Source organism: Parambassis ranga, chromosome 20 (genome assembly GCF_900634625.1).
Source record: "Parambassis ranga chromosome 20, fParRan2.1, whole genome shotgun sequence".
Taxonomy (NCBI): Eukaryota; Metazoa; Chordata; class Actinopteri; family Ambassidae; genus Parambassis; species Parambassis ranga.
In genome coordinates, this window is record NC_041040.1 from 15,592,107 (window position 1) to 15,735,205 (window position 143,099).

General features: G+C 42.7%; 8 protein-coding genes across 14 annotated transcripts; 5 read left to right on the plus strand and 3 right to left on the minus strand.

Moving 5' to 3' along the window:
• Window positions 1-31,121: 31,121 nt before the first annotated feature.
• impa2 (inositol monophosphatase 2) lies at window positions 31,122-35,666 on the minus strand. The gene is made up of 9 exons (XM_028432979.1): window positions 35,621-35,666; window positions 35,206-35,311; window positions 33,862-33,995; window positions 33,584-33,688; window positions 33,291-33,336; window positions 33,032-33,140; window positions 32,799-32,907; window positions 32,344-32,495; window positions 31,122-31,747 (listed from the first exon to the last, which is right to left on the minus strand). Exons 2-9 carry the CDS (start codon window positions 35,266-35,268, stop codon window positions 31,629-31,631), a joined length of 837 nt encoding a protein of 278 aa, XP_028288780.1. The 5' UTR covers window positions 35,269-35,311; window positions 35,621-35,666; the 3' UTR covers window positions 31,122-31,628.
• A 1,687-nt stretch (window positions 35,667-37,353) lies between these two features.
• LOC114453250 (ADP-ribosyl cyclase/cyclic ADP-ribose hydrolase 1-like) lies at window positions 37,354-43,731 on the plus strand. Its single transcript, XM_028433051.1, has 9 exons — window positions 37,354-37,438; window positions 37,529-37,652; window positions 39,741-39,867; window positions 39,968-40,103; window positions 40,841-40,923; window positions 41,012-41,085; window positions 41,169-41,261; window positions 41,348-41,434; window positions 43,644-43,731. Exons 1-9 carry the CDS (start codon window positions 37,357-37,359, stop codon window positions 43,729-43,731), a joined length of 894 nt encoding a protein of 297 aa, XP_028288852.1. The 5' UTR covers window positions 37,354-37,356.
• Window positions 43,732-44,979: 1,248 nt separating this feature from the next.
• LOC114453251 (ADP-ribosyl cyclase/cyclic ADP-ribose hydrolase 1-like) lies at window positions 44,980-50,069 on the plus strand. Its single transcript, XM_028433052.1, has 8 exons — window positions 44,980-45,158; window positions 45,812-45,938; window positions 46,011-46,146; window positions 46,699-46,781; window positions 48,587-48,660; window positions 49,326-49,412; window positions 49,488-49,571; window positions 49,653-50,069. Exons 1-8 carry the CDS (start codon window positions 44,980-44,982, stop codon window positions 49,708-49,710), a joined length of 828 nt encoding a protein of 275 aa, XP_028288853.1. The 3' UTR covers window positions 49,711-50,069.
• Window positions 50,070-54,967: 4,898 nt separating this feature from the next.
• Window positions 54,968-58,836, plus strand: LOC114453620 (TNFAIP3-interacting protein 1-like). The gene is made up of 10 exons (XM_028433576.1): window positions 54,968-55,093; window positions 55,851-55,963; window positions 56,050-56,140; window positions 56,353-56,427; window positions 56,513-56,578; window positions 56,666-56,785; window positions 56,860-56,988; window positions 57,126-57,194; window positions 57,895-58,020; window positions 58,239-58,836. The coding sequence occupies exons 1-10, from the start codon at window positions 55,091-55,093 to the stop codon at window positions 58,380-58,382; spliced, it is 936 nt and encodes a 311-aa protein (XP_028289377.1). The 5' UTR covers window positions 54,968-55,090; the 3' UTR covers window positions 58,383-58,836.
• Window positions 58,837-58,917: 81 nt separating this feature from the next.
• Window positions 58,918-79,479, minus strand: LOC114453619 (F-box/LRR-repeat protein 7-like). The gene is made up of 4 exons (XM_028433575.1): window positions 79,098-79,479; window positions 74,942-75,031; window positions 61,296-61,913; window positions 58,918-60,335 (listed from the first exon to the last, which is right to left on the minus strand). The coding sequence occupies exons 1-4, from the start codon at window positions 79,132-79,134 to the stop codon at window positions 59,599-59,601; spliced, it is 1,482 nt and encodes a 493-aa protein (XP_028289376.1). The 5' UTR covers window positions 79,135-79,479; the 3' UTR covers window positions 58,918-59,598.
• Window positions 79,480-80,346: 867 nt separating this feature from the next.
• Window positions 80,347-86,586, minus strand: med1l (mediator complex subunit 1-like). Of its 6 annotated transcripts, none has more exons than XM_028433375.1 (17): window positions 86,339-86,586; window positions 85,058-85,149; window positions 83,928-84,003; window positions 83,804-83,858; window positions 83,605-83,731; window positions 83,495-83,523; window positions 83,314-83,385; window positions 83,151-83,225; window positions 82,789-82,865; window positions 82,641-82,703; window positions 82,382-82,493; window positions 82,139-82,263; window positions 81,942-82,063; window positions 81,669-81,867; window positions 81,483-81,578; window positions 81,103-81,202; window positions 80,347-81,005 (listed from the first exon to the last, which is right to left on the minus strand). In XM_028433375.1, exons 1-17 carry the CDS (start codon window positions 86,385-86,387, stop codon window positions 80,657-80,659), a joined length of 1,818 nt encoding a protein of 605 aa, XP_028289176.1. In that variant the 5' UTR covers window positions 86,388-86,586; the 3' UTR covers window positions 80,347-80,656. The 6 variants fall into 6 exon arrangements, with proteins under 6 accessions (XP_028289176.1, XP_028289175.1, XP_028289180.1 ...); XM_028433374.1 differs by having other exon boundaries at window positions 82,789-82,883; XM_028433379.1 differs by having other exon boundaries at window positions 82,789-82,883; window positions 86,030-86,586.
• On the plus strand, window positions 85,482-93,073 carry ralaa (v-ral simian leukemia viral oncogene homolog Aa (ras related)). Of its 2 annotated transcripts, XM_028433381.1 has the most exons (5): window positions 85,482-85,688; window positions 87,868-88,073; window positions 88,755-88,963; window positions 89,146-89,320; window positions 89,410-93,073. In XM_028433381.1, exons 2-5 carry the CDS (start codon window positions 87,960-87,962, stop codon window positions 89,530-89,532), a joined length of 621 nt encoding a protein of 206 aa, XP_028289182.1. In that variant the 5' UTR covers window positions 85,482-85,688; window positions 87,868-87,959; the 3' UTR covers window positions 89,533-93,073. The 2 variants fall into 2 exon arrangements, with proteins under 2 accessions (XP_028289182.1, XP_028289183.1); XM_028433382.1 differs by lacking the exon at window positions 85,482-85,688 and having other exon boundaries at window positions 87,853-88,073.
• Window positions 93,074-93,936: 863 nt separating this feature from the next.
• cdk13 (cyclin dependent kinase 13) lies at window positions 93,937-102,082 on the plus strand. Its single transcript, XM_028433373.1, has 14 exons — window positions 93,937-96,042; window positions 96,150-96,719; window positions 96,803-96,949; window positions 97,031-97,170; window positions 97,258-97,428; window positions 97,523-97,712; window positions 97,801-97,857; window positions 97,950-98,051; window positions 98,136-98,213; window positions 98,775-98,891; window positions 98,974-99,105; window positions 99,193-99,389; window positions 99,945-100,451; window positions 100,625-102,082. The coding sequence occupies exons 1-14, from the start codon at window positions 94,898-94,900 to the stop codon at window positions 101,323-101,325; spliced, it is 4,254 nt and encodes a 1,417-aa protein (XP_028289174.1). The 5' UTR covers window positions 93,937-94,897; the 3' UTR covers window positions 101,326-102,082.
• The last annotated feature ends 41,017 nt before the right edge of the window (window positions 102,083-143,099 follow it).

The window sequence follows — 143,099 nt, forward strand, 5'->3', positions numbered from 1 at the left end:
TCTCAGATGACTGGTAAGACAGGGACACTGCTCAAGCAGACCTGCATATTATGTAGTTCCTGAAGTCACATTAATCTATTAAACAGGAAAAAGAAAATGGATGGTATGAAGACCATCCAAGCTCTGGCGCAGCATCATGCACAGACACTGAAAACCAAACTGCATGAAGTTTGTCTGCTGCTCAATGAGGAGGTATCATCATAGGATTGTTTTTTGTATCCTTGATGGGAATTGCATGAACCATATGACAGCTGTGACTGATGGTTCTCATTCTTACTATACAGGTGAACAACCAGCGCACAACAGTGGCCTGTGGCGCTATAGACACCATAGCAAGGCTGTACATTCAGTTACAACAGACTATGGATCCGGAGGTAGAGCTGACCGGACGAGCCCTGCTGCTCAAACTGGCAGCAACCACCAACGCCTTCGTCCATAAGCAGATTAACTTAGCTTTGGATGACATGGTGGAAAACTGCAGCCACGGACGGACAGTCAGCACTCTCCTCAACAACGGACTGAAGTAAATGTACAGGAGAGGAAACATTCAGATATGATGTCAGCTGCCTTATGTCCTGCTCTTGTCCCTCCGCAGTCATCGCTGTAACGCCGTTAGAGGCAGCACAGCAGCACACCTGCAGCAAGTTGCCAAGAAAATTGGAGCAGATCGCATCCTGTCAGCAGGAAGAAGCTTCTCTGATCGCTTCCTGATTGCTGTGTCCAAAATGTCATTGGATGCCGCTCCAGCTGTGAGGTGGGTCATCAACTTACACATATTTAAATACTTTTGTTTACCTTGTGTTTTTTTCCCCACAGTTGTAATAATTTCAGACCTAATGCAATTCTCCACAGACACCATGGACGGGCCATGCTCAAAGACCTGTCCCTGCATGGTGAATTTCTGCGCATGTGGACCAAGGTCGTCCCAGAGAAGGAAAGATGGTCCCTGCAAAAGTTAACCTTTTCTACCCCCAAACCTTTTTTTGAACGCATCAGCTTGAAAATGGCACGCCCAATGAATGGTCTTAGTCTCTGTGCTTAGTTGGAATATTGATCTACATGTGCCGTGTAGTGCAGTAAATAAATCCAGTGTCCACTGAGTTTTTGTTGCTTTATTTCCAAAGGTGCTGAAACAAACAAAGTAGCACGGTCAAAGTAACTAAACTGTTACTCAAACTAAAACTTCTGCCGCAACGACTACGGCTAAGGTAGAAAAACTGTGTGCCTTCCTACCAAATGAAGCTCTTAGCGCAAGTTCAATCAGGAAGACTATTTCCTCTCTTTCATCACTTCCCTCCAACCGCTTCCCTCTCGTCCTCCTCACTCCTGTCCCGCCTGCTCCCTCGCCCCTTTTCTCTTTTCTGCCTCTCACCTAATCAGCTGGGTAATAGAGAGCAACTCCCTCGCTCCTCTCCTGCCCAATCACCGCTCAGCAATTCATTTAAAAATCTCCCCGTCTCCTCTCCAGCTGTCTTTCGAATCGGTCTCGGCAAATGTCAGCCGCGTTCTCTCATTCGCCCTTTCGATTATCATGGCCCATTCCGCTCGCAGAGCACCCCCAGCCGAATCGGACTTCGTCCCCGAGGATCTCTCAGATCACGAACCGGTGATTCTACGCCGCAGCTCCCGCCGCTCCACCCTGCGGGAGGCCGGCATCAATCCCGCTCCCGACCTCTCCAACTCCCAGCTTCAAGGTCTGTCGCTGCTAGTCGCCTCTCCTGCTCTCTCCGAGCAGTCTCCCCCTCCACAACCTGATTCCGACTCCCCTGCCCCAGCGCCTCCGGCGACCGCTCGCGGTCGGAAAAAGGGGAAAAAGCCGGCCTCCACCTCTGCCCCTCGGGCTAAACGTCAACGTCCCTCGGCTGCCATCGCCGCTCCCGCAGCCGTCCAATGCGCTGATCACCACGCTCCAACACCTGTCCTCATCCCTTCACTCCATCGACAGGCACTAGAAGGAGCGCATATCTCTCCCTCACCAATCATCCCGGCCGTTCCAGCCGCTCGGCCTCCTCCACTCTCTGCCATCCAGTCAGCCGCCGCCACCCCCCGCTCACCTCCACCAGCCTCCTCCGCTCACACTCTGGCTTCAGCCCGGCCCGCTCCTTCTCTGGGTAGGCCATTTATATCTCATTCTGCCAATATTTCTCCGCGCCTGAGGGCAAAAATCCTGCAGGGCAGGGACAGTAATCTGGTGAGCCTCATTCTCCCTTCCCCGCTATGCGAAAAATCAGTGGCTTCCGGAGAAAATTTCACGGCCATCCTGAAATCAGCCGATCCCCGGCTCAATAATGATCTGACGATGGGGCCGTTCGTGGTGGCTTTTGGGGTTTTTCGTGACGTCATCTGCTCAGTCTTCCCCGACAGGCGCACAGAATTGGATTACTATCTGGCTATTATTGCAGACCTCCACATCAAATACGGAAAAAACATATTCTACCATTATCACAAGGCATTCTCAAGCAAGGCAGCGCTCCACATCTCCCACTTCAATACCTGCCTGGACTGGTCCGTCCTGGACACCGAGCTACTGGTGATGGTCGTCGGCGGCTCCCAAATGATTTCGTGTAATTCCTGCGGTACCCCCGGCCACACAGCCATCCTGTGTCCCTCAGTGCCTTTCCACCCCTCTGCCTCCCGCTCCCTGCATCCGGCCTCCGTCCGCCCTGCTTCGGACAAACAAGGCCGTCAGGTTCACTATTTTAACATGCCCATATGCAATAATTTCAACAAAAACGTCTGTACTCACCCCGGCTGTCATTTCCTCCACATCTGCAGCGCATGCAAGGATGCGCACCCCAGGTCCGTGTGCCCCCGCCGTCCACCGGCTCGGATTCCTCCACTGCTGCAAAACCGGAGAGCTTCAAAGACATTCTGAAAAGCCACCCTTCCACACCAATAAACGTTTCTCGCCTAGCGGCAGAATTGTCTTCCCATCCAGACTCTGTGTTCGTCGATCACCTGCTCTCTGGTCTCTCTCAAGGTTTTCAAATCGGAGTTCTCGCTCCCCTCTCAGTCTCGTACGTGGCAAAAAACCTTCAATCCACTCTTACTGATAAGGCTGTAGTCATCCAGTTGTTGGAGAAGGAATTAAGCAAAGGCTATATAGTGGGTCCCTTTAATTCCCCCCCTTTCTATCCCTTTCGTACAAGCCCCATTGGCGTAGCCACTCGTAAATACTCCGGTAAAAAGAGATTAATCTTCGATCTGTCCACACCCCGCTCCGGCTCCTTCGCCAGCGTTAACAGCATGATTCCACCCGACCCCTTTTCCCTGCATTATGCCTTGCCATAAAACTCATTAAGCTTTCGGGGCAGGGCGCTTGGCTTTCCAAAGCCGACATCACCGACGCATTCAAAATCGTCCCCGTTCACCCTTCGCAGTGGAATCTTTTGGGCATTAAGTGGGACAAAAAATTCTACTTCGCCGTTCGTCTCACCTTCGGATGCAGAAGCAGCCCCGCTCTATTCAATCTCGTGTCGGAGGCATTGTGCTGGATCCTGCTGAACAAAATCAGAATTCCCTCCGTGATCCACCTGTTGGACGATTTTCTCCTCATAGATCCCCCCCCAGGACGGCACGGGTTCGTCCCTGTTAAAGCTAAAAGCCTGCTTTAGCCACCTAGGCGTTCCGCTGTCCGAGGAAAAAACTCTCGGCCCGAAAACCCGCCTGGAGTTCCTCGGCATTATGCTAGACACGGTCGAAATGAAAGCGTCTCTCCCATCTGAGAAGTTAGATCGTATCCGCGATATCTCCAAATCCTTCTGCCGTAAACACCTAATCACCAAACAGCAGCTACTCTCCCTCCTGGGTCACTTAAATTATGCCATGCGCGTCATCCCACAGGGCCGCTCCTTCATCTCCCGTCTCCTAGACACAGCTTCATTGGTCCCTAACCTGCATGACAGTGTTTCACTGGACGAGGGCTGTCGCTCAGATCTGCGCTTCTGGTCCAGCCTGCTAGAGCATTGGAACGGTGTCTCTTTTTTTTACGATGACGTAGTTCAATCTTCCGACTCTCTCAGGCTGTTCACAGACGCCGCACCATCCGTAGGTTTTGGGGGGTTTTTTCACGGCCAGTGGTTCGCAAGCAGCTGGCCCTCGCAATTTTCAAAATTCCCCGCCTCCTCGGCGCTGTATGAAATTTACCCCATTGCAGCCGCTTGCCACATCTGGGGTCACTTCTGGCGGCGCAAACGTATCTCCGTTCTCTGCGATAACCAAGTGGTCACCGAAATAATTAACAAAGGGCGCTCCTCATCAAAAGAAATCATGCCTTTTATGAGAAGCATCACTTGGTCCTCGGTCAGTCATAACTTCATCGTCACAGCTCGTCACGTGCCCGGTCACTTTAACTCACTTGCCGACTCTCTGTCTCGTTTCAATTTTCAGACATTCCGGAGTATCTGCCCCGAAGCCAACTCCCAACCGGTCCCGGTCCCTCCTTTCCACCTTCTAGCCTTATCCTAAACTCCGATCCCCTCAACCACTATCTAAATTCTGCTAGCTTTTACACGAGGAAAGGTCTAGCTTCATCCACTCTGAAATCTTATGATTTTGCCTGTGTTACAACCGGCCTAGGGGAAACCTAGTTGTAGCATAAAGTGACTCTTCCCTCCTGTTCCAGTTCCCAAGGTATATGAAAAATATCAACGACGAATGGAATTTATATAAATTTATTTATAAACGAACCGAGACAACAGAAACCTTCAGGGTGAGCAATGCCAAAATAACAAACAAAACAACTAAGGTTCTCAGCTCCTGTCTTTCCTGAACAAAATAAAAGAGATTCAAACAAAAATACAGGTGACTTCCCTGACTTCCTAACAAAAAACAGGAGACAACAGACAACAAAAACGGCTTCTCACCCCTACTCGAATGTGTCTGGTATGTAGTAATAACTTAAATTCAATTACTCTAGGTAAAGCAAAAATCAAACGACAAACCTAAATTACACAAAATACTATTCACAATCTAATGTCCAACGTATAATCAACAAATCGAACGCAGTCTTCTCGGGATGTGGAGCGGAGGGCAAGAGCATCGGGTGGCTGATGTGGAGGGTTTTTAAATTCAGAGCCCATCTGTGTCCTCCAATCCTCGAGCTCCACGTCATCCAGCTGTAAAACCAATAGTATGCTCCCCCCTGTTGGCGGGGAGGGAGAACACTCACACACACACACACAGAACATATGACTCTTGTCATAACACCCCCCCACCTAAGATCAAACATTTCTTCCCCTCTAGAAATGTTTGATCCTATGTCCCCATTCGGGACAACGTATCGGCCACAACATTTTCTGACCCCTTTATGTGGTGAACCACAATATTAAAATCTTGTAACAGCAGGGACCAGCGCATGAGACGTTGATTGTTGTTACGCATTCGCGACAGAAACACCAGTGGGTTGTGGTCTGAAAACACAGAAACTGGTTTGGAAGTAGAGCCAACATAAACTTCAAAATGCTGCAGTGCCCACAGCAACGCCAATGCTTCCTTTTCTATTGTGCTATAGTGTAGCTGGCACTTGTTGAATTTCTTTGAAAAGAAACACACAGGATGATCGATTCCTTTTTCATCCTCCTGCAAAAGTACAGCGCCTGCTCCGTGAGCGCTGGCGTCAACCTCCAGTTTAAAAGGACACTCGAAACTGGGAGCAGCCAGCACAGGTGCACTGCACAGGAGAGCCTTAGCAGAGACAAAGGCCTGCTGACACACATCACTCCACACAAACGGAGAAGAAGGACTTGTTAGGCTAGTGAGAGGAGCCACGACACTTGCAAAATTTTTACAAAATCCCCGGTAATAACCACACATGCCCAGAAACCGGCGGAGCTGTCGTCTTGTTTCTGGCACCGGAAAATCTACAATGGCCTGCACTTTGGCCAACAGAGGGCGTACTTTCCCTTGTCCCACCTGTTTCCCCAGATAGGTGACCTCAGCTTTTCCAAATTCACACTTAGCCAAATTCAGCGTTAATGATGCCTTCTCTAAGCGCTGAAATACCTCTTTTAAGGTGCTCATATGTTCTGACCATGTGAAAGAATAGATAACAATATCGTCGAGATAGGCCTCACAGTTTCCAACTCCAGCAAGGAGCGTGTTCATGAGCCGCTGGAAAGTAGCCGGAGCGTTTCTTAAACCAAACGGCATGACTGTGTACTGGAGGAAATGGTCAGGAGTAACGAAGGCAGAGATATCAGAGGCACAGGGAGAGAGTGGCACCTGCCAGTAACCCTTTAATAGATCCAGTTTTGTCACATATTTAGCTGAACCCACTCTATCGACACAGTCGTCCACACGGGGCAGAGGAAACGAGTCAGGCTTTGTGACAGCATTCACCTTACGGTAATCGGTACAGAACCGATGCGTTTGGTCAGGCTTTGGGACAAGGAGTGAAGGCGAGCTCCACGGGCTGCTGCTTGGGATAGCAAATCCATTTTCTAAAAGATATCCAACCTCCTTTTTCATAGCGGCGCGTTTCACTGGATTCACACGGTACGTGTGCTGCTTGATGGGCTGATTATCTGCAACATCCACATCATGCTGAATGATTTTAGTCTGTGTTGGTGTGTCACCGAATATGGACATGTGTCCACGAATGAGACAACAAATGTCATCCCTGGCGGATTGGGGTAGATAAAACAAATGTTCTTCCAACTTTTCCAGAATTTTTGAGTTTTCCAAGCGCGGACTAGGAACTGCAGCAGTCTGTTTATGCAGCTCATCACCATCAGACTCGCTGGAGTGCGGCACCACAGTGGAGACGCACGTGACGGGAGCAGCTGTTGGCGCACCGGCACCCCGAGGAATATACCTCTTCAACATGTTTATGTGACATACACGAGACTTCTTTCCCCTGTCGGGAGTCTTCACAACATAATCAGTTTCACTGATTTTTCTCTCAATTTCATACGGACCAGAGAATTTGGCCTCAAGGCCGGACCCCACAATAGGCAACAGAACGAGAACAGTGTCTCCTGGCTGAAAAATGCGATTGTGCGTCTTTTTATCATAATGTTCCTTCATTTTGGACTGAGCGACAGCGAGTGCTTCTTTGGCTTTTTCGCATGCAGTGTGTAACCGTTCTCTGAAGGAACTAACATAATCCAGCACACTGTGCGCAGGGCTCGGCTGGTTAGCAAGCCATTTCTCTCTCAACAGCCTCAGCGGGCCGCGCACAGTGTGTCCAAAAACCAATTCAGCCGGACTGAAACCAAGAGACTCCTGAGACGTCTCACGAATAGCAAACACCAATAGTGGTAAACACTCATCCCATTCTTTGTTGGACTCCAGACAATATTTACGGAGCATGGACTTAAGTGTTTGGTGAAACCTCTCCAGCGCACCCTGGCTCTCTGGGTGATACGCACTGGACACATTATGTTTAACAGCCAACTCTGACATCACCTGGGCAAACACTTTTGACATGAAGTTTGTTCCTTGGTCTGTTTGAATGCGCCTTGGCAACCCGAAGGTAGAGAAGAATTTTATCAGTGTGCTTATCACTGACTTCGCCCGTAGCGAGCGTAAAGGAACGGCCTCTGGGAAGCGTGTGGCAGCGCACATCATTGTGAGGATATACTGATGACCGGATTTTGTCTTTGGCAACGGACCCACACAGTCAACAATCACATGTTCGAATGGCTCACCGATTACAGGAATGGGACGTAACGGGGCCCGAGGAATCACCTGATTAGGTTTTCCTGCCATCTGACAGACGTGACAGGAACAGCAAAATTTTACCACATCAGACTTTAACCCTGGCCAAATGAAATAGCGGAGTATTCGCTGGTGTGTTTTTTTACACCCAAATGACCAGAAAGGACATGGTCGTGGCCTAAATGTAACACCTGCATACGGAAGTCTTTTGGGACCACAATCTGAGTGACAGAACAACTTTCATCACCGGACACAGGGATCCATCTTCGTACAAGGACGCCAGCATCAAATGAGTAAATGACTGACTGTGTCACATCTTTCTTCTCTTTAGCAGCAGACAAACAGGCAGACAATGTTTTATCAGACTGTTGAGCATTGATAAGTACATTTTTATCTATATCTAAACACAAGTCATTTGCATTTGGCAACATGCCCACATCCACAGACACAATTTTTGTTTGTTCTTTAAGCTGGGGGTAAGCCGAGTCAGACTCAGTCAAAAATGAGTCTGAAATGTCTACGACGTCAAGCTTCCGAGCTTGAGCGCGCGTCACGACGCACTGTGGAAAAATAGAGCGCACATCTGGCACCGACGGAGTATTTATATTATTCTCCGCGATTGGGTCATCGACAACTTCTGGATCGGGAGGAAATACCTTTTTCCCTGCAAGATCGTTTCCAAGAATGATATCAATGCCTGCTACAGGTAACTGATCTCGCAAAGCAATGCGCACAGTGCCAGAAATCAAAGGGGAGGAGAGCGCAACTTGGTGCAGCGGCATGCGCACCACACTTAATTTAATTCCCCACGCCAACAAATCAGAACCGCAGTAACTTTTCTCTGAAAACGGCAAGACACCACGTCGGATCAGTGAATGCTTAGCACCAGTGTCTCTCAAAATAGTGATTGGAACGCGGTCCTCATCGCTGCCAAGTAAAGAAACAAATCCTTTTGAAACGAAAGGTTTAAAATCATCATCAACCTCTGATGTTTCCGACAGATCTGATGCGATCTGAGTCTCACTTTGGATCAAACTCACAGGGGAAGGGTTTTTGCTCTTATTTTGTTCTCTATTCTTTAGTACAGGACAGGCTGCAATAAAGTGACCAGTCTCATGACAATAAAAACATTCGTGTGACTTTTCACAGCCAGGCTGCGCCGAAAGGATTTTGGTGAGCGTTGTTTGTAGTCAGACTGGACCGGGGGTTCGCAACGCACGGGTGGAACAAAGAAACTCTTATGAGTAAGCTCAAACTCATCAGCCAGAACAGCAGCTGCAGCAATCGTGTCGACCTTTTGTTCGTTTAGATACACAACTATTCGTTCAGGAAGACACTTTTTGAACTCCTCTAGCAGCACCAACTCTCGCAGCTGTTCAAAACTTTTAGTTCCGGTGGCGTGACACCACTTGTCGAAAAGCACTCCTTTTTCACGCGCAAACTCCACATAAGTCTGGGTGACAGTTTTTACACAGTTTCTGAATTTTTGCCGGTATGCTTCTGGCACCAGCTCGTAGGCCCGCAACACAGTGGCTTTCACGATATCATAATCTAGACTTTGTGCAAGCGTGAGGGCGGTACACACCTCTTGTGCTTTACCTACAAGTTTGCATTGAACCAGTAGGGACCACATTTCTTTAGGCCAATTCAGAGTGGTTGCGATTCTTTCAAAGGCATTAAAATAACAGTCCACCTCAGACTCTCTGAATGGTGGCACTAAAGCAATGTTCTTGCTCACATCAAATGTGTCATGAGGAGAATGAGGAACCTGTCGTGAGGCAGATGGGTGTGCAGTCGCAGAGGGGAGACGCTCTAGCTCTAAGGCCCTCTCCTTCAGGTGCATGGCCTCCACCTCTAACTCGCGATTTCTCAAATCAATCTCCTTTATTCTGAGAGTTAGCTGCATCTCCTCTGCCGTCATAACATAAGGACCAGAGGGAGCGGTTGGGCTGGGCCGCACCGTGTCACGGGAGCTCACGTCAGCTTTCGCCGCCTCCTCTACAGAGGGCACAGACACACACAGACCTTCCTCCACCAGCTTTTCCTGCAAAAGCTCTTTCAGTTCCTCCTTTTTAACGTTTTGAGGCACTCTGACCTGAAAACGCGCAGCAATCATTAATAAATCCACCTTCCTACACCTGTCCAACTGCTGGACTGTAGGATTCTTCACAAAATACTCTAGATCAAACTCCATATTCAGAGCAAAACTGTCAACCAGTATTATGCAGAGTAATATGAAAAATACAATATTCCAAAAAAAAAAAAAAACGACGAATTGCCAATTACTTACCGACACGAATCAAAACACGAACGAGCCAAATTTAATTTACCGATAACGAACGTTTTACTTACCAACACACTTTCAAAAGAATCGACGAGCCCCCAATTTATGTTACAACCGGCCTAGGGGAAACCTAGTTGTAGCATAAAGTGACTCTTCCCTCCTGTTCCAGTTCCCAAGGTATATGAAAAATATCAACGACGAATGGAATTTATATAAACCTAAACAACAGAAACCTTCAGGGTGAGCAATGCCAAAATAACAAACAAAACAACTAAGGTTCTCAGCTCCTGTCTTTCCTGAACAAAATAAAAGAGATTCAAACAAAAATACAGGTGACTTCCCTGACTTCCTAACAAAAAACAGGAGAAAACGAATAAACAAAAACGGCTTCTCACCCCTACTCGAATGTGTCTGGTATGTAGTAATAACTTAAATTCAATTACTCTAGGTAAAGCAAAAATCAAACGACAAACCTAAATTACACAAAATACTATTCACAATCTAATGTCCAACGTATAATCAACAAATCGAACGCAGTCTTCTCGGGATGTGGAGCGGAGGGCAAGAGCATCGGGTGGCTGATGTGGAGGGTTTTTAAATTCAGAGCCCATCTGTGTCCTCCAATCCTCGAGCTCCACGTAATCCAGCTGTAAAACCAATAGTATGCTCCCCCCTGTTGGCGGGGAGGGAGAACACTCACACACACACACAGAACATATGACTCTCGTCATAACAGCCTGGAAAATTTTTGCCTCTTTCTGTTTATCTGTCCATGTCCCCCTCAAACCCGTTCTAATTAACACTATCTGTGCCTTCATTTGTTATTGCTTGGAGGTTCGCCATTTCAAATTACCATACATTAAATCTCTGCTATCTGGCATTCAGTTCAACGTTAGATGCTTCGATCCATCCTCTCCAGGTTTTTTCACTAACCCCTCAGTGAAACTGTTACTTAAAGGCTAACCCTCTCTCTCCTGCACAAACTGGTTTCCTCCATCAGATCAGGCGTATTCACTCCCTACATCGACTCCCTTCTGGAAGCTACCTGCCTCCTAGCTTTCTATGGGTTTCTCAGAATAGGCGAATTCTCCACAGCCTCCCTCTCTTTCGATCCCTCAGTAGACGTAACCTTCTCAGACCTAGTGTTTTATCCCGATCACTATAAGCTGACACTGAAACATACCAAATGCAGCGGCGCTTGCTCCGTGATCGTAGCCCGCACCGACTCACCCTTCTGTCCATTCATATCCATGGTCCGTTATTTACGGGTCCGCCCCCGTACAGATTCTCAGGCTCCCCTTCTCCTCATCCCGGGTAACCTCCCTCTGTCCAGAAATTGGTTTTCTGCCCACTTCAAACAGCTGCTCGTCAGATCCCAATTATCCCCCAATCATTATTCAGGTCATTCATTTAGAATAGGAGCAACAACGTCAGCGGCAGCTCAAGGTATTCCTCCATCATCCCTGCAACTACTGGGCAGATGGTCCTCCTCAGCTTTCGCATCCTACATCCGCCCAGATACTAATCACATCCTCGCGGTTCAAAGATCTCTCCGTCCCTGGTGAGTTCCTCTTTTCCTCTTCATCTACTGGTGGTGGTGGTTTGGCGAAGCACGCCATCCCGTTATGCTGGAGCTCTCTCTGTCCATCAGCCTGCGGCCGAGGTATGCACCCTCCTACCCCTCCTTCGCAGCCATCAGGCTGGTCGCAATTCTATCTCGCCCGCTCGCATATCCCCATTTGCACAGCCAGAGGGCGACAGTTGCTAATCATAACCCCATTCTTGCAGCCAGTGGGCTTCAGTTTGCTAATCATACCCCTATTTTCCCAGCAGTGGGCTTCAGTTTGCTAATCATACCCCTATTTTCCTCAGCAGTGGGCTTCAGTTTGCTAATCATACCCCTATGTTTCACAGCCAATGGGCTTCAGTTTGCTAAGCATACCCCCATTTTTTCACAGCCAGTGGACTTCAGTTCGCTAATCATACCCCCATTTCTCATAGCCAGTGGGCTGCGTTTTGCTAATCACATGCTCATTTTCATAGCCAGTGGGCCCCGATTGCTAAACTCACCTAATGTCTCAGCCAGTGGGCTCGCTTCTCATATCCTCACTCTCACAGCAGTGGGCCCCGATTGCTAAGCACACCCCCTAATGTCTCAGCCAGTGGGCTCGCTTCTCATATCCTCACTCTCTCAGCCAGTGGGCCCCGATTGCTAACACACCCCCTAATGTCTCAGCCAGTGGGCTCGCTTCTCATATCCTCACTCTCTCAGCCAGTGGGCCCCGATTGCTAACACACCCCCTAATGTCTCAGCCAGTGGGCTCGTTTCTCATATCCTCACTCTCACAGCCAGTGGGCCCCGATTGCTAACACACCCCCTTATGTCTCAGCCAGTGGGCTCGTTTCTCATATCCTCACTCTCACAGCCAGTGGGCCCCGATTGCTAACACACCCCCTAATGTCTCAGCCAGTGGGCTTGTTTCTCATATCCTCACTCTCACAGCCAGTGGGCTTCGATCGCTACCCTATCCCCTAAGGTCATAGCCAGTGGGCTCCGTTTCTCATACCCCCTTATCGTCACGGCCAGCGGGCTCCAATCCTCCCAGATCACAACCCTTGCCTCAGCCCCGGGCTGCCCGCAGGCCATGCTCCCCTACACTTTACCCTACTTACGTTCACACAGCTCTCTCCTGCTTTACTGGCAGGTTTAACCATCCTTCTGTGTTGTCTCTAACCATGTTCTCTCTCTCTCCCCGGTTCTCATTTAGAGCCACGAGTATTGTAAGTATCAATTCTTTTCCTCCGTCTGCTTCTAATTCTTTTGGGGGGATTCCTGCCTAATCGGCCTCATCTCCTGTCCTTTCCCCCTTCGGATGTCGGTCATCGCATCGGGGTCTAGAACGCCAAAGCACATTTAATTCATTCATTCACTGTATTTCAATAAATTCTTTCCCATCTGAACATCTAGTCTCTCCTGATTGAAATGAAGCTCTTAGCGCAAGTTCAATCAGGAAGACTATTTCCTCTCTTTCATCACTTCCCTCCAACCGCTTCCCTCTCGTCCTCCTCACTCCTGTCCCGCCTGCTCCCTCGCCCCTTTTCTCTTTTCTGCCTCTCACCTAATCAGCTGGGTAATAGAGAGCAACTCCCTCGCTCCTCTCCTGCCCAATCACCGCTCAGCAATTCATTTAAAAATCTCCCCGTCTCCTCTCCAGCTGTCTTTCGAATCGATCTCGGCAACCCTCCTCCACCCCAAGCTCCACCAGCTCCTCATCAGGACAAGGCCTCTCATCCCCTGCTCTTCTGCTCCTTCACCACCGCCACCAGGTCTAGACCCGGGGGGATTCCTGCCTAAGCGGCCTCATCTCCTGTCCTTTCCCCCTTCGGATGTCGGTCATCGCATCGGGGTCTAGAACGCCAAAGCACATTTAATTCATTCATTCACTGTATTTCAATAAATTCTTTCCCATCTGAACATCTAGTCTCTCCTGATTGAACTAAGACAAAGTAGACCAGAAAGGGTGTGGCTTTAAAGGTAAAGCAAGGGGTGCCCTCTACTGGCAGAATAACAGAAAATATAGGCCACAAACCAAACTGTGTAAAACACAAAATTCTTTCTTGGTTCTTACACCCAAAATAAATAGAGTATATCTCAGCAACCACAAGGTGTATTTGAATACTTTCGGTGTAATAATAAAGGGAACACTTGGGAGATTTGCTCAGATGTGTCAGTATTAGTTTGTATGCCTCCTGCTCTTTGTAAATGAAGACGGCACAAAGGAAAAACGAAAAAAAATATTCTCCTATCGCGGGTCTATTACAGCTGCAAAATTTAGAGTAAAGCCTCCAATACACTGCGATTTTGGGGAAGTCTGTGTTTAACACCAACTCAACTTAACACCAATAGGACAATAAGGTGTATAAAAAATATTTATAAAGCCACATCCTGTTTTCTTTCATTTTTAAGAAGTTGACTTTTACAATAGTTTTGCTGAGAAAAAACACACGTTTCATATAAAATTTGTCAAATTTAAAAACAAACCTGTTTATTTGTTTTTAAATGTTGCTATGACGATGATGTTGACGATGACACAGGTTAGAATGTTGATTGTCACCATAGAGATGCAGTATCTGAAAAGCTTTAGTCTTTTCAGACACAACTGAGTAGTCACCATGTTGCGAACAAGTTGCGTTTTCCGGAAAGAGATGGATAACAAAGAATTTTCTCTCACTGCTAAACGATCCTGGACATCCTGCTTCACTGCAGAAGTAAGTAACGAGCTCTTCTCATCTCTAACCCTCCTAATGTCCAAACTTCTTTTAGAGAAATAAATATATGCAAGTTTGATTGCTGCAGCTGAAGCATTGCTTTGAATGCTGATGTGAAGGATTCAAAGCAATGCTTCAGCTGCAGCAATCAAACTTGCATTTTCTAGTTCATATTTATTTCTCTAAAAGAAGGCTTTGTATGCCTCTGTGTGTTAGCCTGTCACCATGGTAACAGCATAGGAGACCTCAAAAACCACTCCAACTTTGAGAGCCTGGCGTGCGGAAATGATTCGGAATTAGAAAATTCAATACAAGTTTGATAGAGCAGCATCTAATGAGCGTTTTAAGTGCAAAAGACTGTCTTTGGGTTTGAACCTCCATCTGGTGTGCACATTCAAACACTGGATCCAAGAGCCATTTTAAACATTTATTTGGGCAGGATGACAAAGGGTTTCATACAATGGATGTGTGGATGTATGGATGATTTTCTAAATAAAGGAAAAAACAATAAAACATATATTATCCTGCAGATAGCGAATCAGGCTAGCGATGTGATACTTCCGGTTAGCGACATGCTCTTTCCGGTTAGTGATATGCTACTTCCGGTTCACGGGTAGAGACACGGGACAAAAAACTGCACGACGCATGTGCACACACAGTCCTAATGCAGCCTGAATGGACTCTGTATATTACGAGGCACCACCTAGTGGTTTGGAGGACCCCAAAAAAGCGGGATTAAGCCGAATTAAGTGCGGACACGCTTGTGTGATAGCCAGATTTGAAAATAGGTCTGAATGTATCCAGTTTAAAGACTATCCAGATACAATCCTACTCTAGCTGGAATGACTTTCTCCAGTGTGAACGTGGCCAAAGTGAACTAAAATGGAGTCTGTAGCGTGAAATTTGTAGGAGGAGATACATTTGGCACATGACACCGAAATTGCTTAATATTTAAAAAACTATACTTTTTTTAAAAAAAGTTGACCCGGAATGTTCTCTGTGAGATGAACATTTTGATAATTGAATGGCTGAAATCGGTCAATGTATGCTGAAGATGCTGCGCCAAAAATCGTATGGCAGAATAAAAAAGAAGAAGAAAGAGGGTGATTGCCTAGCAATGGCAATCAAACTAATAATATACGTTAAATCGCTAGATTATGCAGATTATTTGAACTCTATTTAACTCAAAAACAGCATATGAAATGTTGCATCTGAGAAATGTGAAATTTGCTGATTTTGAATTTGTTGCTAGTAGAATATAAGTTTGGAGATTAAATCTGGTCGATCTAATCTATCTAATAAATTATTTCATTTGAGTAACAAAATAACAGAACACATTTCTGTTGTTTCTTTGCTTAAATAGTTTCTTCTGTTTGAATAAAAAATAAAATAAAATGAACCACTGATAAATGTGTCTTACATGATTTTAGTGCTATAGATTGTTTTCTGTTGGTCCTAACTTGTTTTATTGGCTTGTCCCACAGCAAACTGGAGGCCATTACCTATATCATTATCAGGCCACCAAAGAGTCCCGCATCGTGGACATAGAGCGGGCTGAGCATGCAAAAATGGCATCGATATCTGATCAAGTAGGTCGAATGTATGCCTCAAATAAAGCCCGAAATGATGCTGTGCTGGCGAGACTGGGACACTCATTTCAGAAAGGGAACTTGCCAAAACCACCTGCTACTCCCAGCAGAGGGAAATCCCCCCTCCAGCACGGAAGGAGATTAAGCCCTCTTTTAGAGAAACCTCCAAGAAGGTTGAATGAAACAATCAGGGACTACAGTCCAGAGGTTTCCATCAGTTCCGTGAGCAGCAGCACCTCTGTAGACACACACACACCTGATGAGCTGAGGGCCATCTCTCACATAAGAACCCCCGTTGATGAAACACCAGCTCGTCCTCCTGCAGCCCAACCACCCAGGAGAAGAGTGTCTCGTATACCTGTGTATACTGGACACCCCGAAGCAGGTCAGTACCTCTGACATAATAAAAGACATAATGATGAATGTTGAATGAACCCCTGCGGTTTCTTCCCAGCCTTCACCATTGTACGTCTTTTCCATTACACAGACAAAAAGCTTGTCTAAGACGTGCTGCTCCACACCGCGAAGAATAAAGTTGGTGCTGTTTCAGATACTCTTCTCCAGGCTGGCTCCTGCCCATCACACACACCCCAAACCCTTACTAAGACAGCTTCAGAAACAAGCACCCAACCCAGAAAATTCATGAAATTAATAAAGAGAAAGAGTGAAGCACGTAAGTTGTTTGGTGGTTTTGTATACTTGTACATTACATACAACACTTTGAATGAGAGCAACAAGTATTTTTCTGTCTTGCAGGCAAAAAGGCAGCCAGTGACTGCAGCATAAACATGATAAAAGGTGCAGCTGAACTCCAGCCTCTGGCCAACCCTGAAACGAGCCTGATCAGCTGCGTCACCCTGCTGCTCTCAGATGACTGGTAAGACAGGGACACTGCTCAAGCAGACCTGCATATTATGTAGTTCCTGAAGTCACATTAATCTATTAAACAGGAAAAAGAAAATGGATGGTATGAAGACCATCCGAGCTCTGGCGCAGCATCATGCACAGATGCTGAAAACCAAACTGCATGAAGTTTGTCTGCTGCTCAATGAGGAGGTATCGTCATAGGATTGTTTTTTTGTATCCTTGATGGGAATTGCATGAACCATATGACAGCTGTGACTGATGGTTCTCATTCTTACTATACAGGTGAACAACCAGCGCACAACAGTGGCCTGTGGCGCTATAGACACCATAGCAAGGCTGTACATTCAGTTACAACAGACTATGGATCCGGAGGTAGAGCTGACCGGACGAGCCCTGCTGCTCAAACTGGCAGCAACCACCAACGCCTTCGTCCATAAGCAGATTAACTTAGCTTTGGATGACATGGTGGAAAACTGCAGCCACGGACGGACAGTCAGCACTCTCCTCAACAACGGACTGAAGTAAATGTACAGGAGAGGAAACATTCAGATATGATGTCAGCTGCCTTATGTCCTGCTCTTGTCCCTCCGCAGTCATCGCTGTAACGCCGTTAGAGGCAGCACAGCAGCACACCTGCAGCAAGTTGCCAAGAAAATCGGAGCAGATCGCATCCTGTCAGCAGGAAGAAGCTTCTCTGATCGCTTCCTGATTGCTGTGTCCAAAATGTCATTGGATGCCGCTCCAGCTGTGAGGTGGGTCATCAACTTACACATATTTAAATACTTTTGTTTACATTGTGTTTTTTTCCCCACAGTTGTAATAATTTCAGACCTAATGCAATTCTCCACAGACACCATGGACGGGCCATGCTCAAAGACCTGTCCCTGCATGGTGAATTTCTGCGCATGTGGACCAAGGTCGTCCCAGAGAAGGAAAGATGGTCCCTGCAAAAGTTAACCTTTTCTACCCCCAAACCTTTTTTTGAAGGCATCAGCTTGAAAATGGTGCTGAAACAAACAAAGTAGCACGGTCAAAGTAACTACACTGTTACTCAAACTAAAACTTCTGCCGCGACGACTACGGCTAAGGTAGAAAAACTGTGTGCCTTCCTACCAACTAAGACAAAGTAGACCGGAAAGGGTGTGGCTTTAAAGGTAAAGCAAGGGGTGCCCTCTACTGGCAGAATAACAGAAAATATAGGCCACAAACCAAACTGTGTAAAACACAAAATCCTTTCTTGGTTCTTACACCCAAAATGAATAGAGTATATCTCAGCAACCACAAGCTGTATTTGAATACTTTCGGTGTCATAATAAAGGGAACACTTGGGAGATTTGCTCAGATGTGTCAGTATTAGTTTGTATGCCTCCTGCTCTTTGTAAATGAAGACGGCACAAAGGAAAAACGAAAAAAAAAATTCTCTGTTGAAAATGTACACTTTAACAATGAATGTCTCCTTACAAATGATGTACATAAAGCAATCTAGAGGTTATAACAGATGTATAAAGCAGATAGGCCACGCCCACATATTGCTAAGCTAATACCTTGACAAATAGGCAGGCTCATAACTGCGCAATGGACTGGTTGATTAGAATGATTGACACCTCTATCAAAATTCGGAACCCCAAAAAAGTCCTCCACAAACATAATAAGTGTCTAATCCTAATATTTTTAGTCTTGAACAGACATGTTGGTTTATCTGAACCAAGCATTTATTGCCCTCACATATGACTTCTGATTACAAATTTACAGAAGAAAGACAGATGTTTTTGTTACTCGCGCTAGACTAGTGATTTTTTACTTTTATATTCTAATTTACCAAATATTAATAATATAGCAAATCAGCTTGTGGCGTCAGGGGGACTTGAACCTCTGAACCCTAAGAGGGACAGTCCTCCAGCTCACCTCCTTCTTAAGCCGGGCATACACTGTGTGTTTTTTGGTCAGATTATGACCTGTATTTTGAGTCGTACGATTTTTCTGGGTCGGGCCGAATTTCAGCTTTGTCGTACGTCTTTAATCACACAGTGACAGGTGACTAACGTGGCATGAACGGCGATTGGATAATCGGTTGAATTTCTGACATGTTTGATATTTTTGTCGCCTCTCGTAAGAGTATCGCACAGAGATATGGCACAAAATGTGTTTTCCCCCACTGCGCATGCATTGAATGAACATGCTCATTGTCACTGCACCTACACCAAATAGTTTCAGATGATAACAAACATGGCGGCACCCACACAGCGTTGGACAGAATTGATGGAGGCCATGTTTGATGAGCTGAGGCAGCAACACGCAGCACAAACTGACTGACTTTGACTTTTTCTTTGAAACGGCAACAGCTCCAGGTTAGACATTTTTAATTTCCAGTTCAATATGATCACCTGAAGTCGCGTGTAGTGTGAGCAGTGGCGTCGCAGCCGACCATTGCACCGCACAGTGTGAGCACATACATCGTGAGCTTTGACTTGACATCGCATGCGATTTATTCGTACTGTGCGAGTTGGTGTTAAACACAGACTTCCCCAAAATCGCAGTGTATTGGAGGCTTTACTCTAAATTTTGCATCTGTAATAGACCCGCGATCGGATGACAGCCAGTACGATCCTACTGCAAATATGGCTTATTGTTTCTTGATGTTTCTCAGAGCAGTGGGCAATGGGCTCATTCATTTTGATGGCACTTATGAAAGCATATATTTACATTATGCATCTGTTTGACTCCAAACAAACTGCAGTGTGTTTTTTTTTTCTAGGAACCAAAAAAGCATGAATAAATTATATTAAAGTCAAAATAATACACTGACCCTACAAATGCATCATCAAGGTTGCTTATTGCAGAGATGAATAATAAAAAGCATCTTTGGAGTGGAGTCTTTTATTTTGAAACTATAGGACAAAAGATATTTGACCTACTCTGGCTGCTTTTGGCTCTCAGTGCCAATTTATTCCTATTTTTGAGAGGCTAAATAAATCTCTGAAAACATCCCCGCTCATTGGGGGCTGTGAGCAGTAAATGTGACTCAAACAGGAGGACTCAGAGTGTGTTTGTTAGGAACTGTTTTCAGTCAACAAATGATCCATTTCTGTGCTGCTGAGAGACCCTCTCCAACAGAAGCACTGCATACTTTTCTCTCTTTATCAGCGTTCACATCAACATTAGGAAATGTCAAGGATTTGTTTTCAATAGGAAAAAAAAAGGTAACTATATTTCCCTCTCTCCCTCTGTCTAATTCAAAGCTTTGATGAGATTCACCATGCCTATCAATTAAAAGTGCCAAAGTGCAAGGTGAGACTGGCACACTTTGCATTTTTAGTTGTCAAATTAGCAACTAATAAGAAACCTTCCCCCCCTCCTCGCTGCAGTTTGATCCATCTGCCACCAATCCGTGGCTGTAACCGCTAATTGCTAACGCCTACACAAGCATCAGGCAGACACATCGATTGCTTACTCTCACATCTCAAACATCTTGAATGACACCAGTGGCAACAGAGCAGTGCACGGAGGAGGGTGATTCACCAGGACCGTATGTATATGTGTACATATATGCACATGTACTGCTGAGCTGGCACTATAGAGAAAACAAAAAAAAAACAAAAAAACGCAGGAGGGCAGTAAGGTGACAGGTGGCCGAGCGCTCAGACAGAAGTACGGCGTTTGGCTAGATGTAATTAAAATCTCTGGTTATTTAAAAAAAAAAAAAAGAAAAGATTAAGTGTGTGTTTAATGGATCAATAGTGATGGACAGACAAGACAAAGAAGATTAATCAAAGTGCTGAGAAAATAGAGCACTTAGTCAAGCAATTAATATGTCAAAGAAACCTCGGCGGGACAAAAAAAATCTGCTAAAATAAATGTAAGTATGGCTTCAAGGGCTATCACTTAGGATTATCACCATTGATTTTGTCTATAGCTGTGCATGAGTTTGATGTTAATATCCCCATTGATCCAGCCTTTTTTTTAGCAATGTTTGAAAGACACCACTCACACGTTGCCTCTCATAAAAAGCTTCAGATTCAGATTTCATTATGCCGTCCGCACCGATCCCTCATTTCCTCAAAGAAGGTTATGAACATCGATCGGCCCCAGATAGAAAGTTCAGCGAATGTGTCTCAACTTTTTATATTAGCGTAATAGTGCTTCAAAAAACAACTGGGACCGGGGAGAGAGCCCCGAAGTCAATATGGCTGCCGGCCAGGACAAGCTAATTTCTTTTGGCTTTGCTTCAGATGTTTTGCATAACATGACTTGGACTGACTGACAAATAGTAGAAAAACATGGAGGCAAGAAATGAAAGCTGTGTATGATAATCCCTGCAAATCACTGTACAGCAAGTACAGTACGGCGTCGTGAATTCCAAACAACCACAGGCTTCTATCACCCTAATGATGACAGCTAATGGTAACAAGCACAAACTAAAGGGTTCCTGCCTTTTCCAATCTGATCAGGGCCGTTGTTGTTTACTGTGTTTTTTATATATATATATATATATGCTGGACCCAGGGAATCCACAGGCTCAATCTCACGCAGCCTGCTTTGTTTCTGGCTCTACTGAAGCAGAAAAGGTGGACTCTTAGTGGATATCTGGGGGCTTTTCTGCTCATAACCCTCTCTTTCTTTCTTCTTTTTTTTCCTCTGTGTGTTCAATTTCACTACACTTACTGAAACATGTGCTGCACACACTTGAGTTGCGGCCAAAAACGAGGTCACACTGTCTTTCACCTTTCACCAACAAATTTTATTCAGTTTATCCCCGAGTCCAAGTGGATGTTAGAGCCAAAATCGGAAGAAAATGTTCCTCCAGGCATTCTTTAAATAGAGTGGAAACATAATAAATCTGGGAGGTATAAAACTGTATCCTAATAATACATACATACATTTTTTTTTAGTTTGCGTAAAACTTGTCACCATGGTAACAACAACAAAAAAAAAAGGCGGAGAAGCTTGTTACGAATGAAAGTTTGTCTCGTCAAACTGAGAAGTTTTCCTAAAAAGTAGTGTCAAACCAAACCACGAGCCCCGGTCTCCTGGCTTAAAGACATGTCCCTGCTCCACCTCCTCTGCTTGTGGTCTCACATTATCATCTGTCACATCATGTATCAGCTCTACAGACTGGATCATTTCTAACCTCCTCTATGAAACAGAAAGTGGATGAAAGTGGATATTTTCACCTTGAGTGTTAGATTTTCCCGTCACATCCTGAAACCTCTTTAGATTTGATACTTTCTTCATTGTGAATAACAGATATTTTCCTTCACATCACATCACAGCCAATTTTGCTGTTAGTGCAACTTCACAGAGACTTCATGGACCAACGACAAGCTCCTGAATCAGACAGCATCCCTCACTACACAAAACATGGATAACAATGGAACCAGGGACAGGATGAGGAAGATGTGAGCTGGATACAGAGCGAGGTTATTCTGCTCATACCTCTACTAAACACATAATAACTGCGCGGTCTGTTTTTAAGTCAACAGTGACTGAATGAGTTTCAATGACAAACTTAGCAGTCATGTTTCCATCCTAGCTAATCGCAGCAGAATACCAATAAATACACAGGAGCACTGAGCCATGTGACTGACTCCACTTGTTCTTCAGTTAATAACTGTTGTTTTGTCATTTATAATTACAGCTTGAACAGCTTGCTATCTGCTCCAAATGCATTATAAATACATAAATCACTGTTTTGTTTATATCTGCTTAATCCAATCTTTTATGTTTTATTGTCTACTTTGTACTGCAAATTGATTTTAAAGGTTGATTAGGAATAAAAGGTGCTATTTTTATATTTATAAATTCATCATCAGGCATCAAAATGACATGTCAGCTTCTAACTGAAACAAAGCATTTCATCAAAAACATGAAGTAACAGGATATGAATCCCTCATGAAATGATTATTTACACTCGGATAAAATATGCCAGTTACATTTGCTGCAATGCAACAGATGTAGAAACTTAATTATAACGTGCTCTAAAGATGTCTTCTGATGATGAAGTAAGGTGAGATTTACAAAAGAATCTGATATCTTTAAGTAAATATGCTAAATTGACTTTTTATGAACTTGTGCTCTCCGACCTCATGTGGCATTTACATCCAGCACTGCGGGCGACTTCAGGCAAATGTTAAGATGCTCTGTGATCCAGCGTGTGCATAATTCCTCTACCCACATATCCTCCTGTTATTACCCATGCTGCAAAGGAAAGTGGAATTTAGACTGTGCCGTTTCAAAAAGACAGACCAACAACAACTGCTCTGTGTTAAAGCATCAAACTGCTCATCACACACAGCGGTGGAGGATGTGTAGTGGTGTAATTACACACAGAGAAAGCGTCCTTATTTATGCTTTCAAAGCACAGCACTGTAAACATGTTCACGGACACCCCCAGCTTCCCCCCGATCACCCAGCCTCCCGCTGGTGTTGTTCTTCCTGCTGTTTGTCTTGTTGTTCACTTCGCCATTGCAGCTACAGCTTGCTTCTCCACCTTTGCCTTCCCCTTCCTTCCTTTCTATCTTTCTATTTTTGAATGTGACTGATCTAAAACCTTGTTGTTCTTTTACAGATAAGAATGAAGAAAAAGAAAAAGAACCTCTTAAAATAATAGAAAGTCCACTCCAGAGCATGCAGCGGTGTAACTTTCATTAATTAGCCTGCAGAGTAAAGTGAGAGCTTCATCTTCATCTAATTGCTGATGCATTATTGACCTCTAGTGGTGAATATATAATAAACCCCATGTGATGATCTGCAGCCCGTGTGGTGACAGTAAGTTAATTATATGACACTTGACACTGCTGCTGTTTGTAAAGAGACTTCAACGTTGACTTAACTCAGCGCTGAGGACTGCTAATGATGGAAAGCACAATCTAACTCATTTACAACCACATAATTACACATTAGGGAAGGAGAGACCATCCAGCTGATTGGAAAATCCGGTCAAAATTATAATCAGCCTCTGCTCGGCTCCTCCGGTAATCTGCTCAGGTAGTTGGATGATGAATTTGAATACACTTCTGACCACTGACAGGTGTGAGGGTAACTCATGGTAACTGCTGAGGTGGGGCGTTTTAGACAGCAAGTGTGTGTCCTCAGAGCTGATGTGTCAGAAGCAGGAAAAAAGGAGAAAGTGTCTGAGCATCTCCCAACGTTCAGCAGGGTGTTCCCAGTCTGCACCAGGACGGCAGAGACAGTGTGGTACTTTAAACTTTTTTTTTACTTTGGGTCCTGCCATTCATGTGGATGTTACTTTGGCGCCTAGATAAGTGATTGCTGCCGACCTTCTCCACCGTCATTCCCTGATGGCAGCGACCTACCTGCTATACAACGGTTCAGAAATGGTTTAAGGTGTTGACTTGGCCTCAAATTTCCCCAGATCTGAGTCCAATGGAGCATCTCTGGGACATGCTGGACAAACAAGTCCAGTCCATAGAGGCTTCACCCTGCAGCTTACAGGACAAGGATTTGCTGTTAATATCTCGGTGTCCTCCTTCAGAGGTCTAATGGAGTCCATACCTCCATGGGTCAGAGCTGTGTTAAAGAAGCAAAAAGGGGGACCTACACAATTTGAGTCCTGATGATCATCAGTGTGGATTAGATATATGCGGGTCAGTCACAGCCGTTAAAAACATGTTCAAATTAAGCAAGTATACAGAAATGCTAAGCACTAAATTACAGCTATTTCCCACTTCAATCAGTCACTCTGACAGAGGGGTGATCAGATGTAACCTTCCATTGGTGCAAAAATGTGCAGCCAGTGAAACAGAGCTGAGCATTTCAAATGAAGACAACCAGCAGTGATTGCAGCGCAGGACCTTTACTCAACGTACACACAGTGAAGCTCTTCATCATTCAGCGCTGAGACATTCAGGGTTAACAGGGTTCAAAAGTCCTCTCATCGCTTCTGTTTCACAGTCATCCCTCTCTGCTTTAAATGTTTTCGATTTCCTTCCTCAGTCTCACTAAAACAAAGATCACTGTATCTCCGTTAGCATATTTTTTTTATTTTAGATACTTTAGTAATCCCAGAGGGAAATTGTTTAAGGCTGCTGCCAAGCAGTGTTATACAATGTGTGCCCAAGGACACACAACAATGACTTAGGGAAGAGTTGGGATTGAACCACCAACCTTCCAGTTATTGGACAACCCTGCAATACCACTGAGCCACTGCTGCCTAGTATAGCTCTCAGGTAGCTTTCATTGTTGATGTACTTTTACTTTTATGTTAGCTACTCATGCTGGTAAAGAGCCTTATAACAAAGTATATGAGCACATTCACAGAGTTACACTTGAACAGCTTGCAGTTCTTGAAGTGTGTGAGTGCATATAGTGTATATAATCAGAATCAGAAATACTTTATTGATCCCCGGGGGGAAATTGTTTTCGTTCCAGGTGCTCCATGTATACTCAAAAAGACAGAAATACTAATAAGGTAAAGTAGTGAGCGTAAAAAATAAAAATAAAAATATAAGATAAAAACCTAATAAATTCTAAACATTAATGTACATTCAAGTCAAATCCTGGCAAGTGGAGACTAAAGTCATATATAATACAACTTGTACCATGTGCAGTAAAATCTTGTCTGAATAAATCCAATATGGATAAGATTACAAGACAGTGTGTTCTGATCTCAGAGGGAGGTGTTGTACAGTTTGATGGCCACAGGAAGGAATGACCTCCTGTGGCGCTCAGTGCTGCATTTGGGAGGGATCAGTCTGGCACTAAACGTACTCCTGCACTTCAGCAGCACGTGGTGTAGAGGATGGAAGCTGTTCTCCAGGATCCCCTGCAGCTTAGACAGCATCCTTCTGTCTGACACTGCTGTCAGGGAGTCCAGCTCCACCCCCACCACATCCCCGGCCCTTCTGATCAGTTTGTTGAGTCTGTTTGTGTCCGCTGCTTTCAGTCTGCTGCCCCAGCACACAACAGCAAACAAAATGGCACTGGCAACCACAGACTCATAAAAAATCCTCAGCATAGTCCGACAGATGTTAAAGGACCGGAGCCTCCTCAGAAAATAGAGGCGGCTCTGGCCCTTCTTGTAGAGGGCTTCAGTGTTTTTAGTCCAGTCCAGTTTATTGTCACAGTTTATTTTATAAGTCACATGATGTACCTTGTGGAGTCAGGTGTTGCTGCCAGGTAACCTCCCGCTGCGACTGCACCTCCTACTGAAGACCTGCGCTTTAAATCGCCTCATTGCAAGACATGAAGTAACCGAAAAAACTGGCAGGACAAAGTGGGAGACGTACTAACACCACCCTCACATGTTTCCTTCCAAATATCAACAGGTCAAAACAAAAAAGAAAAACATGATGGTACACCACTAACTGCACACTGAGTACATCAGCGGCTGGATAACTGAAGAGGGAATGTTTTTGTGTGGAGGTGTGACAGGTGTCCACGCCCTGCTGCATGCATGTGTGTGTCATGTATGTACACAGCTGACTGTGGACTAGAACATTCCACACTCATCCATCCACTCATCCATCCACTCATCCACCATCCATCCATACACTCATCCATTCATCCAGCAGCACAGGAGTCTACCCCAACTATCTACAGGTGAGAGGCAGGGTACACCCTGGACAGGTCACCAGTCCATGACAGGGCAACATGCAGACAAACAACCATTCACACTCACAACTATGGACAACTTAGAGTCCCTTATACACCCATACGTTGAAAAGTCATGTCATTGTAACAGGTGAAAATCTTCCAACTCCTTCCTTTTCTTTTTTTTAACACATGGTTTGTCTCGACAAACAAAAGCTCCTGTCAGCTTTATATTTCCTGACAGTTTTGCAGCTACTGAGCTTTGCCTTTATGTCCTTTTATTGTATTCCACTGGTGGAAAATAGTTTGAAAGGTCCCCCAGTGAGTCAGTGCAGATTATGTGTGCATGCACGCCTGCTTCTCAGCGCGCCTGCTGGAAGCTGGATGAAGTCTGGATAATATCCTCATGAACTGAGAGGAAGCAAACACAGCAGACACACACATCCAGACATCCAACAAGTGACGTGTTACTACTACAAGAAGCATTGTGTTTATATCTGTAACTATGAGTAAAGCTACGATCTTTATACAGAAAATTACACAAATATAAATGTGACACAATTGCGTGACAGTTACATCTGTCTTTATCCCTGTCAATCAAGGCCAGGTGCAAAATAAATAAGACAATTCACCTCATAACTAACCAAAAAGCTAGCATAAGATGCTACAGGAAGGCCTGTAGAGCCAGAGCCCCTCCCTCCATCATGTGCACCTTCTACAGAGGGGCTGTTGAGAGCATCCTGTCCAACTGCATCACTGTGTGGTACGGAGCCTGCACCTCCACCTGCAGGAAGACGCTTCATCGCATAGTGAGAGCAGCTGAGAGGATCACCGGCGTCCCTCTCCCCTCCCTCCAAGACCTCTACGACAGCCGCCTCACCCAAAAGGCCCTCCGCATCACAGGAGACCCCACCCACCCTTCAGTCTGCTGCCATCAGGAGGAGGCTGCGCAGCCTCCGGGCCAGGACCAGCAGGCTGAGGGACAGCTTCATCCACCAGGCATCCATCAGCAAGCTGAACTCTCTCCCTGCTGTGCCCCACCTTCCCCCCTCCTCCCCCTACATAAGAACCCTGACCCTGGGACCACAGTACAGATACAGTGCGCGGTTGAACATTTTTGTCCAGGAGTGATTTCTTTCTCTTTTATTCAAATGCAGGCTATGCTAAGGTCCTCAGGCAGCGTGACGAGACTATTTTCTGAATCATCAAGCTACTTCTCAGGAAGGCCTGGCAGTTGTCTAGAAGGAAGTCAAACCTTGCTACAAGACAGATTGTTCAATTAGTGGTAAATGCTGCATGTCTCAAGAAAATTATGCAGCATCGCTTTTTTTTTTTTTTTTTTTTTTTGCTTATGACCTCAAATGTGAAGATAATGGAGACATTTAAGAGTAACAGTACTCGACCCTGTTGACCTTATTTGTCCTGAACAGAATTACAGCTAAATATGTGCATTAGGTTGCTGTCTGAATCTGTTATTTTCCCAGGGGCTCGTTCAGACATGACCTTCATCAACCCCACACCTTACATAACTCAGACCCTGTTCCTGCTGTTTGCTGCGGCCGCTAATAACGACAGGACACGTACCAAAGCAAATGTTGAAGTCAGTTATTATTTGGCATTGATTTTCATATGGCAACAGCTTTGTTAAACAGGTGATGAAGCCAGCACAACATCATCATCATCATCATCATCATCGCTGTCTTATGGATTTTGCTGGATATCCAGATGCACGAGCTGCCTGCAGCAAAAACAAACAGACCTCTGTTGAATTTAACAGATCAGTGTGGGATATCATGGGGGGGGGGGGGGTTGAAAGTTTGTTTGACTGTGAGCAGCAGGAGAGCTGTTGTCACCCTGTTGTCCCTGTTGTGCACTAAATATAAGACGTTCTCAGAAATGTTGGGAGACGTGCGGAGAGAGGAAGTGATAGGACGAGCAAAACAAATACATCAGTCCTGCTGCCTCCCTGGCAGGTCCGTTATGAATAATTTATCCTGAATGACGGATGTTTTGGATGTGAGGTTCCCTTGAATCGCAGCTGTAACCGAGGATGATGAGAAAGTTGCTGAAGGTCAACGGTGCAGCCTGACAGGCTGAAATTTGCTCAAGCACAAATGGTAGTTTGCACAATACTGACTAGCATGCTAACATGCTCAGTTTGCACTGTCTATAATTAGTTCTCATTAGCATGTTTGCCACACCAGTATACTCCTGGAGCCTTGTGGCATTAGCTCAATGCTAGCTCCACCATGCTAGTATGCTAGTAGTTAAAATGTGTGGCACTAACACAATAGTTTACAAAGGATTCATTGCTTCCAACCAATGCACCCCAGAATGCTAATATGCTTAGCCTACAAGCAGTGTTTAGCAAGCTCTCGTTAGCATTTATGCCACCATACTACTCAAGTATATTAAGGTTTTAAGCTCAGTGCTAGCTTAAGCAATGTAGCATGCTTAAATAACAAGTTAACATACTGATGTTTGGGTGGTTCTCTTTAGCACTTTTATCACATTTACCACAGGTTACACACACAAAGTGATGCTCTGATGCCAACCCCATCATGCTAACATGCTCATAGTTAATATGTGTGAACGTTAGCATAGCATAGCACCATGGTTTACACAAGTACAATGGTATTTTAAGTGCAATGCTAGCTGCAGCTTGCATGCATGTGCACAATCAAAATGCTGATAAGCAAGTTCTCTTTAGCATGTTCACCATGAGTGACACTTAAACATAAAGTTACCTTCTGAGGAGTCCTTTTTGCCAGGATGTAAGCAGTGTCCTTGTAGTTCGAACTCCCATGATGGGTTGCTGTTTCAGGCATGTTTCAGGCTGTCTGTGGTGGATGGTTCATCCAGTTAGCTCACATGACAAAATGGTGGTTGAAAAAAAAACTAGTTGTTGAGACTCCCAACCTGCAGATGGCGCAAGAGGAAAGGAACTTGGTAGATCACCAGACTTAAAAGGATTAAAGTTCTGGAGGGAACCATCTTTAAAACATCAACATAAATGTGGTATTATATTGATAAAAATATTGAGTCACACTCCACCCTTTTCTGAAACAGTTGCTCTGAACTGATGATTATTAACTAACTAAATAAATGCAAGAAAATCCACAGTGACCGACATCGACATAATGCTCTTTATGAATTAATTAGAATTTCTCGGCCAGCAGGGAACCAGCCTCCGATTCCTCCTTCACTGTGCAGCAGCGTTGTTGGAAGCTTGAGGGCCATTGGTTTATATTGCAGCAAGTGGGAATTCAACCTGATGGAGTGCCGCAGGGTGCCTGTTAACAACCTGCCATTATTCCTGCAGGCATCTGCTAAGTGGACTTGCAATGCACGTTCCATCATCCAAACAGTTCCAGCTTCACATGTATCCATCCGAACAGGCTAACCGAAGCTAAGCTGCTATGCTAATTATGATGTTAGCTTAATAAAGTTTAACATCTTGGTGCAGCACGTATGCATGCTAACATTTGGTAACTAGAACTAAGCCTCCTGTGAATAGGATAAATTTATGTTTTTTGTGACAATAGGTATTGACATATTTCCCTAGAACCTAAAACCTGCTGATGGCACCGATGAAGCTGTTAATGTAGGATTGTTCCTCTGGAGCACATGGTTAAATGTGAATATAGGGTCACACTCTCTCTGATATTAGTCCTCTTCTGATTCAGTGACTGTATCTTTAAATGCAAATGAGCAGCTGACGGCCACACCCCTTTTGACAGAGAGAGAAAACACTGTATGTCTGAAATTAGGCAGGGCTCATCCCTTTATGACATCATAAGGGGCTGCCAACCTAATAGCTAGTGGCTAATCTAATAGTTTGTGAGTCTATGCTCAAAAATTAAGATAACAAAAAAAGCTCACAATAAAGTCATGTAAATATATTTGTAGTAACCATAGTAACCACATAACACACTAAACAAGAAGGCAGAGATTGTAAATAACTGAGTGCAACAGAGTCCGATCTCCTGGGGAACATGTTTTTTTGTACATAGCAGGAAAACACAGCCTGTGCACCTTTTCAAAGAACAATGGTTGTCACTTCCTTACTGGTCAAACGGTTAGCAGTAAAGCTACAGTACAAGCATACGGGCTTGGTTTGAAATATGTGTGTAAACAATAAAAGATAACTTTAAAAATAAAAGAACATGGGACAAGATGTGTTGGTGTAAAATGTGGAGCTGACAGAGAGGAGGACTTCCAGCTGACTGACTCCAGAAATCATTCCAGATGATTACGTCTACACCCACCCCCCACTGCAAACAAACACGCACCGCTGATTTCTGTGGTTGGCTGAGGGGGGGGGGGGGTTAACATATAAGATCAGCTCAAGTAAAGTGTTTTAAAACCATTTTGTTAGTCATCAGCAAACACAGGCTGGAAAGAGCAGTCCATGGAGAGCAGAAAGACTCTGGGAGCATTTCAGCCTTGGGGGGGGGGGGGGGCAGTATGCAGCACTGAGTGAAAGGGCAGCAGAGACTTTTTACATGGTATAATAGCTGTGAATGCTTTTATCTCTCCACTAAATCACAACGGTAGCAGCGGGTGAGTTTTTTTTTTTTTTTTTTTTTTTACTGAGTGTCAAGAGGCCTGTTTCCTGTTTATTTGGTTTCCTGTGTGCCATGAGAGACGTTTTCCTTGTTCCCTGCTTTTACTTTATAGATTTATCATTCTTTCTAGGTCAGAGCGAGTACGGACATTTATGCCTCAGATGGAGACCACTGGTAAAGACGTCACAGAGGAGTTTAAGCAGCAGCTTTTTCCCCCTCACAGTGAGCAGAATGGTTAGTGCATATATATCATCAGGGACAACAAGTCGACTCCCACATTTAGACAGCAACACTGGAGTGTTAAAAAATGTGGATTTGGGTCAGCTGCCAGAGATCTGTCTTCAGTTTACAACAGTGTGGATCTCAGTCCTTTTATTCCCTGTGTGCATTACATGCTTAAAAAACACATTGTAATATCCTTCACTTTGGATTCATCATACAGTACAGTAGTTAAGTGTGCACAGTTATAACTTGACTTGCATTAAGTATAGTGCAAACTAGTGGTTTCACTGTATCCTTGGAAAGCAATATGATTGGTCAGAACATAAACACTGTTCAATAGTTCAGCAATGAGGTATTTTAATCACTGAAATTTACCCTTTATCTTGCCTTATCCTTCACATAAATAAATATAAATACTAAATGTGATTAAAAACAACATCTGTCACTATAACATAGTAGAATCTGTAAATGGCTAACTGCTGAAAGTCAACACTCTGAACATGTAGCAGACCTGCTCGGATGTTTCGGTGGTACGTGTATTGTTTTGGCTTTTAAGGCAAAGACGGAGCTGAATGTGTTCGCGTGACTGGAGCTGGGTCAGCTGGTGCTGGTTAAACCTTACTAGCTGTCTCTGTCGTCCCTGCCCACATTAAACTCTGTTATCTCCTTAGCGATGCGTTCAGCTATCACTCTGCTGCTGGCGACGATCAGCCGGCGAGACATCAGGTCAAAGGGTCCCCCTGAGAGAAGAAGAAAAAAAATCTGCTTAATATTGTTTAAGGTTAAACCGTCTACAGATTATTGACTAATAATCCCTGTAGTTTTTAATCGAAGGACCGCTGTGTAGCATTAAGTGGCATCTAGTTGTGAGGTTGCAAATTGCAGCCAACTGAATCGCCTCCCTGTTCCAGCCGCCGTGATAAATTTGTCCATCAAAACATGTTATGTGTATAAGACTTCAAGATTCATCTTAAGAATGAAGGTAAAGGCTTGTTCCATCATCCATGAATGTACTGTACAGCAACGGTGTGTTTACTCTTCATAGTATTACATCTGTCTGACTCAATAAGCTCACTAGATGTCAGGACAGGTGTTATGTAGCGTTCCAAAATTTGGAAGAGGATTACCTGTTTCAGGTACAAAGCCACAGTCATTACTGTCTGTGTCTCAGTCGGTAATGAGCACAGCGGAGGACAAAAGCCCAAACAATTGGTAGCAATACATAATTCATCAACAATAGCTTGTGTTGTGTTTGCAGTGAAAGCAGCTGATACTCGCTGTTTGAGCTAGTGTCTTTTCAGCCTTTGAAATCAAGTGAAGACAAATGTTTCCTCACCTGAGATGTCCATGATGACTCCTCCAGCTTCGGTAACAACTGCTGCCCCTCCGGCCATGTCCCAGCAGTGGATGCCCATGTGGTAGTAAGCGTCAGCTGACCCGCATGCTACCAGACACATGTTGACGGCTGCGCTGCCCGGGGAGCGGATTCTGTGGATGTTAGAGAAGAAGAAACATCCAGCAGAATGAATTTAAAGTTTGTAATCTCACTGCACTGTTACACTCACTCACATGCAGTTCTAGGATGGCTTTTATTGTGAAACAGCAACAGGAAATGCAGCAATGAGACGAAGAAGCAGCTGCCACATTGGGATGTTTTACTGGAATCATATCTTCATGCAGTCAGACTGCAGCTACAGTTTAATTTGATTAAGATTTGCCATAAACAGGCAGTTGTTTTTTGTTGTCTTTCTGCTCATGCAGAGTTTTCTGTAGCTCCTCTCCACCACTTACCCGTGTACAGGGATGGTGAGGATGGTCCTGATGTTGGCCAGCATTGTGTTGAACTGATCAGGATCCTCCTTGAAGCCCATTTCAGTCAGAACCAGTGACTGGCTAATATCTAAGATGATAACAAATAAGAAAATCATTTTACAAACAACTACTGCTTTACTCACAATAGAACAAGTAAAGACTCTTGGCTCCACCTGGTGGATTTTTTTATAACCACAACTCCAAAGTCTCACCTTCTTGTCCGGACACTCTGATAGGCTCTCCATTACAGAACGCTCCCTTCCCTTTCCGTGCTGTGTACATTTTGTCCTCAATGCAGCTGTAGACAATCCCGAACTCGATCTGAGGCAGCGCAGAAAACAGCCGTGATTAAAGCAAACTAAAAATAGACCGGCAGCTGCATATAAAAGGAAACATTTTACTCTACTGCTCTGAATTCACTGGGTTAATGGGGCAACTATCATCTCAATAATGAAGAAAAACAAGGCCAACCTCTTTCTTCACGGTGAAGCCAATTGAAACAGACACAAACGGGAACCTGCCCAAAAGAAATTTACAATATAAAACACCCATTTAATGAACTCCCTTCAGATTTAAACTCAGAGGAATCCGTTTCTATTATCAGTTCGGTTTCATCTGGGTTTGTCTAATTATCCCTGACAGAGAGGACGATCCGCGAGAGAAGCTAATTAAAAGATAAAAATAGTTAAGATAAAAACAAATCTGGTGCAGTATCTGGCTGCTCACGGGTTCCTACGGCGTTTGATCACAGGAAGCAGCGGTACCTGTGAACAAAGTTGGTGGTGCCATCGATCGGGTCAATGATCCAAGTGGGGTTGTCGGTGAGAACGCTGGTAGCTCCTGCTGCTACTGACTCCTCACCTATAAAGCTAAACAAAAAACAAAAAAACATTTTTTAATTATTTTGGAATATTTACATTTATATTTAGTATTACTGATCAAAGACAAGGTTTAAAATACAATCGCAAACCATTAACCTTTGTGCAAACAAACTGTGTAAATGAGTGGAATAAAAAGCATGTCCATATTAGCTTATGAGTACCTGTGTGTGGGGTACTTCTCCTTGATGGAAGATATTATGAGCTGTTCCACTTTCTGGTCCGTCTCGGTCACCAGGTCAACAGGCGAGCTCTTCTGCATGACAGCAATGTCCTTCTGGAGTGCCTCGCAGATCATCTGGCAGAGACACAACAGAGGCGGCGAGGGGATTTTTTGGATGACTGAATACATCTGCTGCATTAATTAGACGAACATGTCGTGGTTACATATGGTTGGCAACGATGAGCCACTGATGACAAGGTGTCAGGCTCCAGAGCCAAAACACTGTCACGTGCTGGCTTTGTCGTGTTTAAGCAGCATTAGCAGATGTTAAATAACACTAAGAGACAGACTCACCTACACTCAGAAAGAGAGACTGAGGGAGGAAACATGAAGGAGAGCTATGCGTATAGTGTGAACAACAACATTTTAGAAATCCACAGTCTGAGGTTGCAGCTGCCTTCACCTAAAAAGATGATACGGCCAGTGGTGACCATCCAGCAGCTGACCTGCCGAGTGCAGACATGGGCTAGTGCACATCTGCTGCATAGGTTAACGCTAACACATTTGAAGATCACACTCCTTCCAAGAAAGGATTTTCCAGGATGCTTCCAGTGACAAAGCTGGTGTACCAAGTGGGGATCATGTGGAAAGTTGTAGCTTTTAAAGGAGCCTGTCAGTCACATTTTTTATGTTTGTCTTTTTACATGTGATTTTGTTTTGCCTTTAGGTGCAGCTGATTTGTGATGCGTTTACAAACCCAGAGCTTTGTGGTGTGTGCTGAGCATTTTGATGCAGATATTTCCAAGAGTTTGAATCTAGACAAAGTGACTCAAGGATTGTATTTTGAAGACGTTTCGCCACTCGCCCTGAGACTCCTCCCACTCAGGTGGGGAAGAAGCCATTGGGGGAGTGGCGAAACATCTTCAAAAAACAATCCTTGAGTCACTTTGCCAAGATTTAAACTCTTGGAAATGACTATGACCTGGATGAATGAGAGCATCCACAGACATTTGGAAGCAGATACTTCATTTCAGCACCTTGCTGTTGTGGCAGTTTGCTCTAAACTACTATTAAAGACAACAATGTCAGTGTGTCCAGGACACCACATCCTGTAACATGCTTTCAGCCAGCTATCACATCTCATCATTACATAACCCTGGGTAAGAATTTCCACACATACTGTAATTATTTAATACAGAACTGTTTCTGAGTTATTGTGCTATATACCATGATGTTTTCTATTATGACATGCTAGATGCCATTTTCTGGAATGTCTCTGTGATAAGGGGTGGATTGCAGTGTGCTAACCCACTACAAAAAGGCATCTTTAACCATGTTTCCTTACCTTCCCAGCCTGTTTGGTGACCTGCACACAGTAGTCCATGCATTCCTGCCAAGGATCAGTCATGTTGATGTGGGAGACGAGCAGATATCTACACCAAAAAAGGCACCTAACAAGAAGCACGAATACATTTAGTCATAAAGTAGCATCTAGTTCGTCTTGTAACAGCAAAGACAAGCAGTGAACCACAGCTTGTTGCTGCTAAAACTATCCAGTTCAGGTTATGAAGGAGGGAAGCATACACTAGCTCCCAATGCTAGCTGTTAGCTCGTAGTACTAGAAGGTATCAAATGAACGAGAAACATCCCGACAACCGTCACTATAGATGTACATTAATGGTATTTCAGGCAACCTTGTATACGCATTGTTAATTTGCAATTTTGAAAGGTTTTAATAAGCTAATGCTAACTCAACCCACCTCCGGAATGACAGACGGCGCTCTGATGAGTTTAACCGAGTGTAGGCGGAACTGAAACACACTCTCCCACTCTCATTGGCTAGAATGATGTCACGTGTTGTCCATGGCCCATAATATGTATGTGCAAGTAAATACAGATAGATTCTGTAGGAATTTAATCTGCCATGCTTTTGTATTTGTTGTTTAAAATAAGATAACACAACTGTGTTCATTTAGGCGGACATATTGATTTGTATTATGCATGTTTTTAAATTGTACTGGTGTTGACAGGGATAGACACACTTCCTCTTTAGTCCAGGAGATGGCAGCACCAGCACATTCAGCATAGCTGGCAACTGTGGTGAAAGTCCAGAATCAAGTATAAACATTTTTACAACTATAACTTACTTAATATTATAATCATTGAGTAAAACAAAACCTGTCCAAATGGTTAAAAATGTTAAATATATTCATGCATATATTTCTCCCAACACCTTTACAAATGTCAGAAATGACTTGCTTGTTTGCATTTCTGCATAATCCTGGCAGATTATAGTTCAGCACAGAATAAATGCTTAGTGGAACTTCCACCCTTTCCTTCCTTCATTAAATCACATAGCACTGGATGTTCTCACTTTGGCTTCACTCCCACCCTCAATGATAATAGTAAATAAGTAAGTAAGTGAAGTCTCAGTGAAGGGTTTAAATTACAACCAGCTGTGTTTATTTTACATTATCTCCTGTATACTTTAAACTGAGAATGTAATAACACTGTGCACATGCAGTCCAAAGTTGCATTTGTGGGAATGGTCCTCGGAAAACTGCATCGGTAGAAGGTGCCTCCTATTAATTTCTATTTAATTTGCATGAAAACATTAAATAAAAATTAATCTGAAATCTACATTGAATTATACATTGAATTTTAAGCATTGTAAGCTCAGACATGCTCAGAATTATAAGCAGCACCCCCTTATGGACACATGTATTATCACAGTGAGGTTCAATACAAATGAGCAACAAATTATTAGTTTGAATTCCATCCATCCATCCATCCATCCATCCATCCATCATCTGAAGCTGCCCCAAGTAGGGACACTTGGGGGGGGGGGGGTCTAAAGCCTCAGCTATCTACAGGCCATAGCAGGGTACACACATTCCTCTTCAAACTGAATTCATATCATAACTCAGCATGTCCACTAACGCAAGCAGCAGCATATATTTCCTCCTGAAGTTCCTGGATTCATGGCACCAGAGAACAGCGCACACTCTGTTCAGGGAGGTTCCTAACAACACCATAATGGAAGTCATGTGGATCTACTTTTGCAAACAGGAGGCTAGGAGGCTGTCATCTGTCCCCAGAGACAGCCCCCGGGTTGATAAGGAGACGGATTCATGGGCCTATGAAGACAAAACTCTCAATAAGAGTGTTGAACATTAGAAGGTGAGAAGGAGGCAGAGCATCGCATCACACCACGGAGCATCAGGACCCACAACCATGGAGCCACTGGTGGCAGTTTAAGCTCCAGGATAGAGGTCAGGGTGTTTCCACACACTTATTCACAGTGTTATCCACTGTAATCTGCAATATCTGCTACTTTTGTCTAAATGTCAGCCATACAGGGTGTTGACTTTGTAAGATTTTTGTCAATCATGCACACCTTGTGAGTCCCTAACTGGAGTACCTGTGCCCCTACAGCCACGTCCAAAGATAGCATTTAATATTGTCTTACTGGTTTACAGTAAAAACTGGATTAAACATGCACAGACAGTCCTTTCTGAGAGGCACGGAGGCGGCTGAGACTCTGGCCTTCTCTAAACCATCTGCCTTCTTTGTAATATGTAAGTAAGACATGTTTCCTTTTCTTCTCTCTTTTGATGCGCCCCTCCCATGTATGATTGATAAATCTTATCTATGTGTCCATATCAAAGGGTTTATTGTGCTTCAGCTATGCACTGGTCATCTGAGAGCACAGCTCGGGACGACCCCCAACATCAGGCACATCGTGGTCGGGAGGTGTTACGCTTATGTTACACTAGTCAACCCCAGCTTAAGGTAAATGTGCAGTGCAGAGGTCTGTCATTTCTTATCTTGTCTGGGGCATCTGTTTGCAAATGACTTGAAACCAGCAGTGCATTATGAGGGCGTGAGGGGCGGTTTGGATGTTAGTGAATCATGTCTTTCATTTTATTTGTTTAGTTTCTGTATAGGTAGAAAAGGAGACTAAGACTGTGGACTGAGGGTGTGTATTGTATGAAAAGGCACATTTCATGGGAAATTATAACTTCTGTAAAGGAAGGTGGAGTGGAATTATGTTATGATTTAGTTGATGAAGATTCTCAGTCATCCAGGTCATCATACGTAGAGAAGGTTGAAGCAAGGCGTCTGGACTTGTAGAGTTTTCTAGAAGACATTTCGCTGCTCATCCAAGCAGCTTCATCAGTTCTAACTGTTTGGTGGGGAAACATGGTTTATATGTGGTTACAGACCTATGTGGGTGGGTCTGGGTAAAACTTAAAAAACTTACAAACAATAGCACTGAATGTTTCCATACTTACCTGTGATGTTCTGGCTGACTGGGCAAGGTGTGTCTAACGACTGGCTAACGACTATGAAACTGCTGGAGGGGGACTCCAGTGCAGTCCAGTGCAGTGAGGAATGCTCTGATCTGTACATTGGAGAAACTAAACAACCACTCCACAGAAGAATGGCTCAGCACAGGAGAGCCACCTCCTCAGGACAAGACTCAGCTGTTCACCTCCACCTCAAAGACAAAGGACACTCCTTTGAGGACAACAACGTTCACATTTTAGACAGGGAGGAAAGGTGGTATGAAAGAGGAGTCAAGGAAGTCATCTATGTTAAGCTGGAAAAACCTTCCCTTAACAGAGGTGGTGGCCTCAGACATCATCTTTCTACCACATACAATGCAGTGATTCCATCCATTCCCAGGAAGTTTACACATACTCACAGTAAGAACAAAGGGCTGTCAACCAGTCCCCCTCCGGCAGTTTCATAGTCGTTAGCCAGTTGTTAGACACACCTGGCCCAGTCAGCCAGAACATCACAGGTAAGTATGGAAACATTTAGTGCTATTGTTTGTTTTTGTACACTAAATCATAACGTAGAGAAGGTTGAAGCAAGGCGTCTGGACTTGTAGAGTTTTCTAGAAGACGTTTCGCTGCTCATCCAAGCAGCTTCATCAGTTCTGACTGTTTGGTGGGGAAACATGGTTTATATGTGGTTACAGACCTCAGTGGGTGGGTCTGGGTAAAACTTAAAAAACTTACAAACAATAGCACTAAATGTTTCCATACTTACCTGTGATGTTCTGGCTGACTGGGCAAGGTGTGTCTAACAACTGGCTAACGACTATGAAACTGCCGGAGGGGGACTGGTTGACAGCCCTTTGTTCTTACTGTGAGTATGTGTAAACTTCCTGGGAATGGATGGAATCACTGCATTGTATGTGGTAGAAAGATGATGTCTGAGGCCACCACCTCTGTTAAGGGAAGGTTTTTCCAGCTTAACATAGATGGCTTCCTTGACTCCTCTTTCATACCACCTTTCCTCCCTGTCTAAAATGTGAACGTTGTTGTCCTCAAAGGAGTGTCCTTTGTCTTTGAGGTGGAGGTGAACAGCTGAGTCTTGTCCTGAGGAGGTGGCTCTCCTGTGCTGAGCCATTCTTCTGTGGAGTGGTTGTTTAGTTTCTCCAATGTACAGATCAGAGCACTCCTCACTGCACTGGACTGCACTGGAGTCCCCCTCCAGCAGTTTCATAGTCGTTAGCCAGTCGTTAGACACACCTGGCCCAGTCAGCCAGAACATCACAGGTAAGTATGGAAACATTCAGTGTTATTGTTTGTAAGTTTTTTAAGTTTTACCCAGACCCACCCACTGAGGTCTGTAACCACATATAAACCATGTTTCCCCACCAAACAGTCAGAACTGATGAAGCTGCTTGGATGAGCAGCGAAACGTCTTCTAGAAAACTCTACAAGTCCAGACGCCTTGCTTCAACCTTCTCTACGTTATGATTTAGTGTACAAAAACATTTTCATCATCATCATCACCACTAAAAATACATGGCAGGAAATACTATAAGCACTATAGAATAAAAACTATGTTGTATTTTTTGTGTAGGTTTGACTGTGAGGAGATCTGGAGACAGTTTGAGGAGGCGGTCATCCACCAGTCCTCCTGTAATGTGACTGTGGAGGATTATTATCACATGTTTAAGGCCATGCCACAAATCTGGCCTTGTAATAGGGTGAGCAGGATGTGAAATATATCTCAAAAATAACATGTATGAGTAATATGTTACGATGAGCCAGTTTATATTCCCTGTGTGTGTGTGTGTGTGTGTGTAGTTCCTGTTCTGGAGTAAAACCAGGACGCTGATGCACAGCTATGCAGCTGTTTTCCGTCACTTCTGGACACTGGAGGACACGCTGGTTGGCTACATGTTCAACGACCTCATCTGGTGTGGCCGAGATGAGGACGCAGGTCGATCCTTTATAGAGCTATAGAAAAAAAGGCTTCAGTAAACCTTGTCTGTGTGCGAGCAGCAGACTGACCAAACACAGACTGTTTTTACAAGACCTAAAAAACACACACACATTACAGAAAAGCAGTCACTGTCATTCATTATGATCTTGGTGCACACAGGAACTCAGTGTTACCATTTTAGCAAAAAGAAAATATAACAAAATTAATTGAGAGTCATTATCTTACCTCATCTTTGAATAGAATAGTATACAAATCATGGTTTTTGCTTGTTTATGATATTGCAGATATAAAACTATATGTTGATGATGGTGCTTTAAACTTTAAAAAGTCAAAATTAATGCAACCTCTACAAAAAAAATCTAAAATATTTGCTTACATAAGGTAAAAAAAAAACAATGATATTAAAAATGAAAAACACACTTCCTGTACCATCCTGCTTGTGTGATAAAAGCTAGTTAGCTGCCAGATGTAGCTTCGTTTTTACCGTACAAACACAAGACTGGTATCAAACTACTCTTTTCAATTTTTTTTTCTCTTTTATCATTTTGTTAAATTCTTATTCACCCAAAACAATAATAAAAACAGTTTAACTTTGTTTAGTTTTACCATGTAGAAAAGTAGCACAGAGATCAGCTCAGACTGCTGTAGCACACCAACGTTTTTCACACATTTTAGCACTAAATCTGTTTTTCTTTTTATTCATTCTTTTCTTAACTTGTGTGATTTTGACACAGGTTTTGATTTCAGCTCTTGTCCGGAGTGGTTAGCGTGTAGAAATCATCCCGTCTACTCATTGTGGAGGCAAGCCTCACAGGATGTAAGTTTTACACACTGTCTGTCATTAGTCTAAAACAGCAGCAGTGGAATATATTCGTCTCATGTGATGTTCGTCATCCATTTGTCAGTTTGCAGAGATGGCGTGTGGCAACATCACTGTGCTCCTAAATGGATCTATTGTGAACGCCTTCAACAGGAAAAGGTAAGAAACTATGAATGACCTAACATGTTGCTGTCAGTTTATCAATGTACTCTAATTAAGTCTTTTTTTATTTAATCTCACAGTATGTTTGGAAGTGTTGAACTGGACAGCCTGAACCCAGAAAGGGTGGATTATGTCAACATTAAAGTGGTGACCAACCTAGAAGGACCCCATATGTGAGGATCACACATTTAAAGCTTGTAAAAAGTAACTATGAGGATGTAGTTTCTATAAATATGTTTATTACCCTTCTCTCCTTCAGAGAATCATGTAGTCATGGATCCATTGTAGACCTGATCCACATCCTCCAGTCCAGAGGCTTCCACTGGAGCTGCACAGACAGCGACCAGTAGGTGACATCATGAAGAGAACATATACCATCACTGCTATGTTTGACTGTCAGATGGTCCAGTTTCCCATTTTAAATTCTCAAAACACCAGACTCCTGCTTTGACAAAAACAGGAAGTTAATAAGATAAGATAAGATAAGATAAGATAAAACTTTATTAATCCCGAAGGAAATTCTTGTGCCAGAGGTATCAAGTTACATTAAATGCAGTTAAGTACAGAGTATAAGAGTATAAGTGTCACTATAATCCAAAATAAGAGTACAGTACGCAGTATGAGCACAGTATATGATACATGGATACAATATGGAGATGTAAGGTGCTAAGTAAACATAGTAAACATAAATATAGACAAGTGGAGGGAATGACAGTGATGCATGACATGATTATCTAGCGCTTCTCCCTACAGAAAGGGGAGGAGTTATACAGTCTGATGGCCACTGGCAGGAAGGACCTCCTGTGGCGTTCTGTGCTGCTCCTCGGTAGTCTCAGTCTACCACTGAATGTGCTCCTGTAGGACAGCAGTGAGTTGTGCAGGGGGTGAGACGTGTTGTTACGAATACTGAGGAGTTTCCTCAGTATCCTCCTCTCCGTCACCTCCACCACAGACTCCAGCTCCACTCCCAGCAACGAGCCAGCCTTCCTAATGAGCTTGTTGAGTCTGTTGGTGTCGGCCGTCTTCATCCTGCTGCCCCAGCACACTACAGCGTAGAAGATGACGCTGGAGACCACCGAGTAGTAAAACATCTGCAGCATGGTCTGGCAGATGTTAAAGGACCTGAGTCTCCTCAGTAGATACAGGCGACTCTGTCCCTTCTTGTATATTGCCTCTGCATTAGTGGACCAGTCCAGTTTGTGGTCAATGTGGACACCCAGGTATTTGTAGCTGTCCACAATGTCCACGTTGGTACCCTTGATGCTGACCGGGTTTGGGAGTGTCTGGTGCTTCCTGAAGTCCACCACCAGCTCTCTTGTCTTTGTGACATTCAGCTGCAGGTGGTTCTGTCCGCACCACTCCACAAAGCTGCCCACCGCACTCATGTACTCCGCCTCCCGACCTCTGCTGGTACAGCCCACAATGGCAGAGTCATCCGAGAACTTCTGCAGGTGGCAGGACTGTGAGCAGTGTCTGAAGTCCGATGTATAGAGTGTGAACAGGAATGGAGACAGTACTGTGCCCTGGGGTGCCCCCGTGCTGCTCACTATCGTGTCCGAGACGGTGTTCCTCAGCCTCACAAATTGTGGTCGACCTGTAAGATAGTTAGTGATCCAGGTGACCAGTGGGGTCTCTACCTGCATGTCCAGGAGCTTCCTATTCAAAAGGGCAGGCTGCACGGTGTTAAACGCACTGGAAAAATCAAAGAACATGATTCTAACAGTGTTGCCTGCCTCCTCTAAGTAGGTGTGTGCTCTGTGCAGCAGGTAGATAATGGCGTCCTCCACTCCAATACGGGGCTGGTAAGCAAACTGCAGGGGGTCCAGCGATGGTTCCACAACAGCACGCAGGTGTTTCAGGACCAGCCTCTCCAGAGACTTCATCACATGTGAAGTCAGAGCAACTGGTCTGTAGTCGCTGTGTGTGCTTGGATGTTTGGTCTTGGGCACAGGAACAAGGCATGTTGTCTTCCACAGGGCAGGGACAGTCATCAGGCTCAGCTGTGTGGCGCAGTACCTGAGTACTCTGGGACTGAGTCCATCCGGTCCTGCAGCTTTTCCCGGTCGTAGGCGACTGAACTCCCTCCTCACATCTTCTGTGGTGATGGTAACTGTGGACACAGAAGAGCAGAGAGAGAGATCTGATGGGGGAGGGGGGCAGGGAGGATGGGGGGTTGTTAATGGAAGGTGGGGTAAGAGGGGCAGGGTGATGTTAGTGATTGGGAGGTGAGACTGGTTAGTATGGTTAGGGGGAGGGGGAGGAGGAGGAGGTACATTGTTGTTATAGACAGGTGTTAATGGTGCATCACAGGGAGGGGGAGGGTGGTCAGGGAGTGGACTATCAAACCTGTTGAAAAACAGGTTCAGCTGGTTGGCCTCCTGCAGATCTCCATCCATAACAAAACATTAACGTTGGATGGATGGTAGAATTGATTGATTGATTGATTGATTTATTGATTGATGGGTGGATGGATGGATGGATGGATGGATGGGTGGATTGATGGATGGATGGTGATGAAAGCACCCTGCATTAACTAGATTTCCTTTTGTCCACAGGAGTCTGATGATGCTTCAGTGTATTCAGGACCCGACACAGTCCTCCTGCCAACCATGTGCAAACAGAAAGAGCCTCACAGCCGAATGAGCCACCTGCACACACTGTACAAATCCACCAGGAGGACTGTAGGTGTTAATGTCACCTGTAAAGACTGTCTGATAGTAGCTGCTGTTCTCGGCTGCATTAGAAGATTAAACCTCTCTGAGTGTTTTCTGAAGGAAACAGAGCCCCTGGCTCTGTGTCAGCTGGATTACATTAATATAAATATCATATTTCCACAAAGAGAGTACAAACTGTACATGTAACAGAGACAGCTGGTACACATCTGAAACTTTGGTCTGGCTGTTTCTGTTTATAGGGGCCAAAAGGTCACACAGGAAACATGCCACTCCTGAAAAGAGTCCGACATCAAGCGTTTCCTCTGTGTGTGTGTGTGTGTTTACAGAGTGCTCAGAATAGACCTTCAGGCTGTCACACGTGTTTGTTTTCTGAACAGTGATCATAAAGTCACAGTTTGGAGTTTTGCACGACAACATTCTTATCACCAATTTATTTGTGGTACCTGCTTATTAGAAAATGCTGTTGATTGTACTCAATAAAGGTTGGCACCTTATGCCGTCATAAACAGTGTTGTCCGGCTGCTTTAGACCTAATATTCTATTTTTAATAGATTTTTAATCACTTTCAGAGCAGCAAAAGCACACTTACAATACAATAAAATACATTTTGTATATATTTATCATCATCATAATCCTCAACACCTGGATTCAGTCTTGAACATACAAACATTGTTTGCATCACATTGTAATCTGCACATTAATATGTTTTAGGCTGATATTCTGTCTGTGCATTATATCTTTCTGTATTTAAAACAAATTATGCAATGTTAATCTGAATTGTTGTCCATCTGCTAATAAAAATATGTTTCATAAATTTAGTTTTGAGTTAAAAAAAAAACATCTTGACTGACTATTCTGTTGTTATTGTTCTATTCTATTTTATACATGTATTTTACTTTGTATATTTGTATGAATAATAACCATATGTTTACTGTTTGATTCAGAATAACATTCCTTTGTAACACATTAACTCTGTTGGTAGCTCCTCCTTGGCCTCTGCTGTCCTCGGACAACAAAACATCAGAGGCTCCTGATTGGACAGCGGAGCCTCCATGTGGACGAGAGCCACAGTGGACTCCGGTGCACGCGCGAACAGTGAATATGCGTCTCCATAAATAGACGTGGAAGCACGAGCGTGGTCTCAGTGTGACAACAAACAGCCGCAGCGAGCCCGTCAGACGTTTACAGGAGACCAGGGACATTGTGACATTTATAAATGGAGCCGGAAGACACTCGTGTCCCGGATAAGAAGCGGAAGAGACGGTGCCTCCTCCTCCTGTGCGCGTCCGCTGTCCTGTTGATTATTGTCCTGGTCGTGGTGCTGGGAGTCACTTTAAATCAGGAAAGGGGTCAGTTTGAGTCCATATTCATCTCCAGGTGTGAAAAGTTTAAAGAGTAAGTGTCTTTATTTTCCATAAACTCTTGTCCTGCATTAAATTCCACAGTAATTTAAGTTATTCATCAATATTACTTTTTTTTTTTACTGGAAAGCTGGAGCTTCAACATGTGTATTAAAGGGGCGGTCCACCCCAAAATCTTCCTGTTGATGCCACTTTGAAAAATGTTCCTGCATTAAACTGCTTTATCAAATTTTCTTCCTTGACAAGCTCATGATTTTTTTTTGAAAGTGACATTGCTGTTAATTTTTTTATTATTTTATGTTTTTGGAGGAAAAAAAAAACAATAAATATAGTGCTGCATGCCACAACATACCAACGTTTCAGGGTGTCTGTTCCTTTAAGAGCTGTTCTGCAGGAAGTGTTTGTGAAAACTTCCCTGGAAGGGAGGCTAAACCTAAGTTAGCATGATTAGCAGGAGTGAAGGTCATCATAAACCATCATAACTGAGAATAATAGGATCAAGTGACAACACTTTATGGCAGAGGAGAAGCTAACACAGAAGCGTTCAAACTTTTCAGATTAGCCAGGAGTCAAGCCAAGGGACCCTAAAGATGGTGACGTCCGGAGACGTCTTGTCCATCTTTATTTACAGTCTATATTTACAGCAAAATGAATGAATGAACACTAATTACTGTCAATTGTTTTTAGGTACGACTGTCAAAACGTTTGGAGTGTGTTTCAAGAAGCCTACATAAACAAGGACCCTTGCAAAGTCCCCACAGAAGCCTATGACCCGCTTATTGCTGCGGCCCCCTTCAAACCTGCATGCAACAGAGTAAACGCCATGCGTAGCACCTTATCCGGTCTGAGCTGACGACCGTCACACTGATGATACCTGTGTTTTTAGATGATGTTCTGGAGCAAAACAAAAGACGTGGTCCACGATTTCACAGAGAAGACAGATTGTTTCATCACACTGGAGGACACTCTGCTGGGATCTGTCCTGGATGGGCTGACGTGGTGCGGAAAGGAGGGCAGCAGCGGTAAGACGAATCAGAGAGAGGACACAGAGCAGGAGTCCTTTAACGTCAATTGTATTTGCCAACTATCATTTTGTTACTTTATATACAATTACAAACTACACATTTTCATTACATCAGTGACGAAAACCTGGATGAAACTTGGCATATGAAGAGAAATTTGCAGTTAGCAAGTGTAATACCACAAGGTGAGATAGTAAGTCTGTGTGGTGTCCAGTCCTCTTGGTTCTACATTTACAAAAGCCTCCTGTCTACCAATATTGTCAGTCATGTGGACAGACAGGAAGTCAAACCACTTAGCGTTTGTTTTTAGCCTAGCATGGACCTCCTGCTGTGCTTCTGTTTCCTCGTCCACTACTTTATACCATTCCAGTTTTCACCAGGTTTAAGCCATACCTTAAGGACAACCTTCAACCATCGTGCCAATAATAAACACAGTCTCACATATATGTACTGTAAGTGTGGACTGACAGGGATGAACAACGTTTCTCCACAGTATGGCTCTGTGATCTGTGTTTTTTGAGCAGCAAAACAAATGTCTTGTTGTTGTCATAGCTACCTTCACCACCGACTGCCCAGGATGGACACAGTGTGACAACAATCCTGTTCGCTCCTTTTGGAACAGAGCCTCAGCTGGGGTGAGTTTTCCACAACAACAAACTACTTTTCACCATAAATGCTGCACTCATACAGATAAAGTGTGACACATATGTGAACTATAAGGTGCAGCAGAGCTCTCCTGAGAACAAATGGACAGGAGGGCATTCAAAAATGTCACACTGGCTGGTTCTCCATCAATGAGGCTTTGTGTTGTGTCTCCGTGGAGCCACATTGTGTAGCCCTGTCTCCTGACTGTGCTGCAGCCCACACATTCTGAGGAGCTGTGGTTTAGTTTGAGTCGGTCACTTTGATTTAGTTATTCAACAGTTAATATTGTCCAAAATGGTATTTCATAACTTCAAATAAAGCTGCATTATGCTGATAGTAACATGATAACAAGGATATGCATTTTATCAGTGAAATTAGTGAATTATTCGTCTGTATTCTCAGACAAATTCTCTATAAACTGCTACCTTGTGAGTCAGTTACTCATCACTGATGTGTTGTAAGAGTGGTTCAATGCCCGGTTGTCGTGTTTGGAATGTGTTCACCTACTTACACTATATTGCCAAAAGTATTCCGTCACCCCTTCAAATAATTGAATTGAGGTGTTCCAGTCACTTCATAGACACAGGAGTATCATCACTCACCTAGGCAGGCAGACTGCTTCTGCAAACGTGGTAGGTCACGTAAAATGACTGAGGGGGGTCAGCAGAGGTCACCAACTTTCTGCAGAGTCCATCGATACAGACCTCCAAACTTCATGTGGCCTTCAGATTAGCTCAAGAACACTGCATAGAGACCTTTATGGAGTGGGTCTCCATGGCCGAGCAGCATCCAAGTCATACATCACCAAGTGCAATGCAAAGCAGTCAGATGTAGTAGTTTGAAACATGGCGCCACTGGACTCAAGAGCAGCGAAGCAGCAAGTTCTCGGGACTGACAAATCACGCTTTTCATCTGGCAATCTGATGGACGAGTCTGGGTTTCGCAGTTGTCAGGAGAACAGTACTTGTACAGGAACTCTGAATGCTTCAGCATACCAAGGGGTTTTGGAAAATTCCATGCTCCCACCTTTGTAGGAACAGTTTGGGGACGGCCCCCTCCTGTTCCAACATGACTGCAGCATCAGTGCACAAAGAAAGGTCCATAAAGACAGGGACAGGTGACTTTGGTTTGGAAGAACTTGACTGGCCTGCACAGAGACCTGACCCGATAGAACATTTTTGGGATGAATTAGAGCAGAGACTGTGAGCAAGACCTTCAGTGTGACCTCACAAATATGCTTCTAGAAGAATGCTCAAAAGTTCCCATGAACACACTCCTAAACCTTGTGGAAAGCCTTCCCAGAAGAGTTGAGGCTGCTACAGCTGCAAGGTTGGCCGACATCATATTACACCCTATGGATTAAGAATGGGATGTCACTTAAGTTCACATGCATATAAAAGCAGATGAGCAAATACCTTTGGCAATACAGTGTATCATCTCCTCTGTGTAATCTTTCCTGGTATAGAGAAGTCCTCCAAACTGCATGCTTGTTTTCCAAACTCTACCAGATGTTAGGTCAGTGCTGAGGGATTATTTTGTCTTTTTTGTTCTTATCATAAACACAGGATGGACTGAGTTAACCCCACATGTGATAATATTAATACTTTGACAGTAAAATCTATTATTTGACTTTAAACTGCAAAACTGCACAAGTCTACATGCATCCATTATTTCACTCTGACGTATTGGTGCATAAGCAAACGTGTGCAGTACACAAGTGTCCTGAAACTGTTTATTTTCTTGCATGTGAATTGTGTCTGTACTATAAATCTGAAGTGCATTTTCATGTGTGTAGTTTGCAGATGTTGCCTGCGGCGATGTCACAGCGATGATGAACGGATCGCTCATCACGCCGTTCAGTCCTACCAGGTGAGTTCTGCTCCTGTTCTCACAGTTTGTCCTGGAAACCTGCAGTTAAAGACCCCTTTGATTCTAGTTGGCTACAACACATTGGTCAGTGGCAGTGTGGTTAAAGCAGTGTTATGCAACAGTTCAAAGTGCAGGAGAAGCCAGACAGCCTTTAGAAAGTCCTTTCTGCTGGCTAAACTCCCAAAGCATTCTGGGAATTAGTCCATTAGAGGCAAAGAGCAGAGAGTGAGGACACTGAGTCTGCTTTTGACAGGCTGCTTATAAGATTGATAGTGTCCTTGTTTTCCTGATGAAATTCCATCTAAAGACTAACAATATTAATTCATGTCTGTTTTCATATGTGGGCTTCTTAACAACATGTTGATGGAATTACTTCAGATTTGTCACACTTGGACTCCCTGATGATTGATAAGATTTTGGTGACCAGAGGTCAAAGGTCACTGTTCCATCAGAATCTCTTTGATATTGAGGATATTCAGCATTAACTATAGCAAATTCATAAATACACAAATAAGTATAGTAAATATAGTAATAAAAAAAACTAATTAAATGATCTTATGGTTAGATTTTATGATGCTTTTATGAAATTTCAGGAAAAGTGATAATCCCAGTTTAACTGAGCTCATGTAATCTCTGTTGAAGAATCTCCCTCTTTTATTTTTCAGTATTTTTGCCAGCATCGAGGTGAAGAGGTTTAACAGCAGCAGAGTGAGGAACCTGAAGGTCGTCCTGGTCATGCAGAAGAACGCTGTGTAAGTTGTTTACATGTTAACATTATCGTTACTGTGATGATTTTATTCCTAAAGACTCATTTTGTGCATCTTCAGGGCAAACTGCACAAACATGTCTTTAAAGAACCTAGAGGAAGAGCTGGACCAGGGAATAAACTATGACTGCAAAGAAGTACCTGAGTGAGTCCCATCTGTGTGGATGGAGCTGTTTGTTCCTGTGGTTTTACAGCTGTTTACCTTTTCTTTTTTTCTTTTTGACAGATCTCAGATTAAGGAATGCAGTGTTCATCCAGAGAAACCCTGCGGATCCTGCTGGTGATGCAGAAACACCTTCCTGGAGAAGCACTCAATCCTTCTACTGTTTACGTCTTTGTAAATGAAATATTTTTGTAACTCTGGGCCAGTTTGATTTAATGAAAAAAAAAGTCATTTTACATAAATGTGAGCTAGGCTCAACTGGAGATTAATATCCTGCTATGTGTATTCAGCTGACAATCTCATTTCTATCTGCTGACAGATCAAATGTGTGCTAACAGTTGTCACATAGGGACTGTAGTATATTTTACTACACTATGACATCATTAAATAACTTTTCCATTCTATGCAATTTAGACTTCACAATGTTATATTCATAGATTGTGTAAAAAATAAAGTTTTGTTTTGTATTTCTACCATAAAGAGCACACAGACCTGTATCCACCTAATCCCAACTCATTTTAAAACTAACATGACAACAAAAGAATTAATATCTACATATGGTTCTTTTGAACACAATATTTTGGTAATTTTAGTTTAAACTGTTATGTCAATTCCTCCCATTCAAATGGGAACACCTCGGCGTAACTTCTTCAATTTCTTCTTCTTCTTCTTCTTTTTGAGGACTTTGTATTGTTTTGTTTAGGGGTTTAGCAGATCTGCACATTTGCATAAACCTTTAGTCTAAACTTTAGAAGGGTTCAGTTTCATGTGAAACTAAAAAATGATGAAGATAAGCAATTGTGTGGTGAGAGGAATCATTTCATCCAAACCAAGGGGGCGACTTCAGGGACAGTCTGGTGACATATATATATAAAAAAACAGTCTGTCAGACATAACAAGATGCCTCACGTATTGTTTTACTGTTCCTGTGAGATATCTCAACGTCTTACATTTATCTGCTGAAATGCTCAGTGTGAAGGTGTTATTAGGGCGTTCAACGCCCATATTTTAGCAACACCATCACCAAATTCCCCTACAACTGTGGGGCATCCCTCAGGGGTCAGTCCTGGTCCCAGTACTCCCATCAACTACTCAGTCATTTGTTCAGCTGCTCTCAGATATCGCTGCTATGCTGATGATACTCAGGTCTACGTTTCTATTCAAAACCTATCAACCAGAACCGACTCTTCTCTCTTTAATTCATAGCTACCATCAAAAACTGGATATCAGATAACTTTACTGCTGTTATCGTCCCATGGCAACAAAACATTGAAGCCACTGCAAGACGAATGATCATATGATCTTTAAACACCGACATGAACTTTACACAATCAAAGAAATATTATCACATCCTGTCCCCAGCAGACCTTTTACTGTCATGTACTTTCATCTTCATTGCCATATTGGCCTCTACACATGCCTCAGTCAGGTCAGTTAGTCCGCTGGACTCCCAAAAAATGTAGAAAAGACTTCTATACTCCACCTTTCTAAACTCAGCTTTTATCAATTACTCACTCCAACCTGTATAAATAACAGAGTTCTTAAGGCCACAGCACACCCAGCTAGAAATGATGTTTACACATTTTGTGCATTGCATTCATAGCTCGTGAATAACATCACATGACCATATTTATGTTTGGACTTAGCCCAACAAGCACAGCTTAGATTAACCTTGGAGTCTATGGCAGATAGTGAAACTATAAACTGATACTTATGAGGCATGAAGTCTGTTTTCCTGACACAGCTATTAAGTTGTAATGTGGTTTATAAATAACAACTAAATGAATGTAATCCTAGGTTATGATGGAGTGATTTGTGTCATGATCCCGTCCCTGGAGTCACCCTGTTGGTTTTGGTGAAATAATTCCTCTCACCGCACGTGTACTTATCTTAACACCATTTCTTAGTTTCTTTTTCACATGAGGCTTCCAAACTAAAGGTTACACTAAAGGTGTATGCAAATACATATAGACCTGCTAAACCACTAAACACTAAAATAGAAAGTGCTCCCAACAGGAGCTTTTGGTTTTAAATCTGTGGGGGTAGACCACAAAAAGTCTTATATATTATGTGTGGGACCTGGAGGTGTGTGTGTCTGCGTGTGTGTGTGAGAGAGAGAGAGTTTTGTGGCAGGAAGCAGGAGGCTCATCAAGCAGAGTCCTCTTTCCTTTCTGGTGACTTGCTGCTGTGTCACATGTACGGTAAACTGAGCCGGTGCTCGGAACAGAGACATCCGGGGGTTCTCTCTGCACAGGTGTCACAAGAAGAAGGCCCCTTCTGTAAAAAAAAATCACCAGACGGGCTACTGTAATGTCAGTAAATGCTCTCACAGTTTGAGTCACCGCTGCTGCTGCTGCTGCTGCTACACACACTGCAACACTATTATTAATCTTTGTTCAGCGCTTTAAAGACGATGACAGAAGGTGGTGATGGTTTGAGTTGAGATATCTTAGCTCTCCATGTGTTAGACATAGAGATTAACATGGTTTCTCTGATGTCATACATGACCTAGAATATCTAAGTTTAACAAATCAGAGTGGGAACTTAAACAAAACTGGTCTTGAACAAAGGGATTTTTTAAAGTTTGGAACATCCTGTATTTTCACATGAAAGTATTTAAACGCTTCGGATTTGTCTGACTGACAGTAAATCCACCAGACGGTGGATTTTCCAAAAATGTTGAACTTCTCCTTAAGACTGTTTGTGAGTTTTTCAGAAAAAAACATCTTGCTCATCTGCCTCATGATTACATGGCAATTAATCAAAGAATTCATGGAGCTGTAAAAATAAACAACAACATGGGAAAATCATTCCATTGATCACTCTGAAGTCAGGATGACCTCCGGCTGATGTGTGAGTTTGTGGAGTTAATATTTGGTGTTTTTAGTGGTAAGCTGATAAACCTGTCTCTGGGGAAAACAAATGACTATTTACATTTCTACTGGAAGAACAGCCTCAACATTAGCATGCTTAAAAGCTTTTGGCTAAATTTGGAAACTGCAGTTCTTCAAATGGCCACTTGAGGCTATAACTCATGAAGACTCTCACTAACAAAGGCAGCCTCTGAGATACAAGTTCACACTGGGGAAATCAATCCAGCTAGAGTGGGATTCTGGACGTATTTGGATATATCCAGATTGATTTCATTCCACCTCTCAGAGGTGGCTCTATCCGGATTGGCTCAGATGTGGCTCAGGTCTGAACGCAAATGCAGCTAGCGAATCCCGCTGGCACCGTGATACTTCCGGTTTACGGGGACAGTGTACAAAAGCCATATGTAAACAACCGTTGAGCTATGACCCGAGTTTATTTTAGACAGGGCTACAAAGGAATAAATTGTTTTTCAAATCCCCCCCCCCAAAAAAAAACGGGACGCATGCACACACATGGCCCTACCACAGCCTGAACGGAATCTGTATATTACGAGGCGCCACCTAGCGGTTTGGAGGACCACAAACAAGCCAGATTGAGCGTGGACACGCGTGTGTGACAGCCAGATTTGAAAATAGGTCTGAATGTATCCAGCTTAAAGGCTATCCAGATACAAACCTAGTCTAGCTGGATTGACTTTCTCCAGTGTGAACAAGGCCAAAGGGTCCAACACATCAATCTTTAATGACCCTTGCATTGTAACTGGCCTCTTTGCTGCTGACCTTTGAAGCCATTTACTGTCAATAAATATGGATAAACTCATACATGATGTCACCCTGAAGTGACAAACAAATATAATTATTAGGACTATATTAGATGCAGAGACACAAAGCTGTTTGATCATAGGAGGCTGGAAACAGGTTTATTTCTGCCATTGGACATTTTAATATGCAATTTGCAGTTTCGCATTATTGCAAATTATATGAGTGAATGGCTTCAATACCATCTGTGTCAGCCACACATTAATCAGGCTGCTTTCACAGCATGTAAATGTGTTTTTTATATCCTCCTAAATTCCGGTCGAGTGAACATTTCCAAATTTTCCCAAGTGTCTCTGATCCACACGTGCATGTTTTTACCTTGGCGTGACAGTTTTGCAGCTGTTACTGGCTGTGTGTGGGTGTTTTTTTTTTTTTTGTTCAGGTGGAATTTTCAGTTTGGTCTTAAGGGGATTAAAATAAGTATACAGTTCTCTTGGTGAAGTGGGACATCCCGTCAATACTCTGCTGAAACCTGCCTAACATCTGCTAAAATGAATGGCTCCCACTTCAACCAAAAAAAAATCCAAACACACAGGAGGGGGAGTCCTGCATTCAAACAGTCTCCAGGATAATGATGTCCTGTGTGTGTGTGTGTGTAGACAGGGATCAAGCCTCAATGATTGAGTCCCCTGCTCTGAGTGCCAGTTTACTGGAGGAGCAGCAGCAGCAGCGTGTTTTCCCCTCTCCTCCTTCCCTGAAACCAACCCGCTCTGACTCAACACCTTTCAGAACGGCCTGTGAAGATTGTGTAAGATGATAAGCCTGCGTGATGTGTGATTTTCCCATAACCCACAGCCCATAACTTTTACATCTGTTTGAACAGTTTCATTTCATTACTTGGCTTCAAGCAGCTGCAGTTTAACCACCCAGGAAGTGCACTGACAAGTTCTCGCAGCGTGCAGAAGTGCACTGTAAACGATTCTGTTATATGTAAAAGTAAAGTCCTCATGTTAATATTAGGACTATATTTACATACATAGCATCTTTCGTTATTTATTTCATTAGTTATTAATCCTATTTCCAGTTTTATAGGGTTTATTAATCACCATCATGATTATCTTCATACATCAACATATACAATGTAAAATCCTCTAAAGTAATACAATTCAATAAAATAAAAAAAAATAAAATGAATTTATGGTGATGAAAAATCAGTTTTATTATGTTTAGTCTTTATCATAGCCTGTATATTACAATATTTTATTTATACTTTTGAAAATAGCATTTATATTGTTATCTTATTTTGATACTTTATTTTATTTTATGTTTATACTATATTATCATATTTTTTGAGTTTTTGTTTATTTAATTTCTTTTTTATTTTATTTTATTGTATTTTTATACTTTATTATCATATTTTTTGAGTTTTTGTTTTTTTGTCTTATCAAAAAAATAACATTTGTTAATTTATGTATTTTTTCCATTTGTTTGTTAGTCGCGTGTTTTTGTTTACCTAAGTTAAATATAAGAAAATAAAGGGATTTGTTGATAATATTTAGATGCGTCACGTCACTTCTTACGGTGTGTGGGCAGATTTTTCTCTTAGTCATCGATCCGTACCATAAACACGCCTCTTGTTACCGCTCGCGACGTTGATCAATTGCTTGTACTTTCCTTTCCTTCGACAAAGTCCGTCAGCCGCACGAGAGCCGCGGCAGAGGGAATCCCGGCAGCTGATTGGATGGCGCATGTTGTGACGTCACCGGGGATCCTCGGTATATATATAAAAAAAGTGCAGCTCGGGCAAGGGCTGCGAATCACAGACTCCAGTGGGAGCCACGCGTGTAGAGGACAGCTCGGAGTGACAGCATGGTGAGTTTACTCTGTGTACATGCAGCCTGTACACACGTGACGCTGAAAATATTTTTTTAATGTTGTTTAATTTTGAAATGCTGATATTTGAGCAGACAGATCGATAAGGAGATCACGTCCTCTGTGTGGTTTCCTGTCACGTTGTGCCAGTTTAACCCAACTAAGCTGAACTATATCCAATATTTATTAAAACATATGCGGTTATTCTGATATTTAGTCACTCAATGTTAAAAAAAAATCAATATTATACACTCAACAAAAATATAAACGTTGAGTGTTGAGTGTATATTATTATAAAATATGAACCAGTGATTTAATTTTTTGTCATTTTGTGATTTATAAACAAAAACAGTTATTACAGTTATTTTAACTATTTAAAATATGTTTTAATCATTATTTTTGAGGGGATTCATACTTTTATTATATACTTACACTCAGCAGGCGAGCACATGTTGGATGTGGAGCTGTCATAATATCTAATATTTTAACATAGGGGACTAGAAAAGTTCACAATATCAATATTGATTATGATTATATTGTCAGAAAGTTACTGTGTTTTGTCTTCCACTGTATGGTGAATATCAACCAGTGCTATGGTTAACAACACCTACTGTGACAAAGGAAGACTAGAAAGGAGCAAAAACTAATCTCAGTAGTCATCACTATAGTGTTATAGTTATCATTAATATTTGGTGTATAACAACGCCCCAGTGTTAAGCAGGGTTTTAATGTGTGTCCTCCTCTGTGTGTTGACAAGTCTCTGCATAAAAACTCAGCGGACAGGCCGCCTGTGGACACGCCACGGCCCAGCGAAACCGTAAACACCACCTACAAACGCAGACTGTACCCATCACTGCCCATAACAGACAGGTGAGACACATCACACACGTTTTACTGTCTGAGGACCTGAGTCCTGATGTCAGCCTGATGTCCTCATGTGAGCCCTTCCTTCCCAGGTATGAGTTCTGTTTGCCCGTCGGCTCTGCCAGAGAAAAACGTCCCCCAGCTCCAGAGTTTCATCCTAAGTGTCTTCTGGAAGACACAGAGGTAATTTTTTTTTAAAAGATTTTATTTCACACCCTGGAACCTCACAGAAATATTAACTGGAAACTGTGCAAAGCAAAAAACTTCCAAAACTGTGTAAAAGGAAGTCTGTTGATGTATTCAAATTGCATAACTGCCCGGACATTCGGTCGCTGATGGATGTAGGACGGGCCACAGCTGAGCACTTCTCCTTTTTTTTGTTGTTGTTGCTTCAGTCAGAGGTTCCTCCCCCCAGCAGTGATGCCATGATGAGAGCACAGATACACATCTTAGAGGAGCAGAAGAAGGAGGTGAGCACATTTCAGAAGTGACATTTATAATCATTTTAAAAGTCAGGTTTCAGTGCTTAGATAAGATCCTTTCTGTTTCACTCAGCTTCTGATCATTAATGAGAAATGGGCGAAGGAGTACAGAACCATGGAGCAGTATTACAAAGAGAAGGTCAGACTTTATTATTATATTACTTCTGGCTTTCCTGTGATTTTCTGTGTTTTCTGATTGGTGTCCTTTCGTCTGCCTGATGATCAGGTGCAGGCTTTAAGAGCAGCACAGCTTCAAGAAGAGGAGACATGTGAAGAAGGAGAAAAACGCCTCACTTTATATAAAAAAGTTAAGTTCAAGACAGTAAACGACAAAGAGAACGCGCAGGTAAGTGAACACTCGGAGGCATTTTAAAGGGCTGAACATCTGTGTTTCCAAGCTAACGCTTTCCTTTTCCACAGACTGCTGAAGGGGGCGCCACTTCTGATTTGCTACGAGCAGAGAGGGAAGCTACAGAGCTGCGACTGCAGAACGGCACTCTGACCCGCAGGGGGCAGCATCAGCACGAGGAGATCAAACGACTCAACAAGGTCTGCCGCTAGCAACACACACCTCGCTGCTTTTACACTTAGACCCACAAACAACAGTCACAACACAGACGTTCATGATTTGGATTGATTATTTATTTACTTGTTTGTTTGTTTGTTTGTTTGTTTGTTTGTCACAGGCTTTAGAGGAGGCGCTCCAGCCTCTCAGTGCCAGCGGTGAAACACTACACGACGTCTGGAAACATCAGGTGAGCCTTGTTCCATACTAACTGATATGCATTTTTTTTTGGGAGTCACCAATTTTGTAAAACGCAAGAGAAATAGTGTCGCATTTAAAAAAAGAAATACTAGAAGAAGGATAGCTTAGCATTAAAGAGTGGATAATGAAAACAGCTAGCTCAGCTAATTCCAATGGAAACCAAACAACAAAAATAATTCACAAATTAAGGCCAGAGGTATATTTGCCTTTAACTCTGTTTCTCTCTCTCTTTCAATTAATGTTGTGTGTATCCACATTACCAACATTTACAGTAGGGGGCAGTGTAGAGGCGGCGGCAAGAATGGTTGTGAATTTTAAAGATGAAAAGATCAGCCTTAAAGATGAAGACCGAGAGCGGTCCTAGTTTAGAATGGGATGTGGGACAGCGCAAACACAAGACAAAAGAAGTACCATGTTACATCCCTGCATAGTGGGACCGGAGCTGGTGGTGTGTTGGTCTGCCGCAAATCGGGTGATCAGTTTTTATATGTTGATGAAGATTCTCAGTCATCCACAAATGCAAAATCACAGACAGCTTCACTGTTTGCCTCTGTTTTCAAACTAAGCTAAGCCGAGCTGAGCTATCTTTGACATTAGTGCTATCCCTGCAACACCCTCTGGGACAAATTGCCCCAGCTGAACTACATCTAATCCTCTTTAATTTCCTGTGTGCTTTCCCACCAAATCAGGCTGAAGTCTACAAAGAAGACTTCGTCAGAGAGCGCAGGGACAGGGAGAAGCTGAAGGACAAGTATCTGGAGCTGGAGAAGAAGTTTAGAAAAGCTCACAATGAGCTCAGTGTCCTCAGATCTCAGGTAAAAAACAAACTCTCCTGCTTCCTGATTTCCTTGGTCCACACAGTAAATATTTAAACATTGAGAACTAATATGGACTGATGACCTGTCCAGGGTGTACCCCGCCTCTCACCCGTAGGTCGCTGGGATAGACTCCAGCTGTGTGACCCTGCACTGCAGGACAAAGCGGGTTCTGATGATGGATGGATGGAGAATTAATATTGTTTTTGCTTTTCCAGGTGTCTTGGACTCGACAGCAGCAGCCTTCACCGCTTCACTGTGCCTGCACACATCGAGCCAAAAGTCCAAATTTGGAGGATGGCCAAATAACACAGAAACACATGCTGCTACAGAGACGTTACACTCTTAATAGCAAACACTGAAAGACTCTCCTGCTGTCTCAGAGTTCATTATTAGAAGGGTGTGGCCTCACTAGCCTGTAAGGCAGGACATCATGGAGGATGTGATCCCAAGAGGAGACCAGCACCTAATAGAATACTTTACCTAGTGCACGCTATGTGAGCCATGCTGACGCTTCCTCCTTTTGTGGCGGTGATCCTGAGAGAGATATCATTTGTCACATTCCTTCAAACACTACTGACAGAGACACTGTGGATCAAAGGTGCAGAAAGACTCAGGTGTCTCCCTGTTTCAGGTCCTGTAACTACAGCTTATAGAAGGAGAGGAAAAACAGAGCGTTGTCATGGCGATTTAAACATTGATTTGCACCTGAAGCCAATAAGAATCAAAGGATGTATATAGAAACATGTATTTTTTATATTTAACTATGCATGTTTTTCCTGTTTATTTATCATTAAAATACACCATAAAAACATGTCTGTGTGTTTGCTCTGTAATAGCACAGCACCTCACCGAAACAACAGCGCACCCTGCTGGAGAAAGTTAAAACAAACCGCACCATTAGCAGGCTGGACTTTAGAAGAAGTTTATTGGCACAGTTATAGCAGCAATGTGTTTACTCATTGATCCCATTACATGTGGTGTCTGTTCTCAGCCAACAGTAACCTGTGTTCATGACACGCTGCGCTCAGTCAGAGTGATTGTCAGTACAATTGTATAAAGTGCATGATGCACACAACACAAAGAAAGTGAAACTGAGTATATGAGAAATCACCAGATCTGCTCCGTTGCTGCTGTGTCGCTACATTCTGAGTGGTTTAGTCTGAAGATACTTGCTGTTATAAATAGCTGCGTTAACAGAGAATGATTACATGTCAGGGCCTTAAGGTGATGATGACCTTTAAAATAGAATATATATTACAATGCTTTTTAAAAGGTAACACAGCTGTACCCAGTGCTCAGTGTTGAAGCATGTTGTTACATCGCAGATTGTGACGCTGGGAGAAAGACTGTACTTCTCTTTTTACAGATAAATATGTTAAATACATTCTGTGGAAGTATTTTAAAAGAACAGCATTATCAGCCACCGAGCGGTTTGAAGCGGACACATTCTGGCCAGTATTGCACACCAGTTTTCAACCAGTTCTGACACATCTGCCGCTGAACTCTGCCAACACCGTAGCAGGAATATTAAAACATCCACTTGTCAAAAGACCAGTCCAAGAACTTCGTCGTCTCTCAGTAGAAAGCTGGGTTTGTGTGCTCGATGACGCAGCGCCGGCAGTGGCGTCTGACAAACCGCAGGGCCTCCGGCGACACCTCGCAGTCCTGTACGTTGAGAAGCTGCAGCTCGCAGCAGTTGGCTGCCAGAGCTTTCAGTCCTCTGCCCGTCACGCTCTCGCAGGCTCTGAGGCTGACTCGCCTCAGGCCTTGGCAGTACATGGCCAGCTGCTCCAGCCCACTGTCTGACACCAGCGGGCATTTACCCACATCCAGAGACTTGAGTTTGGGGCAGCTTCTGGCCAAGTGGCCCAGGCCGTGATCTGTGAGCCCCTCACAGCCCCTCGCGTTTAAGTATCGCAGTCTCGGGCAGTAGCGGGCCACGTAGCGTACGCCCACATCTGTAATGCGAGTGCAGTGGGCCACGCTCAGGTAGCGCAGACAGCCTTCCAGACGGGCGACCTCGCGCAGGCCGAAGTCCCCCACCAAGCGGCAGTCACTGAGGCTGAGCTCCCTTATTGAAGGGCAGTGGAGGGACAAGTGGCGCAAGGCTTCATCTGTTAGTCTGGTGCAGCGGCGCAAATACAGATGAGTCAGGCGCGAGCAGTGTGAGGCGATAGTTCGCAAGCCCTCATCCTCAAGGGAAAAGCAGTCGGTCATGTCCAGATAGTGAATGGAGATCTGCTGGCCGTGCAGCGGGGACAGCTGGAGGGAGGCCTCTTGGGTGAGGCTGATGCACGTCACCTTGGAGCAGCCTGAAAAAACAAGAAGCAAGAAATTATCCATCCAGTGTGTGTATCTTTAATAAGTCAATTATAATACAGACTGTATGTATATCCAATTTTTATCAAGTGGCAATGAAACCAAAAGTTGCAGTTTCTAAAATGGCCACTTAGGCCTCCTCCAAAAATAAGTCAATCAAGACTACAAAATACATTTGTACCAACGCCATCTTGGCAAAGCCCATCACTGCCTGACTTACACTTAATCCAACCATGGGTACAATATTCTGTAATCCCAGATCAAATCCACAAACAATGAACTATAATTATTGTCTTCAGAGAGCTATTAAATGTATTTTTTGTGTAAAAATCAAGTATGATCTTATCATATTTGATGCTAAAAAGAGCATTATTGTTCTTTAGGATTTATGCTTAAAAATACCATAGTAAATTAAATCAAACTTTGGGAGATCAGTTTAGTGTTTCACCACTTGAGGGCAGCAGAGTAAAACCTACTTATGCACCTAGGAGCATGACAGTTCAAACAACTCCAAGAAAAACCACAGTTGTGGTTGAATTTTTAGAGAGGAATCAAAGCCTGGTGTTTCTTAACTGTCTTGATTTCATTATTTTATTTCTTTCAAATAAAACCCACAACTTATTTAAAGGCTATTTTTACAACAAAGCTCTTGGTGCTAACGGTGCAGACGCTGCCCTGCCACCAGAGTCCAGTCCAAGTCAATGTTATTTGTGTCACTTCCTTAATGAAAGCAGCAGACCGCTCCTCTTACTCATGTTGAGGTAAGTTCAGCTAAAGAAAGCCTTTCTTCTCCCCACATGGGAGCTTAAGGTTGGCAGAGCTTCTCCTGCTCCTCTAATGATTTTACCAGTTTCTACCAGAGAAGCACTGAGAAGAGGAATTCTTTAACACGTGCAGCCTCTCTTTAATAAGTGAGTTTTTAATGAAGAACAAACAGGTGCATTTCTCCTTACCTGAGAGGTTCAGGTGTTCCAGGTTGGGGCAGCGGGACACCACCTCAAACACAGCATCATTAGAGATGTTATAACAGCCGGCCACCTCCAAGTGGCGCAGCTCGGGGCAGCACTGAGCCACCACGTGCAGCCCCCGGTCGGTGAGCCTCTTGCAGCCATTCACCACCACCGTCTCCAAGGTCAGACACACGTTCGGTGTGTCCTGGCACAGCCGGTGGGTGAGGACCCTGATGGCGCGGTCCACGTGCAGCAGCTCTCCTGTTAGCCGCACAGTGCTCCACAGCCTCGGGTCCCACGCTAGGTTGTACCAGCGGCGGCAAACGCGGGCGCAGCGGCACAGCTGATTGGTAGGGAGATGGGAGAAGATTTGAAGGAGGGAATGGTCGGGTAGGAGGTCGATGGGGGCGTGGTGGTGTGTCTTGGACTGCCTGGACCGAGTGTGGGTGGAGGGCTGAGGGTGGATGACAGCCACCGTCTCAGCCGGGGCTGAGGATGAGGATGAGGAGTTGGTCTCATGGCCGTTACTGGAGAGAGCAGGTGAAGAGAGAGAGGAGGACTTGGAGGGCAGGATCAGACCTGGGCTGGGGGTGCTCAGGGTTCTTGTGCTGGAGTCCAAACCTGAATAAAGATAGAAGAGGAAGGAAAATGAATCATGTGACCCTTTAAAGAAAAGGTCCTAAACCCCTAAAGTTCCTCTGAATACCACCTTTTCAGGACTAAGAACATCCCAGATCCCTTCTTCTCCAAGAGAGAGTATATATTAACAGTCATGCAATCACTAAATATTGATTTTGTTACTGCCAACAAAGAGGGTGGAGATGAGACGTGGTCATATTATGATAGAATAATGATGTCTTGAGTGAAACTATTAAGAGAGCTGCCAGCATAATGGACATGTTTCCCATAAAACAAAGAAAACACACCCTCACACCCATCGCAGCGCCACAGATGGATGGCAAAGAACCAACCAAAAAAAAACTCCACTCTGGCCGCTCTATATGCATTCTGGGCTTTTTGACAGTGTGTCGAGGCACCTCATGTAAGTCTACTTGCTAATCTAGACCTGGATCAAAGTGTTTTCTGAGGAAATCAAAGACAGATCTGAGCAGACTGAATCAGAATTCTGATTATTAACTTGTGTTATGTTAAAAGACAAACGGAATTTAGTGGGAAAAGGTGCAGAGGATGGAGCAGCCATGTGAGCATTGTGAACAGTATATGACACTCACAGATTTCACACTGCCACTCATCGGCCAATAGTGTGCAGAGGAGCACCACAGGTGGATCCCAGGAAGGATTTTCTAATCATTATAGGTCTGTTTGGGTTTTTACGCCCAAGCCAAGAGAACCCATGACATCATCAGGGTTATCTTCTTAAGTTAAACAAATCTCCCTACAGAAAGATATACGTACAATAGATTTAACTTCATGTGTAAAAATGGGGAGTGTGTTCCTATACTAAATCGGACTTTTACTGTCACTGGTTTTGATCATTTTCTTCCATTAATCTTCCACTGTCACTGAGCTGGACTCCCATTGCATTTGTCAGTGATGTGTGGGAAAAAGAAACACAGAATGGGTCAAGAGGCGCAGAGTTCATGCCACACCAGCTTTTATCATCAGTGAAGAGGCGTTTCCATGGACGTGGTTATCATGTTTTGAGATGTTTGGGAGGAAAAAATGTGTCATGTTTTATCTGCCAGTGCACTGAGGGCAGCGGTCACAGGGCCTCTTCATCAGATCAAGGCTGATGATGTCGGTGCCTGGCCTGACAGCGTGTGTTTAAACACTGAGGCACCTTCTTACAGATGTGCGCTCATTGCTGCCACGTCTGAAGACGCAGCTGTGAGAAGTCGGGTGGCTGGATCCCATCACTGTAGCGTGAGATGACGGTAATCTTTCGCTAAGGCGTCAGATCTGATTAGAGCAATCACGCTGGGATGCTCTGATGGGATCTGCATGTCCTCTCCACCCCTCCTATCCGTCTCGTACAGTCTTCAGGAGTTCAGTTAGTCTGATAATCATCACTTTCAAGTCACAAGTATGACATCACTACAGCTGTCCAGGTAAAAAAAAAGTGTTTTTGTTTCAGGCAGTGACAGTTTAGTGACAATTTGGACGTGTCAAAACTGTTGAATCAGTTTTGGACGGACCAGGACTAAATGAGAAAGTATTGATCTCAGTCCTTTACAATGCAGAGCACACAATAACAAAACTTGCCAATAACTTCTCTGAAAAACTTTTCAGACTCAGTTTTTCCTGTCTTTCGACTGCAGAAATCTCCTTCCAGTTTTGGCTCCTGGTTTCTAACCCCAAAATGTTCCTGCAGTGTTGGCCCATCAGGACAAAGTTAGCAGGGCTGAATGTGGCTCACTTTTAAAACACAGGCCTCGTCTGTATACCATTTATTCATATTTAAAGAGAGAAAGAGATTAGATGGTTGCACAAAATTTGGACCTGAAATCCCAACAAACAGCTGGATACAGTAACAGCAACCTGCTGAAAGTGGATCAGCAGGTTTTAAAGGAACTCTCAGTTTGACATCTGCATTAGACTTGGATGAGTGAATTAAATTATACTCAGCAATCGTCTCATCTCTACTTGAGTACATTCACTTACAGGCAGGTGTTCCACTGTGTTATTAACCTAACCTTCTACACTTCCGATCATTGAACTGCGTTGGTTAATGGATGCTTTTTTTCGACCGACAATAAGCTCTGTCAGCATCCACATGACGAATGGACAGCATCCTGCCTGTCATGTGGATTTGTGTGCCGGGACAGACAGCTGGGGCAGTGACACCGCATCCTCACGGCCAACCAGCAGATCTGAATTCCAGACCTTCGGCTCAGTCTCGCCTCTGATGACATCCGCAGACTCATCCTCTCGGGAACATGTCCTCCGATTCACGGCTACTTTAAAACTGCCTCCTGTGCGCCTTCAAATTCTCACCAGCATCCAAAAAGAACGAAGGAGTGACGGTGTCCAAGTCTCCGCAGCAAACACGTTTAGTTCAAGGGTTTCATATTGTTGTGGGTGGTCTGTCTATCATTAGTTCAGCTTAAGGTCTGCTAGCTTGTCTTGGCACATGGATTTCTCCAATAATAGTTCATTTTTAGTATACAATACAAAGTAGGTCTAAAAATACACACCTAATCTATTTTGAATTTCACACACATCTGTCCAAATATGACTGGTACTGGTGCTGAGAATTCTTTTGTGTTTGTATAAATATTACAGGATTCCCGAGTTAATGCATGCATCCCATCTGCCACTAGCAGAACAAATTCCCAAATTGAGTAATTACATGTGTCATTGATGAGAAGAGAAGTAAAGAATGATCCGAGCCTGGAGAAACACATCATTGCTAATTACAGTACACCCACCGCACCTTCAATCAAAGACACATTTTCACACAGTTAAGTGAAGTCAGCTTTGTGGTGGATTTTGGATAGCTAACACCTGGATTACTTTAAGGGAAGTCCAGGTGTTAGCTGTCTTTGTTTTCTGTCGGAGTGAGGTGTCTGTTTATTTAGGTACTATTACACACTGGTGCTGTATACACGTCATATTTGAACTTTTCCCTTTTACATTCGTGACATTTCAAACACGACACAAGCAACAGAAAAGGATGATGATGATAATGAATACAGCCAAAAACCACCAGAACCCCTTTCACACTGCACAAATAGCCCACCAAGACCCACGAACATTTTGCTTTTGTCTTTTGTGTGAAAATTGGTTGGACATACGTTATATATCATAATCGCAGGCCTCTGCATTGCTTTCTACCTTAATGTTGGTTATGCTCTGTACCTCCAGGAGCTGACTGGTCTAGAACAAATGGCTGTTTATAATATGCATAACTTAATAGACAGGTTATTCATCTTTAAATACAGATTATGATGCGTAAGTGCATGGATTTTTATTTAGGGTGGGACTAAGTCACTTTAGTAGCTGCAAAAATGGCAGAGGTGCTTGTGGAGTCAACCTTTTCACTTCCTCGTTACTATCTTGGACATTTGCATATAAGTATAGCAACCAGGAAGCAGCAGTAACCCAAAACAGTGGCAGTTGGTGCAACACAATCAGACTTGAAACCATCCAAAGTCTGGATGCATGTCACCACAACAAGGGAACATCTGTACGACATCTGTAAGGTGGACCTTGCTTGGCAGTGGAGCCTGTCTGCTAGGCTCAAAGATTCAAAAAGGAAGCATGTTGGACTAATTGAAGTCAATGATGCAGAGTTGGACTCACTTCCCCTGTGTTGTTTTGTTTGTTGTAGTTTTGTATTGCTGCTACTTGTCCTTGAATTACTGAAAAAAAACATATTTACTCATGTTTGTATCTTTTTTGTTTGGATGTTTTTATGAATAAATCTAATAATAAAAGAGCAAATTTTGACTTTACTTCAAGAATGAGCCTAAAACAACGTTCAAGCTAAATCAAACTATAGAACCATATACTACTATCTATCTCCTAAAAGTGAACGTTTTCCTGACTCCCTGATGTCTCGGTTGTCAACAGTTAAGCACAACTGTTCGTAGAGAACTTGTACTAATATTTTGACTAAACAACCCCGGCTCAAGGTTTCTATCTTGGAGCTTTCAGCACACTCATTAGTGGACCTTGGGTTGGAATTGTTTTGTTAATCTTCCATTCATAAGGTCAAGATTGGGCCTTATGTTTAACTTACATATGCCAACATGGAAGAGATGGAATTATAACAGCTACTGAGCTCCAAGTCAGCAAGGAAAACACTAATAAGATCCATCTGATTCAACAGAAAACCTCCAGATTGCTCCGAGCATTTGCTTGCAGCTCCAAACACTTTGCACGAAGGAATGAACGTAACTTCCATTTGCTGCAGAAATCTTTATGAGTTAACCAGCGGCGCGGTGTTTTATATCTCAGTATTGTTGCAAACCTATCATTAACTGAACAAATACCATGCAGCTGTTAAACTTCTCTTGAAGGTGCTGCAAGTGCAGATGGTGGAAGATTCAGTTTGGTGTAGGAAATCAGAGGAGAACAGTGGAACATCTGGTCTTTACCCGGGACAAAGAACAACTGAGCAGTGGTGAAATAAAAGAGAGAAGCTCATGCTTTTTGAATGTGCATATAGCCACAGCAAGGCATACTTGGCTGAAATCATTGCCACTAATACCAAAATCTGCCGCAGCAGGATCCTATTAACATCAACTTAGCCTTTCTTCTGAGGCACATCTGGATCGTGCTTTGATACCAGAAGTTTAATGTAAATCAATCGGACTGATCACTGCAAAGACAAGATGCCTGTGTGATGAAGAGGCGCAGCTGGATGTTCGTAGTGATGTCGCCTTAATGACAAAGACCTGATGAAAAAGCAGCACACAGAAACAGAATCACGAAGGGCCTCCAAGGAGAAACTAGGGGCAAGAGGGAAGAAAAGAGGGAGGATGAATTGGCAGCAGCAACTACAGACTTTACCAGAGACGGAGACAAGTGCACGGGCAGGGTCAGTGCAGACTGTGGTCATAAACTAAAGCTATAGGGATTCTACTCAGGATTTTGCAGTGCCGTGAAGCTCTGCTAAGCCCCCGTCTGGGGCTCGAAAGATTATTACCGTTGCATCTGGCAGAACAGACCAATCCATTACCTCAATGCCATTAGTCCTGTGACATGTTCCTGCTTCACTGAGCTCCTTCCTGCCAAGAGTGTGAAGGAGTCATAGATGCTACGCATAAGTCAGAAAATTAAATCAAATGGGGCACAGTGTAAAAAAAAAAAACAAAAACAAAAATCAGCTAATAAATACAAGCAGTAAGCTGCAGGGATTTGACTGAAGCTAAACCAAAAACACAATTGATTTATCAGTGCTAAACGGTTATGCGGCCCAGTTTTTTAAAGGGAAACATCCGACTGAGAGGGATAAAAAACATCTGGGTCTGTCTCAGGTTTTACTGAATACAAGGAAGTTGATATTACTGAGAAGCGCTATCAGCAAAGCCTTCACTACAGGAAGGCCTGACGTCACGGCGCAGCCAGAAAGACAATAGGGTCTGCTGGTTCCTTCACAATGTGCACAGGAAATAGACTCCTTCACACCACACAAGTCCCCGAAAACTCCTCTACTCCTGGATTCTCACACTCACTCAAGTCTCAAGGAATGAACATATCTGGCTGTTGACGCATTTTCTCCTTAACCTGACTAATTTTCCATGTCTCCACACTCTCCTCTGGTCACCTTATAAATCCTCTGCGGAGGAGGACAGCAGCAGCTCAGATATTCTAAATCCAAACCGTTGTATTTATCTGTTCAGTACAGCACAAATTTTCCAGAAAACACATCACAGTTTAGACTCCAGAAGTAATTTGGCATTGACTCTGGCAAATAGCTGAAATTCAGGATGATGTCATTTCTTTCACAGGTTGTTAAACCAGGATGTCAAAAGAAGGGGTGACTGAGTTTGGAGAGTGAGCCTCTCTGTACAGTTTATCCTTTTTGGCAGTGTCGTGTGAGGAGAGCGCGCAATGATGGTCATGTTGAAACGGCAGAGGAGGCTTAACGTGGCTACACACAGCACAGAGAGAGGGGCTGCACATCAGACGGGAAATGGAAAAGTGAGCGCTGGCCCAAGCGTTTGATTTGGTCGTGATGAAGAGCAAATGTAATGATCTCATGTGGTTAAAGCAACAGAACATAAGGGAAGTGCTGGAACGTTTGTGGGTTGAAACTGACAGAAAACGGCTCACACAGACATTATTTTGTCTCAAATGGTTCAACGTCTTCAGTGAGACATTCATTATAAGGCATCATGGGTAGAATGAGGTCTAAAAACTGGCCAGTTCGGTTAAGAAAAAGAAACAAACTCCCCATCTGCAACAAACTTCTATGCCATTTTTTGGGGGGGTTCCACACTTGGTTTGCCCCACTAAGCTACAGATTTTACATGTACTACACTCACCCAACCACAGGATGGCACACAGCCACGTAAAGAATATCCTTCAAACACACTGTGATGTTTATTTAATGCCAAAAAATGACATCTAACAAACAGAAGTGTTTGCAAACCGAGGATACAGCTGACTGTTTGAATGTTGGGGCATGTGGCTACTTAATCTTTTGGTACCTAGCATCTTTAACCAAACCAGCTGTGTTTCAGTTAAACTTGTTGACACAAAAAACAGGGTCAAATTTCTCATTTAAACCCCCAGCAAGAATGAAATGTTTAACTCTTCCTTTCACACAGGAGAGTCTGAATTAGCATGTTCTTTTCTTTTTGCTGCAGAACCCTTATGACCCAGACATTCCTACATTTAAATTGGCCAAAATTTGTGGCAAGTTCAATTCATTCAAAATAAATTATGGCAAAGGAAATCCAGGCACATCTTGTTTTTGCAATGAGTAATAAGCCGTCTTCACAGCACTGACCTCTGTGGGAAGAGAAGAGTCCGAAAAAGGAGAAAGCTACTGCAGCTGGTAGTTCATATCTGGTTTTATGCAACCCCATTTTGTGGGTCTAAAGATGACATATATATATATATATATATATATATGGTACAAATACATGCATTCAAATATGAACTAGCTTTTGGCTACCTAGCATATTTCTGTTAAAAAGAAAAGACTTGTCCCTTTCCGGGTGTGAACAGAACCTCATAAAATGCCTACCATGCAAGACTGTTGTATTTTTAGGAACAATGCTCCATTTGAGACATCAAAAAAGGCCAAAGCTTTGACAACCAAAGCAAATTATAACATTCGGAGTAATCATTTTTCTCTATCTGACTATTTTTCCAATAAAAAAGGTCATTTAGTTTTTTCTGCGTGTGTTTTAATGTGGTTACATAAAACACAATTTATCCAACCAAGACTCCTTGGAGAAATGTTTCTCTCATTTTTGTGCCTTTGCAGCTTCAGCCACAACTGACACTTCCCTGCTTACGTAATGAAACAAACCACAGAATGAGGAGAGGGGAGGGGGAAGTCCGGTGTGTCAGTTCAGCTGGCCCACAACTCTGGTCATATTGCCACATGAAAGTTTAAAAAAAAAAACAGGTGGGTCACTCGTGAGCCAAAGATCTTACAGGAAGCAAGCGTGTGCTTCAGCCAGGTGGCGTCTTTCCCAACTTCTGTCAAACATGCTGCTGTAGTAGACCTGGAAAACGTGACCCTGTTGAAGAAAATGGCAAACGCATTCAAAACAACAGGGCCCAGAGCTTCCTCCCTCTCAGCAGAGAATGAGAAGACCAAGCAGTAATCAGAGAAGAGTTATGAGATAGAGAGCTCTGAGCTGCCTTCCCCTCCTCTTCGCCCTCCTTCAGTAACCTGCTTTCACTTGTTTTTCTTTTTTCTATCGCCGCCTCGTTCTGTGCTTTTTCGCTCAGATTTCCTGGCTCTCGCAGTGCTAGAGAGGAAGGGGGGAGGAGCGAGGACAGCTGATGAAGAAAATCTGGGGAAAATAGCGCTGGCATTCTTTTCCTCTCTCTGTTTTGTCTTTATAAAGACAATTTCCAACGAGGTTTGGAAGCAAAGCAGTGATATTCTTTTTTTGCTGGAGGAAAAAAAACTGATGAAGCTGTAAATTTCTGTGCATCAAAACACACACACACACACACTTCTTCTTTTAAACAAACTTTTCTGTCTGTTCGAGAGCATCCACCTAAGCTGGAGAGCGGCAGAACAAACTCTGTATTACATTTCTGAGAAATAAAAGTTACAATCACAACTCAAGTGGAAGATAACAACCTAAATCCTCTCTCTGCAGTAAAAATGTCCCAACGGCAATGACACACACAAACAGCTCTCTGCAGAACCTCTAATATTTGGCACAGCAAAAGTCAACAGTGAAACATTATATATCTTGCTTTAGTAAACATGAGTAAACGGGTCAACAGATTGTGAGGCTGTTTTACAGATGAAGTGTGAGAGATTTGTTACCCCTGGGAAGGCAAAGAATATTAACATATTGGCGACAGGCGTTTTCTGAGCCGTACTGTTTAGACTGCACATCTGACCCCGACACTGGAGAGTGCATTATGAGGTCATATTCAAGCATGAGATTCAGCCATTGATAAAATATGACACAACCACTATGGATGATAAATAAACATGGACAAATCCTTTCAGGTTTTCTCAAGAGTCGTTTTGCAGCTCAGTGTGGTGACTCCAGCCGTTACTGTACTGGCCGCCTTACAACTAATAATCCAAAAAACAGGCAAAGGGGTGGAGAATTGAGTGGAGCTGAAACCACTGCATCCACCACCTTTCTCAATTGAAACTGATGAGTGTTATAAAAATTCAGTTTTTACCAAGCAGCAAGTAAGATGGCTGATTAATGAGGCCCAGGAAGTGTCAAAAACTGCAGTTCAACACACGGCCTCTAGGTGCTGACTTCAAAAGTGAGTCAGTCTCTATGGCTGAAATAAACATGTTTACAGCCTGGGACAGAGACAGTTGTGGTCTCTATTAAAAGGTTCCTTTAAATGACAGCTCTACAGATTTTATATGACTCTCTCATCCACAACTAAGAGTCCACATCAGCTCTATTAATGCTTCACCTTCCGCCTGTGTTTGGATTAAGTGGGAGTTAAGATGCTGCCAGCATGGTGACAGTTGTTCTTGTGTGTTGGATTTAAGACTACACAGAGCTCTATCCAATCACGGTTAGTCTTATTGTGGCATTAACTCATACAGGAAGGCTGCATTGACTTCATGCAGGAAGTAGATACTTGTAAAGAAAAATAATCTTAATCAAATATTGTTGTTGATAAGCTTATAGAGAACTGGCTTATAGCCTTGTTCTGCTACAGTGTTGGAGGTGGTATGGAAGGACAGATTAGGCTTTTCCTCATCACTGTTATCACTCTTTCTCTGGTCCTTGGCAGACAGAAAGGAAGTTCATTGTTCCCACCATTCCTCTGCGTCTGAGCCACCTTCCTGGGGTGAAGGACTAGAAAGCATTGCTGCTTTTTGTTTTGACACGATCGAAGTTTTAGGATCGAAATAATTTTACAAACGCACCCGACTGAACATCTCAGCTCTGACCATGTCTGAGCCACATTCCTAAGGTACCCTGAGTTCAGCTGTGCCAAAGCAAACCCCTGAGGCCCAGACAGGGTCGCAGTGTAACCCCTGCTGGGAGATACTCAATTTCATCCCACAGGAAGGATTTACTGTGCAGGACTGTGCCATTCAGTCTGCAGCTAATAAGAAACTCAACTGGGTCAGGCCACCACAAACTTGTCTAAATAATAACTGAAAGCAGAAATGTGCCAGATGACTGCCGGACTGGGTTTGTTTTCAGGAGGAGTATGAGTGTAACTTCCTAATGTTGATTTTGTGGGAACACATGATGGATCAGTGAAAGAAGACAGGCCTACATTTCATTTATATATAGATATTAGAGCCAGTATTATGGTTTCTATTAGGTTTTCTTTGAAATTTTTGTGATGGCAATGGTTTTTGTTTACAGAAAAGGAAATAAGCTCTGGTGAAAATTGGTGCATGCAGCCATTGACTTGCAGACTCTCTGGTTTGGATCTTGCATAAAGTAGACTGGCGGTTTAGAAAGAAAAATGCAGCACTTCTCGTCCTTCTTTCTTCCTTATACAACAAACTTCAGATTTCTCTAACAAAAGTCTAATATTTATAAAACAAGACAAGCCAAATTCTATTTTCACACATTAGCGTTAGCTCTAACCCAAGAATTATGGGAACAAACCAAGCGGCAACCTTCGGGGCTCAAAGTTGAAGCCCATGCGGAAGTGTCAGTACTTGTAGTTCATGCTGCAACCACTAGGGGCTGGCTCCAAAAGCAAGTAATTTCCCATAGACTCCCATGTTAAAATGGCCGACTTCACAGCAGAAAAGAACATGTTTACAGCCTGGTACAAAAAAAACACTCTGGTCTCAGATGATAGGTTCTCTGCTAGTGTCAATTGTAGGGGGGGTGAATTTTTTTACAACCCACTCGTTTCAATGGTATTCTGACTTAAAATTACGCCTAATTATGGGCGTTGCCGCTTGAGTGACAGACAGTTGACGTATCACAACGTGAGTTTCCTGCTTCCACGATCGCCCGCCCCCCTAAACCCCGCTCGTGCTCCCCCTTTTTGTCCATATTTGGAGTTTTGGCGGACGTGACGCTGCCAACATGGCGGCGGTCATCAACGTCCTGGAACCTCCCACCGAGCCTCAGAACGGCTCTTCAGAAACAAACGGGTGACGTCACGGAAGCTCTGTCCATAGTTTTTACTGTCAATGGAACAAACAAACAAATAGTAAATCAATCAGACTGAACAACATGGCCGCCACCTTGGCATATTTTACCTGAGATTCCAGACATGTTTAAAGCAGCAACTATGTGAAAGGAGAGCTAACTTAATAAGAGCTGGCATGCAAGTCTGACATTTCTCATTCGTACTTGTTTACTTTTTTATATAAAAGCGACAGGTTTTATCCATTTAGCTAGAAAAAATGAATATTTCCAGATAAACTTGAGGCTTGCAGCATTGATTTTCCTCCTGGTGATAAACAGTGACGACTTGTGTACGTATTATCTTTAGTGCCCCACAGAGATCAAAACTGTAACTACATTAATGTGACCTTACAGCTGCGTAGGCCCTAATATGAATACTCCCAGTGTGTGGCGGGGAAACAGGCCAGACTACTTCCTGATTAGTTTAGTGGACAGGCTGTGTGATCTGCCACTGTGTGTGAACGTGGGTCATGTGCATGCATGTGTGTGTCTGTCTAAGGAGGGGGGATTTGACTGTGGCCGTGGCGGTTCCAGACCATGTAATTACTCCCACTTAGCGTGGAGAAAAAAATAACAATTTTAGTCATAACACAGGGGGGAATTATGGTCTGGAAGCCGCTGGTTATGGACTATACTATATATTCGTATTTGCGCAGGTTGTGTTCCAACAAGGAACATTATCAATTTCCCCAAAATACTCTGGGTTTACTTCTAGTGGAGTCAAGTGAGTCAGCAGTTCCAAATCTGCTCAACACGGACTCACACATACATCATGCTCTATATATAGAGGGTTTAATCACTGAGTTAACCTCTAACTGACCCATATCAACGAACGTCTCGTGAGGTGTTTTTACCTGTTGTCGCTTTCTTCCCTCTGAGAATCACCTTGAAACCTTGGGCTGACCGAGCGCCATGAACACAGGCTCTAGCTGCTATTTGTTTTCTTGTGGGAAGCACCAAACCACAAGAATACTACATTCCCCACGCCAGAGCAAATTTAAGATTGGCGATGACAACGCATGAGAGGAAGGGTGAGTATATATGTGCATGAGCGTGCAGAACTGTCGATGAATCACTGGTCAACTCAGAGAAGCTGCACATATGCCACAATATAGTTGCAATATACTAACAATCAAAATGGAACATCGGAGCCTCGGCGATTACCACACTGGGTTTTCAGATTTCAGATTTACTCTATGACTCATACTCCTCCAGCCCAGGGGAAGTCTAAATATGTTTCTCAGAGAGACGTGCTAAAAATGAGCTGCAGGGAGCTCATCACATATATAATCATGATTCTACTAAAAGTGTCCGTCTGATACACTGAAACTCATAAAAAGCTGCATCTACTTTTTCAAATGGATCAAATGATATTTGAAACTTCCATAAAACTTACACTTGCCGTTCATATGAGTTTTATGGGAGGTCTCCGGGAATAAATAACAGAACAGGCTGATTTCGAATTATTCACAAATCCACAGATATTGTGCAATAGTCAAAAAACTGCAGGTGGAGGATGGTGTTGGTCCAAATCCAGATCTTTGCCCAGGATACACTGGTTTGGGAGCATATGTGTATAGTATATGAGGCATTCTAGTTCTGCACAACAAGCAGTTTAATTATAAAATGAATTCAACTTTACACTGCAGTGTTTTAAACTATTAGAAAGCTATTCATCTATATGTTCTGCAGTAGGCTCTGACTTGCCTCTGACTGATAAAATGCTCAAAGTGTATCAGAATGATCTACATTTGACACAGCTGCTGACAGCAGGCTTCAAAAGCCATCTGCCAGCTGCAAAGTATTTCTGAACCATTACAATGAGCATACAGTTTACATTCGTAACACATACACTCCTGACAAACAGTTCCCTGCGGTGACTCCGCCAGGTCTGGATGACTGCCTGGTTGAGGAGGTGAGAGGGAGCTAGAGAGCTGCACAAGAGGAGAGGAGCAACAGCAGCAGCGGAAGGTGAAGTGCTTGTTCCCTCCATTTTTTGTTTTCACTCCCTACACCTTCTCTCCATCTCCAACACAATCCCTCCCAGCACACGTACCGCCCGCCCTCCCTCTCTCTCGCTGGCAGCGCTTTGAGCCTGATACGACCACAGTTTAGATAAGCATTCTTCCACAATGAGAAGCCAGAAGTGTGTTTTTTTCCCCCCTCTTCTTCTAAAACAAAGCTCGAGAAATGCCTTTGGTTTCTGGGTTCTGATGGGACGCTGTGAGTTTGTTTTCAGTTTAAGGTTATCCCAGGAACACACAGGTTTCTCTCCAAAAATAGGCAGCACAGAAAGAGGATGAAGAAGAAGAAGAAGAAGAAGAAGAAGAAGAGGAGAAAGGAGGGGGGAAAAGTAGAAGGAGGGAGGAGAGTTTGGTTAATGAGCACCAGATGCTTTACCTTCGGTGGTAGCCACATTCTTGGGAGCTTTAGTTGGTGTGTGATCTGTGCTTGAACTTATGTCAGAGGAGATGCTTGAGCTCCCTTTACCTGCAGGGAAGAAAAACAAAAGTTTGTACATGAGGGCTGAGACGAAAGACTCCCTTTAAGATTTATGTTTTATTAATTCAATGTTGTTGTTGCCCCCTGGCCTGTGAAAATCAGTCACTGTTTTGGGCCTAATCCCTGCTACAGATAAGGTGGAATCACACTTGGATGATGAATTCAAGGCTTTAAGGAAGTATGAAGTGTAAAGACATAAAAAGCTCATCCCTCTCTGCTTCTTATGACTTTTATGTTCCTTGTGTTTGAAGGATGGCTCTCCTTGGCACATTCACACAGTCTTTGTCATTTTTTTTCTATTAAAGCCTCTTGTCAGACTTGACGAAGACAACAGCATGTAATGAATGATTACAGCGGCGTGCTTCATATGTTGCACAATTTTACACAAATTTACAACTTTTTATAATATCAAACATGCGTGCTACTCATCCCCTGTGCTTCTAGACTGCCGCGGCCTGCCTGCCTGCGGAGAGGTTGTTTATGGCATTTCATTCCACTGTTGGATCATAAATGCAGCTTTGTGGCTTTCTTGAGAGTAAGTGTGCGCCTTTCACCCGGCACGAGAGGTATTCCCAAACAGCCGCATCAAGTGCAGCCACCTAAACAGAGCAGACAGCTCCCGAAATAAGCAGTAAATATGAAAATGCCTGAGCAAGGGACGAAAAAGAAAGGGGGGGTGGGATGCAACCTGTCGCCATATTGAGCCACACAAAGCAGATCACACATATGAAATTGTACCAAACCAAAGCAGCTCGTATGAATGACATTTTGCGGTGACATCACTGAGCCAACACATCTGCTAAGGCTCCTTCAGATATTCATGAAGCGCTTTCAGATGTCTAATATCTAAGCCTAAAACTGAGCCACCGCAGGCAGATAGATTTTAACACTGGGCTCTGCAGATGCATGCAGCCAATTGTTTTCTGTCTTTCAGGGGAAAAAACAAGTTGGAGAAAAGCTCCTGCTTCCTGTCTTATGCTTATATAATGTGCGTGTTGGATGGTTGGTGCATAGTTGTGACCAGTGTGTAATTAATTGTGGAGTCACACTTGAAAACAGATGTGAACTGATGGACTGCAGCATTCTGACTTGTTAATAACACACTGGTCCTAGATGCAAATAGCAGTTAGCATATCAGTTTTTGTCATATTTGTGAAGAAAACATGTGTTTACAGGGTGAAAAGAGGCTGTTCACTCTTGCTACCAAAGAGCCTTGATTGGTTTGAACCCCTGGCAGTCAGGTCACAAACACGAGATAACTCAGAGTCCTGCAAGATGTCAGTTAACTGGGTCATTAACTGGGCTCTATGACTACCTCTACTGCTGCTAAACAACAAAGCCCTCCATTCACACAGAACAGTGAGGTGGAAGTAAACGCAGCAAGCTAGGTGAGTGGTGTGAGTGTCACCCCAAGGCACAAGTTTCAAGCACAACCTTGGGGAAGCTGCCTGCTCTGTAACCTTTTATATACTTCAAACTCCACTTTGCCCATTTTATTTCATTTTGGAGCCCAGACAACCAATGCTGACTCAAGCAGCATCAGCTGCAGCTCCCTTTAAGGGAGAAAGACTTTACACAATGTTTCCATACTTGCCAAGACCTATGAGGAGACTGATGTGTGAAATCAATGATTCTCAAGAGGGAGCTTGGTGAAGAAACTGTCTAAAGTGATGTAAGCTCGTATTTGTTTTAAAACATGAAGACAGATGTGATGTTAACACATTTCTGCAGCCTGCTCCACATTTCAGCTCGAGGCTATGCTAGCTATTACTAGCTTTACCCAAATCTGCCAACAAAACATGATGCGTTGTGGGTAATGAAGAACTGCTTTTTGAAGAAAGACACTTTTCTGCTTTGTTGCCCTTGGCAGCACTGCTGGTGTGTGAATAAACCCAATTTTTCAGAGCTCTAATATCACCTGAGTGACATTTACAGTCTTATACTTTGAATGTAAAGACTTCAGATATCAGTGGGATCAGATGTCCCTTCAGCTACTTGAAACATAGTGATCTTCTTTGAGGTCGCCACTTTAAACTCAAAAACTTAAGCCTCAATAATGATGAATCATAAATTCATTAAATGAGTCCTGAAAATACCAAAAATAAATTAGATAAAGAAGGGAGTTCACTCAACAGGCCAAATTCCAAGGTGGAGCTGGTCCACATGTTATTTTTAACATCACGAGCTCCAACCTTTTCTCTGCAGTTATTGACTTAGGAAGAGAGCTCATTGGAATGTTATTTATACAAACACTTTGCTCTGGAGGCAGAAATAATGTGTTTGGTAGAGACGGACTGCAGGTTTCCCCTCTTCTGTATGTTTTAGATGAGATTAAACCTCAGACAGAAAAATATATGTGAGAGATGATAAATCTGGCACTTCACAGCCAAAATGTAGTTGCTTATAGCAGCAAATATGACTTTGGGTTGTCCCACGGAGCTGATATTCCAGGATCATCAATGCCACATGTTAGAGATTCTATCAGCATCGTGGAATGAGAGTCAACAGATTCAGATTTTGGATAATGTAATAAAAATGAAGGTTTAACGTTGTATTTCAGTGGCTTTGAGCTACATTCCTGTTAGGTGAAAGAGTTTCCTGACCTTATCTGTCTGCATGCTCACTGGGATGTGCAGTGAACACCATGCGGTGATTAAAAATGACCCGAACTGTGCGCTAGTTTAAAAGATTTTGAGGTGTGATGTGCACAAAGCAGGTGCTTATTATCCAGTGTACTTATAATTATGCTTGTTAATGTTGCATAAATCAAACACCCATAAGGCATACAAATAAGGAGTGCATATTTCCATCTATACATGTCACAAAGCATTGACCTATATGTAAAAAAGATGGCTTACAAATCAAATAACAGCAGACTTGTGGACAAACATCTGTGGAATTGCCTTATAAAACACATGTTCGTATTGCCCACCTGCTCCTAACTTAAATGGGAAATTTAAGTTAGGAGCAGGTGGGCAATACATAGGAATTTATCTACTGAAAACTGCATGCTAACTCATGCTAACAAGGTCACAGGTCATCTGTTTGTGTCAAATATATTATTACACATCCAACAACCATGATGACCTGCTAAATAAGCAATCTGCAGAGACAGGGCTGTCCGAACCTGAGGAGATGGCGATCCGTGGAAGGTTAGCATAGAGATGGAGTAAATGTGACTCCAGCAGTCCTGGATGCTGCTATTCACATAGTGGAGCTCCGCTCTTTATAGGCAAACAGAGATGCAGCTCAGACTCACTGTGGTGGCTGCTGTGTTTACATCAACTTAGCATGTCAGTTTCTCACCGGTGGAGTAGTGGATCCACTCTAGTAACACAGTATAATATCAGTCCTTACAACTATAAGTGTCCCTCCTTTAAATCAGTAAAACCACAAATACACATCGTAGCAAAACACAGCATGTAGGTTCAGTTTCTCAGCAAACCACTGTCCCCTCCTATAAACACACACTCCTGCACCTGCATGATGCCAGTAGTTTATAAAGTGGACTTTATGTGTTATTATAGCAGCAGACCTACTTCTAGCTGCAGCCGAATGGACAATAAACAGAAAATGGGAGCAAACAGCACTTTTCTAGTGTTTAAATATGACCAGCAGAGGTCGCTGCGTCTACTATGAAGAATATATATGTTACATCTTTTTTTTAAAAAGTACAGAAAATAGGTAATATCCTTCAAAAACTGCTCCAAACAGCACACATGCTCAACAACTTCAAGTGAGTTGAATGGTGTGTGTATGTGTTTAATGTCCACACAAACACAAACAGCACCAAACTAAGAAAATTAAAGATAAACGTAGCAAAAAAGAAGCTAGTTTTAAGCTAGCTATAGGACCAAAAACTCGAGGGGGCTACTAAACTGTACAATGTTTACTATTTTTATTTACGTGGACAAAAGTAGAAAAAGGCAGAAATAAAGGTGACACTGCTGTCTCTTTTAGCCAGCTACAGTGGAGGAGTTTCATCAAAAGGACGTTTTTCAAAGAATAAATCAGATAAAATTGAGTTTAAAGTTATTAGATGAGCAGCACTTACCCTCGCTTCCATATTGTTTTCCATTGTTCGCACCCATTTTAAAGAATACATAATCTATGAGCAAAAACCCGGGTTAAATTCCAGAGTAAAAAAAAAAAAGACAGGCTACACAGGCAGAGCTTTCTGCAGGGCCGTTAGCTCTGACTCCAAATAGTTAATCCAGATGTTGAACAGAGGACTGACTGAGCCTTACGCAAAACCTAGAACCCAGACTTCCAGCGGTGCAGACTTTCTATATCGGAACATCCACAGCGGAGTAAACACACCAACAAGAAAAGAGAACAATCCAGATTATGGGAGGAGAGGGGGATAAAAAGTTAGTGAAGTGCTCAGTAAATGGGGAGCAGCTGTTTATCAGTCGGGCTGAGTGCGGCCAGACAGCTCTGGGAGGACGCGCAGCTCCGCGTCCACTGGAGCTGGATTTAAAGAGACCGCAGACCAGGGAGGGAGAGCTGGACCAGACCCCAACATGTTGCAGTGCATTGTTCTGGAGGACACAGGTCCAACAAGGAAGTGCTCTTTAAATTTTTACATATTTTTTTTACACATTTGAATCTAATATTTAGTATTTTTGTCATGTTTTTATATTAGGTTTAATCTAATTTATTATTTTAATTGATTCATGTTAGTATTAAATAATTGTTTTTACTTAATCTAACTTTTAACTGCTGTCTCATTATCAACGTGTCCATACACACTGTACTGCCCCATCCTGTCTGATCCGGTGCGTTACACATAAACTTTCATTAAATGACGACACTCTTTAACTCTTCCCACGACATAACATCACATCACATCACACAACCAGAGGAACTCTTACACCTTATTAATATTCAAGTCACCAGGTGTGACTTTTTATGGCTTTACCCTCAGCCAATCAGAGCCGAGGACACATAATCTCTCATATATTCTGAGGATAAGGGCCTCTGAAAGCAGAGAGCGGTTTGCCTGCACATGTTGGAATGTTTCTATGAATAGCAGTCATACAGGTCATTGGATATCCAGAAGTAAAGGCTCTGGACAAAACCAGTTGTCTGCCGTTGACAGTCGACTTAATAATCTGAATACATGTTGAATTCCTTTCTAAATGCACACCGAGGACACACACACACACACACACACAGGTCTGTACTCTAAGCTTCATATCAGCAAACCAGAGTTTTAAGTTGTACAAAACTTTATTCTCTCAAAATGAAAAAAAAAAAAGAAGTTTAAGAGCTCCAACACATTTCAGAACGGTGCAGTCCACACAAACAATAGTGCCTTGATGATATTTGTGCGTGTGGAGCGTATTCTTACGAGCCATCAAGAATGCATTTTGCACTTTAACAATGTTTGATTGGCTCACATGGTACCAATCTACTGGGCTCTTGGCAGCCGGAGGTCAAAATGCCAAACCTCAAAACCTTTACAGCCAGCAATCTCTGCCACACTGGAATGCAAAGTAAGAAACACTTACTGCAGGAGATGGGTGTGATTGTGAACTCTCTGTATTACACTAGTTCAACCTCCCCTACCTGACAACCAAGCCAAGTATGTAGTACTCCAAACAGTTGCTTCTACAGGTTCACTGACATTTGGCCATTGGTGCCCACACAGTGTGGAAACACAGCCCCGGGAGCGAAAGTGTAAGGGTTGGCAGAGGTGCTTGCATTTATTTCAGGAAGGAGCTCAGATTTGGCCGCAGACACAGCTGAAGCAGAAACACCGAAGCCATCTTCTGGCACAGCTGCAGTCTGGCAGAATGCAGCCGGGCCTCTGTTATTGTCCATCACAGCTGCACTCGAGGGAGCTGAGCCATCATTCTCGGCTTCTGTGGTGGCCCGGTGGCCAGCGCAAAGTGGGACAGAGGTGATCTGCTTCAGCCTGCTGTACAGCGTCCGCATGGTCTCAGGTACAGACATGCACCTGAGTCACAGAAGAAAAAAAAACCAATGCGATCTTGTTATCAGATTTATCCATCCTCTTTAAGCCAAGCGGAAATATTACATCATAACAAACGTACCTTGTGATAACAGAGGAGATGTATTCATCCATGGAAGGATCAGATGTTGCTCCAAACAAACTACAGGTGATCTGATGTGGATTCAATACATTCACCAACACTGTGGACAGACAGAAGAGATAGATATCAGGTTAAAATACATAGATAGAACATATGGTTTAAATAATCCAGGACTTTTAAAATGAAACGTTGTTATTATGTGTTTACTTTGTCCCCGCTGGAAGCACTGAGGCATGAACCATGAGTCAACATCTAACTAATGATCACCAGTACTTTACACTTAGCTTGCTAGCCATGAAATAAACGTATGCACAAACTTACCAATTATCATCCAACATGATGAACATGAAAACTGTATTAAAAAAATGTGATATGCTCACAGACAGCAAGGGAATCTGTGTCTGGCCGGAGGAAGGTCACAGAAAAGCTGGTGTCAGACTCCGGACGGACTTCAAAGTGCATGTCACACACCGAACCTAATAGGATTCATCCATCAGACGCACACACACAGAAACATTTGAAACAATGACCCTGCCCATAATATGGATTTAGAGATTTCTCGCTACCTGGACTGGCAAACTGAGCAGTTACGCAGCTGCTCAGCAGGGTGTTGATGGCACACTGGTGACGCAGCAGCTCCAGCAGGGCTGGCACATGAGCCGGTTGGGTGAAGGGAACGCTGTCCAGCACAGCTGCCCTGTGAGCAGGCACGTCCCAGGCGCCTCTAGGTAGGATATAAGTGTGCGTCTCGCCACCAGGGAGAGGCTGAGTGTATGAGTATTGATTTGATTTATGTCTGTCTGTTTATTGAGCTCATTAAGCAGAAGGCACATACATACCACTCTGACCAGAGTCTCGTCATTATCTAGTGTCTCACAGTGGCTGTTTGCACTCGGTGAACCCCTCATCAGAAGCTTGGGTAAGGGTGCCCACTGCAGGTCAACACTGGGTACTGCAACATCTAGGAAAAAAGAAAGAGGAGGACTGTGGTTGATTGTATATTTTATACAATGGTTAATATAAATAGTTCGCTAACCTGTAATTTGACTGAGCTTTTGAAACAAAGATGTCACCATCGTTATGGCGGGCTGCAGTCTGAGCAGGAAACACGCAGGCAGCGCCTCATTTGACGCCTCACTCGCTGGCACAAACACAGGATGACTGCCGAAGGGCACAATTTCAACTCCATTAACACCAGCAGTGATGACATTCAGACACACGGTGGGATGTAGAATGAAAAGCATCCTGCCGAGTGAGGATTACAACAACAACGTGTTACCCCTGCGGATCCAGCTGTGGAGGCTGCAGGATCACCGATGCCATCTGAAGCTTGTGAGTCATGTCGCTGACGCCTACAGTGACCTGAGCCGCCTGGATAACAGGATCCAGATCTGTCATTTGATTCAGAAACAGGAGCTCTTCAGACACATCTCCAACAAAAATTATGCAAATTATGCATGTTCACCACAATGACACACGTCTTGTTGGGTGGGCTGATTTAAATTGTACCAAAAATAAATTATGGGTCTGGATCTTACGTGAGTCTAAGGTCTCTGCTCCATCAGTTGGGGGGACGTAAAACTGCACAGTCAAGGGAGAATCTAGAACAAAAACATTTTATAACATTAAAAAAAGTATTAAATATGCATCAATAACAGATATTTTTGTTATTTTTTGCACCTGTACCTTCTTTTCCTGCTATCAGATGACCAACCCTGCCATTGTTAATCATGTCCACTTGAGGGTCACAGAACTTTGGTTCCCTGAAAGCAGATTCAAGCCTGTACAGTACAAATGAATTGCTTGAAAATAAAACAGTAAAGAAATAATCCACTGTTTATTTGCCTAATAGTGTATTTTAGAGGCATTAAGTCCCTATGAGATCTAAGTCTGGAACTACATGCTGGTATGAGGTAAGGTATTTGGTTTATCCCACGGAAAACAGCATAAAATGGCTACTTTTCATTGAACAGCAGTCAAAGGCTACAATTCTTTATCTAAATATTGCTTTAGAGAAAATTCTTTTATGTGATTGTTTTTTCGCTGACCTTGGGAAAAGGGACAGTTGCTGCAAGTCCTTCCCGAGGTACTGCAGAGATGCCAACAATTTTAATTTGATTTCACTGAAAAGAAGATATATTGTAGTTTAATATGATAAGACGATAAGAGCCTGAACACCATAAAAGCTAAGAAAGTATCCAGAATATGTACTTGTCTCCTGGGATGTTGTACTGGGCGAAGAGGCCTCCTAACTTCACAGAGAAGTCAGCAAAATGTTTGGACCTGCACAATCAGCATATGAAGCTTAGATTATTTAGCTTAGCATCAGTATAGTTTACAGGATAAAGACGCTGCCTGCTGAAGGCATTTAATGTATCATTCCACCTCTTACCTCAGCAGCTGAAGAAGGGACTCACTGGGCTGTGAGGGGGTTCCATCTTTATTAGTATGAAGAGTAAAAAAAAACAGGATTCACAGAGGTGTGTTGGAGTGTCAGCTTACAGCAGGGGATTCTCCATGTGAGGCCACCTTCACCTCCTGGACAGCACCGCACGGCAGCAGCAGCACCTCCACGTAGAATAAGTCAGCTGTCAGGTAGCATGTAGCCTCATTGATGTGAAACCCCATCCTATGAGGAACACACACACAGATGTGTCATTACAGCAGATCAACAGAATAACAGATGATAAATGGCTGATACCCTTGTTGCTTGGCAATGGTTTCCAGGCGGGACTTTGTTGCATTCATGGAGGACACTGAAACACACAGAGTCAAATTAAAATGTGTGTACCGGTACTAAACTGCATACAGTGCTGTTGTTTTACCATTAAACTCTTCCTGGAGTCTTTCCAAGGATCTAACCAGCGGCTCACAGGGTTTGGATTCATCTCTGGATTTCTCCTGTTTACAGAACAAAGAGGAGAGAGATAGAGAAAATAACAAAGGCCCAGTTGTGTGGCAGTGTGAGTCTTGTGTAAACAGCCTTTGGTCCTGTCTGCCCAACCCACCATGTAACACAAACTGCATGACACTACGGCCATTGGGAATGTTGCCGTTGGGATGCTTTGCACTTTGGGATGGGTTCGTTTGATAAAACAACTGTTTTGAGAACCAGTGCACTTTTTCACGATCACTGCTGGCAGAAAATTCTGTAACTAGTCCCAGCTGGATTATCCCCTTGGACCACACATCACTACATCAAGTAATCAAGTTTCTTTACCAGACTCCAGGGACTGACCACTGCCAAGCTCCACTTTGTATTAATCCATCCCTCAGCTCCACCCAGCACATGTCTAAATAAAAGACCCTCTCCGAACACAGCACTTTATACAGAGTGCATTTCTGCTGGACCCCTTTAACACATGAAACACATCTGCACGTAGAGCATCTATAAAGATATATCCGAGTCTAAAGATGTGATAGTCATCACCGCACAAACGGCTCATCGAACAACAAAGACGTGTGTGTTTCAGGATGAATGATCTCATTCTGAGGGCAGTTCCTGATTCACAGCACATCATCATATTAAAGAAGCCATCCAGTAACAAGTCAAATACTCATGCAACCATTCTTTGAAGACAGTGGGATCCCTGCCAAGGAAACATTCTGGGTTATTTGGAACTTAAAACATCAATTTGACAGAAAAAAAATGTACCTTTAAAATTTTAAAGCACCTAAAAATGAGCAAGTCCTAACTCAGTCCAGCATGTTGTGTGGTCCCCTGTAAACATTTTCTCAAAAGGTGTTTCCAGGACACCAAAAGTTCAACAACTTACATTTCAGTTTATAACAACTGCAATACAACACTGGCAAATAAGCAGCATGTGGCAGCTGTGTGCGTCACCTTTAGGGGTCCCCCTGGAAACATGTGGGTTATTATTTTGCAGCATGTTTCTGTTCTTTTGTTGTGCTAAAGCTAACCAAACAGTGAATATCATAATGAAACACATCTCACCATGCATCTCCGTACAAGCTGAAAAGTTTCATTCCAATTCTTCTCTGCAAATTTCACTCGTAGTTCAGAAATAATGGCCTTTCCCTTCATGGCTGGATTATAAAGAGACAAACAAAGTGACATAACAATAGGAAACTACGCTCTTATGTCATTTATTTTAATAATAAATATGCAAGCCGTTCATTTAAACAAAAACTAACTTTAAACTAACGCAATGTTTCCTCCTGAACAAACGTGCCACCATTTGTGTGGATTAGCCAATTATTCAATTATCTGCCATCCACTTCCTCCTAATCTGGTTTGTCGAAACGTGTGATTATTCTTCATAACTGCAGGCTACATCTTTCTTTATCAGTGATAAATCACTGTTACATTCACACACACACACACACACACACACACACACACACACACACAGAAGTGAAGCTGAGTGTTGTCTGGTTCTCTGAGGCGGGCGGGCGTTGTCAGACGGAGCCAAGCCCACAGGACGCGCAGTCAGTCCGCTGCTATCAGCTACGAGCCCCAAGTCTCCGGAGTTAGCTAGACAGCTAGCCATGAGCTAACAAGTAGCTAGCTGAGTCTTTTCATTTTTGGCCACCATAATTCCGCCTCCGTGAAACGCTCTGCTTGGGTGAGTGCTGTTTAATTTACCGTCAGGTGATGTTATTGACACGAACAGTGCTGTTTTGTGTCGCGGCTCCGCGCCGCTCACGTCTGGTCTCCTGGTTTTTAACGTCGCATCATGTAGTTGTGATTAGCTGCTTGTTAACGCTGCTAGCCTTTTTTGCCTGGGTGGCCACAACAACTAGCCTGCTAGCGAGAGAGGGGAAGCTGCTGAGTTTGAAAGCATCGACCCGAACATCTGTTGCTGAACATCCGATGTTAACGATTCATCTTTTAATGTGTTACCTTAGCCGCTAGCTTCACGTCGAACCCCCGTGTGACGTTAATTAAAGGTCAGGTGACGGTTACCTGCTCGGTAGGTTGGTTAGCTTCTTAGCCACGTCGCCCACTACTAATCAACCTGCTAGCTAGTTTACCTGCACTTAAAATGCCACCAGCTAACTTGCTAATAAGTTTACGTGATTATGTTTTTTTACATCGTAATTTGTGACATTAATTCTGTCTTTGTAAGTCGCTTACTCATCTCACGTATTGACCGTGTTATGTTGTTGGAGTGCTTGTCTTATTAGCGTCGTTTAGTTGCAAACTACTAATGTTTATTAGACGGATACGGTGACGTTACTTTGACAACTGTGGACATATTTCCAACATACATACGTGTTTGGTCGTTTTGATCGTCTGTCCTCATTTGAAGACAATTTAACATATTGATCGTGTAGTTTATTGTTCAGAAATTGTGCAATTAATCGTCAGAAGAACTGCCACCGAGTAATATTTGCCACTGCCTCCCGATCTTTATTTACGGACTCCACAGCAAGACGGGAAACATCACAACAGCGAAGTCTCCTCCAGCAGATGTTGGAAAGAATTCCACTCAGCCGAGAATCCACGACACGTTTAGTCATCGTGCTCCTCACGACCAAACAAAACGCTGGAAGAACGTAAAGCAGGTTGATTTGCACAGACAAACATTTAAATGTGGAATTGTCCGGTTTGTTTGTTTGTTTGTTTTTCCTGCTGCTGTTCTACAGTCTGAGTGAAAACATGCACTAGTGTGGGACATGTTCAGTCACAGGTTCATTTGCACAGACACATTTTAACTTAAAATAATCACTGATGTGACTTTTACTTAACTTATTTGTCCTGTTTAATTTTAATGTTGATATGCACTGTGACCTTAAGATAAGAACATCTGAAGGACAAAGTTACTTTAAATGTTTGCTTCATTATTATTTTGAAGCAGTTGGTGCATCTGTTATCAATACATATTTCAAACATGGCTGGTTGGTGCCTAATCACTACGTTAACCTGTTTGAATGAAGGAGTTAACTTGACTGATGATTTGTCTGTATCATTTTAGAACAATGTGGCGATTTAGAGTCAAATGCATGTCAGTGCAATTGTCATCAATTAATCGTCAAATTAATCGTTATCGGCTAAATGCCACAATTAATCGTGATTAATTTTTTTTGCCAATATCGCCCAACCCTAATTTTAAGCACCTTAAACCGCAGAGGTTGTAACGTATGTCTGTTTTCACTGTCGGTCAGGAGGTATCTGCAGGTTTTCGTGGTGAAAGTAACAGCACATCGTCTTAAATACCCAATCGTAATACTGACTTTGACATAAACCCCCTTTTGTTAATTTGTGTAATGAGCCATTGGCAGCGCTCCCATGTTTATCCCTGATCCCTCAGAGGTCTGCATTGGCCTGTGGTACAGAAAAAAAAGGCTGAATGAGCACACACTTCTGGACATCACATTACTCTGATCACTAAATCGCTTTAGCATGTGTCAGATTTTATCCCCTCCTGTCAGAAAATACTGCCAGATGTTACCTTTTAAAAAAAGTTTTATTTCTTTGCTAAATAGTCCGCAGTGTGCCCTCCGTAAGCTGTCAGTACACAAGGTGTCATTTTGTGGATTTACCTTGAATGCACCTGTCATTTGATATGTAATGTTTGTGCAATAATGGGGAACCGTCTCTCGCCATCGCTCTTGCTGAGAATCATTCCCTGCACTACATCTGCTGTGTAATGGCAGTTTCTCCTGGTTAAGCCTTTTAGGCTTGTAGGAATTTATTACCATGATGGCTGTGCAATTTAACTGCAGAAAAAGGAATCTGTAGCTCTCGGAAATCATGATGTAACATCTCAGGCCTGCACTCTCTCTTTTTATTCTCCACAGGAATTATCATTCAGCCCATTGTTGCACCTGGAGCCTTGTTTTTAAACTGTCTCCCGCCGCCTTGAACTTTCTCCCCCATCTTTCTCTGAGCCATGGCAGCTGCAAAGCCAAAAGGGCAGAACTCTCTAGCCCTCCACAAAGTGATTATGGTGGGCAGTGGAGGCGTGGGGAAATCCGCCCTCACCCTGCAGTTTATGTATGATGAGGTAAGGGTATTACTACGGTGTTCAGGTTTGTAAAGGTACACCGAGTTTAGCATAGCTCTAAAGAGGGTCACTTGGATCCTGCTTATTGTATTTGCGCTTACTGTCACCATACACTGCCACAGCATTAGACTGGGCCTTGAGTCCTTGGCGTCGCTTGTGGCTGAGTGGTGGAGTGTTGTGAGATCCATGCGAGGCTAAAAACAAGTGCTATCTGGTCACCCCGCCCGCCAATCTTACTCTATCGTGGTCTGTCTTATCAACAGCTTCTGTATTTACAGTTTGACAACTTGTTGGTTCACATGGTTGACTAGAGGTTAGAATTCTATCCTTTTACAGTGAGAAGTGTATTTGTATGCCATGAGCACAAGAAAATCTGCACCTAGCTATTAAACTGACAATAAATGAAGACATTGAATGTTTACATAGACCCTAATGGACAATGAAGCTGATAAATAGCCATTTACATTTAGCCACTGCTGCGACTTCAGTCACTACACACACTTCCTATCCCTTTGTTTTAGCTTGCTCTAACTGGTAAGCAGGCTAACTAAAGTACTGTTACCATCTGTGCTACAGAAACATACACAGATGTAGTTGTCATAGCTGTTATTTCTTCACGGTCAAACCTTTGAGCAGTTAAAGCTACAGTGAAGTAATTCATCATTTCTTTTCCTCTCCTAGTTTGTTGAAGACTATGAGCCCACTAAAGCAGACAGTTACAGGAAGAAAGTGGTGCTGGATGGAGAGGAGGTCCAGATCGACATCCTCGACACGGCTGGCCAGGAGGACTACGCGGCCATCCGAGATAACTACTTCCGTAGCGGCGAGGGTTTCCTCTGCGTATTCTCCATCACAGAGCTGGAGTCGTTCGCAGCCACAGTAGACTTCAGGTGCAGTGGCCATACCATTAGGATTTACTGACAGTTCCTCTTCCTCTGTTGGCCTTTGCTTTTGACATGCTGTCATCATCACATTAAAGAGCATACTTAGTTTCACTGGGTAAAGTCTACATTAGTCAGCAGCAGTCTCTATTTACATAATTCATGTCTGAGTGACGTTTCCTGTTTTGCAGAGAGCAGATCCTGCGAGTGAAGGAGGACGAGAACGTGCCCTTCCTGTTGGTCGGTAACAAGTCGGACTTGGACGACCGACGGCAGGTCAGCGCAGACGAGGCCAAAGCACGTGCCGAGCAGTGGGGGGTGTGCTACGTGGAGACCTCAGCCAAAACCCGTGCCAATGTCGACAAGGTCTGTTTGACTAGCTAAACATAAACAAATGAGTTTGCTGATACTGAGCAAACATGAACCTTCAACTGTTTTTTTTCTTTGTCAAACAGGTGTTTTTTGACCTGATGAGAGAGATCCGGGCGAGGAAAATGGAGGACAGCAAAGAGAAGAACGGCAAGAAGAAAAGTAAAAGTCTGGCCAAGAGAATTAGAGAGAGATGCTGCATTTTATAGTGGTCAAAGAGAGCAGGCTAGCTGCTTCTGTACATATACATTTCTCAGACTTTTGCATTTCTTTTGTGCCCATGCCTGACCATGACTTTCTGTTCCTGGCTAACAGGACATCTGACCGTGCGTCAGGAAGTAGTAAGGTGGCACTCCATACACCATTTATATAGCTCTAACTTTTTATGTGCTGACACTCCAAATAATTTATGTACTCTCTCTCTTAACTCTGACCACATCGCAGAGTGTGATGGTAAATGGATGGTGTTTTTTAATTTAGGCCTAAACTTGACAAAGAGGCTAAGCCCTGAAATGATGCAAAACCTTCTCATTGTAAAGTTGGATGTGTGTAATATCTTCAAAAGGAAAAATGAGGTGTCAGAGCCGAGGTCTTAAAGCTACAGTGCGGAACTTTTATTCATATAAATGAGCACATGTTAAAGTGGTTAAAAAGCTCCATATTTCAGATTGAAATCTGGTGTTTGTGGTGACATTTCCATGCTGTTGCCTGTTCTGTTAACTAAGCTGAAGAGAGGAGCAACTGTTGACCCACACAAATTCCATCTTTGCCAGGCTTCAAGCTGTGTGCTTACATACAAACACTACACGTCCAGAAAGCACTGACTTAATTTCCACAGATTTGAGGCGATAATCTGGCTGCGTTGGTGTAATTACGACTGTTGCCAGGAGGAGGAGACAAAAGTTCCACACTGTAGATTTGACTGGGGAAGAGTTAACTGGAAAAAGCCCCCCCCCCCTTAATCCACACACAAAAACTACACCGTCATTAGCAGGAAACGTTAGCCTCAGCAGTGTCAACCCAGAGTTCATTAAGTGCCACTGGTGATCTAATTAAAAGACAGTTTTATTATTTATCCGAACCAGAGCCGAGAATTTGACGCCATTCCTGTTGTCGTTTGTTTTTTTTTTCATCTCATCATATCAACCAGTGTAAGATAAGCGCACTAATGTTTCCATTTTCTCCCTCCCTCCCCCGCTTCCAGTCACTTTGTTGAGTCTTCTCTAATGCACAAACACTGATCGCTGATCGTCGCCCTTGAGTCTGTGAGGGATTTTACTAAACTTGAACTTTTTTTTTTTCCCAGTTCTAACATTTCAGAAGTTTTACCTCACTTTGCTTATTTTTCACCATAAAGGAATCCCTGGTGCTCTGATAAAAAAGGTGATTCCACAACACTACATCCTTCACATACCACATCCCAACTAAAAGACATGTAAAGCTTTTACTTTTAGTCACCACCCCCCCCCCTTCTTTTTTTTATTTAAATCTATTTCTTAATTGGGTATAAATAGATGGGTAGATGAATTTGAAAAAGATTGGACTTCAAGCTGGATGGACGTGTCCGAATAAAAGTCGCTGTCAGTCACCAAAGAAAAACGCTAGCTAGTACAAACAAGTGCCCACTTATCAATTGAAGTGAAGGATGGCTTTCAAGTAAGCGAGCATCAAAAAAGTACGCACTACAACGTCATGGAGACAGAAGGTGGGAAGGTTCTGAGGGCTTTACTTGTGCGGTGCAGTCACTGTTGCCTCTCTTGTCCATTGTGAATGTGAAAAAAATCCCCACATACTCATCCTGTTTGCCTGTAATCTTCGGCTGCCAGCGACGTTCAGAGGTCACCGATACGACTCTGCTTTGTTTACTTTAGCTACTTTCGGTGCAAGGCTACCCTCTGTTAGAACGCTACCTGGTGTGTGTGTGTGTGTGTTCGTTTCTACCTGCTCCTGTAGTCAGATCATTTTAGAGGTAGGAGGGGTTGAAGCAGTGTTGAAAACATAACGAATCGGCCGGCAGAATGCAAATGCAATACATCTATTGCATAGACTTAAAACTCACTGTGAAGTCCGCCCCTCTGCTCTGAGCCACTGAAACTTGTAACTTATTTTAAATAACTTATTTTTTATTTAATAAAGTCTGACAACCACACCGAGGTCGTCGTCCACATTTTAAATTGAAACCAAATTTGTACTTTCTGCAAACACAAGGTGATCAGTGCTGGTGGTTCTGGTTGTTTCAGGTGTGGTAGAAAGATAACACAGCTTTTTATGCTTATGTTTTTCTTACGAAAGAGATTTATCTACTGCTAGACTCAGTGGTGTGATCAACTGATTGATTAACGTCTGATCCGTGAAGGTGAAAGTTATCTTCTGTATACCCACCCTGTATTATACAGGTACCAAACATCTAATTGCTGACTCCTAACAGGCAAGTTGAAGAAGTAGTGGCAACATAATTTGACACTATAAATTCAGCTTTTAAGACTAAATCGTCCCACTCCTATGCAAAGTGATTGTCGAAAAGCTTCAAAAGAAGCACTTGAGTTCTGACCACAGAATCATTCAAAGGTTTGGATTTCTTTTTGCTGTCTCATTGATTGAAACAGTACACACATGTGTCAGTGTGTACTAAAAAGAACGACCCTAATGCCTGTCTGTCTGAGGTCATTTCATGTTTTCTTAAAAAAAAAAGCACATAGTGGAGAGAGTTGGAGGGTTAGAGGTCAAAACCCAAATGTTGTACACTGAAAGCAGTTCCAAACATTCTAAGGGCTAACCTCCAGTATGTACTAATTGAAAGTTTAAAGCAACAGGCACAGAAACACATGATGAACCTTCCTTAAGAGGCTGTTACACTTAAAGGAACAGTTCACTCCAAAAATCAGTCAAACGTACTCCTGTGTTCAGCAGTGGGAGTGATCCATGTTGATTGTCTTGGTCTGATGTGGGGACTATTTTCCATGCTGACACTAGAAGTAAACATTAATGGCGTCCTCTGTTGAGCTGTGACTTTTATGCAGTCAAACGGCAACAGAGCAATGATACGTTCAGTGTAGTCAGGTGGAAAATAGTCCCCACGTGAAGGAATCCTGGATTTCTGTAACATTGCTGATGTGTTTTTGTCTTTTTTTTTTCTCGGTGGTCTGAGCACCACGACCTCAGTGCCATTTTGTTCTGTTATACTGCAGACAACAGTCTAGATGGATAAACAGCACTGCCGGCTACAGGCAAACATGTGAATATGGGGTGGACTGTTCCTTTAAATGCTGCGCATCTTCATTTCTGAGGATGGCACATGTTACTACACATACACACCATAGTGCTTGCTTACTGTAACATTAGCTCATTCTTCTGTTAGAAGCAGACACAACTCATAAACACATTTTCTTTTCTTTTTTTGTTTTCATATATACTTTAATAGACTTGATGGCCCAGATAGTTTCAGATGTTTGTGTGAAAGCTATTAGCAAACTGTCCCACTGGGTATGGAGATAACTCGTTTTGCCTTTTATATATAAAAACCCTTGGATTTAAAAAATAAAAAAATAAAAAACATAGCTAGGTATCTATGTCTCTGATTGGATGGTTGTATGTATGCCATCAGTTCAGTGTTTCCTTCATGTTTACTTGTTTTGAACATAACCACTAATGTAGCCTATCTGTTTGTGAATGCAAGAGGTGAAGCTTACATTTCAATTCATTTTTTGTGAATTATTTGGAAATGGCAAATAAATATTACTAATAACATTATTTAAATGTAGTTGTATGTTTTTTTGCACTTAAATGTTGTGACTCACAGTATCTGTGATGTCTGTAGGTAGTTTTTAAGGCAGAGTCGTCCTTGTGACTAGATGTGCTAACATAAAGCTACTTATAGAGCTCTCTTTATTGACTGCCAATGTAATGGCCAATACAGTGAGACTATTGATTTACAATGATAGACAGGAAGGGCAGCATTTCAGTTAGTTTGATTGCCGTTGCTAGGTAATCAAACTATTGTTCTTGACCCTCTTTCTTCTTTTTAGTTTGATTGCTGCTTTTCGGCGCAGTGTATCTCCAGCATACATTGACCGATTTCAGCCATTTTAGTCTTAAAACGCTCATTAGATGCTGCTTTATTTAACTTGTATTCAGAATTTTCTAATTCCGAATAGTTTCTGCACGCCAGGCTCTCAAAGTTGGAGTGGCTTTTGAGGTCTCCTCTGCTGTTACCACTGTGACAGGCTGACACACAGAGGTAAACAAAGCTCTGATTCTCCAGCAATTCAGATCAATCCTTCAGCTGCAGCAATCAAACGTGCATTTTATTCAGGAAATGCCCTTTTCTAGTTTTTATGTATTCTCTTACAACAGCCCTTTCTAGTGTAGTGACTACATTACCCAGTGTAGAATATTTTCATAAAAGGGCAAAGAATATATATAACAAAAACTCTAATGTGACGTTTATGTAACGAATGAAAAATAACACATTTTTTTTACTTTTCTGTTATTTATTTGTTGTTTTTTTGACAGTGTAGGTTTCCCTCACGGTGACGTAACGGCTGATCTGGATTACGTACGCAGACGCCATTGGTTCACGTCGACGTACGAGGCCTGTAGTTTGAAAGCTGTCTGGGCCCAGGCGAGCTGTACCGTTAGCCACATTGCGAACAAAGTTAGAATATTTTGAAATAAACTAAAGGAATTACTGAGCCATTTTACGCGGAAGGACGTTTGATACTTTGGGAGGATGGTGTTGTCGAAAGGCGCAGCAGCCCCGCGGAATACGTAAAGGCAGACGTGTTTTTTTAAATGGCATTGTTTTCTTGCATATATTGACTGAGTTGCCTTGAACTCCACGCAAGGAGAAAAGGAAGCTAGCTGGCTAAGTTGCTAGCGGCTGGCTAGTTAGCTAGCTCGCTAGCTAGCGGCATCTACCCAGCCAGCTCGCGTGCTGTCCACTTCCTTGTTGCACATTGCAAGTGTGATGGGAGGCAAGAAGAAGTTTGTGAGAAGGACGTCAAAGTCATCACTAAAGTGAGTTAACAGTGTCGGGTGAATGGATCTCCATGTTCGCACGGACTCTAACGTTTTAGAAGAAGTGGATTTTAAATTTGGAGCGGCTTTCGGCCTGTGCTTTGACCAATAAATGGAATGCGACTGTCTAGCTGGACACAGTTAGCTAGGGGAGACTAGCCGGCTACACCGACTAGCATTAGCTCTTAAATCTGGGAGATGTCCGTCCTGGAATACAATGGTTGAGTATCGACTGACTCTATAACTAAACTCCATATTGTGGATTTTATGTGGCGGAATCTGTTGGCACTAAGTGTCATGAAAGCCGTCTGAAGTAATTAGTATTCTAGTATTCTTAATCTGAATCTTGCTAGCTTTGTAATGCTAACGTTAAGCTTGTGATATAGCTTGCTAGCTATCTGGCTGTCTAATTGTGAATTTGCTGTAACGTTAGCTAACTAGCCCGTTACACAGCTAACCCAATGTTTGGTTCCGCAACACAACAAGCAACGTAGGTTAGACAAGATACATAATATAATACTATTCTCAACGTGGCTGTAGCGTTTATTTGGTGGATAAATGCCTAATTCAGAGGTGCTTCGCGAGGGTCGGGGACGGAGCCCCTCTGCACAGAGAAATGCAAACAGGCAGGACAGGCGTAGTAAACCTGGGAGCGGGGGCGCTCAGCGGGAGAGACACCGTGAGAAGAGGCGCTCATCTGCTTCCAGGAGAAAGAAACGGAGGCAGCCCAAGCCAAGAGACCTGTGGCACACTGGTACAGCAGATCCTGACCCTGACCGAAGAAGTGCTTTTGAGAGAGAAGTTGAACTTCGGACATTGGTAGAGTATGATGACGTGAGCTCCCAGTCAGAGAGATTTTCCGGGAGTCCCTCTCCTAAACTTGACCCCCATGCCGACGGTCTCTCTGTGGACCGACTCAGTGATGTGGACTTTGGTGAATATAATGGACCAGCATCCCCAGACAAAAGTCACCCAAGAAACCGTGAGGCAGTATGTCTTGGCAAGGACGAACAAACAAGAGGACCATCTGAGAGGAGCAAGCAGGACAAGGACCTGGGCAGAAAAAAGGACCGTCAGAGCCGCGAGAGAGACTCCTCAAAAGTCAGGAGTGGAAGTAGCCTGAGTGGCTCTAAAAATCACAGAGACACTACCAGGACCAGTGACCGAAATGGTAAAAGGACATCTTCAACCCAGTCCTCACAGTCTGCAGATAAAAGAGATTCAAAGAGGCACCGGAGTAAAACAAGATCTGACAAAGAGCCTCCGTCTGCATACAGAGATGCTCCACAATCTTACAGAGATGACCGTGATGACCTCAGGGCATACAGGAGAAGTCCTGGTTTTAAAGCAGAAAGTCCCTATGGGACATCATATCCGTATAACTACCAGTCACCTGGTGGTTATAATCAGCTCATATCTAGAAGAAGTCCAACTTATGGGAGCAAACGGCTTTCTCCCAGTTCCACTTACTACAGCCGGGACAGTGATGTGTACGGGGCGTATGGCGCTCCAAAGTCACCCAGTGCATACTCGAGCAACAAAAGAAAGCGATCCCCCGTGAGCCCAGCAAACTGGCGCAGGTCACCGAGTTATGGCCGGCACAGTCCATATGAACAAGGAGAGTTTGGATCAAGTCCATACGGAACCCGCCGGAGATCAAGAAGTCCATACAGGAAGTCCGTGAGCCCAAGTTCAGATATCAGGTGAGGATGATGCATGTTCACGTTATGACATCTCCATGTACTGCTGTCAGTAGACTTGTTGAAATGACCTTGCTTCATGTGATTTATTCTTGTCATTACCTTTCCAGGCGTTCCGCTAGGTCACGTAGCAGAAGTCCGTATTCAACCTCAAGGCATTCACGCTCTCGCAGCCGCCACCGCCACTCTCGCTCCCGCAGCCGCCCCTCCAGTCTCTCACCAAGCACGCTTACGTTCAAAACCAGCCTCGCTGCCGAACTCAGCAAGCAGAAAAAAGCTAAAGCTGCTGAAGCAGCCGCCAAGGCCAAGAACTCCAGCAACACGTCAACCCCAACCAAGGGTTCGTCATCTGCGCCTCAGCCCAGCCCCAAATCAAACCACACAGCCAGGAAGGGCCGCCCTCCCTCTCCACCTCAACCAGAGAAGGGTCCCAGGACTCCCACGTCAAACCAGCCTCAGTCTCCCTCTGACAGGTCATCCAAGAGGACCACAGGGGAGCAGCAGACAAGCAGGGACAAAGAAGGAAAGGGGAAGGATGACTCGGTACATCGGGACAAGAGGAAAGCACCAGCGCCTGTACCGGGCAAGGACAAAGAACGGACCACGGGGCCTCCGGTTTCTGCTCTGCCATCGCTGCCATTGCCCCAAACAGTTATTGAGCACATGGACAAAGGAGAAAGGTCAGCTGTGCTTCCTCAAATGACTTCCTTTGTTTGCAGAATTGTTTCGGTTTTCTTATTCCCTTCCCCTATACTTTTTGCAGTTTGAAGGACAGCTCACTCTCAGGGAAGAAGAAGTCGGAGAGGAAGGCTCGTCAGCTTTTGACTGACTTGCCTCTGCCCCCTGAACTTCCTGGTGGCACATCCTCTCCGCACAGCCCACAGTCCCAAACAATTCGCAGAAGACCCAAGTATGTTAATTTGCACTTAATGCTGAATCACCCCTTTCCCACTTCTACTACTATCCTATATGTGACTCTCGTTTTTTCTAGAATTTGTGGCCCAAGATATGGAGAGTTTAAAGAAACTGAGATAGACTGGGGAAAACGCTGTGTGGACAAGTTTGAGATCATTGGCATCACAGGCGAAGGTACCTATGGCCAAGTGTACAAAGCTAAAGACAAAGACACGGGTAAGCTTTTTTTTTTTCCAATTTTCTTTAGGGGGGGAGGGATCAGCTCATGACCTACTTCTGAGTTGCTGTTCTTTGTGTTGTCAGCTGAAATGGTGGCATTGAAGAAGGTTCGACTGGACAATGAAAAGGAGGGCTTCCCAATCACAGCCATCAGAGAGATTAAAATTCTGCGACAGCTCAACCACAAGAGCATCATAAACATGAAGGAGATTGTCACAGACAAGGAGGATGCTCTCGACTTCAAGAACGATAAAGGTGAACTGAATGTTTTTTTTTTTTGGCTCACCTGTAGTGGACAGTTTCATGTCATTGATTGGTTTTGTTGACATTTGTTTTCCTTTCCTCTCAGGTGCTTTTTATCTCGTATTCGAGTACATGGACCATGATCTCATGGGTCTGCTCGAGTCAGGTCTAGTTCATTTCAACGAGAGCCACATCAAGTCTTTCATGCGGCAGCTGCTGGAGGGCCTAGATTACTGCCACAAAAAGAACTTCCTGCACAGAGACATCAAGTGCTCCAACATCTTGCTCAATAACAAGTAAGACTACAGCACAATTCAGTGCTAAGTTGTATTTCATTTGTTTTCCAACTCTCCTTAATGTGTGTTGTTCTTTCCTCCTAATCAGAGGTCAAATAAAGCTTGCAGACTTTGGTCTGGCTCGGTTGTATAACTCTGAAGAGAGGTGAGCCTCCCTTAGTCTCACTGTCTTCCTTCCTGTATTAAAGTTACCTGTATGGTGCTGACAGATCACGCCTTTTTGTTTTTCTTCATCAGTCGACCATACACCAATAAAGTGATCACGCTGTGGTACCGTCCTCCAGAGTTGCTCCTGGGTGAAGAGCGGTACACCCCCGCCATCGACGTGTGGAGCTGCGGGTAAGAGCAGGGCAAGATATTGTTTCGGAATGTTCCCAATTTATCTGCCCAGGTCCCAATCATGAGTTATTATGTCTGTCACAGATGCATTCTCGGTGAGCTGTTCACAAAGAAGCCCATCTTTCAAGCTAACCAGGAGCTGGCGCAGTTAGAGCTTATTAGGTAAGTGTTAAGCTAAATTTAAATAAGTGGAACTGTCACCTCTGCTTGTGCCGAGCCTGCCAACACAAAGTGTCTTTCAGAGTGGTACATTGTGTCTGAAAACACTTTTAAAGGCACCTCAACAATGCCATATCCATCAGTTTACATTTCACACAGAACAGCAAGGCAGAATAAAAAGGGGTCATAGGCTGAACAGCAGCATCAAAACACAAAGGCAGAAACACTGCAAAATTTTCTAGTGATTGTCTAAACTGCTTTATTATGACCTGTGACAGATGGACGTTTTAGAGGAGTTCATTGTACGTATGTATCATTCAGTGGAGGCAGGCAGCCTCTGCAGCTTTGAAACCCTATAAGTCCGTACAGTTCTTTTTTTTGCTGTGAGCCGTGAAATAGATGAGACACAAGCGTATCATTTTCCTCGTTGGCCCTGCTACCTTCCTCATTTTCCATCACATTGTGAAGAAGGGGAGATGATGAGCTCTAGTGGCGGAAAATTTGGTGCACTGTTTTATTGCCTATTACGTCCACACTTTGCAGTTGTGAATTTGTGTCTTTCAGCCGAATATGTGGCAGTCCCTGTCCCGCTGTCTGGCCTGATGTGATAAAGCTTCCGTTCTTCAACACCATGAAACCAAAGAAGCAGTACAGGAGGCGGTTACGAGAGGAGTTTGCTTTGTAAGTCATGAGGAGTCGTCCTGCATTTTAAGTTGCCTCCAAATATGTCATTTCACTGTAAAGTTGTGCCTCTGTTGTTCAGCATCCCTCCATCGGCCCTGGATTTGTTTGACCACATGCTGAACTTGGACCCCAGCAAACGCTGCACAGCTGAGCAAGCCTTAGGAAGCGAGTTTCTCAAGGACGTGGATCCCGACAAAATGCCTCCACCAGAGTATGTTTTTGCTCAAACACGTTTTATCCTCCAGTGTACCAAAACATGCTTATCAACATTAATCACCGTGTGTTTCCATGTCTGCAGTCTTCCACTGTGGCAGGACTGTCACGAGCTGTGGAGTAAGAAGCGCCGGCGGCAGAAGCAGATGCCGGAGGAGCTGGCAGCCCCGAAGGCACCCCGTAAAGAGTTGGGGCTCGACGACAGCCGCAGTAACACACCACAGGGCTTCTCTGCTCCCGGAGGTGTCAAAGCACAAAACGCTGCTGCCTCAGCACTGCTTGGTGAGTTTTACTCTGTGTTTCTACTGTCTTATTATTAGCTTGGCAGTCAACTGTACAGAAACGCCTGTTTGCAGAGGTCCTCTGATTCAGATTGTTGCTATTTAAAGTGTTCAGCCAGTGCACACAATAAACGGCTGACTCCATGTATATTGTTGTTGCAATTACGGATGCAACTACTCATGTTACATAAGAAAATCAGTTTAGATACAATTGATCGTTTTGCAGAGTAGTCGGTCTGAAATTGGATCCAGAAATGTAACTCATTCAATCACTTAATTTCTTTCCTGTGTCCTCTGAGCACATTTAAGCTTATGCACTCATCTCCTCTCCTGAATTTTTTAGTCACTGTTGGCTTCATTTTTTACTGCAATATAAAGCCAAACTTTCAGACATGTAGAATAAAGTAAGAAACTGTGATTGTATGGTCGTGTTTTACTGTTCTGCTCAGAACATTATAATAGAAGTGCATTTGTTTGTAATTAAATGTTTTAATGCTTTTAGTTAAATCTCAGAAATCAACCTTGAATTTATAATATTTCATTTCCTTTCTTCTAGGAGACCCCAAAGGTCCCAATTCTCAGTTCACCCAGGAGCAGCTGGCGGTCCTCCTGAACCTTTTTGGCCAGCCCAAGAGCACAGTCAACTCTGCCCAGTTTGTCCAGTCGATGGCCACAAAGGTCAACCAGGAGACGTTGCAGCAGCTCTCTAAAGCTTTAGCCCCCACCGAACCAGCAGAACCTCCTCCTCCTCCTCCACCTGCACCTGTCAAGCCTCCCCAGCCTGCCGCCCCCGCAGGTATACCGCGTACACCTCCGATGCCCAAGCCCCCCTCTCCCCCGATGTCGGCGCCGCCAAGTATTCCAGAAGGCGAGGCTGCCGCTGCCACACAAACAGCCATGACTATGCTGCTAGCTCAGCTCCTCCAGGCTCAGCAGACTCAGAGGCAAGAACCAGGCGATGGTGCAGAAGGTGGAGAGACCACCAACCCTGTTGGAACAGCAGCAGCACCACTTCTACCTCCAGAGGTCAAGCAGCCTCCAGAGCCCAGCCCTGTGTCTCCAGGTGAGCCCCTTTCTGAACATAGTATTTGTATTTCTATGTAAATTAGCAACGCACCAGTGTGAAAAACACCATTCATTTACATTAATTGAGCTCATAAAACCTGTATCAATTTCATCATTGTTTGTGTGCTCATGACATAAAACGTTATATTAAAGTACCTTGTTGTTTTCCAGTGTCTGAAGTGAGTGGGGTGTCCATCTTACCACCAGACCAGAGACCACCTGAGCCTCCAGAGCCACCTCCACACTCTGACCTCGATTACCGGCAGCCGCCGCCTGAGCCCAAGACAGGCCACGCTCCTCCTATTGCATCTGCGGGCGGAGGTGATGGAGGGAGACCTCCAGAGCCAGACTACCCTCCTCTCCCTACAGCTGAAGGGTCTGGATTTGGTGGGGAATACAGCCATCCGCCTCCCCCACCTTTTACTCCTGCAGGGTATGGGGACAGCTACCTGGGTCACATGATAGGTGGAGGCCTGCCACCTCACGCTCTGAGGGACGTCTTTAGCGGGGCCGGACAGGCTGCCAGCTCCTCCACCACTGCTGGGGTTCTGCCACCAGCCCACCCAGATGCTTTCCCTCCGGGCGCAGGGTCTACTGGTCCTAGCAGCATGGTGTTCACAGGGGACAAGGACCACCGCTTCGAGTACAATCACAGCCCTTTACCTGTGGAGGGTCAGCCCAACCCCGGAGCCATCCACATGTACAACCATGCCATGGCAAGGAAGGATGGCGTACCTCCTCACCCACCCATCCCAGCACCAGGACAACCCTGGGGCTCTCCTTCCCAAGTTGGGGCTCCACCACTACCACTTGGCTTTGTTCCACACGTGAACTCGACAGCTACAATCAGAGGACGAGGCCTGCCGTTCTGAAAGACTGGAAATGTGACAATGGACAAAAAAAGGCTGGAGGACTGATTCTAAGCCCGAAGCCTCTCAGGCCAGACAAGATGGTCTGAGGCGTCGTATCCATCCTCGGTCTGGAATGTGGAGTATGTTGCAGAAGGACAGTTGAATAACATCGGTGGAGCTTTTCTTGCTCATACCATTTTCATATTTTTTTTGTAATCTATTCTGCTGTCTTTTAAATTAAACCTTTACCTTTTTTGAGTGTACATGTATCAGGCCAGGTGAATTTTAAATCTCTACCTTAGCCTTTCTGTAATTTGCTCCAGGGCAGACTAGTATTAATGTTTTGCACTACTGACTGAAGTAGGCGGAAACTATTTTAGCTATGAAAGGAAATGGATGATAATGTGCGATATGTGCACATATAGGATTATGACCAGTAATGTTGTGTCCTTTTATTTTATTTTTTTTAATGGCCCATTAAGATGATGGCTCATTTGATTGGGTTGATGGATGTAAAACGTCAGCACAGGAAGCCGTTAGGGAGGATATGGACTGGTAGCACTTGGACAAAATCTGATCTAACTTCACGGAGAAAAAGGCTGTTTTAAATTCCACTTGCCTTTTCACCTGTAGGTGTCCTGAAATCATGTGTGCAAAACAAAAACACACACACACACAACCTGACAAGGAAACAAATGTCTTTTTTTTGTACTAAACTGATTTTGTCCCCCTCCCTCCTCCTTTGGCAAATGTTTATTAAAGAAATGCCAACAGTGAATCTTTATTGTTAACCGACAACTTTCTTAGTGATGCGGCAGAAAATTTGAAATATCTGTTTATGATATCCGTTTCAAGCAAGTCAACACCAGAGTCCTGTCAGCCAAGGATGTCCACAACTTGATGGCAACACCAGTGAGGGGTCGTTAACAGCATGGTGAAGACTGTTCTATTCCCATGTGACCAAGAGAGTGTGGGAGACGATCACGTGGACCACTTTATGGAGGTGATGACTCCTTAAAAGGTAAATGCGCACTCACTGGGGATGAAGGGGTATAAATGTAACTGACATTCACAGGTCTCACCAGTAGATGGCACTGTTACACCAAATACCAACACTCAAGTTATTTAACCTGCAGCATGTCCTCACTGAAACATGAATAGCAGATCTATAATACTGATTGACATCAGAGCTGGAACTGTAGGCTCACCTGTCAGTCTCACTCCACCAGCAGACCTTAGCCAGCAGTAAAACTTGACACCTGAAGTATATGCACCATTCATAAGACAACAAGCTCCCTGAGCAACTCGGTGGAATTCATATTGACGTATTTTACAGCATGAAAACACCTTTTTTTTTTCTCGAAGAGTCTTTATCAAGGGAGAGACAGCTGAGGAGATAGCAGCACACTTTTCAGGCATCATAATACACAACCTCAAATAACACAGCAGAGAGCAATGCGACTGTCAGGAAGAAAGAAAATGTTCTGTTAGCTGACAGCTCCCAGCGGGTTCAGTCTTCAAGCACTAAACTCATTCTTTGAACCCTAAATGGAAAAAACGCTTTTCTCAGAAATCACAAACGCGGCCTCCTGAATGCTCCCTCCTAACACCAACATTGATAAGAACTTTTCTTTAAGTCAGCACACCTTTATGCTCCAATCACCTTTGTCAAATAAGCCTTTGCACTCGGATAAAATCGATTAAATCCTCTAACATTTATGTACAAGAAGAGTTAGATTGAAGATTTAATCAGGTCTGTATGTGGGTATTGTGTGGTGCACTATTTGTTCATCACATTTATTTACAAGCAGAGAGTTAGATTGAATTTTCTAAAGTAACAACATTGACCTTAACATCTGTAAAACATGTTTTTATTTAGGGTTGCTAAGATTAACAGTCACACGTTTCTCCGGATGATCAAATGCAACAGCTTGTAGTAAAACATTCACTTTTTGAATAGAAAATTTGATGCACAATGCATTGAATAACGTTCTCCAACCAGCTGAACACACAGCTGCCCTTTGTTTTACCCGCCATATCCACATGTGAATTTGTCACACATTCGCTGCTGATGAAAAAGCGATTAACTCAGAGGGGGGGTTCTGTTCTGCAAAGCTAATTCAGAACGTGGATGGCAGCTCGTCTGTGATTAATATGGCGTGAATGATGGATTGCTGAAAATGTACGGTAGCTTCAGTGAGACTGGCAACATCCTGCTTCTCTTCTTCTTCTTTTTTGAATTGAAACAGCAGTGTTCATTTTAAAGAGGAGACAGTGACAGGAAAGGTGTGCTAACCTGGTGTTCATCCCATTCAGGCCTGCACTGTGTTTGATCATCCACACCAACCTGTACACCAAAGTGTAGTAGTATCACTCTGCCACTTAAATCTATAACAACAACCTAAGTGGAAACAGGTAGTGGAAGTGGAAAATACAAAAAAGCCAGCTAATTATCCTCATTATCTTGGTGTCTCAAATGTGAGTGTGCAGTTGTTTTTATTTATTCATTTGTATGAAAACTCTTCCTGGAATAGCCTCCTCAAGGCTTACTTAAGAAATGTCAAGTGGGATTTATTTCTTTATTTGTCAGTGCAGGTACATGTGTTTTCTCAGAAGGTCACGCCACCGCGCCGACAGGGAAAATTAATAAAAAAAGCCCCGGTTCATAATCGGATTTGTGTTACTGCTCTTGATAAGGCCTCAAATTGTTTAGACTCATATATGAATTGCATGCACAGCCTCACGCCTCCAACACTAGGTGGGTCTCAGAAGTGTCACGGCCAGCCATGAGCCACAGGGTGGCGCTAAGGGACTGGAAAGAAAGCGGCCTCTCTCTGTAACAGCATGTGATAAAGCTTACAAAACACTCTGGAAACACAGTGCTGTGTATTTGCTCTCTTTAATGCAGGCAGGTAAAGCCTTCCCTTTGACTTTCCTTCGCTGCTGCCGGCTCCTGTTGAAAATTGAATACAGCCAATTTCATTATGATCCAGCCGCTTATCGTATTTGGTTAATAGACTTGAGCTTGTTAACTCATTACTGTTCCAAGGTGGCTGGGTGGACGGTGAGGCAGGAGCAGCCACACCTGTGCAGACTGTTGACAGTGGGACGAGGGAGTAATTAATGATTTATTGAAGATTTAATGTGCTGACTTTGAATTAACCTTTGAGATGCTGCAGTAAGTGAACCATAATGTGACCCTGGCTGTGCTCGGGGCCACAGGGCTCCTTGAAGATGTGAGTCAGCTGAACTAATGGCTGTTTAATGGCCACAGGTCAAACCTTGTTTTCTTTGTGTGTGAGATACAGAAACAGAGAACATGCATCTGACACTTTTTGATTTTTTTTTTTTAGTTTACTGTTTTCTTTCTCTCCTCCTGGGGCTCTGTGCTTAAAAGTAGTTTATAATTAAAATCTAAAAGTAAGCAGCGCAGTCTTCCACAGCCCTGCACAGTGTCAGTATTATTATTATGCCTGATGCGTAAAAAAAAAAAGCTTCGGTGGAATACCAACCCTTAACGTGACCATGTGGCAGGGTGCTAATCTTTTCTAATGAGCGGTGTCCGTTAATAGACACCGCGTTAGCTGTGCAGCAAATAGAGAGACGCTTGCTATTCTCTGAATGAAGAGGCTTCGGAGCCGATCAATGGTGATGGAGTGTTAAAGGGCAGCTTCTCCAAGCTGCTGCTGCTGCTGCTGTGTGTCAGATCTGTGTGTTCAGCAACAAGGTGACACGTCCCAAAGGTTACACCTCACTGACCTTTACTGTGTCATCATCCCCACATGGTGGCCGGGATGACCAGTGGCTATTGAAACCATCACATTAACCAAAGGCCACGACCACAGCTTTTGGTTCTGAGGTATAGGAACAGTTACATTTCACACGTTAAACCTATTATTTTTTTTTTAACCACGGACGCTGTGTGACGCCGCCTCACCCCCCAACTATTAACAACAGATATGACCCATAAATGTCATGCCTAGCTTCACTTCACACCTTACCTTTGACAAGGTCAGGCTCTGATAAGCTATTAGAAAGTGCATCTGGTCCTGCAGCAGCCATCTTGACCCCCAGATTCTTTATAGCAGGTCACTGCAGAGAGATGTGTGTGAAGATTCTGCAGATGGTGATATTACAGTACATATGAGCTGTAGCTGTAGTGTTGTTGATGTGCTGCTGTATTTACTGCAGAATGTTCCGGATCAATAAGGCTGAATAGAAACCGTGACGCAGCAGTGTTTTTGTTTTTCATTTATCTTTGTTGTAATAATTGTGTATTGTGTTGCTTTAAAATCTCCCAGGTGAAGCGGATGATCTGCCATAAAGGGGGGTACAGCTGTTTTTATACAGCAACTACCCACACAGTCTATGGCTGTCCAAGCCCAAAAAAAAAAAAACACATCTCCAGAGCCATTAACGTAAATTGCGTTAAAGCAACCGCTACTGCTTTTTCATAAATGCGAAGAGAAATATGAAATCATGCGTGAAATGTGAGAATTGCAATCTGGAGAATTATTGTGGCTCAAATTGAAATGGCGTGGGAGGAGGGGGGGGGGGGGGGGGTGGATACTGAACAAGCAGCCACTTTGACGCGCCTAAAGGTCGATAATTCACTGAGACATCTTGGTTATGATTCGTTGCTTTTTTTTCTGCAGATTAACCCTTGGACGAACGCTGTGTGTGCTGCGCTCAGCAGCTCTGTTTGCCCGCGCTGTACAACCTTGACACTTGGCTGGAAGACGTACGGTACGTTTACAGCACATCGTGTTCTGCTGCTTGTTTCTCTGTTCCCATGTTGAGTTTTAGGTGTTATCTCAAAGTGAATGTGCTGCAGATGAACCGCTGACATCCTCCTGAGCAAACAACCTGTCACAGGGAGGAAAAACACACACTGCCTCACACCCAGGATGGATATTTACCTGCAGGGAAAAAAACTCACCCCGCACACTCTTGAACCCATCAGAATGAAGAAATAAAAACAGTTTGTAGCTGCTTGTTATGACGACGGGGGGAAAAAAATAAAGTGCAGCAGCAATGATGATTGACACCGGCTTATTTAATAATATACAGCGCCATCATGCTGTAGGAGGGAATTTAAATACATACAAAATGATGTTCTTATGACAGTCCGTGCATGGTCTTGAATGGCTTTCCATGGCCACTTGGGGGCAGCGTTAGCAATGTTGTTCTGCTTTTGTCCAAACGAACAGTTCAGCCAATCAGCTTTCAGCCTCTGCATATCATATCATCTTTGTTTTAATGTGCTACAGGACAAAAAAAAAACGCACAATGCATGCGCACACGCTGCCCTACCGCAGCCTGAACAGACTCTGTATATTACGAGGCGCCACCTAGCGGTTTGGAGGACAACAAACAAGCCGGATTAGGCCTGATTGAGCACGGACACACATGTGTGATTTGAAAATAGGTCTGAACTTATCCAGTTTAAAGGCTATCCAGATACACTCTTACTGTAGCTGGATTGACTTTCTCCAGTGTGAACGGGGCCTTATTTAGCCCTCCTGTCCTGGCAAACAATGTAAGTTGATGTTGTCTGGCTCAGACTTACAAAGCTGTCTGGTATGGTGAGCCTCTGATGATTCCCCCGTGGAAATGGGTCTGTTTTCTTCCCCTGAGATGTGAAAAGACTTCCTGAAAACAGAGGCCTTTATCAAATTAGGGATCAGACACAGCAGTTATGGTGTTCTTCAAGAGATAATTGGTCTTACGTATTACATTTCCTTCAGGTTTATCAAAGAGCAGACATAAAAACAGACAGCATTCACACCGTCGGCTGGTAAATCTGCAGACAGGGTTTGTTTAGATTCCATTAGTGAAGCAACCTCATTATGTTTGACTGAGAATCATGCAGCAATAATGGCTTATGGGTTTAGATGCAGGTAAATGACTACCCTCTGGGCTGATCTTTAAATGCAGAGGCCCATTAAAGCAGAATAATTAGCAAATATAAAAAGGATCCTCGTTACACTAAAAAGTGGCCTTTTTAAAATCCCATCCTTGAAGTCACAGGACAGAACTTCTTTCACTTGATTTGACTTTGAGTGATTAAGTGCATCAGGCGTATTGTCAATTTAGATTTTTTTTTTTTCTGGTGCCTGTTGACTGACAGCGCTCTCCGCTGAATCACAAATATCCTCCCTTGTCTTTAAAAATGTCACATATTATTATAAGCGCCAATGAATCAAAGAGGGAAACGATGTCTGCTCTCATTATAGAAGCTGTTTTTTTCATTAAACACCAGCGTTTTCCATTTGCATCCTTTGTTGCCTCTGTGCATATGACTGCTGAAAAACAAGCCCTGAAATGTCAATATGCATTAAAAGCCAGGGGGAAGGTTAGCTTAGCATAAAGACTGAATTAGCATTAAACAGCTAGCATGGTATAACCAAGCAGCAACCTCCAGGGCCAGAAGTGTCAGAACTTGTAGTTCACGCTGCAACCACTGGGGGCTGGCTCCAGAAGCGAGTCATTTCCCATAGACTCCCATATTAAAATGGCCGACTTCACAGCAGAAATGAACATGTTCACAGCCAGGTACAAAAATCCACTCTGGTCTCAAATGATAGGTTCCCTTCTAGTGTCAATTGTATGGGAGGTGAATTTTTTTATAACTCACTCGTTTTAATTATATTCAGACTTATTAAATTACGCATAATTACTGCTTTGAGTGACAGGTGGTTTCTGCATCAAAGTGCGAGTTTGCTGCTTCCGTGATCGCCCGCCCTCCTAAACTCTGCTCAAGCTCCCCCTCTTTGTCCATATTTGGAGTTTTGGTGGACATGAACCTGCCAACATGGCGGCGGGCGGAGCCTCCCACCGAGCCTCAAAACGGCTCTCCAGAAACATACGGGTGACATCACGGAAGCTCTGTCCATAGTTTTTACCGTCAATGGGTATAACACACATTTGGTTATATAATGTAAATAATCAGTAGGTGGCAGTAATGCAGCTGCATGGGACAGATAAAAGGAGAAAGTAGCTTAGCATCAGGGCAGCTACTAGTTCAGTGTGTGGTTGGTTATACTAAGCAATTTCAGGCATGAGACGGCACCAACTTGATATGTGATATAATGTTAAAATATTCATTTGTAGCTTTTAGCACAGTGTTGGATAAATGTCAGCAATATGACAGACAATTCTACTCTTGTGTCAAATATGTTAAAGTAAGGATGTGTTTACTATGTAACATTATCATTTAATTTCTTTTATTTTTTTTCTGTCAGTGGCAATAATTAAACTTAACATTGGTTGCTATCTACAGTATTATCCACGCTGGATACATTTCTGGCTGCTGCTACAGTGTGTAATCCTGGCAGGCGAAATCATCAGAGGACACGCTGGACTCTCACAGCCCACACCGTGTGGCTCACCAGTGTGAGTGGGTGTTTTCACCAAAGCAGACAAAAATCACATTTTAAAGGTAGGGTAGGAGATTTTGAAAACTCAGCCAGAATTTGAAAGTAAACACACGCCCCTTTTCTCTCAGAGCTCACCCCGAAGCCACGCCTCCCAACCAGTCTGTGACTTCAGCCATCATGCACGTACCTCTCTGGTGCGCAGGAAGAGCAGAGCAGGAAGAGAGTGACAACCAGCCAATACTCCGTGCAGGGTCCACCCGGAGGATTGGCTGATGTTTTTAGCGTTTTATAGCTTCCACAGATGATTCATATTCTTCGCTTTAAAGCGAAACTGCCGAACTAATCGGTTGCTATCGGATTGTAAAGAGAAGTTACACTAATTTAACAAAAAGTGCATCAGAATGAAATCTACCCTACCTTTATTGCGCCCAGAAAATCATGAAATGCCGAGCTAAGCTAAGCTTGAAGTTGAATAATATTTGATTAGTTATTTACTTTTAACCACAGTATTAATAGAGTTTAAACAGTTTTTTCACTCCATAGACAACAATGCAGAAAGAAAATATTGTCGTCAGTTCCTGTAAGATTTTCAGATGGTCTGGTTTTATCTATATTTAAAACAGTGATCATTCTGTGAACATGTTTCAGTTGTTTTCTGCTGTAATATTTAGTGATTGGTTTGAGTGTAATATAATGTAGCCAACCAACACTGGTAGAGTTACCATAAGAAGCGCGAGCCAACCTGCGCAGCCATGCTTATGAGTCATTTATGACCCTTTGTGGTTTTCTGCTGTAATAGCACTTTGTGTGTAGTGCTGAGATGAGGACAAACTGTATATTTAGTGTTGGGCCCGGTCTCTCGCAGTGTGATTAATGAGCGAGCAGACAGACAACCAGGGTGCATTCTAATCACCCACAAGGACAAAGAGTGATAGAGAGAGAGGCAGGGGCTGTGAAGAAATGCCTGCTTACTAATGGCCTCAGCAGCCTGCAATCTACAGGATATTTAACAGAATATGTTAATGGGAGCAGTAATGATCATAAAAATGACACTCTCATACATTCACTCAATAATGCGCCCTTGGACAATTCAGGCTATAGCTTTCTTTAAATTAACAGATGGCAAATCATTGAAAGACATTGATTTATACACTTTTATTTTAACCGCCAGTTGTTTTATATTAGCTTAAAAAATTGGAGATTATTCATGTTAAGTCCTTTAGACTTTTTTTGTTGAAGTATTTGTCACATAATAAGACAATCATTTATCCACTGTGCAATTCTTTGCACCAGACATGTGTGCACATACACTGTAGCCTTATGTGTGCTTTTTATCCTCTAGGGGGCAGCACAATAGCCTTGACTAATAAAGAAAAGTGATTTCAAAGTTGTAGTAACACATGTATGTCCATTAGGGGGCAGCACAATGACCCTGACTAATAAAGACAGGTGTTTTCAAAGCTGTAGTAACACATGCATGTCCACTAGGGGGTACTGCAATGACCTAAACAAAAACGTTAGAGCTGAAAGCCCCACTGATCAGAACATTGCTTATGATTATTATCATTATTATTATGTTAGCCAAAACCAATAAGCTAAATGATGCTAGTACAGCAGCTCGCTGTAGCAGCGGTGTGGAAAGCGTGGGCCATTTTGTTTTTTTTTGTCCTGCAGGGGGCAGCAAATAAAGCTGACATCACCTTGTAAAATTGTTAAAGCTATTCGGACACAAAATGTCCACCAGAAAGAACCTTCATATTTTTCACCACTAATCATTCATTTCATTAGGTACCCTACATTCTACATCAGCTTCTCAACATCAGTGTGTCACAGACAGCATCAATCACATTTTAAAAAGCATGAAGCAGCAGAGAGCCAATCTCAGGCGATACACATTTGAACATTTAAAAAAAAAACATCTCCAAATGAACGTGCACATTTGGGAACACAGTAAAAGCCAAAGGCATCTTACTTCCAGTTTCTGCTTCCCTGGCTTCCAACACATTTTGGCTCCAACTGTCAGTCACCATGCAGTGAAGCCGAGCGACAAATCAAACACAAGATGCCTCCATTAGCTGTAATCTGCAGGATAAATGTAAAATACACCAGGAGTGTACAAAATCAAAGCAGGAGTTGGTTCCGTCTTACCAGCTCTGGAGAAATCTCTCTCTCTCTCTCTTTTTTCTTCCTCTGAATGTTTACTTTAAAATATAATTTATGAGGGAAGTCTTGTGAAAACTGTGATGCAAATCAGTGCAAAAGAGCTCCATCAAACTCTATCATGCTGAGACGATAACAGCAAGTTACATATGGCAGCGTGGATGCAAATTCGCAGTCAGTTTGCAATGTTATAAACAAGTCAAATCGAGTTAAAGGCAAACAAATCTATATTTAACTTAAATTTTCAGTTTATTAGAAAAATTTTCTCTCTTTCTGTTTGTAGTATCCACTCTGTTTTCTGTCTGTTTGTTGGATGTATTGCCAAAAGTCACCACAAATTTAGTTGATGTATGTGCTGTCACTTTGTGAATTAACGCTGTGACCTTTTCTTCCTGTCTCCGAAGCAACGTGGACGGAGCTGGTAAGAAAGACGGATACATCCAGGATGAAATCTGTCACAAGAAGAAAGGAAACCGACTCTCCCTTCTTTTGTTGTGTGTCCAAAGTGCAACTATCACACAGAAGTGTAATATACTGTTGCACCAGAAAATTGACTTTAAGTGATCTGCAGGAAAACACGACTAAAAGTGGAAGGAAATGAGTGAGGAGAGAGAGAGAGAGAGAGAAGGGACGATGGGTTTCACAGCGGAGGAGAAATCGACTTCTTTCTTCATTTGTGCTGCTTTTGTCTGAGCTGTTAGACAATAGATCAGGCCGAAATGTGGATTGATTACGCTGTCACTGCTGGTGTTATCCCCTTTTGAATGAATTTAATATTTGATTCAGTTTGTTATTCATGCTCGAGGTTCTTTGCGATGCCATTTGGCTCCACTGTCACTGTCAATTCATCTTGTAGTGTCCTCACTGTCATTAGCTGAATGCAGTACTGAAGAATAAGCTTGTTTTTCTAAGAATGGTGTACATATTTATTCAGCTTTTCTTTTTTTTAATATTAAAATAATATAGGAGTCATTTAGTGCAGTTTTGCTGTGGTGGTATTTTTCCTGGAAACTTTATTGGTCTTTTTTGATGACTTCCTTTTTTTCAGGAACCCTACAAACTGTTGTTGATGTTTTTATTCAAAAACATTAAAATAGAATAGAATAGAAAATGTATTCATCCCAAGCTGGGAAATTTCACAAACATGGGATGTGTACCATTTTATCAGGTTTCTTACTTTTAAGCTGTATAATAATAATATTATTAATAATAATAAGCAGCTAAAAACATTTAAAGACGTTAATCTAAAACAAAAAGTGTAAAATCTGTGATTTACTTCGTTTTCTATTTAGAACAGTGTTATCTGTGATCAGCAAGAACTGTCTTGATGTTGATCTATTAGTCTTGGAACGATTGCTTTTCCTGGAGGCACCGACGGGAGGAGAACGCGCTAATTTCTTCATGTCAGTAGTCTCACGGTCGAGTTTAGGCTTTCTCCCTTTTTCCAGGTAAGCTGTGTATATTTTACATTTTCAGTGGCTGTCATGGTCGTTAAAGATGACTTAGAGTTTCCAGAAAATTATTTAACAACTTTTTGAAGCTGCAATTTGCAAGTGTGTACGTGAACTTAGCTCATTAGCCGCAGCATTGCTGCATGCATTGCTAGCGTGTAACACATTTCTACAGTTATTCTGGTACTTTGTGAAGTTCTGTGACCGTAATGAAAGTCTGCCCAGCTGCAGCTGTGTTTATTTACAAAAAAATAAAAAAAGTAGGCTAATAAATAAATTAAAAAAAACAATAAAGTGTTTATTAGCAAATACAGAGGGATAGAAACATGTTGTGTAGACTGTGGATGAAGCTAAGTGCACATTCTCATTGCCAGTCAACCGTCTTAAGCAATTTCCCCCTGGGATCAATAAAGTATTTCTGATTCTGATTCCTCTAGCAGCTTCAATGAGATTTGCCAGTCTAGCCAGTGAAGCTACTATTACTAAGGTCATCTTTTAGATTAAATTGGCGCATTTAAACATAGAGTAATGTATGTTTTGTCATGTGATTAGAGTTAGAGTACTTAATGCACTGTTAAATATGTGACTGCTGATTTTAACCAATTGAAATAAATAAAAATAAATAAATAAATAAAACTTATAAAAGTTCCACTGAATTTTGCCAAATCTAGTTAGGCCCTGTGCCCTTTAAATGCGGCCTGCTAACCATAACAGAGACCACCTTAAAAAAAAAAAAACATCGATGCTGACCTGACTTTCAGACATTTAGGATGTGTGTAAAGTTATCCTCATTGTACATGTCTGCTCTGCGATCTTCACTCTGTGGAGAGGAGGAGAGGAGAGGACAGAGAAATTAAATGACAGTATAATAATTAAGGTAGATACCTCACTATTAGTAGTTACTAATTTACTCTACTAATCTAATCTACTCAAAAAATGTTGGGAAAAAAATAGTGGCTCAGTATGAGCACGACAGCATAAGCAATTAGCTTAAAGTAAGGCAGTCTAAGCCAAACAGAGCTGCTAATCTGAACCTAATCAGAGCCAGAAAACTTGTTATAACAACAGCAAGCATCAAAGACTTTGTTTTTGTTTGTGAAATTATTAATGTAAATAAAAAGTGAGTTCTTATGTTATCGATGCATACAAATTCAGAATTGACATTCTACTTCTTTCTTTGGGAGGCCTTGACCTCTGGTTTAAAAACTCCATTACCAGAACAGAAAGAAATTAAACAACTAATGATGCAAAACCTGAAAAATGTATCTGTTACTGGACTTGTATTTCCTTTGTCTCCTTTACCGCTGTGCAGCAGTGTGGTATTTCCTCCTCCAGTGATCTTGTCTAAAATGTGCAAATCCGTCAAACTAGCCATACAAGAAACAATCCTTCAAATGCCCGCAACCCAATTTCACTAAATTCTCTTTTATTGCCACAGGAACTGAATGTTGTATTTTATAGCTGGACACAGTTTCCTCTGTAATCTGTCCACAAAGTCCCCCCCCTCCTCCCAACACAACCAGCCAAGCACAGATATTTCCTGCCCCCAGGAGCAGACACAGAGCCACGTCATGACGCGCAGTAGTCGAGGCACCATTGACACAAAAACATTACTAATGTAGAGCTTTACTAGGCCTTGAATAGTTCGATGACTCACACTGATGAAAAAATTCTATCCCAGGTGCTCTGAGTGGAAAGAGGAGACAGTGTATGATTATAAACACTGGTTAGTAGGAATTATTTAGATGACGCGTTTATACAAAAACACTGAAAGAAGAATCCAGTCCTGAAAATGTCCAGTTGATGCACACAGATCAGAGATATGGAGTCTTTACTTTGGGATACATAATGTGTTTTTATCAGTTCATGCTATGGGCTACTTGCCATGCAGGTACTGATCTTAGTCATTTTTTTTCTTTCTAGTGGATTTCCACACCGAGCTGCAGGGACGTGGATATGTAAAGCCCAGAGGACTTGGATGTGTGAGCATGCTGTGCTAGTCTCTTGGCACCTGAATTCCTTGGCATGAGCATATGTACGTTGGAACGAATGCTGGTTCCTGCCTGCTGAGAGGTGAACTGCATACTGGGACGGCTCAGGGGCCAAGACTCTGCCAGATCACGTATCCACAGCAGCAGCAGCAGCGGCGGCGGCGGTGAAGGTAAAAGGTAGGGGTGCTGTCTCTTTAGATGACCTCCATTTGCCAGCGTGCGGCGCACAGGTGCCAGTTGTCGTCATGGTATCCGGCGGGAAACTTTCCCAGTCAGTTAACAGCCGGAGGGGAGGAACCGTTCAACAACATGAGCTGCAACGAACGGCCGAGGAGTAGCTGTGAACCATCCACCAAAACACACTGTATCAAGCGGCTTAAACAAGATATGACACATGCCTCATTCCCTTATGCCAGCCCATGACAAGTGATCAGGCGAACTCATAACTCATGCTGCTCTGGGGTGGCTGATGCACACATTTAAATACATCTCCATATACAGTCGCTGATTCTTTATTTCAGCATTTAGAGCCATGATCGCTTTGTTTGTCACAGTCTACCTTAACCTTTGCTGATGTGAAGAAACGCATTTGTACGCTGGCGCCATCATGTTGGGCTTGGGAAATAAACATAGACAATTTCACCAAAAGTGTTTGGGGATGCATGAGCCGTGACCTGGAATTTCAAATGCGATCCTATAAACTGCAATTCATATTTGATGGGGTAATAGAACATGAATTTTTCACTCAGCAGAGAGAGAGAGAGAGAGAGAGTGAGAGAGGGGGGGGGGGGGAGATCTGTGTGGTTTGTCATCGTTTCACTCTACATTTCACATTTGGATTGGAAAGCTTTATAGAGCCCAAATATCCAGGTACACACACACACAATAGTTTTATAAGCATGCTCTGGCACGTTCCACATTGTGGAAACCATTCTCAACTTCCTTGCAGAGATTTGAATGCAGCTCTCATTTCTGTAGAAGCTAGAAGGCAGTTAGCTCAGCCTGGAAATTGCTGGGGACATTTTCACATGTACTTATATTTTAAGCTGCTATATTGCTTCCAGTGTTGAAGCCAAACTCCACATTTTTCATGAGTGTCTCAAATCCTAGCCAAATGCTTGTTCCAAAAATATATAGCTTTTATTGTGAAATATTTACATACATATTTATTATAAGCAGTGCTTTATCCATATAATTGAAGATCAGTTTGCAGTCCCATGTTATTGTCTTTATGAATCACAGGGTTACGATACACACTATGTGGCCGCACGCAGTCCAGCAACAATTTGTTGCTGTTAGGTGAAAGAAATGAGCACAGCTAACTGTGAAAAACAAAGAATGTTCAGACAAGAGCTGCTAACATGGAATGGCTTTGACTTTAATTTTCACTAATAAGTTAGAAAAGAACAACAGAAAAGCTGTCCTGGATGTTAGTCTTCTTGTTTCCATCTGCAGAAATGAGATGTATTAGTAAACATTTCAAACTGTTTCTTTAATTTCACAGCTGTGGCTATAATCCTGTTTCGGTTATACTTTGGCTGACAATAGTTTACCTCCGTATGCTGCATTTATAAAAAGTACAGGTTACTGAGGACACAGGATTTATTTTCAGATACATGTCATGAAAAGGAAATAGCCAGAGATGGTCTTCTGTGAGGAAGCTGTGCCGAAGTGATTTCATAAAAGGAAATATTTATACCCAGGCTGCTTATCACCCTGCAAATGTCGAGAAGTATTAATATGTAACATCTTGCGGGGGCTCTCCAGGACACTCACCATGGCTCCAAAGAAGGAGAGAGCCCGCTGTTATCGAGGCCTGGCAGTGGGACTCTGTGATGGTATCAGCCATGCCGGCTGGATTCCATTAGGCACCGCCTACATCTGTGTCTACCGAACATATTGGCTCACACTGCAGTATAACGCGGTCATGACACATGAGCCATCCTCTAGCCAGGAAGCCATATCGGCACATGTATAGTTAGTATACTGCAGACCTGAAGCTGCACTGCAGAGATTATGTGACTGCTGTCTCTCTCTCATATAAATCATGCTTTGGTCAAAGCAGCAGTTAAGATGACAGATATTCTTCAGAGCTTTATTTTTTTCCTTTTTTTAACGCCCAAACTACTTTCCCAAGAGCCCAAATTTCTCAGCACTAATAGGATGAGTCATTTTCTTCCTCTGCGTTTGCATACACAGAGCTGCTGATTTAAGCAGCAGATTTGCATTGCAGAGACAGTAATAGAAAAATTCAAAAAACAGAACAAGGGGATAATGAGACAGCAGATAAAGGATAACTAATGAGAGGCAGTTCGCTGTTAAACGCAGTGGTCCTCAGAGGTCAGAGACAAGACTCTGACGATGCTAAGCTGTGCATCTGCATCGAGCTGTTGGTATAATGAGCCCCACACTTACAAAGTCATTGACAATTAAATAAAAATCAATGGGTTTATATTCATTTTAGTCACCTATGGCAGTACAGCTGACCCAAAGCAGTTACGTGGATTTATTAAAATTACAATAGGACTTAGCATAAAGACTTAAGGGGAGGAAACAGCTTGCAGACTTAACAAAAAGTTAACAAAACACACACAAATCTGACTTTAAAATCTGCTCTGGAATACATTTTATTTATCCTATTTATTTTAAAATGGTAAGTTTGCTAAAAATTAAAATAGCTTAGCATAATGGTAAAAAACCTAATTAACATGTTTTTTTTAGCTGTTGTACAGAGTGACCAAGCTGTTGATAACAATCAAACTAGCAAAAGCAAAATGTGCCATTCCTGTTGTTGTACTAACAAGTAGCTCCATCAATGTGAACCTTTCTATAACCTTCGAACAGATCCAGCTAAGCAAGCTGTTTCCCATCTGTCTTATGCTCAGTGTTGGAAAGATACTTTAAGTATTCAGTTACAGAATTCAGATTACATGTCTTAAAATGTAATTTGTAATGTATTCTATTACATTACTCAATCAGAGTCACATCAATGATATTCTGTTTAGAGAAACAGAAACAGAACGTAATGACGTCAAAGTAGTACTGCTGTCAAACGATTAAAATTGTAAAATTGTGTGTGTCACCACTGACTGTTTGTCACCACCAAATCAACAGTGTACCTGTTAGCGTCACACCTGCAAGTACATTTGTAACTCGGTGTATGAGGTGTATTGACCCTTTAAAGGTGTGTTAACAGGGCTGGGCTGGTTGGATGATAATCTGTTAAATATCACAGACAAGAATGAAACCAAGTAATTTTGAGACAGAAATAACTGCTCAGGCACTTTATAGAGGCCCTAATCACTTTTTTGGCAGGTGGAAATGTAGTTTATGAGTTTCACTATGCAGCTGTAAGGCTTCGTGCACGCTCCCGCTACGGAAATGAGTTTTTGGCAGATGATCAATTTCATGAATGAGGAGCATTATAGGTGCGCAACTCTTCACTCTCATTTCATCCTCATCTTCAGACTCTGAACCCCATCAGTCCGGCTGCACTGTCCTCTCTGTCGCCCGCAGCGTGCAGCTTTCTATCCAGTTTGCTGACATGGCCCAAAAACGTTAGCTTTGATCAAATATATTGTATTGACGGTAAGAGCTCTCACTCCAATGACTATTCGCCATCATACACATCTGCTGTTACACAATCTTTGTTGCAACAAACACAATGATTTTTATGTGACTTGTTGAGTGAATGTGAAAGTACCGCCGTGTAATCCACTGATTTCAACAATGTAACTGTATTCCAATTACCATGACTGTAACTATAAAACATACAGTTACTCATATTTTGCATTCTAATTACGTAACGCCGGTACATGTAATCCGCAACACTGCTTATGCTAGGCTATTGTTAGCACTTGCATGCAAATATACACAAGAATAGAATGCTATACAAGGCTATGGGCTAAGACACAGACATTTTAGCACTTGCAGCTTTTAAGCTACATGCCTTGACATTAACATTCTGCTGAACACTAATGTTGACACCTTATTCAGGCTGCATGTACAAGAATCACAGTACAATGAAGAATAAGATACTGAAATCTTTGCACTCTTTATTAAGAAACGTTTTAAAACCGCAAGTGTTGTAGTGGACAAATAATTTGTAGCGCTGCAGTAATTTTACTGCTGTAGAGCAGAGCTTTGCAGTGTGTCATCACTTGAACAGCTCCTGCCTCTCTCTCTCTCTCTCTCCCTCGCTCTCTTAAAGTCTGCTTTGTTTTGAATGTGGGTGTTCATTCATTTTCTTCTGTGGCAGCTTACAGGCTCAGGCTTGAGTTCACAGTTCTCCCATAGCTCAGACAAACACATTGTGTAGCCTGTTAGGATTATCTACAGAGGCAACAAGCTTTGGAGACACTGCCAAACAAAATCCTAATTACGCAGAATGCAGTTTGCTCTTCTAGCAATGTGGTGTCTCTGAAATGTTCCTACATGGGCGACCGGGCTTTGTGTGAAGTGCTCTCTGATAACAGATTCTTCGGGGTCATTAGCTGTTTTTTAAATTCAATCAGTAAAATAGATAAGAATAATATCAAATACAAATCTACAGTAAACAGACAGAAACGCTGCCTCAGATACAATAAAATGGACACGGCCATCTTATTTGTGTAGAGCTCCATGCTGCACTGAGGGCTAGTGGTTTAGAGCAGGTGGTTCTGTTTGTTCGCTCTGCGGACCAGCTGGAAAAATCTGGTCAAATCTGGCAGATAATACGATGGAAGCACTGGGTATGGGCACATAGTGTGTTTACTTGTATGACTGGATAAGGCAAAAAATGTGCTTTTCTTCTTCTTCTGTATGAATGTGTGGGTTCATCCATTTTGTAGAGACACTGTAATACAGTAACAACAGAAATACTCATTATGTGTTTGTAATAAAAGGGAACTAATAAACATGTAATTAATATAATAATTTTAGACACTTCATGGTGGGCTTTATTTATCGTGAGTGTGTTTGCGACACATTGCGTCAGCGCCACCCGCTGTTGATCGCTGCCACTTTAGTCAATGTGTGTGGTCCCACTTGATGTGCCACAGTGTGTTTCAGACATTCCAGCACATATTGGTTTAAATAGGTCTTAACCATAGACTGTAAATAAATATGAATAAACCTATTGTTACGCTGCACATATGTTTCTGAAGAGACGCTGTGGTCATAGTCTGTCTAAAGTCCTAATACTACCAAAGATGTGAGTAGAGAAGTGCTGCTTGGTTACTGTCCCTGGAAACCATAACAGGCCCTAATAATATGCACATGTTTCACTGCGAATTTTTACATTAAGGAATATAGTTTAAACAAATCAATAAAATGTCTTATTTCAAAGAAGAAAACACAACAGTATAGAGGTGGCATTGTGTTTACGTGTGTGTGTAATTCCATTAATTCTTTAAGGCTCATAAGATGCACGGTGAGCAGGAAGAAAATGAAATCAATAATACATAACTGTGAGTCACCATTGACTGACTGCTGAAGTTTCCCTCTCAGAAGTTGCTTGTTTTGTACATGGCTGAGGGGAGAAGCTGTCCAGTCATCCAGGAAATAAGAGAGCAGCCATGTGATTTAGAGAGAAGAGTCTCCGTCAGGCATCCAGTCCACCTGAGACTGAGATCATTCTAGGTGTTCAGCAGCCCGTTGATGGATAGACACACTTCTTTTATTGCTTTTTCTGGCCTTTGATCATCCCATTGTGAACATACTATTTCGTGTTTTATCTGCACCGCAACATTATTTGCTATATATTACATTGTGTACCGAGAGGCCTGTGATTTTAGAAGGTAACTTCAAGGAGAGTGTTTGTGTGTGTGTGTGTGAGGAAAAGATCATCCCTCTAGTTGATTAAACCACCACAACTAAAATCACCTTGTGGCCTTGGTGTTTATTGGCAGGCACTTTAGAAAGAAGCACTCACAGGTGCACACACACGCACGGGCACTGTATGTACGCACACAAACCATACGAACACCCGCAATTCTATTGAACTCTGCTTCGTAATGAGCATCTAACAGTAATTTAAGGCCATAACACTGACACCCATATTGATCTCAGTGGACAGAGCATGAAGAACACCCACAAATCAGCGCACAAGTGTTAAATTGCCTCTCTCATCGGATAAATCAGACGGGCCATAAGTCCACGTCGTCTTCATTGCATGTCAGCAATTTTGTATTTCACATCATGTTTTAATGCTGTGCATCAAACTGCTGTGTTTGTTTACACTGTGTCCCGCTTTTGACAGAATGGGTAATTATGGTGAAGGGAGGAATACAATGTATGTCCACACCTCTTGACACTGAAATTGATTTTTACAGTCAGGTTTTACATTCGTTTAAACTTTTGTTGGACAACTGCTCACTGTCGAATGCAGAGTGCTTTATAAAGCAAAAAATGAGATTTTTCTATAATTATGTTGTAAATTTGACATCAGCAAGACATTCAGAATGTAAATAAGAGTTGCTATTTAATAGGGATGTCCCGATCCGATCACGTGATCGGAAATCGGGCCCGATTCAGACTCGATCGGAATCGGACATTACCTCCCGATCAGGACTCGGATATATATGTGTAGGGGTATGACAGCTGCTTTTGGCACGAGAGGTACTGGGTTCGAGACTTCGATGCATGTGTGAAATCTCTCAGTGTGGCGGTAGCGCGACACACACACACGTTCAAAATCAAATGACTCAGACTCGGACTCGAGGGCAAAAAAACCTGATGAAAAAATTGTAGGTTTCAGATCCCGATTTGCCTTTTAAAGGCCTTGATAATGTCTTGGTGATAATAGTTCTATGCAAACCTGACTTTGTTTTCTTACCAAAGTAGACGACGTGCTTTTTTTAAGCCAGTTCTTTAGAAAGCTTTGTCCTCGTTATGTGAAGTACCAAAAACTAATTAGTAAACACTAGTCTGCAGTGTGAGTCTCCATCAGTTTACATGAAGTCTGCATAATCACATTTTTGCAAACATCCTACCTCCTGCTGCCATCTGGAACTTCCTGCTTTGTGCAGATTTGTACTAAGTCATGAGTGGTAAACCGAGGAACTGTCAACGACATCACCAAAAAGGATGTTGCTGGTAAAATCACAAATGTTAAATTAAATATAATGACTTCAGCGGTAAGGGGGGAAAACTTTTTTTGGCTAGGTTTCATGCCAGTAAGCTAATTAGGATATTTTTTTCAAAGTTGCTGAATGGACTTCCTGTGTAACACTCTGCTGTTCTTCTTATGCCCTGATTAGTGCTAACACAGGAAGGAACATAATGATGACTGGAGTCCTTTCTGAGAAAAAAGTACAAACTACAATGTGTGAATAAGTCAGATTTAAGCCTCTATAACCTCTTTTGTACTGGACAAAACATTAAAATCTGGACTTTTTCTGAAAAGGATAAATGTGTAAAATAAAAAACTCCCACCCTCTAGGGGCAGTGCAGTAAGTTAAAAGATCAAGTCATTTATTTTGTGTAGTGCCTTAATTTGTTTTTATTCTAGTGAAAATAAGCAGGCAGAAATGTTATAGTTCATGGCTGACTACAAAAATAAATATATAAATGTCACACAACATTTCAAAACAAACATGTTCAAATTTGGCTCAGCACAGCGGTGATGTCAGAGCTGCCACAGACACGCCGCGCAATCAGAATAATGTTCTTTCCATGGTCATAAAATAAAAGGACACAACCATCATACATGGGATGATTTGTAATTAATTTTCTACATTGTGGTGTTGTTATACACATGTCATTTACAGCTTGTAACGCATTGATTGTAAATTCTGTGACACATTACTGCGTCTGGAAGCATAAAATCCTCCAACACAGAGCTCCTCTATTTCTCTGCAGGAGTTTTCTCTTCACCTGGAGCAAAGCTCATTTCACTGGAAAATTGGCTCTTCCACTCAGCTCCCTACTCCCCCATTCTCTCCGCCTGCCTCTCTAAATTCAGCCGTTATTGTAGTGCCTTAAGCACTAATCCAATTAGCTATAGGAACCAAATGGAGCTATCTCTCATTTTAGCTTGTCACCTGCGCAGGGGGAGGGGAAGGCAACGAGTTTTAAGGGGATTGTGACTGGGGGGAATAAATGACACCCAGCATGCAAATTTTTCAAGAGTTTTGACATTAAAGGGAACCATCAACAGAAAATTACTTGGCAGGTGTATTAGAAAGGGACTGCAGAAAAAAAAGAAAAATCACAAACATGGCAGTATGTTATTAAACTGACACATGCAAGTACATTTATTTGCCCGTGGCTTGAATTTTCTGGTTGCATTTCAACGCTTTACCACATGGTGATTAAAACGTTTGACCCCTCGTCTGTGGTCTCAGGTGTATGGTCAGTTTCTTGGCTCTGTGCCGATCTGTTAGAAACTGTAAACATATCGTCAACTACAAAGCACTTGCCCTGGGCTCCCCTTGGCAGTCAGACATCCACGCAGCAGCTATATTTCTCTGAGTGCTTCTCTTAATGCCAGATGGTGTCGGTGCTCACAATGGCCAAAAAGCAGTGTGGGTGGTACATTCAGTATGCACCTGCAGCAATGTTTTTAAATGACGTAAAGAAAAGAGGCTGCTTCCACTTAAAATACCTTAAAGGTAGGGTGGGAGATTTTGAAAGCTCAGTGAGAGTCAGCCAGATTTTGAAAGTAAACACACGCCCCTTTCTCTCGTTCACCCCGAAGCCACGCCTCCCAACCAGTCTGTGACTTCGGCCATCATGCACGTACCTCTCTGGTGCTCGCAGAGCAGGAAGAGAGTGACAACCAGCCAACTATACGCGCAGGGGCGCCTCGCAGGATTGGCTGATGTTTTTAGCGTTTTATAGCTTCCACAGATGATTCATATTCTTCGTTTTAAAGCGAAACTGTCGAACTAATCGGTTGCCATCAGATTGTAAAGAGAAGTTACACTAATTTAACAAAAAGTGCATCAGAATGAAATCTGCTACCCTACCTTTAAAATGTTGGTTTTTATGAGGCCTTCAAACAGTAGGTGTCATTCTCTCCAATGGTATGTGGTGAATTCAAGCAGACTTGACGTCCATGCAGAAGTCTCAAAACTTGTAGTTCATGCTGCAACTGCGAGTAATTTCCCATAGACTCCCATGTTAAAATGGCCGTCTTTACAGCAGAAATGAACATGTTTACAGCCTGGTACAAAAAAACCATTCTGGTCCTAAATGATAAGTCCTCTTCTAGTGTCTAACTCACTTGTTTTAATTATATCCAGACTTAAAATTATGCATAATTATGGGTGTTACCGCTTTGAGTGACAGTGCTGTATCACAGTGCGGGTTTCCTGCTTCTGCGATCACCCGGCCTCTCCTCAACTCCACTCGTGCTCCCCCTCTTTGTACGTATTTGGAGTTTTGGCAGACTGTGACACCGCCAACATGGCGGCAGGCGCAGAGTCCCAGAACCTCCCACCGAGCCTCAAAATTGCTCTTTAGAAACAAATGGGTCACATCACAGAAGCTTTGTCCATAGTTTTTACTGTCAATGGGTGAATTTGGTACTTTGGTCAATAGGAAAGAGACTATGTGCTTTTATGTTTACTGTTTTGTTTTAAAAGATGAGATTTCAGGCAGGTTGGTTTTCAGGTCACTGCTTTGCTGTAGCGGTGTTTGCTGAAACACCATCAAGCCATAACCACATGCTATTTATACTTCCCATTTAAAGGTACGATTTGTTGTTTTATTTTGAGGGATCCCTCTCCTTACATGTTGGTTTTACTGTTTTTGCGTCTTTTGTTGGATAATTGTGATGCTACATTTCTTCAACTTACCTCAGTCAATCAACGTGAGAAGTTACGCCTTGTCATTGGAACAGTTTTTTATAGAAACGTCTAAAACAGGACCATCAGTAAACACTTCTGACTATAGCTGCCATGTCTTCTTTCTAAAATGTCACTTTGTGCTTTTTTTAAAAATTCCATTTGCAACACCTTAGCAGTGTGTGGTGTGAAAATGGAAGGAGCATCACTGTGGGTGACAAAGAGGTGTATTTCTGTGTACCTAATGCAGGTCTCCTGCTGCACATTCCCTCTCTGCTCTGTGGTATTTTTTTGCGTGAGACATTTGTGGCTTTGTCCTGTTCTGACTGTCGCCCGTGTAACACTGACAGACCTTGCCTGTAGTGCTGCCAGCCTTTTCTGACACTCCAGTGCCCTGTCATGATGACAGTTCTGCCTTTTTGCCCTCCCTGAGCTTTTGTAACAGTATATAGCTTGTGGTGGATTGGAACATGATGAAATGGACACACACAGAGCAAAGACCTGCTAGTGTTTCAGCCTCTGTTTTAACACTGGTATATGACCATAAAATAACAGCTCCATGGAGGTCTGGCTTTTGACTTTCAGACAGCTTTTATAAAGAACAAAACCAGCACTATACATGCATTTTATATAATGATAATTCTGAATGTGAATTCGTTACTCAAAGTGGTTTGGTGTGTGTCACGATAATACATAGAAGAGCACAGTAAAATGTACTCAAACTAAACTGGTATTCCATCAAACAGGAGTTTTAGGGTTTATATTTGCTGTCCTAGTGAAGATGGCCTTTGAATTCCCTCGACTTGACACTTTTCGTTCACTCATTCTGTTTTTGTGAACACAATATCTTAACGTAATCATGATGGAACTTGGTGGTTGAGGGTCAAAGGTCACTATGGCCAAAAGTCAAGATTTAGTTGCTAAATATGAAAAACTAGGACTGCACAGTGCACAGTATTGATGTTTGGACTCCTTTGATTGATTGCAACACACAGTATATAATATATATCCACCCCATTGCAGTGAAATTAGTTTATTAAATTGGTGAGGTAAAACCTATAATATGTTACATGAATGCCAATGCTGAGCTATTACGTGCAAACAGGTTCTATGCTAGCAGACATACAAGTCCCTTTTATATGCTCACATCTTAGCCTTACCCTTAATTAATACCCAAATAGGATAAAATGAGCAGGTGATGATATATTATGTCTAAAAAGTTAATTCAAATGTGATTCTGGACAGATATGGATGTAAAATGCATCTTGACTGGTTAGCGGAGCATACAGCTGTAAAAAGTAACCACAGCCAATGATTTTTAACCAGCGATTTTGAAAATAATCCCTGAATAACTGAACAATTGTGCCAACTCTAAGGTAATTGCCTCAGTGTGTTCCAGAGGTACTGAGGTGCTGTCAAAGCAACCCTTCACCAATGAAATCTAATCATGTCATTCTTGATTCTAAGTAAACATTTGTACCAATTTAAAGAAATTCTGTCAAGGTGCTTTTGAATTGTTGCTTTCAGAAGACAGCACATGTGTATTTATAGACTAAAAACCCCAAATATAAAGCCCCTGGCTATGTTGTCTCCAGGGCAGTGGCATTAAAAGTCTGTTAATGTATGACAAAGCTGAAAGACTGAACATAACAAGAAGTATACAAAAAGAGACAAATTGTCACAAAGTGGCTCATCAAAAGCTATCAAACCTCTATTAGAGGATGTTACTGCTGAGTTTGTTTGCAGATCACAAATTTGACTGTAGAGTCATTGTCAAGACTTCAAAAATGAAAGCTTCCACTTCAAAGGAAGCTATTCAATGCATCCTGTTTCACTCTGTGGCATTTCTCTGTGGTGTCAAGGAGAGAATGGGCCCACCAGCTGCACACAGGACAAACACTCATCTCCATGCATCTGATGTCTTTGGAGAGAAGCAGATGAAACAGAGCAGACTAATTGAGACAAAGTCCACCCCCTGCCTGTGCGAGCTGCCATTCTCTTGGCTGAAGACACTTACTGTAGGTAATTACAGAGCTGCAGAGCACCAGTCTCTCAAGCTAATGTGCAATCAGAGGTTGGAACCTGACATTAAAGAGAATCTCACCATATTTGGTTCCCAGAAGCCTCCTTGTATATATAACTGCAAAGAGCACTGCGTTCCTGCAATTACTCATTTGTACTCCTGCTGTTTTGTCATTGTACTGCATAGGAAAGTCAAAGCACTCTCACACCACACAAGTAATACAACAACACCGCAGCTGCAAAGCTGTTAATAACAAACGTATAAATGTATGTATGAATCCTGCAGCAACGTGTAAGTGCACATCAGCAGGGCTCTGAATTATTTAGAGTGAGCTGAATTCTAGTGTGACAGTGATTAACAGATGGCTGAGATAATAAGTACCCCTGTCATGCAAGTCATTTTTGCACCATTTATTCTTTTTGCCTTTAACCACAGTTCCGCTCAATTCAATATGCAACACGCAGCCACACAACGTGAGATCCACACAGCAGTACCCATACCGGACCAACAATGTCTAAGGTTCTGTATGCAGTGAGGCACAGCTCAGTGGGATAAACACCATGAACATTTACTGATGCTTTGTAGAGCATTTTATTCTGGGATTTCCATTGAGCTCCCCAACAGTGCAGCACATTATAATACAAATCCCTGAAATCATGCACATGCATGCATTTTCCACAAATACTTCCAGGTTGAAAGGCAGAGTTAGGAAGTGCTCTACTTCTGAAATGCTTCTACAACGTGTGCTAAAGATGGAGCAAAACTCCAGCACAGCCAGACCTCTGTGCACATGTACCCAGTGGATGTGCAGGGTTAACCCTGAGATCCAGGAAAACCGGGCTTTGATGTTCCTAATTCGTAATTAAATTTGCTATCCTGTCCAGTCATATATTTCACTTTGCAGAGGATTGTGGGTCAAAATAACATGCTTCCCTACTAAGCAAGTCAATTCCCATAGACTAAAACGTCCAACTATACAGCAGAGTAGCTTCCCGCTTCCTTGACTGCCTAGCCAGTTTAACTCCATTCACCACTGACGTTTTTTAGTTGACTGTGATGCCTGGTCTGAGCCTCCCACATGGACTCAAAACCCGAAATATAATAATGATTAGGGATGTCCCGATCAGGTTTTTTTGCCCTCGAGTCCGAGTCTGAGTCATTTGATTTTGAGTATCTGCCGATACCGAGTCCCGATCCGATACTTTCTATACAGGGACTCATTGCGGCAAAACCTGTGTGTGTGTGTGTGTGTGTGTGTAGGCCTGTCACGATAACAGATTTTGCTGGGTGATTAATTGCCAAGAGAAATTATTGCGATAAGTGATAATATTGTCAAATCAATGTTCAACTAACATAATGATAATGACATATAAGTACACCCTTTCAAAGATCAATAAACTTTAATTTCTAAAGAACATTTAACATTGGAAAGGCCCCCAATTATCAACACTATTATTATTATTATTATTGTTATTATTAATGATATTAATATTATTATTATGAGTAGTGGTAGGCCTATTACCATAGCTTATCTGAGCATAGTCAATGGAGTTAAGTCAAACCAACTAGCACGTCATGAGCAACAGAGAGCAAATCAACACGCACTCTACCTGCTGCTGGGAGTGGGCTCACCTGTATGCACATGTGTTTGTGTGCGCACGTGTTTGCGTGTGTGTATGCGCATCAGCGAATTTTAAAAACGCCACCATGTAGACAGAATCACATAGTAGCAGAGATGGCACCAGAGGACTGGGCAAGAGGACTAGACTGGGTGGCGCTGCCGCGAGTGCCGCCAGTAAGAAGGCAGAGAACTTCACTCGTACAACGCGGACTCTCTCTGATAGCACGTTGTATTCATAAGCATGTTTAGTCTTGTGGTGAATTGTGTCGAAGTGTTGAACCAGTGTTGAGCAGCTTCACAGCTCTCTGTGTTGCTGTAACCAGCGTCCAAGCCCTGCAGCGCCGTGACGCACCGTGGCGACGCAGACAGCGAGCTGACCGTGGTCTGCTCAGAACATCACGTAAACGTCACACAATGAGTTAAAAAAATAAGAACTACCCATTGGTTTGACACATTTTAAGACAGAAGCCGCGGGCCATATTAAATCTGACGGCCGGACTTTGCACACTTTATACGCTACGACGCACCAGAGTGACGCCCTTTGTCATCCAGCCTCTTTGGCAGCGAGAGGGAGAGAGAGGAAAACAAACAAGCGTGCAAATGTAATTTATCACGGCCGAAAAACTTATCGAGCCCATTTAAAGTTATCGTGCAATTAATTGATTTATTGTTTATCGCGAGAGGCCTGTGTGTGTGTGTGCCGCCACACTGGGAGATTTCACACACGCAGCACATCGAGGTCTCGAACCAGGACCTGTCGCACCAAAAGCAGCTGTCATACCCCTGCACTACAAGACACAAACTTTGAGAGCCCTAATAAGTACATATCCGAGTCCTGATCGGGAGGTAATGTCCGATTCCGATCGAGTCTGAAATCACGTAATCGGGCCCGATTTCCGATCATGTGATCGGATCGGGACATCCCTAATAATGATTGATTCAAAATGCTTATAGAACACGACCCAATTTATGATGCAGATTTTGTGGTTTCATGTTCTCTTGTGTAATGTCATGTAGTGCTGGATAACTCAGTCTCAATCCTAACACAGGTGTAATATTTTCTGTCTATGTAGGACTCTCTACAGTTTGTCTCTATATAATATAAATGCAACCCAGCGTCCAGTGAAATCAACCAAAAAAAAACATATTTAATGTTATCAAATGATTGATAAATGAGAACATTCCATGCAATTCCTACATAATATGAAACTAAATTTTATCATTTCACGGCTTCATCTCAGCAAAGCTGTAATTATGTTACACATACAAAGCTCAACACAACATTTAAAAACTTAAATTAATTCCAATGAAAACGGTGCAACTAAGGTCAGCCTCAGTGACAATAACACAAAATTATAGCTCTAATTGAAAGATAGTTGTCCACCATTAAAATTCATTTCTATTCATATCAGGATGAAAATGTAGGACTTCTGTATTTATGTGAAATTTGTTCTGTTTCTTTTACAGGTAATTTTCTGTAGTCTTTAATTACACATTTTGCACACAGTTATAGATACAATACAACAACACAGTAGCACTGATTTTGTATGGCCAGTTATATATACCACTAATAAGACCTGTATCCATAGTATTTTGTTCACGCTAATGAGAAACTGGTTTCACTTGTTCCTATCATTTTTGCCATGATATGTTTAACACTCAAATGGAGCCCATCATCTATAACATAATTATTATAGTATACGTCATTTTGGGGTACTTTTTCATGATACACTGAACCATTCTTAAAGCCAGTGTGTTAGGACACAGCATTGCAGATGTACAAACAGAACAGTGATGGTGGCTCTGAGCAGAGGTTGTGCCTTCTGGAGAGCAAACTGTGCAGAAGAGCAGAGAGATGCTTAAATAGGCCAAACAGCAGGTGCAGCAAATCATCAGTAATGAGCCTCAATTACCACAACTACCAGGAGGGCAGGACCCAGACCTCCGCCTCCGACACAGGCCACCAACTTCTATCCACTCACTGGTAGAAATTCATTGCATTTTTCTGCTTTTTTTTTAAAAAAAAAAAAAAAAAGATGATTATATGGACAGACTGGAGCTTTTACTGAAAGTAAATAAGAGGAAAAAGACCACTGAAATGTTCAGCAGTAATGTGGGTATATATCCTCACTGTACCACCCACTTTTTGCTGGAACATTTTCAGGCTGCAAGCTTTTAAGGCTTTTAAATTAGAGGCGGTCCGTCCCCGATGTTATGACTAAGAAAATAAAATGCCCACAAGCTACAGTCATGGCACATTGTATTAGCGCCTAGTGCTGGATGATCATTCCGCTTAACAGGAGTAATTATCACATTCAACATGACTAATTTAATTGAACATAAATTATTGTAGTCTTCCTCAGGCATCAGACTCCATCTATGTTCATCTACATTAACTAAAATCCCTGATGTTTTCAGGACTGACACAGATAGATAAGGCTGAGATTATAACTCCCCCCACATCGTCTACTGTGCACCAGCTGCAAGAGGGAGATCAGATCCTAAGCTAATGCAACTGAGGTTCTATGACCTGTGAGAGCTGTAGTGTATGGGTTAACTGGGAACCTGTGGTTCAGGTGATTTGTTAAGAGTATGGCTGGGGATACTAATCCAACGCCAGACTTCCACCAGGTGACAAGTTTTTATGTTGGATTATTAATTTCCAAGCACCGGAATCTTCTAATCTCTTGTCAGTCGTGTAGACAGCTGATGAACCAAAACAGTAACAATGGTGAAGGTCTTGGTTAGGACTATTAGGGATGTTAGTCTTTTTGCACACTGTTTATGACGTCCCTTTAACCACATAATGTATTCCAGTTGAGGACCGATTTCTGGTGCTTACAACAAGGCGTTCTCCAGCAGACCACCATGCTGGTTGTTTGTTGGATGATGTCTGATCCTTAGTGATATCTGGTGATATCTACCTTTGACCTAAATATTTGTTTGTGTTAAACAATGAGTAGGCATTGTTTAAATTATAGTTCCAATTTCTATCAGTTCATACTGGATTCATTAAACACAGAAAAAGAAGACTTAAAATGTTTTATGTTACATGCTGTTTTTAGCTGAGGTGAAGTAAGGAGCAGCTGAGACTGACTCCATATCTCATGTACGATGCAGCATCTCGCCCGTTCACAATGCGATGATTTATTCTGTTGCTTTATCACAAAAGATCTGTCTGCTGTTTGATTATTCGTCTGTGAAGATGCATACATACAGAAGGAGATGAACATGTCGGGCTGAAAGAGGTGAAATAAATGTCGGTTGCAGAGTTATATCAGCCATCTTAGTCCAAATGTCAGCCGGGCTTTTTTTTTCCTGATAAAGCAACAGAGTTATCAAACTGCTTCCTATTGCTGCTGCCATGGTGACAGGAAGGTATAGAGGAGGTGAACCAGAGGCTGATAACGCTGGGAAATAGATGTTACAGTTTCAGCTGCTGTTGTGTTGTGAAATTGTCCAAAGAACTTGTTACAAAACATATAAGCATTTAGAAGACATTAGTCCTCCTGCTGTATTTAGCCACTTCGTGTTCACAGCCTTTTTTTTATTTGTGCAGTATATAAGACTTCACATCTCTTGAATGTCACCTGTTTAGAAGCCTGTTTTTTTTCTTGTTGCATTTTTAAGTTTATCCTGCTGTTTTTGAGGAGATTTTATGGCTGCATTTCCAAACCCAGACTAAGAAATGTGTTTGTTTTGGTGCAGAATGATCTCATCACTGTCGGGGTGAAAATCCCCTTGTTTCCTTCTGATCACCCCCTGAATTAGTTTGTAAGGAAGGAGTGGATAAATTCTGGTCTCAAAATTATAATTTATTAAACAATGAGGCAAATTCTGAGTCGCAGAGCTCTGGGTTGTTGCACACAAAGAACCAAACAAGAACAACACAAGAACAGGACAACCAACAAGAACAAACAACCACACAGCAACAACTAACAACGCAACAACAACTGGACATGGAATTCACACATTGATATACCCCATGGGCGTTCCTGCCTGCCGGCCCACATGGGGCATCTACTGCCCCCCTGCAGACCCTGGTTCATACAGCGAATAGACCATTAGTGTTTATTGCCAAATAAGGTAAAACTCCAATTCCTTAAATCTCATAGGTTGTGAGTCCGATCTGGGGGTGACCATAAAACTGGGTACTCAGGAGAAAAACACATTCCTTTAGAATCTGGCTTTTATCAGGTCAAAGGTGCTGCTGTCCTTAGTCTGAATTTATGACCATCTCGTACCAACCGGAGCTCTCTCCAGAGAGCAGAAAAACAACTGATCTCATCTGCCACAGCCTGAACTGCAGAAAACAACGTTTCCTAACACATAAACACTTATGAAAATCACATTATTAAGCGATAAACACATATAAACATGAATACTTATATATCTGAACACACTGCATGTTAACACCATGCAGAATAAATTCTTTCACCCAACATCACACACCCTGACCATTTTCTATAAAATGTTCCTTCATCATTTTCTACAATATTAAATGACCTACATGTATTTCAAAGTTTTATAATCAAGTAGAATGATGCAATATTAGCAAATACTCTCCAGCGCTGCACTAAGTGATGCAAATATTACAGTATACAGAGAATGAAATGGATTTTTTTGCCCTGCATGCTACTGTAGAAAATAGTGTGAGTTGAGGCATTCAGGCACCACAGTATGAACATTTTAACCTAAGTGTTGTTTTGTGTAGATGTCCTTTATGGTAATTTGCACAAGAATAAACTTTTTACATACTCTTTGATTAGAGTTTTTGATTTAACATTAAAGTGTCCTGTAGGATGGAGATCGCATCAAGATTACCTCTAAAACAGTGACAGCTTAATTAACTTTGCTCCCTACCAGAAACAGGCAAGTTAAACACTGATGATACGATCACTGGCAGTGGGCAGATTTGTTATTTGAAATATTCAAAGTATACTGACGCTCTAATCACGTTTTACACTCGAGTGATTGGTTGCTGTTGAGAGTTGCTGAATAACAAACACTACACATACGCTCTGTCCTCTCACTTCCTACACCGTTGGCAGCTGTTGTTGCTGTTAATGGTAATATTACATACAAGCACCCACAATCATACTTGTCAGAACAAAATAATTAAAAAATATGTTGCTGTCATTCTTTCCTTCTCGTAACAATGTGACCCTCCAGACACTTTATATAACAGACCCTGCACCTTCAGGTGTCAAAATAATGTGGCAAATATGTGAATAAAGGAAGAAAGGACAGTAAAGCTAGAAAAGCTGGAACCTCTAGTGCTAACCCATGTGCTAAATGCCCAAAACGGCCCGTCCTCACCATAAAACAATTCCTTAAAAACGTAACATGAGGTCGATATATCAGTCCTTGACAACGGAACGTCTGTGTTTCCATCAACATCTCTGCCCTGATGGCAGCTGGAGGTGGTGACTGTGCTGTTGGAATTTTCTATGTAAAATGTATTTATTGTTATGATTGTAGGTGTTTTAAGATGATCTTTACCTAACTGCTTTCCCTGTTCTCAATATCTTACCTTTACCAGTTGCTCTTTATGCCAAATCCAGTTCAGTGATGAGAGACTGAATGAGAAATATTTATTAAGTACAAAGTTTGACCCTAGACCCTGTCGTGAAGACCACATCCGAAAAGGGGGGAAAACGCAAGAGGAGAGGCCGCTGGATCAGAAGGTGGTGACCTGGTGGTGGTGGAGAGCTAGAGGGTAGGAGATAGGAGGCCTGAACTGGCGTGGATCTGGTGCTTGGGGTGGAGGAGGGTTGCTGGGTTCGATCAGAAGAAAGCTGGAGAGGAGATGGAGACTGATTGGTCAGGAGAGGGATGGAAAGCCACAGCTGATTGGTGAGGGAGGTGCTTTCTATTAAGCACCTGACTAAGAGAGAGGAAGAGAGGGGGAGCAGAGGAGTGAGGGATGGATAAATGGCGACTGATTACGCTAAGAGCTACATCTGTGATTAAAAATAAAAGTTAACCACAGACAAAAATGTAACAGCTCATGATGTCGATGACTCCTGAGTGAAGGTTACATTGGATACATGTACACTGCCCCCCACCCACCTCCAATCTCAGACTTTTGCAGCTTTATCGGTGCCCCGTTAAGATGATGTCGGACAATTCTGTCAAAAATTCCATTAACATAAAGTAATATAATGTATGTTAGGCAGTACATCCGCATGTTCCTTGTTTTAGCAGAAACATAACCACTTGTCATATCTGGCAGCCATATTGTGGACCAAATTGGCTGTTTTTTGTGGGTGACCAATTAACACCAGTTTCCTCTATGGCCTCTGGGCAACACGAACATGTAGGTGTTCCTGTTCCTGTTCCTGACTTGGTGCTTTATATGTGCACAGTGGACTAGTATGTAGAGGATTGTTCAGTTCAAATTCTCCCTTCTTTTCATGATCATTTAACACAACACGTGGCTTCACAAATATTTATGCTACACAGAGAGTAAATATTCACACAGTGGTTTTGTCCAGTGAGCCAAAATAACATTAATGTGCCTAGATGAAATAAACAAATGCTACGCAAAGGAGTTAATGGCTAATTTACTTTCTCAAAGCATCATTTCAGATCAATGATTACTCAAATGAGGTGTACTGCCTTTTAAAGAAAGTGTCCTCAGTTCATTTTCAACACTGTGTCCTGTATTAAACCTTCAACCGTCCTTATCTCTGCAGAGACACATGTGACTGACAAAAGTCGACACGGCTCCTTACATCGACCCGAACCGTCTATTTAAGCTCTTACCCTCAGGGCAAACAAAGGTTCAGAGGCTTCATGAAGGAACACGTTTTTTAAAAACACTATCCACTCCACTCACCATGAAGAAACACATAAAGAAGCACAGACATCCAGACCCCTGCCCCAGCATACAGTGCTGCATTTCTTTTATTCTTTTGTTTTAATATAATGTCTTTTGTCTTATATTTGGTATTTAGTTCAAGTCATACCCAAAGAACAGTTGTGCTTTTGGCAGCAGAAAGCAAAATGGTAAATTACCTGCATTAGTGTTTGGCACTATAGAGGAGAGTGACATGTTTATTTTTTAATTTATTCAAATCAATCTTTTTTCTGTGGATTTCAATTACTTGCATCATACAAAAATGTATTTGTGTTCTGGATTTTCTCAAATGAATTTCTAAAACAGAATGCAGAGTTATTTGGTGTCTAAATTAAGCTGTAAGCAGATTTATTCCGTATTACTGTACGAAGAGAGAAACGGACCATGATGAAATCTACCCTCTCACTCTAAACACTCAGTCATTAGTGCTCATTTATTTCCCTCTCAGTCAGTGTACCCTCTTCCTTTCAGTGCTAAGTCCTTCAGCCAGCTGTAAAGCATGGACCACCAGTGAAAAGGTTTAAAAGCTGCGCTGTACTCCCAAGGCATGAAAAGAAGTTTAATTCGCAGTCTGAGTAAATGTAGAAGGTTTTTTGCGTCTCACGCTATATTGAAGCACCTCTATGCAGTTCATTAATCTGATACAGTGAGATCACATTAGCAAACAGGACAAGTACATTAAACACAGCGCACAGCAACCTTGGTGTTATAGTGTTTTTTAATCCACATGGTGTGTAAAAAAGGGAAAAAGCCTTTCTACACAGCAGTTTCTCTGCCGAATGGCAAATTACGGATCTTCAATGGCTCTTTTCTGATCTTAAAGTTCCTGTTAAAGAGCTAGCAGTGTTGCTTGTTAATGTATAGTAACATGTTTCCTGTTAAAAAAGGGGGAGGGGGCATGGACAGTATGTCACCATAGACAAAGCTTCCATAAGATAATGAGGTTATAGCTGTGTTCATGGTGATGGATGCACCATTGACTATCACACCATCAATGGTTAAATGGGCCAGTCTGGTTTGCGGAGGATTTCCTGTCAATGACAATGCACTGCTTCTTTCACCTAGCAACCTACAGTTGATCCGAGCATTTGAAAGTTTACTCTTTGTTTACTCTCGCTGTATACTTCATTCGTCTCAGCTTGTTCTTTAAATAGTAACACAACAGCACATTTGAAAAAACTTGATTTCTATTCTTTGGAATGCTACTTTGCCACATTTTAATGAGTTATGACACACATTCCTCTGCTTTCACATCACTTTGCAAGCACGTATTCTTTAAACAGTAACACAACTTTAAAAAAAACCTCAGGTACAAAGACAAAATTGTCAAGCTGCAAATGTGACTGTGAAGAAAAAAAAGGCAAAGGTCGTCTGCTTGTGTAGTTGTTCTGCCCTCTGATTTGTTCAGCCGTGTTAACAGGCCATGTTTGCCTCCTCACAGATCAAAGGTGTGCGACTCCTGCCTCTGTGAGGACACTGTAAGAACACATCAACCGGCGGACTAATCCAATTAAGTGTGTTTGTTCAGGTTGTGATGTGGCTGAGCCAAAAATGGTTTTGAAGGTTGCGCTGTCATTCTGCAGCAGCAGCCTGATTATTGGACTCAGGTCCATGCACAGACGACCGAAAATTGAGCTTATGAGCATATTTACAGAGAACGCACGGGGCAACCAGCAGCTCAATTATTCAGCATGCGGAAGAGATGTAATGACTCTCTCCTGTTATTAATGACCTGTGTCTGAGCTTATTTATGAAGGGATACTTGGTGTGTATTGGGTAGAAGATGAAGGATCACAAGATTGAAGATGTTCTGCTTTATAGTGAGTTGGGCTTAATTAAAAGTTTCGTTTTTAAGTCCAAACAAATAGATTTCCTCTCTACACTGTGTATAAAAAGCTTATTTGATTTCCACTTTTAATGCTACATTGCCTAATTTTTATAATTTATGAAACACATTCATTTTCTTGTAGTTTTCTTTTGCTGAGAGCTAACATTTGATCATCAAATGACATCTTCCACATCACCTTACTTTAAACACATAACTGATTTTTGGAGTTTCAGTTTCAATTATGTAAAGCAGTGACCTCCCTGTAAGGACAAAAACAGTATAACAGAAAAAGTGATTCACGGGTGATAAAATAATATGCAACCTTGAAAACGGGTGTCCTTGTGTTAAACTAGGGGAAGTTGAAAGGTAGCATGTTTAGTGATTATAGTGATGTGATTAAGGCAACGTGTTCCTCAAGGTCTGAATCCCTGGATGACTCTCAAAGATTCATCCCTGCATGTTAAAGAGGAAAATACGCTGTCAGTAAAGCACACCGGGTCACAATCTTACACATTTCCTCGACCTGTATAGAACCACCTTGTCCTAGTGGAGACAGTGATATCACTAGTATCATTTCCACATGCTCACACACACACACACACACTTGTGAAATGATCTGCTGATTCAGACATCGTAAAGGCAGTGAATAAGGCTGCTTTATCAATACTTATTGAACTGCGGCCTAACTGGATACATTGCTGAGAGGGATAAGCCAGTAAGGGTCTGCTTGTTAAACATAACAGTGGAGTGCTGCAGACATTCATGTATAGACCTAATATGAGTGTTGGTGAATAGTTGATAAGCTTATTTTTTGCATGTTTGGAGTGCCAAGAAAACTGCAGTTCCAAATCGCCACTTGAGGGTGCCTCCAAAATCAATTAAATCCCCATAGACCTTCCTGCTGCCTGCCCACCCGCTTCGGCTCCTATTTTTGCTCCCTGTCTTTTGCTCATATTTGTATGAGCCAGAAGTGAAGAATAGTTGGGCATAGCCAACATGGCGTTGATCAGAGCCGCCACACTGAGCTTCATAAACCGCAATTCAGCAGATGCATAAGTGCTTTCAGTCATTATATGCATTCAGTAATCTCTGCGCTTAGCTGGGCTAATTGGCTAGCTGCTTGTTTATCATACAGTTATAATTCAGCCTTTATTTTTAACATTTCTGACCTGCCCACTTGGAGGCAGGAAGTACAATTTTATACTATTAGTGCAGTGCATACCTCTGCCAAGGCTTTGCAATCCTATTAAAAGGTGAACTTTTGAAAGGGTGCATGCCATCTATTTTACACATGAGTATCAGTCAGAAGGACTTCCACTGTGAACAGCTGGATAATGTCTTCTGTGGCTCTGCAGGGTTGTGAGGGGTTATCTGTGTTTGAGCTCAGAGACAAGTTTTTACAATGCCCTTACAAAAGGCTGAATGAATCACAGCCCTCATTTCAGATTTGTTCAGAAGCTTGAATGAATGTAATAGCAGTTCAGCCTTCTACCAATGTTGAACTAGCTTTATTGTATTATTGAAATAGTATGAAATGTGTAGAGTAGCTCCTACAGCTCTGCGTTCATTTACCAGTCATCTGACTCCAACACCGTCCCTTAAACAACACCTACTTTCACACTTCTGCATGTTTATCACCAGCTTTATAATTAAATGTAGTATTTTCAGGGACAATTATATGTATAGAGGGGTTGTAGGTGCGTGTATGACAAAGTGGTCACCACAACTTTTTTCACTTTATATCATTTTTTACAAACTTAAAGCTCAAAATATTCTGTAATCACATCAATAACTTGAACATGTAGTGTTTGTGGACCTGTCTGTGTGCTGCCTTTTGTCACCGAGTTGTGGTGGGATGTGTGCATCTACCACTATAAAGCACATTTTAAAAATGTTTTAATCTTCCAGGTACAAACATGCATAAAAAACAACCAGCATCTGTGTTTAGCCGTACGGTATCTCAGAGGAAAAGCTTGTTTGTCTGCTCAAATCTGATATATTAATTCATCCCATTCTCTCAGGTGTTGTCCTGTACGTCATGCTGAGCACTCCATCATATACGAATTGGCGTGCGTACACAGTTTGATGTGGGATTATAGCACACACACACAGGATATCACGGCAATCAAACATCTTGAGGAGATACTTGCTGGCAGCTGAGCCACCAGGTAACCATTCTGGTCTGGATGTGTTTGCTCCTCCTTCACGTATAATGTGTGCACTGTGTAGCTAACCTTGCCGGGGTGAAACATCAAACCCTGCAAAGTCAATTTCTCTCTGCTTATTAAATCACCCACGGCACAATCAGCAGCAGGGTGTAGGAAAATAAACATCCCTGCTGATGGTGTGTGATAGAAGGTGTTAGCAGGCTCCTGGGGAAGGGATTTTCTGACTGAGGAAACACATGTTGGCTCTTAGCTTCGACAAGGGAGGAACTCAGTGCAGGTTTTATGTTGTTTATTGAACAGTCAGAGGCCACATAATGATCAACAAAAAACAACACATACCGGAATGATTAGGCTCTTTTGGTGCTTCTAAATTTATTACCAGCCTAATGTCACAGTGACGGCTTTGCACCAATGAGACTTTGTAGAGATTAATGTGTAGGCCTAACCTTTCTAAGAGGTCCTGACAGCATAAGAGGGTTTACTTGGTTTTAATAGAAACGTGATATAACACATATTTTTGGCTGAAGATAGTTACAACAAGCAGATGGCCAAACCTGTGCAGATCCATGCTATCCCTGTAAGAAAACCTTTAAGAAAAACCTTTAAGAAAGTCAAGCGAATCATCACAGGATTCTAAATTGTGGGATGACCCAGAGTAGGAATGACCATGACCCTGTAGTCACTATAATAAATTAATAAGGTAACGTGTTTAGCTGAATAAAAACAGATGACTTCCTGTTGCAATCCATCCTGCACTTTTTCCTGTAAATGTCTCTCACAAAGTTGTTTGATTTTCTTCAACATTCAAAGCATAAAGCTAGTATGACTTCCATTATGGCGCCTTCACTCAGGCAGGAACTCAAGATGTGATTTTCACATCAATTTTCTCTCAGAATGCTTCCTCAAGAAAAACGCCACAGGCAACTAATCCCAGCATATAATAGCAATATATCTGTTTTTTAATATCACATATTTTCATTTTCCAGATTATGATTTTAAGGGTCAAATATCTAATAGGGTTTGTACAGGCAATCAACCTGAAGGCTTCATTTCCTCTGAAATGAAGAGAGAAATGTAAGAGTGCTGGCTGACAGAAATAACTTGAAGTGTTTAATAACATATATATGTACCGTATGTGACTGTGTGGATTTATAATTGTACAAACAGCTCTAAGCACACAGCACTTGTTAGCAGATTGTTGTTTGTTTGTAGAATTAGAGTAGATAACATCAGGATTACTGTGGATTAATATTGTAGTTAGCGATGACAACTGCCAAACATAAGGATTGCCTTGTTAATTATACTACAAATAAAATAGCATAATTACATAATTAAAATATGTTGATGAGAGATCATGAAGAAGTGAGAATATCAAACGGAAAGAGAAGGTTGAGGTATGATTTCATGAATTTGTACATTCAGCACCAGAAAAATGTTTTACTTTAGCCAAGACAAATCATATCTTACAGTAGGTCACAAACAAATTTCTTTGACACTACAATTGTATGATAAATACGTAGCAGCTACTTAGCCCAGCTCCACTTCAATTACTATGATTTCTGCTGTAGAGTTGGCCTTTTAGCATGGAATTCTATGGGACTGATTTGCTTTTGGAGTCACCCTCATGTAGCCAATACATGAGTAATAATTTACAGCTGGCTTAGCTTTCTAAAAGGTAAAACAAGCCCTGTACCAACTCTTGTGAAGAGCATAATTAACATGCCATATTTTGTTTTTTTTAGAAAAAAATACATGACAATTTGATGTTCATTAGGTGTTGTACCCTGACTGGCACACTGCTCACCAGCTTGTTTTGACCATTAGCATCAAGTGAAGGCCATCAGATCACAGAATGAGAATCTAATGCTGGAAAAGTTGTATCATAATGGTGCAAATATGTACATTTTAGCATTTAGCTTTATTTTAATTCCTAAACATTCATGACAGACAGGTTCCCCTGATACCATGGATTCACTGAGTTACCCACTTTGCCTAGTTGGTAATCTGGTGTTGTTTAAGGATGGCTTCAATGTTTAGATAGTCCTGAAACTGAGACTGGACTCCATTTACTCACAGTTACCATAATACATGCATCCACTACAGTAGGTCATGAATAAAATGTATGAGTAGTTAGAGGATACTCTCATTATTAAACACCAATTAACTTGTAACCAGACAATAAATGATGATGACTTATAAGGGGATTGATGTTGCAGCACCTTCCATTAACACCGAGATGATTTAAAGTCTTACCCATAAACCAATAATTAGATTATAATTTTACAACTTTTGCTGACGGGCTAATAGCGTGCAACTTAAAATGAAGTGGTGGTTCAAGGACACTTAGTGGAAAAATCCTCTGATGTGAGAAGGTCCTTGACATCTTTAATTTTATATTCAATGTCTACAAGTGTTAATTCACTGAATGCAAATACTTCACCTTTCCTTCCCTCCTTACCGTAATGCTTTGGCATAAGGCCAGATCACGTTATGTGAAGCCCCGTTGATTTGTTATGCTATGACCTACTCCACTTTCCCCTAGCCTCAAAACCTCATTATGGACCTGAGCTTCCTCTGTTTACAATAAAGAGCTTTCTTTTGATGTGCTCAGTACACAGCAGTGAATCTCCTGGATGGACAAAGCCCCTGGCATGGATTGAAGTGAGCGAGCAGTGGAGCCAGCGGAGCAGCAGACGGTGGCTAAGCCTCGCTGCTGAGTGAACAAAATAGTTCCATTTAGTTACGGTTCGTGTGAAAGGAGGAAGACGCAAAACACAATGACACATTTAGAGGCAGCTGCTTGGTGTTTTGTATCACAGCAGAGTAGCTTACATTGTTTTTAATTTACACCCCTGCACCATGCTGTTTCCTTTGTAGATGGTTTGGCTTTTTCAAATGCTGCCACATTAATGTCACACCTAATGTGAAAAACAAAGTTAAAAACACCTCGGAATAAAAACCTGAATAGTTGCAGCAGACAATTTCTATTCACAGTAACGTGCCATGTTTACCGGTCACTGAACAGGGTACAACTAGAATGGAAATGTTGTGCCATTACTTTGCTTTTTATTGTTTTGCAATGTTTTTATTTATGTCAAAATATGGAACCCTGTTAACCCTGAAACTACTTGCATGTTTTTAATTATAAAGCATTTGCCTGATACACTAATCTCACAATAAAGACCTTTTAGTGCTAATTTAAGCTAGCTTTGCTTTATAGTTAGCACTAATCAGCTAATTTTTAGTTAACTATTGGTCCTTTGTTGTAATGATCGATCAAAGAAGGAGATCCAGGTGCAGGTTTCAGGTTTTAATAAAGAAAATCTACCACAAGGGCGAAAAAGTTATCAGTCCATAAAACAAGACAACCACAAGGACCACAGGACAACTAGGACATCTACCACTAGGACAAAGTCCAGGTCCAGAGCGAGGATGAGCTGGGCGGTGTCGCTGGAAGCCTAATAAGGAGAACAAGGTTAGAACAAGAACGAGGAAACGGACAAGGTACAAGGCTGGTTGCTTATGACTCGAGGTACGTGAAGAACTGGCACCGAAGTCCCCGCATGGTAAGGTAAGTTGAGTCAGCCACAGCTCTGCCCAGCAAATCTCACACCTGGAAGGTAAGGCAAAGGAGGAGAGCAGAGCAAAAACAAACAGAAAGGACCCACTAGGGGAAACAGGCCTCTCACCACACCACATTTGTAATGTAATAATTTGTATGGATATTGTAAGGCAGATTGTTTTCCCCTGCAGTGGACCTAGTTTTCAGAATATTATTGTGTAATGCAGCAGTGGCGCAGCGGTATAGCAGGGTTGTCCCGTAACCGGAAGGTTGGTGGTTCGATCCCAACTCCTCCCTAGTCACTGTTGTGTGTCCTTGGGCAAGACACTTTACCTGCATAGCCTCCAGTGTACTCACTGGTGTATGGCGCTCTTTGCTGGGCTGCCTTGAGCAATTTCCCCATTGTGGGACTAATAAAGGTTTCAATTATTATTATTATTATTATTGTGTATTGTGAATAATATTGTGATGTGTTTATATTGTAAATATGTTAGCATCTGTTTTTGTTGGCTTACGTTTAAACAGGCTTGTTCCTGGGGTATCCCAGAAAAAGAGGGGTTTAATCTGGGGTTTGCTCCTAGCTGAGTCTTGACATTAGCATTTAGCTTAAATCACAAGGCTAATATAACTTACAATACTTACATATAGGGGAATGCATATTTGCTACTGTACCTATTGTTGTAGCTATTTTGATTTTCTACAAATATTTGAATTTTGGGGGTTTAAGATATTGTTAATTTTCTTTTTACTGACATATCCCCAATTCATTTAATTTATTATCTTATTGCATTAAAGTCGAATTTTAGTATTGTGCTGCTGTAATGTGAGGATCTCCCATGAGTCTTACCTTAATCATCCCCCTGCCTGGCTGCAGACTCATGCATTGAATTTAATGTGATTTTTATTTGTGCATCCTTATGGGACAGATACAGATTTATAAAGGGAAGTTTGCAATAAAAGAATTGTGCATTTTCTATATTTCA

Excerpts from the sequence above, each read along its gene's own strand:
- LOC114453250 (XM_028433051.1), top strand. The coding sequence starts at position 37,357 with ATGCACAGACAGTCCTTTCTGAGAGGCACGGAGGCGGCTGAGACTCTG. Across the intron at positions 39,868-39,967 it reads AAATCTGGCCTTGTAATAGG|TTCCTGTTCTGGAGTAAAAC; the intron begins GTGAGCAGGATG and ends GTGTGTGTGTAG. Across the intron at positions 40,924-41,011 it reads GGAGGCAAGCCTCACAGGAT|TTTGCAGAGATGGCGTGTGG; the intron begins GTAAGTTTTACA and ends TCCATTTGTCAG.
- LOC114453251 (XM_028433052.1), top strand. The coding sequence starts at position 44,980 with ATGGAGCCGGAAGACACTCGTGTCCCGGATAAGAAGCGGAAGAGACGG. Across the intron at positions 45,159-45,811 it reads AGGTGTGAAAAGTTTAAAGA|GTACGACTGTCAAAACGTTT; the intron begins GTAAGTGTCTTT and ends AATTGTTTTTAG. Across the intron at positions 46,147-46,698 it reads CGGAAAGGAGGGCAGCAGCG|CTACCTTCACCACCGACTGC; the intron begins GTAAGACGAATC and ends TTGTTGTCATAG.
- LOC114453620 (XM_028433576.1), top strand. Across the intron at positions 55,964-56,049 it reads TCACTGCCCATAACAGACAG|GTATGAGTTCTGTTTGCCCG; the intron begins GTGAGACACATC and ends CTTCCTTCCCAG. Across the intron at positions 57,195-57,894 it reads ACGACGTCTGGAAACATCAG|GCTGAAGTCTACAAAGAAGA; the intron begins GTGAGCCTTGTT and ends CCACCAAATCAG.
- ralaa (XM_028433381.1), top strand. The coding sequence starts at position 87,960 with ATGGCAGCTGCAAAGCCAAAAGGGCAGAACTCTCTAGCCCTCCACAAA. Across the intron at positions 88,074-88,754 it reads TGCAGTTTATGTATGATGAG|TTTGTTGAAGACTATGAGCC; the intron begins GTAAGGGTATTA and ends TTCCTCTCCTAG. Across the intron at positions 88,964-89,145 it reads GCAGCCACAGTAGACTTCAG|AGAGCAGATCCTGCGAGTGA; the intron begins GTGCAGTGGCCA and ends CCTGTTTTGCAG.
- cdk13 (XM_028433373.1), top strand. The coding sequence starts at position 94,898 with ATGCCTAATTCAGAGGTGCTTCGCGAGGGTCGGGGACGGAGCCCCTCT. Across the intron at positions 96,720-96,802 it reads CACATGGACAAAGGAGAAAG|TTTGAAGGACAGCTCACTCT; the intron begins GTCAGCTGTGCT and ends TACTTTTTGCAG. Across the intron at positions 98,214-98,774 it reads GCGCAGTTAGAGCTTATTAG|CCGAATATGTGGCAGTCCCT; the intron begins GTAAGTGTTAAG and ends TGTGTCTTTCAG.
- LOC114453619 (XM_028433575.1), bottom strand. The coding sequence starts at position 79,134 with ATGGGTGCGAACAATGGAAAACAATATGGAAGCGAGG. Across the intron at positions 61,914-74,941 it reads GAATGTGGCTACCACCGAAG|GTTTGGACTCCAGCACAAGA; the intron begins GTAAAGCATCTG and ends ATCTTTATTCAG. Across the intron at positions 60,336-61,295 it reads GGAACACCTGAACCTCTCAG|GCTGCTCCAAGGTGACGTGC; the intron begins GTAAGGAGAAAT and ends TTGTTTTTTCAG.
- med1l (XM_028433374.1), bottom strand. The coding sequence starts at position 86,387 with ATGTTAAATTGTCTTCAAATGAGGACAGACGATCAAAACGACCAAACA. Across the intron at positions 84,004-85,057 it reads AGCTTGTACGGAGATGCATG|GAGAAATCCAGAGATGAATC; the intron begins GTGAGATGTGTT and ends TTCTGTAAACAG. Across the intron at positions 82,884-83,150 it reads CAACTGTCCCTTTTCCCAAG|GCTTGAATCTGCTTTCAGGG; the intron begins GTCAGCGAAAAA and ends TGTACTGTACAG.
- impa2 (XM_028432979.1), bottom strand. The coding sequence starts at position 35,268 with ATGACTGATCCTTGGCAGGAATGCATGGACTACTGTGTGCAGGTCACC. Across the intron at positions 32,496-32,798 it reads CTCACCATCCCTGTACACGG|AATCCGCTCCCCGGGCAGCG; the intron begins GTAAGTGGTGGA and ends TAACATCCACAG. Across the intron at positions 31,748-32,343 it reads AGTCATCATGGACATCTCAG|GGGGACCCTTTGACCTGATG; the intron begins GTGAGGAAACAT and ends TTCTTCTCTCAG.